This window comes from Leptosomus discolor, unplaced genomic scaffold (assembly GCF_034619465.1).
Source record: "Leptosomus discolor isolate bLepDis1 unplaced genomic scaffold, bLepDis1.hap2 HAP2_SCAFFOLD_81, whole genome shotgun sequence".
In the NCBI taxonomy this organism is placed as follows: Eukaryota; Metazoa; Chordata; class Aves; order Leptosomiformes; family Leptosomidae; genus Leptosomus; species Leptosomus discolor.
The window spans coordinates 208,718-350,208 of NW_028237808.1; the positions used below are offsets into that span (position 1 = coordinate 208,718).

General features: G+C 51.1%; 1 protein-coding gene across 1 annotated transcript in view; it reads right to left on the minus strand.

Moving 5' to 3' along the window:
- Window positions 1-9,136, minus strand: part of LOC147412734 (coiled-coil domain-containing protein 40-like) — an 11,573-nt gene extending 2,437 nt beyond the window's left edge. The window contains exons 1-13 of the mRNA XM_086481074.1: window positions 8,974-9,136; window positions 8,601-8,791; window positions 7,995-8,078; window positions 7,687-7,906; window positions 6,698-6,852; window positions 5,751-5,873; window positions 5,227-5,348; window positions 4,261-4,504; window positions 3,971-4,153; window positions 2,485-2,730; window positions 1,531-1,744; window positions 813-982; window positions 597-688 (exon numbers count right to left, since the gene is read on the minus strand). Of these exons, the coding sequence (XP_086337200.1) occupies window positions 597-688; window positions 813-982; window positions 1,531-1,744; window positions 2,485-2,730; window positions 3,971-4,153; window positions 4,261-4,504; window positions 5,227-5,348; window positions 5,751-5,873; window positions 6,698-6,852; window positions 7,687-7,906; window positions 7,995-8,078; window positions 8,601-8,791; window positions 8,974-9,076 (2,147 nt within the window). The 5' untranslated portion in view covers window positions 9,077-9,136. The remainder of the gene's footprint in view (window positions 1-596; window positions 689-812; window positions 983-1,530; window positions 1,745-2,484; window positions 2,731-3,970; window positions 4,154-4,260; window positions 4,505-5,226; window positions 5,349-5,750; window positions 5,874-6,697; window positions 6,853-7,686; window positions 7,907-7,994; window positions 8,079-8,600; window positions 8,792-8,973) is intronic.
- Window positions 9,137-141,491: the final 132,355 nt, after the last annotated feature.

Consider the following 141,491-nt stretch of genomic DNA (forward strand, 5'->3'; position numbering starts at 1 on the left):
TGACAGAAAGGGAAAGCGGCACCTTTGTCAGCGCCCGAGAGGACGCTCGCTCCCTGTGCACGCGTGGCAGCACGCTCCCGAGCTCAGTCCTGAACATGGAGCTGAAGGTGCAGCAGAACCTGAGGGTTTGCACGTGGGACACGTAAAAGGGCAGCCAGGAGCAGCGTGGAACCAGACAGGGAGCTCCGCCATCCACAACGTGGCACGGTGGTGGCACGGTGACTAACAACAAGCGTGCCCAGGCTGCTGGGGGCTGGTGGACCCCAGTGAGCTGCCCAGCGCAGCACGCTCGCTCCGAGTGACTGGCGGAGGAGAGCGCAGGCAGAGTCACCCCATACAGATCTCAGCAACGTCCAGCACGAGCCTGCTGGAACTGTTAAAGCCGACATCCTCACGGCTCTCGCTGCTTGCAGAGACAGCTAAAGCACCTTTCAGCTTCTGCGCCCCAAAATCCATGAAACTCCTTTCATCTTCTCCGAGAAGGACAGAAGCACATTTGCTGTTGCTGGTTCAGTTCGATGAGCAGAGAGGAAAGGTGACATGGACACCTACATTCAAAGAGGGTGGCACAAAGCAAGAACCTCTCTGGTACCTACTCTGCTTCCACCAGGCTGTTTAGGAGTCTTTCCTTCTCCTCAGTCAGCTGACTGTGCTTCTCCTGCATCTCAACCGACTCTTTTTCTGCTGCCTAGGTTTGGGAAGCATAACATTGTCAGACAACACAACGTGGTCAGACTAAGAAAGATTTACACGGTCACTGTCTGCCTCCGATCTGCACGGGAGGCTGAGACCTGGAAATGAGATGTCTGTACCTTGAGAGAGCGCACAAACTCGTTCTCGGTGATCGTGTTGCCATATTGCAGCTCCTCGAAGCTGCTGCTGTTCTTGTTGATCAACACATTCAGCTTTATCAAGTCATTGGACATGTTCCTCATGTGACGTTCGATGTCTTTCTGCTCTTTTGTTTCCTGCTGAATTTCATCTACAGGTGAACAGAAAAAAAAAAAAAAAAGTCTTAAAATTCCCACAAGCAGCAGGTGGAACACAGGCAAGGCGTGACAGACTGCCATCAGACCAGACAACGCTGCCTGCAGAGCCACCTGCGTCCCACATACCCAGCCAGACCGTTTTTCCACAAGCCCAAAACCCAAATACGGTTTTGAAGGAGACTGCTGTGGAAAAGAGCTGGTTTGAGCCAAGGGAAGCACCATCGTGGTGGGGACATTTACCCACCAACTACTTGCAAACGTTATTTAAGAAGTGTAGCACGTGACACGGCCACTTCGGTTCGGTTGTGCCCGTTAAGGCAGCGGGATCAGTCGGGACAGGGAATAACGCCAGGCAGAGCAGCAGAGGTGCCTGGCTCGTAGCCCCAGAGCAGTGCTGGGGCCGCCTGCGTTACTGCTCACACGGACGTAGGAGCACGGCGCATTCTCTGGTGAAGGTCTGGCTCACCCGTCCGTAAGCCCTCGCTCCCTTTTTCCTCCATTCACAGCTGAACGTTTTAAAAAGAGTTGGGGAATGACCTACTTTCCCTGCGCACTTTCTTCTGCTGCATTACTGTGATCCGTTTCTTTAACGTGTCCAGGGAGGCTACTTGTTCCTCCCGTTGGTGTGTTAACTTGACCAGCTCTTGCTGCTGATTGAGCCAGTGCTTTTGTAGCGTCATCACCTCAGAGTGATATTCTTCTATCTGCTTGGACAGCTTGTTGATCTCCATTCCCAGTGGCCCCAGTTCTTGACCCTGGATGAGGGCAAGGTTGGGGATTAATCAGGCAGAAGCTGCTGAAGCACTTTTTGCAGAAGGCCGGTCCAGCTGCTGAGATGCCTACCGAATACTTCCGCTATACTGTTACTTCCTTTGTGCCTCTATTTCCCAGGAGCTGGATGGGACCAATCATTCCTGACCTCACGGGAACAAATGCAAGGGAAGCCCGAACAGCTCTCAGGCTCTGGGGCGAGAGGGGCCTCCTAAGCTCCTACAACAGGCACACCTGGGTGTCCAAGAGTCTGCCACAGCACTCATTCTTGCATTGGGCTCTATAAAGGTCTTGCAGCTCACGGTGCCAGGGGCAGACCTGGGTATCTATCAGCTGAATGGGGCCAAGCACCAAGTGATCTACATCACCCCGCCTGCTCCATTCGCCCCTTGTCAGTATTTGCAGGTTTTCTGATGAGACCCTAGTTACTCCCAGAGTATTGATGTCATTCAACGTTTTCATCAGGCGCAGACAACTCCCTGCAGAAATCTGTGCTGGGCACACCCTCATTTCACAATTCCCTCATGCCAGCTCCTCCCCCCGTGCACTAAGAGCTGTTTGACAGACGTAAACATTTACATTAACTAGTGCAGCTTTTAAACCTCTATACTGATGCCTGAAAGTTTTAACTACTCAGCACTTACACAGTTACATTTATCAGGGGCACCTCTGGTCACCACAAAGAATAAAATCAAGCCTGGGACTGAAATGGGAATGTACATACCCCCTGCCGCGCAAGAATCTTCTCCAACCTCTTGTTGTACTGGCTGAGCACCGCTTGCCTGTTCTCGGTCAGGAGACTGCACCTTGCAATCTCGCTTTCCCTGCAGCTGATCAGGTCACGGGTATTTTTCACTTCCTTGTCCAGCTGACAAAGTGTGTTTTGGAGAACTGTCAGCCTGCAGCTGGTATGAGTTCCATTCAGAATAACCTGGGCCACATCATTCTCAACCTTGGAAAAATGCAGCTCCTAGGAACGCCAACAGACAGAAAACAAATTACTGTCACCAGCAGCAGCCCACTGATTTGGAACGCCCGCTTCCCGAGGCACAGGAGTCAGGGGATTTAGATTCTCCTCCCAGGTCTGTGCCACAAGCTGCGAGCCAGCCACTTACCCGCTCTGTACCTTTGTTTCTCCATCTCCTGACGGAGATACCAACATTTACCTCTGCCATAAGGCTGCTGAAGAGCATGAAGGAGCCCAAACATCCCAAAGCCTTTAAGAGGCCGCGCTCATCACCTCTGCAGTTACCTGCCCTGCCTGGGTGTCTCCAGCTGCCCGGCTCACCGGAGCAGGACATTCTCCACCACACCCGACAAACACGTCCCTCACCGAACCACCACCGCAGCAGCCAGAAAGGCGGGTGCCTGTTGAGCGCAGCGCGAATGCAGCCGGGTGACTTCTGCTGCCCCCGCGCCGCCAGCGGCCACGACTCTCTGGCTACATCCAGCCGTGCACCGCAGGTGCTGATGGGAGACAACGCGAGTGTCCGCTTGTTGGTGTGCCTGTGGGAAGGGGGCGGGGGGCCCCTCTCTCACAACGGAAGCCAGCCCTGGAACTCTTCCTCTTGCTCAAGATAATGCCCCCGATTTAAAAATCCCAGGGCCAGGCTGAAGTAACCCGCAGAAATACAGAGGTGTGGGTGCCTTGTTAGTGCCAGCCCACACAACTCAACACCACAAACACTACGCTGGATCTTCTAGTTTTTCTATCTGTTCCAGTTACACACTCCCAAAGAGAGCAACTGATCGTGCCACAAAGAACTGTGGGTCTGGTTCGATTGCTCCTTGGGCTGTAATCCTCACTCAGGAACGAGAGCAGGCCTGTATCGCATTCCATGATGCCGGACAGAGATACAGGTTAGTTCAATGTGGAGTACAGCAGTACTACATATCCACTGTCTTCCTCCAATACATAAGAACTGGTACTACTTTATGGTAAAAACTCCCAGAATTCATCGTTCTGTCCCATTTTTTAAGTAAAGAAAGAACAGTACATTATGTGTCAAGGCCTTTTTGGCCAAACCCTCTCGCGTACACCAGAATCCCGCAATAAGAGCACTGGAAGAACCAAACTGAAGTCACAAACTCAGCAGACCTTCAACTTCAGGTCTGAAAAGCAGAACGAAGGCGCGGACGAAACACACTTGAGAAACACCGCTCAGGGCGGTTTCCTTCCCCCGCCCTCCCAAACGGAAGAGATAACACACCAGGTCTGTTTTTCTCCTACGGAGCTTTGCAGCCAGCTGCGAGAAGTGCTTTGTGGCTTTGCTGGACACCATCTGGTCCTGAAGCTTTGCCATGATTTCGTTCTCCATCTGCACTTTGGCATCAGTTCCTTTCTCTATGTCCTTACTGATGGACAGCAACTGATTCAGACAAGCAGCTTGATCCTAAACGCAGCAAAGACAGGAGACAGGGTCACTACAACTGTTTGGGGAGGGGGATTAAACATCTGTGTCTGATTTGAAAGGTTCTTCTTCCAAGTAACTCTCCTCACCATCCTGGTCCTGTTGAGGGCCTGCTCTGTCTCGTGGAGAACGCGAGCGTAGGTGCCAGATTCCACCTTCAAGGCCTCCTGCCTGGAAAGGCACTGGGCAATCAGCTTCTTTGTCATGTTGGCATCGTTCTGTGAACGGCTCAGGATGGCGACAAGCAACTCATTCTTCTCCTCCTCCTTCCTGATTGACTTCCTACAGCCATGGATGTCCGTTTCTAGGGACTTGAGGTCATGTCTGTACTTGCTGGAGAGGCAAAGAGGATGGAAAATCACCACAGGGGTAGACTCACGCGCTGAACAGTCATCTACAAATTCCTCTTTTCAAACACGCTACTGCAGCGACAACAGACCAAGGAGGAAGATCTTTACAAAGGCCACCCTGCTGTGACAGTGCAGAGTCATCAGAAGATGGATGGAGACAGAAGACTGAAAAGCAAACGTACGTAGGAAAATTAATTCCCGCTTTCAGTCCTGTCCCCACCCCCCACTCTTACCAGGATGCCACCATCAAAGCACATTGCAGGGAATCAGCCAGGCTGACTCCAGAGCAAATAAGCGCTTCCTTTGGCAACAACAGGACGGTTTTCCTGATGATTTCTGAAGGCATCACAAAACCCTAACTGAGAGCGACAGGTAAAATCCCTCTTGAAGTCTAGCTCTTTGGATTGAGAGATGTTGCAAAGGTGAAGGAACTCTTCTAAAGGACTAAAATATGAACAGAAAAACTCTAAACAGCTTTAAAAACCCCACACATTTGGGGGGAGAGTTGTGTTTTGGATACAGAATAGTGACGAAGAACTGTGCTTCCTATCCTTTAACCTTACTACGTGCTTCAGAGCAGCAAACTTGTTCTGCTTGACATATCCTGCACGCGCAGCAATAAACTGGAGACGCACTGCCCCTTTCAGCATCCCTCCCGTCCAACCCGTGTGAGGTCTCTCCTGGGACTGTTCTCAGATACCGTACCTCAGCAGCGCTTGGGTGGCGATATAGGCCTCATCTCTCTGCTTCATTCCCGCCAAGCTGCTATTCCAGTGGTTCATCAGTCGCTTTTTCTCCATGTTAATAGCCTGAACCTCCATACAAGCCTGGGAGAGAGAGGATTTGTAGACAGGATAAATCTATACTAGGCTGGGAAACCAAATTCACGTTACAATGCCTTTTTTTTGGTGTGTGTTCATAATACGCTGGGCAGGAACAGTTTCAGCTAACGTGCCTCTGGTTTATGGTCACCCCCGACCACAGAGCATAGGTCTGCAAGGAAAAAAATGCAGAGAGGGTGGGGGAGGAAGTGATTTATAGGCAATTCTGGAGGACAAAGGGAAAAACAAACCAAACCAAACCAAAACAAAAAAGTCTTCATTCCTCCAAACAGGAACTGATCATACAACTCTGTCCTACACTGTAGCTACCACGTGAGCATGAGCCAACGGGGTCGGTCCTTCCAGAGGGAAATATTAACCAGAAGCAAAAAAAAAGCATTCTCCTACCTCATTTGCTGCTTGCCGAGTTACTTTTGTGTCCTCTGCCTGAGCCACAAACTGAGCTTCGAACAGAGCAATCTGTTCCTGCAGCTCGTAGGCTTTCCGGGTCAAGCGGTCTACCAGAAGATCCTAGAGAGGCAGAGCCAAACAGCTCAGGATGAGTAACATAATCTCAGGCTTAACCAACTAAATTCTACAGCAATAACTTGGGCTGAAAATGAATTCAGTTAGCTTTGATTCCTACTGAAACTCTTCCATTCCTATCCAAACGACTCCTGAATGCAGCAGTGACAATTTTCAAGAGAACAAAACCTTCTTTGCTGGTTTTTATCGTTCCACCCACAGTAGGAAATTGGTCCTTCAGATCTGAAGCAGCAGTCATCCCTGCCAGCATGGGTTACATTGCGCCACCTCTCCAGCAGCTGGGAATCTTGATAATTTATGGTTTAAAATCCTTTGTTAAAAACCATCTAAACCCATTCCATCTCAACCGTTTGCCCGCAATTCTGCATCAACAGTAATTAGTTGGTGTCCTGCTGCAAGCAGGAGGCAGCAGAGGGAGCTCCAGCACACCGACCGCTCAGTTCACCTTCCAAGTTCGCTCTTCCTTGGGACTCAGAGCAATTCTCCAGACTTCAACATATGATACTTCTTTGCTAAATATCTTTCTGCCCCCACACCCCCGTTGCCTGCGTGAAGAGTGATCACTACTGATTACTACTTCCTATTATAAGGCTCATAAAAAAATTCTGTTCAGTACATGCCACTATCTTGGTGGTGGGGATTCTTCTCATTTTCAATTATTTGGGGAAAATATCCCCACGCACCTTCCATGGTGTCTGTATATTCACTACAGCCTTCCTTCTGCCAAGGCAGCACGTCCTCCGAGACTCGCCGCTAGCTGTCACCTGAATTCATTTATTTATTTGAAAGAAGAGAGTTTTACGTGATACCTGTTTTTTCTTTTCCACGTCAGCTTGGGCCTTCTCCAGCTCAGCCCTCTTTGTCGACCGTTTCGTTAGTAAAATATTATGGTGCATATGGGCCGTGTTCTGCACGTAGAAGAGGTGCAAGGCCAAGTTTTCAACCTGGGTCTGCATTGCAGAGACTGGGGAGGCAGGGGGAAAAATATTTACAGAAAAGTACGTTTGTAAGACACACTTTAAACAGAGGTAAAAGGGAAAGAAACACAGAAACACCCAAAGCCAAATTCGCACACTGACCAGCCAAATCAGCCCCCCTGAAATGTGAATTTGCATCGGCTTTGGAGTACAGCTCCACAAGCACAGCTAATATCTTGGTAAGCAATTCATTGGTTCCCAGCACTCAGAAGCCCAGGAGATCAAAGAAGGGGCGGCCTCAGGAGGCTGTGACTCCACTCCTCTGCCCCAAAACAGAACTGTCTCTTTCTCAGTCTGTTGAACGCTTCTCTATTTTTTTCAGCAACCTGCCAAACCTTTCTAGGCAGTTTATCCTACGCTGAGCTACCCTCGCCATCACAGTTGTTTTCCTGTCCCCTACCCACAGGCCTGCAGCACAACCAGCATGAGTCAAGTCCATTTCTTTGGCTGGGACGGGTTCCCACGCGGATGGCACTCTCAGGCTCCCGCGTGCCCCTCACGACCCACGACCTTTGCGATCTCGTCACACCCTTACAGAGACACAGGCAAACGTAACAGAGCGACAGCATCTTCCTCCTTCTAAGTCACAGAGCAGCCCATCTGCCCGGAACAGTTTTAGTCCTAAAGACCTTCTTAGAAGTACAAGGTAGCCACACGGTCTTAGAAACAACCAGGAATACCTGTGAAAGGTTTCAGCGAGTGCCTTATTCCTGATCAATGTTACTGTATTTTTCAACCCAATGCTTGACTTGGATTCAAATAAATCCCTTTCTCCACACAGTACTAGAGCCAGGAAACCTGGCAAGGGCTGCCTCGGTCACCTTTCTGGCGTTCATCGTGTGTGTTCTGACACATTTGCTTGTAAGTAAGCCTGAGGCCCTCCAGCTCCTCCTCCAGCTGCTGACGTGCTGCGGCCACCTGAGAACGGCGGTCGTGGCTCTTCTCCAGTTCCAGCTGCAGGCGGGCCAGCTGCTGCTGCGCTCCGTAAAGAACCAGCCCAAGCTCTTCCCTCTCTGCTTGCCCCTTCTTCGCTGCTGCCCTCTGCAAACACAAGAGGAAACCAGTTACCTGGCTTCAGCTCGGGCAGGGGTGGGCTGCTGCGGGAAGGCAAAGTAAGAATGCCACGTACCAGTTCCTGAAGCTCTAGGCTCACTTTTTCCATCTGCTTAGTGAGGTGACTCTTCAGGGCAGCCTGGAATCTTCTCATCAGAGGCTTTCAAGAAGTATGACATTGATACAAGTCAACGTACTTGTGTAAAGAAATTATGAAGAAACCTTACTGCTGCCCCCGCTGTTAAATAACACAGCGTATTTTCTGCCACAGACCCTTGCATTCTTACTTTAGCTACGCTCACTGTAACGAGTGAGAGGAGTTACATAGTGGGTATTTGTTGACAGCAGAAAGCCACTACTGAGGATATCTGAAAGTCAGAAACACATCAGAAGAGCTGCCTCTGAGAGCCCATCCCCTCGCTCTTGCTGACAGTACTTCTCTTTCAGGAGCACTGAGGAGTATCAGATTTACCCACTACACGGCTCCCTCCTGAGCCTCCCGTTTGGGGTTAACCCTGAGGGAGCAGACACGCTCAGGAGTCAGTACTTCTGCAAAAGCCTGTTTTAAACACGTGGTTTCAGCCTATGGCTGAGCCGCTGCTGACAATCTACCTTGTGTATTTCATACAAATAAAACCAGCAGGTCTGCGAAGAAGAACGACAAGATTGGAGGACTTCTCACATGTTCTAGATCCAAGACAACCAGCTCTGTTTCTTCTACGGTTTCTTCACTTCTTCCACTCGTTTCGTGCCCCTCAGCTCCACGCTGCTGGCATGCCTGTTCCCGCCTTTGGTCACCATGCTCACTGGTGAGCTGATCCAACTGCTCAAAGGCAGTCTCTGAGCAGAGAGAAATGGGTTCTCCAATGTCACCTGGACCCCACCCCCCAAGAAAAAAAAAAAAAAAAAGAGAAGAAAAAGACAAAGAAAATGCTTAGATTTCAAAGCGTTGTGCCTCCAGTTGGACTAACAATGACGAGAAAGGGAGAAAACTAGAAACTGTGCTTGACGGGTGGTACGGAGTGTTGTACTGTTAGCAAGGGACTGAAGGATACCTGACTCTGTGCAGCTGTTCCGCTCCGCTGACCACGCAGACACCTGCTGAGGAGCTCCTGAAGGAAGGGGAGGGTTTTCTCTCTCGGTTACTGGCTGCTCCATGTCACCCAACGCAGGAGGACAACTGTCTAATTCGACTTTGTCCAAGAAAGTCTCAGGGGATTTTTTCTGAAACGTAAAATCCACCACCTGAAACAGCTTTTCAGTCTGCCCTGACAATCTGCTTGTTTCTGTCATCACGAGACAAGAACGATGCAGACACAGAATCGGCAAGAGGGCCTTGTTCTAAACTCAGCCCACAGATACACTGGCAAAGCTGTGCCTCTGCCGATTCAAAAACCACCTTTACCCACATGCAGCACAACAGAGGAACCTCTCCAGCTCTGTCACAGCTTTTGTAGACTTTGTGCCTGACCAGTTAGCTTCTCTCTGTTCAGTTCTGGTCGGGTTTGTGTTGGCAGCAACAAAACCGCCCCAGGAGAATTTGAAGTTACAAATACCGGCCATGCCTTCTGTGAATAAGATTGTGTGTGTTATTAGTGTCTCACCTCTGCAGAACTAACAAACAGCTCTGTAGCTCCTCTTTCTGCTGGTGGAAATGTCTCTTTTTGGTCCTGCAGAGGAACGGACCCTTCTTCTTCACTGTCGCTCCCATTCTCCGCCTCTACTGCCTAGCACACACAGAGGCAAAAAGCAGAATAGCAGCGTTACAGCAGGTTGTGCATTTGGTTTAATGCTCATGCTACGGTGCTGTAACAACTGCTTTCTGTCATGGGAGTTTAATTTTGAAGTTTAATCTCGTTCACAAAAACAGTCACCCAGGCAGCATGAAGACGGTAAAGATCCTGACAAAAATTCTACACACCACTTTTAATTTCAGATGTGTCTCTGGCTCACGTCTATTTTTTAATAAAATGCCCTTAGGGATTTTAGTCCTCCAGCTGGTGCTACACGTAGCCAAACTATTATCTTCTTTTTAAAGAGACACTGTTTTATCCCGTACCATCATTTGCCAAATTCAAATATCGTGCAGTACCAACAGACAAGAAAAACTTATCACCACCAACCTCGAACACAGCCCCCGTACGTGTGTCTGTGAGATGGGGGCAACCTCCCGTTTAACATGCCTACAGCCATCTGGGAGCTGAGTGAGAAGCACATGCTTCAGGACGCTGCTGACACACAGAACTACAACTACATTTAACTTGTTTTTTTTAATAGGCAGGGCAAGACTTCAACAACCGCTCCCTTGTTTTACTTCTCCCTATCGAAACTGCTTCCACGAAGCCATCACTCTGCAAGGAGAGCGTAGGAACATCATGCTGCCCCGCGAACGTTCTGAAGGAAATCACCTCCATAGCAAGAGGTGACGGAACTCGGACGATATCCCGCGCAGCGGAGCCGGATTCCACCCCAGAGCCCTCTGCTGCGGCACCGGCGGCCTCCTCCATATTGCTGGGCTGGGGATGGCCTGTGCCTGCAACCAGAGCGGAGGGAAGAGTGAGAACCAGCCCAGCTCCCCGGGGCCCGCCAGCTGCAGGCCGCCGCGGGGCTGGGCACGGGCACCCGCGGGGCCGGGGAGGCCGGGCGGCCGAGGGCCGGGCGGTTCAAGGCCCGGCCGCGGCCCAGCCCCGCACTCACCCGCCGCCGTCTGCGCCATGTTCCCGTGTTCCCGTTGCCAGGCGACGCAGCAACACCCGGTCACGTGAGCGCTCCGGGCCGCACCACCTCAGCCCGTGGAGGGGGGGGGGAACGCGGGCCGCACCACCTCGGCTCGTGGAGATGGGGGGGGCTGTGGGGGGGGCGCTCGGCCCGCACTACCTCAGCCCGCCGGGCCCGGGGGGGGCCCGCGGCGTCCCGGCCGCCCTGGCGGCGCCAGCCCCGGTGCGGGGCAGCAGGTAACGGCGCCGAGGTCTGGAGTCCGGGCGGGGGGAGCTGCGGGGACGAGGCACCCGGGACGCTGCCCAGCACCCCGGGGATGCATCCATTTTCTTTTATCCCGCTCTTTGTCTTCCCTTCCCACCGGAGCCCCGAGGCGCTCGGTGTGCTGCCGGCTGGGGGCTGGCGGAATGCGAAAGAGTTCATTTTAACTTTATTTTCTGCTGTTCTGGGCTGGCTCCCTAAAGCTTGGGGTGTATTTAGGATTGCCTTCCTTTTGGGGAGGGGGTCCTCTCTCAAATTGCCCCAGTATCTACCTCTTCCTTTGCTGTTATCAGCAGAGACATGAAGGTGGACGGTCGGTGTAATAAGTAACATATTGTGCTTTGTTCATTAAACCTGTATGGGAAGGTATGGATGGAAGATTTATGTGCCCCCAAGGCTTGATAGCCCAACCGAAGGACATTCGGCAAAGTAAACAGGACCCGCAGCTGAGGGGGTTGAGTAGTCACATTCTTGCATAAGTCCACCCACAGGGCAACGAGGAAGACCTTCAGCCTTCATCCTTACGACCACCAGGAGGCAGAGAAAGACCCCCCAGCAACAGAAGGAACATGCGCAGAGTATCGCCCTGATTGCGACATCGCGAATGCAGGAAATGAGACTGTATATAATGTGCTTACACGAGGCGGGAAGGCGCGAGCCGTTGGCGGAGCGCAGACTCCCCGGCCGCCCAGCGCTGCCTTTGCTCTTGTTCGCTTGCTAATATAATAAAATTCGCATTGGATTTTGACACTTTAAATTGTCCGTGTCTCTACTTATCACAAACAGAATGAGTTAAAAAATTTCAACAAAACAAGGAACAAAGTCTGAAATACAAATTACTGGGATAAACCTATGTTAAGGCAGGTTTATTAAATGCAGTTATTCTTTCACAGAACAGATTGACAGAACAGTCAAGGTTGGAAGGAACTTCTGGAGACCATCTAGTCCAACCTCCCTGCTCAAAGCCTATGACCTTGTCTAGTCTTTCCGTTGGCTTTGGATTTTTTTATTTGACTTCAGTTTCTACACAAAGGTATTCTGACAAGTGTTCAAGCCATCCAATCACAGTTAACCTTAAGCCCAACAACAAAGAAGCAAAAGAAAAGGTAAGTGAAGGTAGTTTTTCTTCAAGGCAATAAATACTATTAAACATCACCAATTAACATGTGTACGCCCTGCAACTGAAGCATCCTGAACTGACAATAATTATAGCAGTAAGTCTAAAGTTTTACAATACTTACTTCAGAAAAAACAATTCCAAATCTAAGACTTTGCAGCTGTTTAATTTAATATCCACCTACACCTGTTCTTTTACTCATTTTATTGACTCTATCAGCCTGTCAGGGCTCTACATTTTTCAGAATGCAAGATGTATATAGATATGGTCCTACTTTCTATCTCAATGAACAGTGACACAGTAAAGTACTCGGACATTTCCGATCATCACTCCAAGCTGGGCTAAAAACTGGCTGGATGGCCAAGCACAGAGAGTGGTGGTGAAGGGAGTTCAATCCAGCTGGCGGCCGGTCACAAGGGGTGTCCCCCAGGGCTCAGCATTGGGACCGCTCTGGTGTCACATCTTGATGGATGAGCTGGATGAGGGGATCGAGTGCTCCCGCAGGGAGCTTGCAGATGACACCACCTTGGGTGGGAGTGTCGATCTGCTGGAGGGCAGGGAAGCTCTACAGAGGGATCTGGACAGGCTGGATTGCTGGGCCAAGGCCAGTTCCACGAGTTGCAACAAGGTCAAGTGCCGGGTCCTGCACTTCGGCCACAACAACCCCCAGCAGCGCTACAGGCTGGGGAGGAGTGGCTGGGAAGCTGCCCGGCAGAGAGGGACCTGGGGGTGCTGGTCGACAGGCAGCTGAACGTGAGCCAGCAGTGTGCCCAGGTGGGCAAGGCGGCCAACAGCATCCTGGCCTGTGTCAGCCATGGTGTGGCAAGCAGGAGCAGGGAGGGGATCATGCCCCTGTACTGGGCACTGGTGAGGCCGCCCCTCGAATGCTGGGTGCAGTTTTGGGCCCCTCAGGACAAGACAGACACGGAGGTGCTGGAGCGTGTCCAGAGAAGGGCAGCGAAGCTGGTGAGGGCTCTGGAGAACAGGTCTGATGGGGAGCAGCTGAGGGAGCTGGGGTGGTTTAGTCTGGAGAAGAGGAGGCTGAGGGGAGACCTTACTGCTCTCTGCAACTGCCTGAAAGGAGGCTGGAGTGAGGTGGGGTCGGTCTCTTGTCCCAAGTGACAAGCCATAGGACAAGAGGAAATGTCCTCAAGTTGTGCCAGGGGAGGTTTAGGTTGGACATGAGGAAAATTTTCTTTACTGAAAGAGTGGTCAGACATTGGAACAGGCTGCCCAGGGAGGTGGTGGAGTCACTATCCCTGGAGGTGTTCAAAGACGCACCCATGTGGTGCTCAGGGTCCTGGTTTAGTGGTGGGCTTGTTAGTGTTAGGATAACGGTTGGACCTGATGATCTTAAAGGTCTTTTCCAACCAAAATGATTCTTCTATGTTGCGCCAGGGAGGTTTAGATTGGACAAGAGGATAAATTTCTTTACCGAAAGGGTTATCCAGCATTGGGACAGGCTGCCGAGGGAAGTGGTGGAGTCACCAGCCTCGGAGGTGTTCAAAAAACGTGTTGATGTAGTGCTTCTAGACATGGTTTAGTGCGCATGGTGGTGTTAGGTCAACGGTTGGACTTGATGATCTTAGAGGTCTACTCCAGCCTAATGATTCCATGATTCTATGATCACTACTGGCACAGTTTTAAGAATGGGTCAGTTCATACCTCAGAGCTATTGTTTTAAGCTCTCTGACAGCTCAAGCAGACAGTGTGTTACTGGATTGACTTGGTTTTGGTGTTGAATGTTTCCTGGCAACTACAACTACAGAACTGGTTCTCATTTGAAAACAAAATCAAAAACACAGGTCTACCTCTGTTCCCAAGATACTTTCTTTTATGTCCCCTGGGATTGCTGCTATTATTCTAAGAAGTTTGGCTTTACACAAAATCCTGCTTAAATTGAAGATGGCAAGGAACAGCATGTATTACACAAATCTGCACACAAAGTTCCACCAACAGAACCTTATTGATTCAGGTTGTGAAAATTTATGGCTACTGATCACCATGTTCAGAAAAAGGAATCAAATAGCTACACAAGTTCACTACAAATATTTCAAATCTTACTGTATTAAGCCTTTGAGTGGAATGGATCATCAAAAACAACAGGACTGCTTAAAGAATGGAAGAGAACTTGCATTTCCAATGCACTGAGAAAAAAAATAATAACCACCATCATCATCATTTAGTCGGATCAAAGTAAGTCCTCGCTTTTTATCTGTTATCTGTTTAAAGGCTCCATATTTAATAACAGAGCTTTAATAAAGAACAGAGGACTTCCCACATTTAAGATACCCACAGGACTTCATTAAGCTCCTCAGTACAACCTGACACCTGAAATAACAACATCCAAACAAAACACAGACATCTCACTGCGTTACTCAAAGGTCCATGGGGACTAAGGGTTTCTGTACAAAAGCCGGGGTAGTACAGATCTGGAAAAAAACAAAAAACGTAAAGCACACTGGAGACTTTCTGGACTAAATAGTTGCCAAAGGAAGGTGCAATGGAGAGGGGATAAAACTAAACAAAATACAATCCGTTTAACTCCCAGGACACTCTACACTTTGTAAGTGAACAGGACAAAGTCTCCTTATCACAGTAACAGGTAAAACTTGGGGATAACACTATAGATTAGCCATGAGAGGTAGTTTTATGCATTTTATGCATATGAATATAACTTTTGATGAAGCTATTACAAAGTAAACATTTGAAGCCAGTTTATTCCCTACTAGTTGGTTTTCTGTAGTGGTTTTATTGCTTTTTACCCAAGGGCTTACAGAAATAAGCATTAATTAGGTCTTTTTTTTTCCGCTGATGGCAGAATACACACATGGTAATCTGCCCAAACCATTGTTTTCCCATGCTACAGCTACTGGCATAGTAGAAGCTAGCCCTAAAAGAAAAAAAGAGAGGACTAGAAGCTACTGAATATATTTTCCTGTTCATTGTCAGAGAAGTGATTGTCTCGATCTCTTTCAAAACAGACTTTGCTTTATACCCGTGTGTTTAGATACCCTTGCAGCTGGTTACCCTATGGAGAACTCCAAAGATTAACAACCAAATCTCAAGACCCAGGTGAACCTTGTAAAACACCATTCAGTGATTCTGCACCTTCCATACTGGTTTTGTTCAGCCATGTGCCTCTAGTGGTATATTCTACTTTTTGTAGTGAGATGCTCTAAGAGCTTTTACCGGCACATTATGTCAGCTTACGTGCCCCGTCATGACAAGCTTGAGTAAGGAATGCACTTGAACGCCAAGCTATGACTTTTCCTAAAGTCACTGGACGTGACCAGATCCGAAAGCACGCAGGGTGTTAACGTCAACGGTGTGATACACTTTGCAACAGCCCTACTGCTCATTGCTTAGTGAAGACACACCTCAAAAGAGCACTTAAGTCTTCCTCAGAAACTGTCACTGACATTTCCAAGAACTGAAAAGACAGGCTGTCTTTCTGAAGCCGTGCAACAACTTCATGCTAATCATCCAGTGTCAGGAGACAGATCAAGAAGTTGGCCAAGTTCAGAAGTACACTGACAAATCATACCTCCAAGTTTTTTGTCCCCGAGGTCGGTTGGAGAGTTATCGCTGCAGTGAACTCACAGTCCACAAAGATCACTAACTAGTAAAATGTTTTGGGGCTGTTGAACTATAAAGTTGCAACTGTCTCTCACTCAAAATAAAAAGGTTGTCAGGACGCACTCAGTTTTGTAAAGCAGTCAGAGTACTACTTAACTAGAGGCTCTAGTTTGAGACTGGAAAACTCTCTGTGAACACCAGTATCACAGAACACAACTATTCCCGTTCTCGTGTTTCAGATTTGGAAGTGTTTGCATTTTATTTCCAGTACTAATGGCATCACTTTTGTTCTAGCCAATTTTATTATTTTGCTGTCCTGGCTCCTGGTCCTTTTGAGAGAAAGGTTTAATTCAGTCCTTTGAACAATAACAATGAGGTTACTAACAATGAGTTTAAGAAAGAACTGACACACACAAACTTGTTCAGGCATCCAGAACAAAAGAACCTGGAAGTATTGAGAGCAAAGTTCAGGACGATGAAGAAAAGGATCTATTTTTCATTTGTAATTAGACCAAGAAGGGAAAATGCTATAAAGTAGATTCAAATCATTCAGATCAGATCACCAGTGCAGCACTGTGCCAAATTATAAATTAGGACTTTACTTCATTTGACATTTTTATTGATATTAGAAGCATTTTCCAAAGCCTCAGTAGAAATTGATGGAAAAAACAAAATCTGAATTCTCACACCCTAACCATCAGACTGCTCTTCAGTCAACACTTACTCTTCCAGTGGTCATTCCAACACTTGGGACAACTGAAATAAACAGACTGTAACCAGGAATAAAAATCTGTGCTTTAAAAGTATTTTGCATAGTTAAGGCCAACACTTGACTGATTATTGCAAGTCCTGGCCAATTAACTTGAGTATATCAAAAGTAAAATAAACACAAAGTGCATTGAGAGCAAAGCACAAACCAACAGGAACTTCTCACACAGGTGACCGCCACAGCATAGTATTAATAGCGATGGCTGGGGCTGGGACAACCACCTGAAAACCTCCTATTGACGGAAAGTAAGACTAAGGCTTGTGCAACTCTACAGAGAAGCTGGCCATTCAAATCCCTGGGGCTCTAGCCGTTTAAGAGACAAAGAATTCCTTTATTTCTAGGAAAAGCAGAAAAGAATTGCCATCGAAACCACCAGAAGACCTTGAGATCTAAAACCACAGGTCAGGCTATTTATTTTGTCGTGGCTTTGGTCAGAAACTCATTCAGCAGTGTCACCGGGGTGTTTCTGCACTGTCCTGTTCTAAAATGAATGCTCCAGCAAACTTCATATTCATTTCTTCAGAAAAAAAACTCAAAACAAAACAAAAACCAACCTTTAAGAGAAAAACCCACTATATTTCTAGCTCTTTGATGACAAAGGCAGACTTCCAAATAAGAATCATTTCAACCCTGTGCCTGTAGAAAAATTGTTCCTCTGCCTCCTCTGTTGCTATTCAGAGATTTCTAAGCAGCTACGAGTCCCGACCAGACAAACGTAACAAATTCAAACACTCCTGGCAGAGGCCAGTATGACTGTCTGCCAAGTTTCCCTGTCCAGGGTTTGGCTTGGCTTTGTTTGGCCTTTTTTTTTTTAAAAAAAAAAAAAAGAAAAGAACTGTGTGAGCTAAGCTGTGTCAGGGACTCTCCTTCCAACAGTTCTTGCAGAAAATGGAAGTGCACCAGCACGTATGCAGACTTGTATCTGAATACGGTTCAAAACCATTAGAAGACACAGCACAGTCAAAACTTTAGTCTTCAAAAACCAAAATGCTATGCTGTGAGTCTTGGAAATCATTTACCAGTACAGAATACTCAAAGTTGTTTTTAACACATGATGAAAAAAGCATAAACTTTAATGAAATCAAGCTGAAATTGATGAACACAGACAACTTTGGCTCCCCTCAAAATACAACCTTTTAATAACACCTTTGGTTTGATGACTTTTCAATGCAATCCTACAGCGCCTGTTTCCAGTCTATTGCCCATCAGTTTAGCTGTACAAATCTGCACACAGCGTTACAGCACAAAGGCACAGATCTGGTGAGGGTTTCTTAGAAGCACTGCTGCACGCTGTTATCTTAAATGATGGTCTTGTGATTAAGGCACCTAAAGGCAAGAAAAGGAGGACGAACCCCCCTTCAAATCCCTCGCGACCCTGTACAGGTCATCCAATCCCTCGCTCTATATTCCACATCTAAAATACCAAATTAAGAATTGCTCAAATATTTTAAATTTTTTAAAATCATTTGCTAACTGCATACGTGGCACTCAGACACAAAGGCAGTCAGGCAGTCTGTATGGGCGATAAACACTGAAAACAATTTCTTTGCAGGAGTAGAATTAAAAGCAAGAAAAACATCAAGAGCCTTTGCAAAGGTTCTGCACACAATTCTCAGCTTTCAATCTGAACACAGTCTGGAAAGGCCAACGTGAAGGAATCATCCTCTGGCGAGAGTTTAATCCAATCTCAAATAACTCCAGTAAAAGCACCCAACAACAGAGATATTGCTTAAAAGGGCAGGGGTTTGACACGGCAAGCCTTTTGATTACTCTTGCTATTAGGAGGTTTTCAGGTCTTGAGGTACAAAACTCTGTTCAGGACATGAACTGGGGAGTTGTGGGGGAGACAAAACCCTGAAGTTATGACTGCATGAACAACAGCAATCACTTCAAAGTTACCATCCTGAAGAACTAAAAACTTAAGCCCATACACGACTCACAAATGAGACCGTGGGTTCTGCTGCTTCTCTCCTACAAATAAGTAACTCTCCTTGACAATTATGCATTAGAAAAATGCAGGGCTCCAATTATTGTTTCTAACTAAAAACATTTGTAGCGTATTTCTAGGAAAAAAGGATTAAGGGTGGAACTCCTGGAGGCAGCCAGACATACACTGACTTTATAGGAATTGTGATCATTCTATACTTTTGAAAAACCACGTTCTCGATGTTACGGAGCCAGACCAGGCAGATCATCTCCTGACAAACTTCCTTGCACCCAACGGAAGGATTGCCCCTTGAAATTTTAATCATGTCTCAACTATTAAGAAACTGTCTTAAAACAAAAAGATAGATCTAATACATGATTTCCCACAACAACGGCAAGCTAACAAAAATATTTAAAGGTGACATTTTGGACACATTCATCCTGTTATTGTGGCTGCTACTGGTCAATAGCCAGGGATCAAGGTCTCTGTTAACACAGACAACTCCAGAACATAATCCTCACATGAATACACTACCTCTAGTGCTAGCAGTACCCTGGTTTGAGGAGCTGAAACAGCAGAATTCCTCTGCAGAGCTTCAGTGTGTGCAGCATTTCAGGACACACAACTGGTAGAAAATCCCCTGCCCTTCTTTAGTTACTCATCGCAGCATCCACAGGCAGCTCACAAAATACTCTGAAACAGTAAACTACTTTCAGCTCCAGAACAGCTCAAACCTCCATTAGTGCTAACAAAGAACTCAGTCATTTGAGGACAACAGACTGAGTCGACCTCCAGAAGAAAAAACCCGAACCAAAACACCCCCCAGCCCTCCTCAGCTCAGCAAATAAATCGCATCAGGCTTTCCCCTCTGCTTCCCCCTGCCCCACAATTCTAAGTGACTTTCTAGTCTAAAGGCACTCACAAATAGCCACACCGTGCCTTTGTCCAAACAAGCCCAATGAAATCAGACGGCTTCAGAAAGCAACATTTACGCCGTGTGACGGCTGCTGCATCAAACCCTCGCACTAGGAAACTCCTGTTCACTATTGCACACCACGAAACATCTAGGATTATTAACGAAACATAAAAGAAAAATAATGCAAGCTACTGGATTTGAAAACTCAGCCATCCACCGTCGAGGAAGGTGCAGATTCAACTGTATGACCAAGCTTCCAGTTTCAACTGATGGCTGCTGCAAAGCAGCTGTAAAAACGGCCAAAGTTTTGTACTACTCAGTTTTAAGCATTACTTGTGCTTCTCCTGACCCTTCTACACCAAATTATCTATCTTCAGATAATAAAAGCATTACGCTGCAATCTTAGTCGCCAAGGTTTCTCCTAAACCAACTTCTTACTAAAGGGTCTTTGGCCAACGCCACTCTGATCTACTGTTACTTTTCCATCACCATTTTATCTCCACAACTTTATTGTCAAATGTATAAGCTTCGGCCTCTCGCCGTCAATGTTCTGCTATCAAAATACCAAGTCCCTGGTCATGAGGGTACTACAAGTAAAAAAATGGAACCGCTCAACCTTTAGAAACTACAGAATTCAAACATCCAGTGAAATTAAATGGTTTACTATGAGACAGATGACTATTGACAGAAACCAGATTATTAATAAAATTAAAATATCGCATTGCTAGTGGTTTCCACAAGAGAATGACATTCTGAAAAAGCCGAAGACTATCTTGGAAAGAATCAGATGTTGCTAAGGTTTTCTTTCAACAACTCAAGCTCCCACAAAACAAGTAAGGTATTTATGGAAGCAACTGAAGAACATGACAAACAAACAGGCTACAGAAAGCCCCCTGAGCCTAAAGAAGAGATGATCAGTTGAAGAAGTGACCTGTTTCTCACTGTGTTTGTGTTTTGTTCTGTTTTTTAAGTCTGCCACATAGGCACCTAGATTAGGCAGCTCCACCAAGCTTTCTCCGCCAGCAAAAGTATTTTCTTGTGCACGCATCACCCTGCAGTCAGGCTTGAAGTCTGGCTGGTTTTAGTTTATTTCTGCTGATAGACGGGCAAGATGAACACTAGATATTTGGAATTCATTTTATTCACATTTTCACATCCCTTAACCTAAATATAACCACCCAAATTTTCACAAAAGCAGGCAACACAAAACGTGCTCACAAACTGCACAGTGCTCACAAGAACACTGTAGTTCTCCACTATGTTCAACACCTCTTGGACACTTCTCAGCCAGGGGGACTTTGTTCTCCTTCTCTCCCACTGCACAGAGCAATCAACCTCACCTAACACTTCATCTACTTCCACAAGTCTGGAGATAAGAAATTCCAGGGGATGAGTCAGCCCCCTGAACCAAAGCAAGCGAAACCAAAAGGGAGCACCTTGGATCACTGGTCCCTGTTGTTGCAACTCTCACGTCAGCATTTTCTGCAGCCCTGGCTCTCAGCACTCTCTTCCTCCAGCCACCCCCACCCTCCCCTCCACCTCACCTCACATGCTCTGCATCTCCCTTTCCGCTCCCAGCCTTCCTTTCAACACATCCTCCCCTCCTCCTGTTTGTCCACTCGGGCAATCCCTCCTACAAAACCCCACTTCAAAATGACGACTAACAATATTGCCATGCCATCTGTTTTCGTAATATATCACTCTTCCTACACCTTTTAACTCCTCCTTTTATAGAGAGCAGAATTCTTTTGGAGTGAGGACTATCCACCATTACACTGTCTAAAACAACTGGTTTCTGTTCTTAAGTCTTTAATCTTTAATATAGCCGTGGTTAAAAACGACTATGTATTTCCTTGATTAGGTTTCCAACTGCTGGCATAAGAACACAAGCTCACCAAAACCTGACATGCTGGCACAACCTCTAAATGCTTAGCAGAGCTTTAGTCTGTTCTTCCCACCTATCCTATGGTGGGTGGTTTTGTTGGTGGGTTTTGGAGGTGTTTCAAGCACCAGACTCAAACCAGAAATCTAGACTGTAAAGGTACTAAATCCATCTCTGCATGGGCATTGCAGGTTCACAAACATACATGTGAATGCACAAATTCCTTAAGAACCATCCATTAAAAAAGAACATAATAAAGAATGACCTGAATTACCATGGCAAGTTAAATTACTTTATGCACAACATATGCCACTCTTCTGAAGTAAAGAAAACATGGGACAATTTAAAACTGTATTTCTGGTACAGAACACCTTCTTAGTCAAATGACGACTTATATTCAGTTATTTTAGATCATTCCTGTGTTTTCTGTTCAGGTAATACATACCATCAAAAATCAGAAAATACAGACCCAGGATTTGTCACTATTACTTTAGTCATACCATACCCAAGATATCTACATAAAAGTTTTCTAAAAGCTACAGAACAAGCCTTGCTGTAATCAGAAATGAAATGCATCACGTACACGTTCACCCCAGAGGACAGCATGTTAAAAAAAGGAAGAGGTAACAACAAAACACACCCTGGAGAGCTCTAAACCAGATTTGGCTGTTATGCAGCGGAGAGAGAAATGAAACTGAAGTGAGGAGAAGCAGCCTTGTGGTAATGCAACACAGAGGCCAGTCACTAGTGGTGCTCCAGAGGTCAACACTGAGGCCAATATTGCTGAACACCTTCATTAACGGCCTGGACAGCGAACAGGTGTACCCTCAGCAGGTCTGCAGATGCTAACATTTGGAGGAGTGCCTTACACACCAGAGGGTGGTGCTGACATTCAGCAGGACCTCGGCAGGCCGGAGAAACGGGCAGAGAGGAATCTCCTGAAGCCCTACAAGGGGAAATGCAAAGTCCTCACGCGGGGAGGAATAACCCCGTCCCTCACTGCGGGCTGGAGGCAGACTGTCTGGAAAGCAGCTCTGCAGAACAGGACCCGGGGTCCTGGGTGAAGCAGCCAGCAACGCGCCTCGGCCACAAAGGCGGCCAACAGTGTCCCGGGCTGCATTAGGAAGAGCACCAGCAGGTCGGGGGACGTGACCCTTTCCCTCTGCTCAGCACTGGTGAGACACATCTGGAGTGCTGGGCCCAGGTCTAGGCTCCCCAGTACAAGGCAAACACGGACATACTGGAGCCCGATTAAGGGCTTGGAGCATCGGACATACAAGGGAAGGCTGTGTGAGCCAGGATTTTGTAGCCTCAAGAAGGACTGGGGGTGGCAGGAAAGAATCTTATCGATGCGTATAAAAACCCGATGGGAAGCAGTAAAAAAGAGTGGGTCTGACTCACCCAAGTGGTGCCCAGTGAACGGACAAGAGGCAACAGGCACAACTGGAAACACAAGAAACTTAAAAAGGAAGTTTTGGGTGGGTTTGGTTTCTTTCTTCCCCCCTGCTCCTTGCTGTTTGTTTTGTTTTTCTATGAGGGTGGTCAAACACTGGAACTTACCCAGACAGGTTGTGGTGTTTCCATCCCTGGAGCTGGTCTAGGTGACCCTGATGGAAGCAGGGCGCTTGGACTAACTAAACGATCTCTAGAGGTCCCTTCCAACCTGAACATTAATCTGAGGGTAAAAAACCCACTTCTGTGGTAGGAAACAGAGGAACAGATAATACTTGCAGCAGAACTGGGTTGGTGTTCCTGCTGCTATTTACACCTAACAGCAAAGATGATTAAGCCTCAGTACTACAAAGCTAATTCAAACAGCTCAAAAATCCAAATATTTGTTACCAAGTATTTATAAAACCAGCTTCATTTTACCTCAATGTAAGAAACTGCCTGTAATCTCTCTCAGTTTCCTACAGACAGCACACCAGGTTTCACTGCTTACAAATGTGAATGCCACAAAACTGTTTGCTTAACGGTCGACGGATAAAACCACACAAGAACATGAAGGAAGATTCACCTGTGATGAAAGTCTTTTGTAACATTTTAGCTAGGTTAAATATACAGCTTTTTAAAAGGAAATACAAAAGCTGCTGTATCGAGAACTCCAGAAAACAACCTCCTCCACTGGATGACAAATATAATAGGGGTGGCAGCAATAAAAACGTGTTCATTACTGATCTGAAGGCAGGACCCGCAGAAGTGAGGCCCGAATCAGTTTCCAGATCCCACTGCTTAACCAGAACTGTGCTACACAGAAACCCACCTCGGCAGTTTCAAACACAAAAGGAAAGACTCATTGTACATCTCATCATACACAACTCAGAAAACTTGTATTGCAAACCTCCCCTGAGGAGCAATGCCAAGCATTATGGATTAGCTGCAACATCCCACAGCCCTTTCAACATTCCCACTGGGTACCGCGTACTGATATTGCACCTGAAACAGGACATACAGCCTTGCTGTAGCACACACTGGTTTAGGCAGCAAACAGCACAGAGGCACACCTGGGATGGAAATAAGCAGGGTCTGCTCCTACTTTCTCTGCAAGTTTCAGGAAAAGAACCTGTCACTGAGGAACAAACCCAAGCTGACATGGTCTCTGGAGTTAACCTCTTTCTTTTCTTCTGCTTTTCAAATCTAAATCAGTTTTCACTAACAGTGCCAAAACCTGCCAGTAACTTTTACAGCTGCAGGGTCATCAACTTCAAGACAGCTACTTGGCAACCTTTCCACACCATTTGGATGCGACTGTGTTCACCCGGACACACAAACAGGCTGTACAGAGAGAGACAACATAAGACAGACAACTGTTTTCAGGCCAGCATGTTATTTTGAGGAGGTTCACTTTACACCCTGAAAAAGAAGATGTTTCAACAAGCAGCCAAAGAGCACCCTTAAGAAGTATGTGACAGAACTGGAAGTTGTAGCTGAGAGAGATAAGCTGTTAGCCTGCTTCCAGGGGCACTGATCATAAACATCAGTCCCAAGTTATATATTAGACCCAGTATAGATGCAGCTACTTTGTGAAACACTTTGAAGCCTCCAGCTGATGGAGTTGTAAGCATGCAGTGTCAGCTATACGTGTATTTGTTTGATCGAATTACAAAAGCACGAATATATTCAGTGACTTGATCAAGAGGTGACCCACAGTGGCAAACCGAAGAACGGTTATGAAAGCAATATCTGCATTCTAGAACACCGATTTTGTCACAGTATTTTAAGGTTTATTCAAGAAACAGAACTAAAGCAAGCTGTATATACGGTACCATAGATGGGTACTAAATTTGCTACTGAACGAGTTTCATGCCAGCAGAGCTGAATCTCGCAGTCTATTCAGGCAGCCTCTCATTGCTCAAACAACTCAGCAGGCAATCTATACAAAGTATGGAACAAACGCCCCCAAAATGGAGAAGGTTCTTCAAAAACACCCCCACGACACACCAGACAACACATCCTTTTAAGAACCAGGGAAGGTAGAGGCTAATGACCTCCCATCTCATCACTGACAAAATTCCAACACTGAAAACAATCTCAGAATAACTACACGGTCTCCAATTCCTCAGTCCTACTCCAGCCCTATTCACAGCTCACAGAAGCTATAAACCTCTGGAGAAAAAAGAGAAACAAAAGGACAGGAGGCTATTTTCCAAAGAGCTCTTCAGAAGCACGAGAAGCCTGCCCGTGCGAGGCGCAGAAATGGTGTGCTGGAAGCAGAGCTACACTGTACGATGCCGACAATCTGCGAGGCCACGCTGCAGCCCGCAGAATAACCCCCTGTCCGGAGCTGGACGCTGGGGTAGTTTGGGAGAGGGTGTGAGAAAGGAAGGCAGAGGCATAAGCCGCACCACAATGCCTGTATCCGCTTTGCAGCCTCAGCCCCTCCCTATGAAACCGCAGAAGGGACTGGAAGGCTGTGGACAAGAAGTGCCCACTTCTGAAAAACGGAACACGGGAAGTGACGGCAACTGGAACGATGCCGGGCCGTGAGCACTGGGACAGTGAACCAAGGAGGCTACGGGGCAGGAGCACTGTGGGAAACGAAAAGTTAATCCCGAGCTGAGTGTAGAAAGCAGCGAGTTCCTGCCATGAGCTCGTTCCTTCTCAAGTGAGCAGCAGTGGAGGAGAGACAGACACTTGGATGGCATCAGATACACAGCCCAGGGGAGGGAAGGGAAGAACAGAGGAAAGAAGAGAAGCAGGCCCCCTCACTGAGCCAGACCAGAGCTACTGCTGCTAGAAGGGAGCCGGATTAGAGCTGGAGCACTTGCCTCTGCTTTTTTCCCCTCTCAGAAAACCAAGGAGAAGCCACCAAACTTAGACACCTACCTGAAATACATTCAGATTTTGCTGACTGCAAACCCCTACTCTGAATCACACCTAGCCTCAGAAAAACTCGCCATCAAAAGCACGCAAGAGTGACTTCAGAACATCCTCCTCTTTGGCTGAGTGTTTGTGCTGCCCTGAAGTAAGATTCATTCTTGGATCAGTGATTTCATAATGTAAAACACAAAACCCTTCAAAAAGAGACAAATACATAAGGTGGCAGTTAAGGACAGCAGTTATAATATTCCTCAAATTACACGTTGCTTTCTCTTAGGTAAATTCCTAATCTGCCTTCTCCAAAGGCCCTCCTGTCAACTGAACACACATTTCCCAGGCTAACACCCTTCAAATGCAATTTTAAAACGTGTACCTATTTCTGTAAAATTTGTCACGTAGCAGCCTCAAATCAGAATTCTGATTTTTAAAAACACTTCACCTATCTGTTTTACAACACTCATCACACCCCAACAGGTATCTTGTATGCTGTTTACTCTCAGTGTCCTCAGCTGCTTTGCACTCAGGCTTGTTAAGCAAAGCAGTAATTTAGCAACGTCGGCTCGTTTGTTAATGTCTCCCCTAACATGACATCTAGTCTCCCTCTGATTTCTTTACGGCTGGATTTACAGCTTGGTTCTGTCTTCCTGCAGCTGAATAAGCACCTGACAGAAACGCCCAACTGAACAGTCACATACTCATTTTGAAGCAGTCACGGAAATCTTGAGGAAAGACTCAAGAGCTTGAAATGGCCAAGAGCTGGTAGGAAATAAATCAAAACTTTGATACCTCCATACACCCCAAGTTAGCAACAAGAACAATTCAAGAATCACCAACTAAACAAAAGGCCGTATGTAAACAGAAAACCCCATTTTCATTATGATTTTTCTCTAATAAACAGGCCTTGCAATTTCTCAAAGGGGTTTTTTTGTGTGTTGAAAGGAAATACTGCCTTAGAAGGTAACAAAATTTTGTTTCATAGTTCAGCATTGTCTAGTGAATTACAAGCTATTGTTTCTATATATAAGCAGCAACATTGTGAGACTCCTTTAGAGATACAAAGACTACCGCATCAAATAATACCGACAACCTTGCACCTCAAAGCATGAATTTAACTCTGCTTTCATTGTATTACCACCACAGCAGCGTTACAGCATTTCTGAAATTACACTTTTGTCCAAGTCACTGTGTCAACAGACAAGCCAGTCTGCTCCAAGCACCGAAGGGCTAAAATGGAATAAAACGGCTCAACCAGCTAAGATGCATTCAAACATGAATTCTAGTGGTGCTTCACTTCACTTTGCTACTGTAGTCAAAATTTTACTCTCTGTATTTTACAGAACAACAGAAAATCGTAGGCGGATTTTTGGGTTCAAACAAAAGTTTGATGCCTTGCCTTTCAAGCTCTTACTACGTAAAGATGCAGGACATCAAGAGAGGACCCTAGCCCATAGTCTTGCCAAATGCAACGAGATTTCTCCTTCAGAAGACCTACAGAAGTTGTCAAACCTTAGTGCCAGCACAGTCCATTCGAGGAGCTGATCCTTCCACCATTTTCAATTAAAAGTCAGGGTTTCACTTCCCCCAACCACCACAGCACAAACCACTTTAACTTCCTAGATTGTACCAGCAAACCTTTACAAACCGATGGCTGAGCACAGGAGCACACAAAAGCCCTCAGAGAGAAGAACACTGGCAGGCCTTGTTCATACACCTCGCTGAGCACAACCCCTCCAGAAGAAGAGGCAGAAAGACTAGGTAGGCAGCTCCAGAGCCAGCGCCCACAGCTGGCACTAGCCACGAGCTGCAGCACTGCTGGACGTTCGGCTTCTGAACATCCGCATCAGCCGCTTCCACGTGCCCATCCGCCCCTTCACTGCGCAGGTGGAACGAGGAGCCTGGGCTGACCCTGACTCCCCAGCAGCTGCCCAGCCTGGACACCCAGCCTGACACAGACGGAGGCTGGTGCAGAGCTCCCCACGCCAGAGGAGCAGCAGCCTGTACAGGCAGGGTGGGTGGCTGGCAGGCAGGCAGCCCGGCAGCTGAGCGCCTTCCTGCAGGCAAGACACGCACGTCAGACCCCGTGAGAAAGGGTCGTTCTGATCCCTACCAACTCCAGGGAAGACAAGCATCGCGCTGCCTGCGAGCCAAACAGGAAGGACACTCCGCTCTCTTGTACAGCAGGTTAGAAGTTGTTTCTGCTATTTCTTTCTCCTCAAAGAAAATGTCAGTGTGGACACAGGCGATTACACTTGATTTCATTCTGTATTTCAACTCTCAAGCAAATAATTGGATAGGTGCCTCTCTGAAGTCACCTACAGGACTTCTGACAATGACTGCGTGGGTCCAACACCTCTGAAAAGAGACAGAATTACATTTATCTCCTTTTTTTTTAAAAAAAAAAAAAAAACAAACCACAGATGTAATAAGAAGTTCTTGAAGCTTATTAGCAATCATCACTAAAGGTATAGAAAGTAAAAAAAGCCATTACAAAGTTTCACATGGAAACAGATAGAAAATGGCCAAATCACACTTCCTTTGCAGACTATAGTGAAGTGTCTTCTCTAACCAAGACAAATTAGAAACGCCTGTATTATGCAAACTCATATCACAGTTTACGGCTTGAGAAGCCAGGGATTTCCTACTGTGTTTCTAACAGCTGGACAACTAAACTACTTCACTCTTTACTTTGTGATGCCGCATTCGTGATATGGCAGAGCCTAAACATTTTCTTAAAAGAAAATGAGCCTGAAGGAGTTAACCTCACACACAGAAAGCCTGATACCTGCCAGACCACCTCAGGCTCTACAGTTTTTAATAATGAATAGTTACTCATGCATTGCATAAATATTATTACATCATATCTTGTATGTATGCAAAATCAGAACTACAATAAAATAGGCTCCTCTGTTTCAATATTGTATCAATTAACCCACTCATCCACTTAATTTGGAGCTGTAGATGCATCAGGTCACAACAGCTTTAACATCTCACATGCCTCTGTGTCTAAACAGGAACAGACAGACCATTCTAAATACAAAAAAACCCAACCCACCACCACCAACAACAAAAGCCCCAACAAAAAAAACTTGCTCTACCATAATAACTGGGTGAGAGGAAAGATACCATTACTGTGCTTTTTTATTATGTTTTTGTCTTGCCTAACATCTAATGTACATATCAACACCTCACTTTCAAGATGTAAGTCAATAAAACACGTAGAAATACCTTCATCCCCAAGGTCAGCATTACACAACATGAGTATAAAATGGATCACAACAAGGACGCTGAACATGGCTCACACCTCAAAGAACACGGCTTTTTTTCCAACTCGGTAATTAATGCATGAGTAAACTACAATAAGTATTACATTCATTTTCCTAAATATTAAACTCATTAGAAATTTGTTCTGACGGTCAGAAACACACTTGAGACACGGGAAGACTGTAACCCTGAGCCCATGGGGAAGGGGCAACGAAGAAGTGGGATGTGACATGAGGAAGTCTCGGGGGCAACACGGGCCAGGGGTTAGGACGTTCCCTTCTGCAGCGCAGCACCAGTGCCCGCCGTTGTAGGCAGTTTGTACCACGCTAGCGTAGGACCACCATAAAACCCCCACTTTGCAAGTCCTGCACAAGTCTCCCTTGTGACTACGCCCAGAGGTCTCCCCTCGCACGCTCACCCCTTCGCCACCCGCCCCGCAGGAACACACCTCCTGCTGTGCCGCCTCCACCCCCGCGCCCACAGACTGACCCCCCAGGTGACAACCCAGGAATCATTTACAGCCACATGAAACATCTGAATTCGAATTACTTCACATCTCCAGCTTCTGACTAGCAGCACGAAATTCAGTGGCTTTAATTGTGAAACAACCTTTCCTAATTCTAAGCTGCTGAAATAGGCTGCTGAGTCAGCACCGTATAAAAACTTAAGTCTTACGCTAAAGGGGGAGATGAAAACACAAGAATTTGTGCCCCCCTGTGCTGCACAGTAATCCCACCCCGAAATTCCACTCCCCGTGGCTGAGCGCAGGCTGTATCTAACAGACCCCAGCCTGGCACGAGCAAACCTGTCCCCACGGCATTCCAGAAGTCTGGGCAGAGACCGACTGCTGCTCCTGGCCCCGGCAACTCGGACCCGGGGGTCTCCCTCTTCACCACCTGATGTTGCCCTTGGCAAGCGAGCCCTGGTTTGAACACCTCCCCAGCAACCCACCAGCACAACTGGTCTTGTACCAGACAGCTGCCCTTTTTCCTGACAGAAGCAAGGGGCTCGAGGAACTGGAAGACCAGCAGCCAATTATCTTTCCTAATCACAAAACAACCCCGCAGACCCTTACTTCAGCTGATGGCAAACTCCTTCCGTTCACAGCTCAGTCCTTGCACAGTCCTCACCATCCTCCAGGAAACTGGGTGGGCCTGGAAATAACTGGGTTCTCTGGACATACACACACTCTTCACCTTGAAGGTGTACTGATAGCTACACCCACAAGGTACCGCAGGGGTCACAGCATACAGGCCTGTTCTTCTGCCAGAATAAAACACACAGCGCACACCCAGAAACCTGTACCGTGAACTCTGATCTGAGAATCAGAGCTTTTAAAATCCCCAGTTGCTGACACTGCTGAACTGGTAAAGCACGGTAGAGGTGTAAAGCTTTTCCAAGAAACTTCTCTGCCTACGTTGTATCTACGTGCACAGGCTACAGGTATTTAGAGGTTCTTATTCGTGAGTGCCTAAATTTTAACCAAACCTTCTGAAGCACAGCAAGTTCTCCACTACTTCAGGGTTCTTTGTTTTCGAGGAGACTTTCACACTTGGAATCAGCCTGTCTCTAGTTAGATGAAGCTAGCCATTTCCCTCCCCCTTCATTGCCAAAAAAAGCTTGTTTCATGTCCCCCCGAGATGGAGGTGTTTGTTAACTGACCTGCTCCCGTCTCTCCAATCCCACACGTGGGACCAGTCCGTAAGTATCGCCTCGGGGTTGCTCAGCCACAGCTTTCCAGGCTCAGCTTCTCCTCGTCCACCAAGCACCTTGTAAAAAAAGACGTAATTACAAAAGTTACTGCCTTTGCAAAGTTGTGGGATTCTAACTGGGCAGAAAAGTTCCCCAAGTCATCATACTATCCAGTGTTACAGCACCCTCAAACACAGGGCTCAACTGGTGGTTCACAGGAAGGCCGAACACTCCTGCCTCGAGCACAGTCACACTCAGAAGCACCAGGAACACCTTTGGGGGCTGTAGCAGTTTGGGCTGTCTAATTGCAGTCCACGGGCCTCAGTCCGTTAGAGTTTGCATCCAGCAGCGTGCCTGGCTACGTCACCCCTGAGCCATGACTCTTCCCAGTCCTTCTCCCTCCACCTCTACCAGGAGAGTTGTTTCAAGGGACACAGGAAAAGTTGTGTTTAGAAAAATCCAAACAAAACCACAAAAAATAAAACAAGAGATAATTCTAAAGCCTCACTGATTTAATGTGAGCAAGCTTAAAGCTTTGCAGAAACTTCAGGCAAAGCACCTAGAAACTGAAATGGCTATTTTTATCTTCTTTGCTGGAGGCACCCACACAAAACTGTTTAGAAACTCCACCCAAAAGGGAATGATTCCTAAGTACTGCCTTTTGATTTGGGTTGAGGTTTGGGAAACTGTAGAACAGTAGGTACACCAGAGACATCAGAGAGGACTTCTCTGAAGGAAGGTGAGGCTAAGAACGCTTCTGAACACACTGCGAATGGTCAACACAGCATCAAATTGTGACTGCAGACAGTAAAACAGTGTTGAGTCCTTCATACCAAGTAAAATACCATCTCCCCTCAAAACCCACGCCGACAAGCAGCAAGGGTTACTGACACTGGCATTACTGAAGCTACAGAGAACTGTGCCTGCTGCAGCTCAACAGCTGAAATTTTTACCTCACCTACAAAGCCAAAAGCTAGAACATTATCTTCCCATGGAACATACTTATTTGCCACTTAAGAGGCCACCTGAATTCAAAACCATCGGCTCCGTTCCCGCAGCTTTCAACAGCGAGGGTTCTCCTAAGGAAAACCCACTGTGTGCTGTAAGAAAGCACAACCAGGGGCATTGATTGTCATTTTGCTTCAGTTAAACACAACCGCATCTCCGAGTCCAACGATTCAGCTCTGCCCTCCCTCGCTTCCCGGCGAGGTGACCTCGAGTACGGCGTCACGGCCAAGGTGACAAGTCCCGAAAGCTGCGGCTTCCCAGTTCAGCTCCCAGCCCCCACGGTCTGCAGTTACGGCAAGGGCCGCCAAGCACTTCCCTCCCTCCCTCCCTCCCTCCCTCCCTCCCTCCCTGCCTCCCCCCCCGGCAGCGCCGAGATGAAACCCTCTCACCTCCACCCCGCCGCGGCCGTCCCCGGCAGGCGGCTCTCCGAAGGCACGGGGCGGCCAGGGAAGGGGAGCGGGCCCGGCGGCAGGGACGCAGAGAGCGGGACCGGAGGCCCCGCGGGCGGACGCCGCGTTACCTCGCTCCCCTCCGGGGCCCCGCAGCGGCGCTCCCGCCGGGAGAGGCCTCCCGGCCGCGGGGCTGCAGCTCCCTCGGCCCGGGCCGGGGCTGGTGTCGCGGCAGCCGCAGCGCCGGCCCCGCCGCCGGACGGCGAGGCGGCCCCGGCAGCGCCTCTTCCCCCGGGCTCTCACCGCAAGTGCGAGCGGCGCAAGAGCGCAGGCGCCGGCGCGGCGCGGGGAGGGCGGCCCGGGGCGGGGGGGGTCGGGGGGCGGGGCCGGGGCGGCCCCTCCGCTGCCCGGGGGAGGGCGGGCGCGTCCGGGCCGCGTCTCCCGCCGTGCCGGCGCCTGCGGGACAACGGTCCCGGGGCTGCGAGCGTCCCGCCGGTTGCTTCCGCCTTCGGTCCCCGCTGCGGCGATGAACGCGCTCGCGGGGCGGCGGGCGGGAGGCACGCGCGGCTCCGAGACAAAGCCGCGATCGGGCACAGGGTCATCGGCCACCGCCGGGGCTTGGGGCCTGACCCCCCCCTCTGACGAGGCTGCAGAGCTGGCAGGTAGGAGGTGCCCTTGGGCCAGCGCCTTGTAGCTCCTTTTTAGCTGTTTTTCATCTCAAAACGGAGCGCGCGAGCTGGGGAGGCTCGTGTGGCGCCGTGGGGGATGTGGCTGGGGAGCTGACGTAGGCAGGATCTCCCTGCGGTTCCTTCCCTCGGGCAGAAATCAATCTGAAACTCGACTTTCCCGGGTGAGTTCGCCTTCCCGGTGGCAGCGTGGGATCCAGGAGCAGCGTCGTGAGTGATAAACCTCATGTTCGCCTCCATGGTGAGAGCTCAGGCTTCTGCTTACCCGCTTCAAACACCCCCCCCGCCCCCCGTTCTTTTTTACCTTCCAATCTAGAATTTATTTTCCTCTGTGAGAGAAGGGGAAAGTACTGTTTCTGGGAGGTACATAGTGGTAAGGGGATGGCACGACTTGCAACTGAGGAAACGGTTTCAACCATTGAGTCTTGACGGTGCTGTAAGCCTTTGTGTTCTGTCTTGATGGTCACTGCTTTTTAAACAAGATCGAGCTCGTTTTATACTTTAGATATAGGGAGGAAAGGATTGCAGAAGAGTTGGATTTGTGGGACAACGAGAGGAGGCAACTCATCCTACTTCTACTTAGGGGAGAGGGAGTGGGGAGAGGGAGTGGTTTGCGGGGTTTTTTTTGTACTTGGTATTGATGTCCTCAACTTGATTGTCATTTAAAAATGCAGCCAACAAATGAACCAAACCCAAAAACCACAACCAAAACCAACCAACCAACCAAAAGAACCCCGTAAAAAAAACCAAACTGGTTTGGATTTTGCGTTTCAGTGGGTTTTTTTTCACTATGGTGAAAATTCTTGTTTTAAGACAGCTTATAGTAGCTTCTCAGTACCTCCCTACTTCTGGCAAATTTGGAAAATTCAAGCCTTGTTCTACACCTATTATGTTCTTAAATTTAGGCTGTAGAAGTTGTAGGCATTTGAGCATCTGAAACTTGGGCCATTTTTTGGTTTAAGTATATGTTTTAAGAAAGTTTTAGTCGTGTGTTTAGTGCCATTTGTGTTCAGAAAAATCAGAATCACACGCTCTGCTGACTTGTGCGTCTGTATATCTCTTTAAATGTGTGTTTTGAGGCTTAATTTGCCTCTGCATAGTTAAAATCTTGATGTTTACCCAAACTGAGTTTTTCGTGAGGCCACTTCACCTCCAGAGCCTGGGAAGCATTTGCTGAAGCAGTGCTGTAACTGACTCAAAGAAAACTCACTGACAACTCAGTGTTATTAAGCAGGGATTCTGCATTACGGTGCCGGGCAGCACGGGGGATGGCTCCTTCCACCCGTGCTCCAACGGGTTAGCAAAACACATCAGTTCCTATACACAAAAATCATACGTTTGTGAAAATGAATTTGTGAAACATACCTTTGTGTAGAAACTGGAGTCAAATTAAAAAAATCCAAAGCCAACTGAAAGACTAGACGAGGTCATAGGCTTTGAGCAGGGAGGTTGGACTGGATGGTCTCCAGAAGCTCCTTCCAACCTCGACTGTTCTGTCAATCTGTTCTGTGACAGAAGAATTGCATTTAATAAACCTGCATTAAAAGAGGTTTGTCCAACTAGTTTGTATTTCAGATTTTGTTCCTTGTTTTGTTGAAATTTTTTAACTCATTCTGTTGTCTTCAATGACAAGAAGGAATACCTGAGTCATTTCCACGTAGTAGAAATTAATGGAATCAAAACTAAAAACAAGTTTTCAGCTCTTCCTCAGTGTTGAAAGTTTTACAAGACCTTTTTTAAAGGTGTTTTTTTCTTTTATTTTATTAAGCTATCTTGAATATTCCATAGTAGACTAAACAAATCTAAGAGGGAGATGGTCATAGACCTAGGGATTATTAGTCAGATGACTGAAGAACTTGCTGAACACTAGAAAAAAGAAAACAAAACCGACCCAAACCCCTCGCTCTTGCCAGATCCAGTCCCTGAGCACCTCATCACACACCTGAGCTCAGCACTGGACACAGCTTAGTGCAAGGCAGCAGCAGCAGCTCATGCTGCTGCAGAGCTACACTTTGAGACCCCAACCTGTTTGTGAGGTAGCAGGGTCTGGTTAAAGCTGCTGGTTCTCTGAGTTCATTGATAACGTCAGAGTTAAAGAAATTAGACCGAAGCCATTCAGTACAATACTTGAATGTGTAGTGCGTCAGGCAGAGGGCTTTTGAGCCGTGATTGAGTTGCTTACAAAGAACAGAACCAGGATTACCTGGGGCTGTTCTTTGATATTTTGGGATTTTCAGTCCTTTGCCACCCATGTGTGTAATTTTCAGCTACTTTGGTTTTTCTTGTGAATGGACACAGTGAATACCTGGCTATCAGTGCTTTTAAAGCCTTACTAAAGCATTGAGTAATAAATAAATAGGGCTGTTTTTTTCTCATGTTTCTACATGCAACATTTTGTGATGTCTCGAACAAGGTGACAGTTCTTAAACTTTTGGGGTTTTATGCTTCCTGTACTACTTGTGGCATCCTCAGGCAGAAAGCACGATACCCAGAGCAAAGCAGCAGACTTTTGAACTGGGCTAACTTGGATTCTTCCCTTAGTTCTCTTGCTGCAAAGCACGTTCTAGTTACTCCTCACGGTTAAAAGCTTGGAGGCACAATTACCAGCTGACACAGCTCCCGTGTCATTTCTCTGTTTTCCCAGATGTTGAAATCATAATGCAGTGCCTCATTCCTGGAATGATGACCGGGAAAATGCTCACCAGCTGCATGTTATACTGTGTTTTCTTCATTGTTCTGCAAGTCCAACAAAACTACAGTTTAGTAAACGCTTGTTCCCTGACTGCAGCATGGCCATCCGCACATGTTGTTGCAGCCTGTTGGGTGTTTATTTTTCCATAGGTAAAAATTAGAAGTACTTGATTTTCAGTTATTAGGGCTAAATGATGAGGAAACACATGGAAAAGTTCCACTGTATGTGATAGAAAATGTACCTTAAAAGCGAGAGTGTGGCTGTTTATTTTGGAAAACTGGTTGTCCGTGTTTTAAATTCAGGAAATATGAGTGTGTACTCGCACAGTTGGATACAGCCGTGTTTACTCTGCATTTCTGAAATTACAGTGACTGTATCCAACCTGTTGTGCAGTATCGTGTGGAGTCCCTGGTGCTGCGTATTGCAAAGCCAACGAATTGTGTTCCTGGGACACCCAGCATCCAGCAGCGAGCTCAAGGGAAAGCCCTGCAACGTGCTCCCTCAGTACCGGAGCCAGAATCCCGTTCCTGCGGCAGTGCTGTTCTCGTGTGAGCCTTCCAGCCGTTAGAGCCCTCCGCTGGGATAGCACACAGCTACTGGTTTTCAGCCTGCCTGGGACAGGTTGAAAGCTTAGGGAAGTGAGTGGTTCATCTTTTCTCACAAACTTTAATCTTTTCGAAGGTACTGAGAACCCTTGGGTGTCATTGGAAACCAGGGGCAGGTGTGAATAGCACCATTTTCTGCTACACAATAGAGATGATAAAAATCTACCCTCTGGGTGTGTGTGCGCACACACACATACCTATGCACATCAATAGGTATTTTTAATTAAACAGAGAATTAGACTGTTCTGTTAAAAAAAAAAAAATCAGCTCTGTATGTCCATGTGTGTAGGGCTGTCCCATTCTTGTGGTGAGGCCGGTTTTTCCTATTGCTTCAGAATAAGTTAGAATGTCACATAAATGTACTCCCTGTTTTCCAAACTGGACTGGTATTATTCGGCTGTATGTTAATAAAAGATTGTTGTTCTCTTTTAACAGTTGTAGTTCATTCTGGTCTTAACTATGCAAAATGGAAAGATACAATGAGTTACTCTGTGTGGCCTCTCTGATGGAGCTTAACAGCGATTCTGTTGATTGGAAATCTCATGGGTCATTATAACATGTTATTTGTAATTGTACGTAGCTAAGAAATTTTGAATGACAGTATGTTTGTTTATGGCTGAGATTATAATTGTGACTGTATCCTTGGTAGTGTTACCAGCATTTAATGTGAGTTGGTGGGTTTCCTTGCTCGGGCTGTAAATGAATGAATTGTCTTCATATTTCATTTTCCTCTCTGTCAGACAGGATGCATTCCAATCTGGCCGTGCATCTCTCAGAGCCCTTCCTGACTGACTGTACCAGATTAGAGATGATACCGCAGTGTCACCCAGTGGAGGAGCTTTTGTCAAGGTGACGATATCAGGGCTCTGTGACAGGCACTTTCCCTTCCTGTTGGCCGAGCAGCTGAACTTCAACTTGATCTTGTAGTTTCTCTTTTGCTGCATTACGAGCAGACAGAAGGGGGGGAGGTTCAGTCTCCCATTTCCCCATGTTTTTTGGTATTTGTCAGACAGCTGAACTTCTGGCAGTTCAGGAAATATTTACACTTTATGCTTTCATGTACCCTGAAGGCTCATTTCATCAATAATTAAACTGTGTTTTACTTGTGCAGTTTGGGGATCAAACAGTAATTATCTGTGTGTAACACTTCGTTCTTCCTCTGCCTGTAGAGCAGAATGTTTTCCTAGACAAAGTGTCGTGGTTCGGGAGATGAAACTCCCTGACCTCTTTCTGTTCTTCTCATTTTATAGGAGGTGTCTGCTGGCTGCTTTGTAAGGAAGTAATAAATATGGCCTGGAGCTCTTTCAAACAATTAGCCAATCACCAGCATACACCTATTTAGCGTAAACCACAAACTTCAAGTAAAGAATATTTGCAGAATTTTTAAACAGTGTTCCTTTAGCATTTAACATTTTGAGAATGAACAGGTAAGTCTTGAAGTCCCGTTTCAGTTAACAAGGGTATCTAACCAGTGGGTGAGTGGGGCTGAGGAGAACAAAGAAGCAGCTGTTTACCCTGCCCTTGAGAGCTTTGCCTGCATTCGGGGTTGCTCGTGGTAGTTGTGGGAAGAGCCAAATCGTTGGTGCCTGAGGCACCTTGCAAACTAATTTGTCCTCTAAACAGCGATTATCTTAACAGTTCTGGGGTTTGCTTTTACTGCTCACTCTTTAGGTTGGGCTTTTGAACGTGATTTTTTCCTTGGTTCCCTTTGTGGCAGCCTTCAAGAAGAAAGGGTGTGCTGGCGGGAGTGCTGGGAGGGATCTTGGAGCCGAGGACGGCGGTGCAACAGCCCGTGAAGGCTTATGAGCCTGACAAGGCTGTGACTGGAATGCCTGCAGCTCGGCAGTCGGGTCTGGAATTTACAGCTGACGTCACGTGCGGTGCCAGCGGTGCTGATGGCTCTGGAGGAGGGCCGGCGGGGGCGGGGCGGCGCTGCCGCGGCGGGGGCCGCCGCTGGGGAGAGCGGGGCCGGCCCGGGCCTGGGCTGGCGGCCGGGCTGGGCGGCGGAGAGCGGCGGAGCCACCGGCTGCTCGCTGGGGGCTGCTGGGGAGCGGCGGCCCCGGCCCCGGCGGCGTCGCGGGGCTCCCGGCGGGCGGGCGGTGCCGGACTCCGCTGCCCGGGGTGCGGGCTGGTGCCCGCGGGGCAGGAGGAGCCGTCGGCCGAGCGGGAGCGGGGCTTAGGTGTGGAAGAGGCGCGGGCTGTGGGTTTTGCTGTTCAAAGTGCGGGGAAGGGTAACGAAGGGGTTATGACTGCGAGGGCAGAAGGAGGGTGGGGGCGCTTTGCGAGAAGCCCGGGGCTGCGACACTGCGAAAGTTGGGCAAGTTCCTCCCCGCGGGGCGAGGGGAGGCTGCAGCCGCTCGCCGCGACCCTCTGCGTGAGAGCCCGGCCGGGAGCCGCTGCGCCTCGCCTGCTCCTCGCTGCGGGGGGAGATGCTGCAGCCCAGGAGGTCCCGTCGGGTCTGGTTCAGCATCGGCTGGGGCAGAGCCCAGGCGCTGACGAACCTCCTTTCCCCGCGGCGAACGCGCAGAGACGCCCCGGCCCCCGCGGTGCTGCCGCTGGTCGTGTCCGTCTGAGCGAGAGGGGTGCGCAGCGCGGTTCCCGGGACAGAGCGGGCCCTCGGGGAGCCCCTGCTGGCGCCTGGTCTGCCCGTGCGTGAGCCGGGCTGTGCCGGCGAAGGACCGTTTGAGAGAGGCACCTCTGTCTGTCAGGGATTTGAACTCTCCCTCACTGTCAGCAGTTCTGACTGAAATAGCGGAGCTGTTGCGTTCCAGGGTGCGGAGCGAGGGCCGCGGTAGCTGTCTGTGCTGCCCCGGGGCGCTCCGGTGCCGGGCAGGACGGCGGCTCCGTGCCGAGCGCGGGGCGCTGGTTTCTGCCGCCCGCCGCGGTGGAGCTGCGGGACCGTCCCCGCTCCCCCGGGGGGAGACTTGCCGGGCCGGAGGCTGAGCACGGGCCTCGGGTGCCGAACGGCCGGAGGAGTGACAGGGGGTCGTGGCTGTGGAACGCTCCAGCCCCCCCAGCCCAACCCCCGCCCTGCCGGTCTCCTCCCTCCCGCCCTGCCCCGCCCGCCCCCGCGCTCCCAGCGGAGCCGCAGCCGGCGGGGACTCGCCCGGCGCCCGGCACGTCCCGCCCGGCGCCCCCAGCCGCCGGCCGGGCTCGGCTCTGCTGCGGGCGGACCGGCCACAGGAGCGGCGGGGAGCAGGGGCGGGAGGCGGGGGCGGCAGCGGGACCCCCCGAGCCCCGCGTCCGCGGGAAGGGCCGGCGGGAGCGGCTGCCGTGAGCGCTCCGCTCTCCGCACGCCTCCGCGGGGCGCGCTGGCGCGGGCGGTTTGCGGGCAGAGAGCGGGGTGTCTGTGAGGGGCCGAGCGCGGTTTGGGGGGAGGTGGCAGCCGCTCCGGCCGGAGTCGGTCACTGCCGAGCCGCGCCGTCGTTAAAAGGATTCGGGCCTCGAGGTGCGAGCCCTCGGTCCTGCCCCCTCGGCGTGTCCCCTGAGCTCGGCCGTCCCTCGCCCCCCCCCGAGCGGGAGCGCGGCCGGGGACGGAGCGGAGCGGGCTCCCCGGCACCCCGCGCCCCGCAGGCGCCTTTCGGGTGCGTCATTAGTGATAATAATATCAGTTCTTTTTGTAGCGAGATTGAGGATGGATGGGGGAAAGCGATGGGAAATAATCGCCTTTTTTCCGGTGGAAATAAGGAAACGTGAAAATCATGCACTGGGGCGCGGGGGCGGGGGGTCGGGAGGGAGGGAGGAGAAAAGCGTTTGTAATTTGAAACAGAAAGAAAAGGCTTTTATTGGGGAAAATACGTCTCTAATCAAATCTGTCTAAATTAAATGCTGTCTACAAACCAGAAGTCACCAACCAGCAAAAAGTATATGCGCTCAGTTCGGTTTCCCCTTAGTTTCATAGTTTTGCTTCCGACTCGAAATTTCCAAGTGATTACCGCTCCGATTTCAAGGCTGAAAGAGCATTTTCTGTAAACGTTCGGTTTATAAGTACAGGGAGAAACACGTATTTGGGGATCCTGATATTCAGGCGAACGCACCAAGAAGAAACCAGCTGCCGGCGGCGGCAAAACAAATGAACGGGAGAGAAAGGTGCGGGGGATGCCCTGCAAATAAAGCAATCGCTACAGAGATATTTAGATGTATTTAATGGGATGCGTTATTCAAAAGCCCTGCTGACTGGTCTAATCATTTAGAATCGCCTGTTTTCCTAAAAACTTTACCAAATATTTACACTCAATAAACATTAATCGATTAACAAGCCGGTCGTGCTCTTACAGGACCCTTCCTGTGCTCCCGCCATCGCACTGTCCCCGCGCATCTCCACCGTTTTGTCGTTTTGACAAAGTATAAACGGAGCCCTTCAGGCGGTGGTGTTTACAAACCGGCTCGTTTGGGCTCGGAGTGAATCTCCCCGTCCATCCACATCACCAGATAGAATAATAGTAACGAATCAGACAGGGAAGATCCGGGCTGAACCACCGACCTTTTCCCTTTTTCCCCAGGGGTACTGAAGTCCCGAATCACCAATTCTTCTGACTTTCTGGCCGTTGATCCACGGGAATTCGTAGTTCAACGACAAAGGTAACAACAAAACAGTATTCGACTGTTCGACAGCTGGAGGAAAAGGGTAACTCCTGTGTACGAGCTGCTGCTGAGCTTGGCCAGATTGAGGGGAAAAAAGGGCGAACAGCCCGGCGGGGTGACGTCAGGCGCACCCAGCGCGCTGTCCGGGCTCCGGGGCTCCTTTCCCGGCGGGCCGGCAGGAGCCCCGGCGGGCGGCAGCCGCTGCGCTCTCTCCCCCTGCGCAGCCCGCGGCCTCCCGGCCCGGCCTCCCGCTCTCCCCCGCGGCTCCTCTGGCTGCCAGTGGCGGGACCCGGCTCCCACGGCCGTTCCCGGCTCGCTGTCCCGGGCAAGGCCGGCACCGCGCGCGGGCTCCGGCGGCGGATCCCGCTGCCCCTTCCGAGGCGCGGTGAGACCCGAGTCCTCCGGCCGAGGCGGGGGAAGCCGCGCTCGGCGCCGCTCCTCGGGGCCGGGCCGGGGGCCGGGTGTGGAGCGGAGCGATGCTCTCCCTGAGCCCGCCCGGGGCCCCGCTGCTCCTCCGGCCCCGCTGCCAGGGGCGGCCCGGAGCCCCCCGGGAGAGCCGAGCGCTGGGCGGGCGGCCGGGCTGTCCCCGCCGCTCGGGGGGAGGGAGGGGAGCGGCGGGGCCGGCGGCGGCCGAGCTCCCGCGGGGAGACCCGCCCGTCCCCGCCTCCCCATCCCGGGGCAGCGCCGGCGTGGCTCGCTGCTGCCCACCCTGCCCTTCCCGGGCGTTTGCGGGGCGGACGGACACCCGCCGCCGGGGCTGACCTGTGCCGGGGATGCTCCCGCCGCGCCCCGGTCCCGCCGTGCCCGGGGCGGGGGGACTCTCGCCCCTGCAGCCCCCGCAGCCCCCTCTTTTCTTTGCCCCCCCCGGCGCCGCCGTAAAAGGTGGAGCTCTGCAGGGGGTGCGGCGGGGACGGGCGCGGGTGCCCCCGAGGGAGAGGCGACTGCTGTCGGGCGGCCGCTGGCCTCCCCGGGACCGGCGAGGGGCCCGATCCCGTCCGGCCGCGACTTCCCAGCCGAAGCTCTCCCTCCCGCTGGCAGCGCTTCGCCGGCGCTATCGTGCCGACCCGGCGCTCCGCTGTGACGAGCTTTAGCGGCAGCGGCGCTTCCCCGCCCGCTCGTCCCCTCTTCCCGGCCCCGCCGTAGATTACCCGGGGCCGGCCCGGGAAACGCCTGGAGGCGCAACGGCCGGGGGCCGGGCCGGGCCGCGGAGGGTGGGTGGGCTGCTGCGCGCCCGATCCCGAGACAGCTCCGGGACTTGATTTTCGCGGGGGCCACTGCCGCCGCGGAGCCCGGGAGAGCGGCGCTCCCCCCCTCCCCTCCTCGCCCCGTGTCCCCGGCACTGGTTTCCCCGCGGGAGAGGGGAGCAGTCGGGCCCCTCTCCCCTCTCCCCGCGCCGCAGCCAGCGGCCCCGCGGCTCCCCCCCCCCTCGCTCCGACCTCCCCGCTCCGCTCCGCTGTGCCCGCTATCCGGGCCCCTCCGGGAAGGGGCTCTGGCCCTGTTGCCCGGGTCCTGCCGCTCCGGAGGAGGGCAAGGAGGGGCCGGGGGAAGGAGCAGGAGCGGCGAAAGCGGCGTGAGAGGGAAGGAGGACACTGCCCCTTCCCGGGCTCTCTCCCCCCGCCCCGTGGGCAGAGCCCAGCTCGGCCAAGGCACGGGCGGGCCGGGGCCGGGCCGGGCGCTCTGGGGGTTCCCCCGCGGCGGCACCGCCGCCCGGCCTGGCAGCCCCTTCCCGCGGCCCCCCGGGGCCCGACGGCGCCGGCCCCGAGCCGAGGGAACCGTGCGGCCGCGCTCCCGGCGGCACCGGCAGCGCGGGCAGAAACGGCTCCGACTGGAGCGGGGCGCCGGGCGCGGGGCCGGGGCCGCTGCGGGGGCGTTTGCCCTGCGGGACAGCGGCGGAGCCGGGGGCTGCGGGGCGCTTCCCTCCCGTGAGATACGGGGAGGAAACTCTTCCCGGGAGGGCGGCGAGGCGCTGGCACAGGCTGCCCGGAGCGGCTGGGGCTGCCCCTGCCTGGCAGGGCTCCAGGCCAGGCTGGACGGGGCTGGGAGCGACTGGGCTGGTGGGAGGTGTCCCTGCCCAGGGCAGTGGGTGGCACTGGGTGGCCTTGGAGGCCCCTTCCAGCCCAAACCCTTCTGGGATGAGTCTGGGAAAGAAGCAGCGCAAACACACTGTAAGCACCAAACTAGTATATGTTAATCCAGCTTTGTGATGAGAACGTACACTGCAGCCTCTGCCTTCCTCAGTCAGTACACATGGATTACATCAGCTGCATACATTAAAATTAGGGAAAAAAATCAATGTCAGACTGGTGACTTCAGCTCTGTTCGCTGCACAGATTCATACAGGAAATGTGTCTGTTCAGGGTTACAGATGACAGAGCTCCTGCATCTCTCTGTCAGCAGGCTGACAAATGAACAACAGAGCCTTCAGTCAAAAAGCTGCCTCTCAGACCGTGAGGGACAAAAGGGGAGACGTTAAGTTTCTGAAGTAAGTAGTAACACAGACAGCAGGACTCCAGAAGACCTGCCCTGGACCGTGGAATCCATCACCTCCACCTGCCCCCAGCATCTCAGGTGACCAGGCCCAGCATTCCCATCACACAGTCCTCAAACTCCACCTTAAACACGGACTTTGGATTTTCCACCCACTCCAGCCAGGCTTTTGCAGTTCAGGCTGTAAACGAACGACCAAAGCCACCCACCTCTGTCCACACCAGCGTGCAGGCATGTCAGCAGGCCCTCTGACACCAGGCTTTTACCAAGAGCACCTTTGCAGATCTCGCTGATTTCCTGCAGCCACAGTCACTGCCCTCTGGTTTGCCCTGACCTGGAAGGCTTTGGGGTGCTGCCTCCTCCGTTGGGGTCAGGGCTTCTACTTCCACGCTACCAGAAGTCTCATGTGGTACTTCCCTGCTGGCTGCAATACTAAGGAAAGCAGGAGGCTCTGGTTCTTTGGTGGTCTCCATGGGTTTTTCCTTTGATGTTTTCTTCTCTGTCGAGCCAGATCCCCGCTCGCGGTGCCTGGAGGCAGTTTTGTTCCTGCCCGGCCTGGCCTGTGTAGCTTTGGGCTGTCCCCGCTCGGGACGTCTGCTCCAACCCCTTGTTCCTGCTCTGCGGGCAGTGAGTCTTGCTCCTGCCCCGATGAGGCAGCTGGTTGCTATTCCTGCCCCACTTGAACTGGCCAGTTTGGCCCCTGCCCCAAACTGAGGTCATCCAGTTTTCCCAGTGTCCACTCGGGGCAGTTGGTTTTCCTCCTGCTCAGCTCAGGGCAGTTCGTTCTGCCCCTGCTCCACCCGGGGAGACTTTCTTCTTTTTATCCCCCGCTGGGGCATCCCGTTTGGCCACAGCCTTGCTCGGGCGCCTTTTGCTCATCACGTCCCCCTCGGTTCTTCCCCTCCCTTGCTTGGGGAGGCTCCTTTTGCCCCTTCTCCACACAGGCTGCCTGGATTTACTCCAGCCCTGCTCCGGTGGCTCTTTATGCCCCTGCCCAAATCAGGGTGGCTAGCTTTGCTCCTGCCCCACTTGAGGCACTGAGTTTTGTCCCTGCCCTGCTCCCGCCCTGCTCGGAGTGCCATTTTTTGTCCAAAAGCCTCATTTTTATGCTCCAGACCCTCCTTTTAGGGTACAAACTCCTCCCTTAGAGAACAAAGCCTCATTTTCTTCATGTCCAACGCCTCAATTTCAGCACCCAAAGACCCATTTTTAGGCTGGAAAGCCCCATTTGTAGGGCCCACATCCTCCTTTTTAGGCTCCAAGCCTGCCTTTTAGCACCCATAGCCTTTCCCCATCTTCCTCCTCCTCACTCTAAAGCTTTTAATGCCACAGCCCTGCACACAGCAGAGCAGCAGCGCAGCAATCCTTGCTGCACTCCAGAGCTCACCTCAGGAAGAGCCGTTTGAATCTCTCCACACTGACCCCCGTCTCTGCTGGATCGTATCAATATTTCATCACGTGAAACCAGCTGCACCCAGGGCACCTCATCCCGCTGCTTCTCCCGCTTACAAAACAACAGGAGCTGCAAAATGGTGTCAGTATGAACAGTCCCGAGCCGTGGGCATTTTTCCCTGTTATCCAGGGTATCAGGTGGCCACCAACCATTCCAATACAGAATGAGGGGGGGCCCAGACATACACACACACAGAGCCCTGCAATCAAAAGCTGGTTGGGGACATGGGGAGTGACACACGTGGGACACGGAGGGACAGGAGGGGACAGAGACACAGAAGTGAGTTTATTGCTTAACTCAGCGAGCGCTCGGCTGGGACGGTCACTGTCCAGGCACAAGCACCTTGTAAACAGCTGAATTAATTCTGCGGTTCCTTGCTGCAGGCAGCGTTCAGGCTTTAGGAGCCTTCATCAGTTGCTTCACACCTTGATGTGGACGACTCAAGGCAGCGGAGCACCGTGCTACAACACACCACTGAATTCTGCCTTGGTCCGCACTACAGCTGACCACAGACCCCCCGTTATTGCTGGGTCTCCGTCTGTCTCACCGCTTCAATTACACTGGAGTTGCATAAAACCCGGATTGTGTTTATGCCTTCCCAGCCTTATCTTCCTCCCCTGATGCCCCTGGTTTCCTAAAATACCTGTCAGCCTAGGAAAGAAATCGTGTGTAAAGACAAAGCTTGATTTGAGGTTATGCTCCATGCCCGGTGTCACTTCAGGACACCTCTCCTAATGAAGCTCATGGGTCACGACCACCTGGACCTGCATATGCAGACAGCGAGGAGACACGGCCAGAAATGAGAGCTTGGCCCTCTGAAACTCCACAGGGCAGAGCTGTGAAAGAGGAAAGAACAGGTGAGTGCGATGGCTCAATGCTGACCTCTCCGTAATGTACTTGTTCAGTTGAAAAGGTTGGGAAAAATGCGGCTCAGCCCCTGTTTTTCCCCAGTGGGACATGGAAAAAAGCGGGTCCTGATGGGCAGACTGTAACTACGACCTTCTTCAGTGGGGTGTGAAGCAGTTACGCCTGATCCAACAGCGGCGATACCCTCCGTCTTCTGCATTTTTCTATCGGTATTTAGGCAGACGTGGACACACGCATATAAAATTTCTCACCAGTTATGTCAAATCTGAACTGGTTTCTGCAGAGTTATTATTATGCTGAAGCTCAGACATACTCTGACGGCTTAGAGGTCTTGCAGTTTCCAAACGGACGAATGGGAAAGAAATCAGCCAACCCGGCCACTCCTCAGAATTGCTGCCCAGATACACACCTGCATAAATCAGCATATTGTCCCCAAAGACACTTCAGAGAAGCATTTCCTGATGGCAAGAAAGAAATTACCTTCCCTGATCAAACTATGAAGAATTATTTAGGGATGGGCAAGAAGAAAGTGTCTTTCCAGACAGCGCTGCTGTTCATATCCAGCGGCTTTACCTCTTCAGGTGCCCGAGGCTGCTGCTGGGAGAGGAGCAGTTTGGGCTCACTGACAGAGGCAGGGTGTGGTGACAGAGCCAGCTCGAGAAGTTCACACTGGAACATACTGCACTGTAAACATGGATGTACTGCTGGAAAGTTGGATTTTGATGTTTTTTGATAGCTTGGAGGAGACATAAAGGCTGAATAGCCGTGTGTATTTCCTCCTACCCTAATCTGAGGGATTTTTCTCGCTTGTGCATAGTTCTGGAGAACATGGGAGAACCAAGGTGGTGCGGCAGGCAGGTCTGACGGACAGCTGATAACTGAGAGCACTCAAAGCATCACAGTTTACACTCTGCTTGGCCTGCTGCAGCAATAGACTTAGTGCAGAAGAGGTGTGGTAGAGGCTCTCAAGTATAAAGAAGTCAGGTCAGTTTTGCAGAAACAGGTTTTTGAGTACCAGCCAGCTGGGATGACACTTAACAGGCTTTACACAAACATCGTATTTTTAAGTTCTTCCTTCATTTAGGCTTGCATATTGAATGTTTTTTCTGAGATTAAGCTGAAGCCTATATATAGTCCTTAATTTATTTTTTGTTTAATACTTCTACACATTTCTTTAATGCAGAGATGGAAACAAAACTATGGAGCTCAGTAACGGCCAGAGAGAAGTACACACATCACAGTTCAAGAGACAAGAGCACCCAGAGGGTGCTGTCACGACTGTACCTGAAGGGACAGCAGGAAAGTACGTACGGCTCTGGGAGAGTCATGGCCAAGGATGGTGATATCACCAGGGGCACCGATTGCGGGTAACGTCAAAACTGTTGGGAGTGTTGGCACATCAGCAAAAAGAACGTACATTCCTGTAAGCAAGAGGAGAAACCCCTTTAAGCTTGTTGTGTATATATTGTTTACAGTTTTCCTGAAATAAAATTGGTTTTCAGTGGGTGTCAATCTATCAGAGCTTTTCCTATTTTTTTCCCATTTCTACTTTTAAGCAGCAGTTTATTGGTTCAGTGTTCTGTCACATGTAGTTTAGAGGGTCGGGTTTTTTAAATCCTCAGCTGTCAGTGGAAATCCATCAAACAGCTGTAGATTACCTTCTTTCAGACATCTAAGAAAAAAGAATCTTCAATCCAAGGGAAAAGGTTGTGCTGTTGGAATCCCTGCCATGGTGAAATACAGCAGGTGGCCAGCTTTAAGCGTCCGGGTATCAGCTTACTTGTTGCTTGACTTCCTCTGCAGTTCGCCTTAGGCGATTCTTCTTCCCTCAGAATCCCATTTTCTCTCCCTCTCACAGTCAGGAGGCAGCAGCAGCAGCAGACCCCAAAGTCTGCTCTGCCAACTGCTCCTCTACGTTCATGAGGCCAGGACAGGGGAGACTGGGGGACAGGTTCATGCTCCGAGCTACTCAGAAATGTGGGAGGAAACACAGCAACAGCACAGCTCATCTCACCCCGTTCTTGCACCTCACGGGCACTTTGAAGCTGACTTGTCTTTTAAACTCCCGCAGTACCTACAAGCTCAGTGCTGCTGCCAGTGTCTGCTCCAGCTCTCCAGTGCAGTGGGTGCTGGGAAATGTCACTCTCTCACACAGCGGAAGGCACTCGCTTTCTTCCCCTTGTTCCCGCGCTTCTCCTCAGGGCAAGTGAGCTCTGCCCTCCCTGTGCCTGCGCCTTGTTACCCCAGGGGCACCCCAGCTTGCAGCAGTGAGACCTGCGCTCACTCACAGCTGGGAGGGGCTTGGGGGGGCAGGTGGGCAGGTCCTGGCACCCCTGAACAGCAGCTCGTAGGGAACGCAGGGCTAAGTCCCTTTCATGAGCATTGATAAGCAAGTCCTGTTTTGTTTTGGTTTTTATTAAATGAAAATAAGGAAAGAGAGACATTCTGAAGCCAGCACGCGACAGCTCTACTGGGAGTTTGCACCAGCACACGGCACGTGTCTGATTAACCCCAGAGGGTGCCCTAAAACTGTGAGGGGGCCCTTCCGCTGCCAGCACAGACAGGCCGGCCACCCCGCAGCAGCCTGAGCAACACGCCTGAGGGCAGTTTTGCACACTTCTTTCACGTGATCTTGAGGGAAGAGACATACATAAGGGTATGTGTGTACGTGCGCAGGAATGGGCACACGCCGAAACACAGGAGGTTCCCTCTGAACATCAGGAAACACTTTTATACTGTGAGGGTGACCGAGCGCTGGAACTGGTTGTGGAGTCTTCATCGTGCCTGTTTTTTCCCTGATAATCTGGGCAGCGTTCTCTGTGGGGAGACCGAAAGGGGCTGAGCCGTAAATGGAAGGGAAATACTATGTAGGAGTAAGTCAGAGGCGACCTTTGGAAGCCAGCCAGGCACGGTTGCTTTGGTTGGTGGGAAGCCGTGGGAACGTTAACAGTTACCAGGGCTCGCAAGAGGGTATAAATAAGTTTGTTACTAAATAAAGTATCTCCGCTGGGTATAAGTAGGTTGTTGCTAAATACAGTATCTCAGCTGGGTATAAATAAGTGTGCCTGCTGAACAAAGGTGTCTCAGTGTGAGCTTTCACCTCAGCCTGAGCCCGTGCCTTCAATTGCCACAATAGAGACATCCACAAGAGCCCTGACACACGGCAGCGGGAAAGGGACACAAGCTTGCAGGCGCAGGCTGAGAAACCTCCTGTCTACTCCAACACTTTCCAATGAACACTGCAGCTCCCGGAGGAGGAAGGAGGTGCAGGGACACCCCAAACACATCCACCTCATCACGACTGAAAACAGAAAACACAGCAGCAATACAAACATGTTCAGAACAAAGGCAGTGACACTCCTCTACCCCCAACGACTCACTCCCAGTTCCAGACGGGTACTGCAGAAGTCTGTCCCCAAACAGGCCTGAAACACAAACAAGAGTGACAGCACAGTAATGAAATGGTCACCTCCCCTCCAAGCCTTCTAACAAGACACTAGAACAAGAGTGCCCAGCACCAGCTGTTTGTCTGTTTTGTTCACAAACTGACTCCTTGAGACGCCCCTCTTTCATCCTACAACAGAAATCACAAGCTTGAAGTTCTGACACCCAAAGAAATGACGGAGATGGAACAGGGACAGGTTTCAACGGAAAGATCCGGCTCAATAAGAAGGCAGCTCGTCCTTTTCTAACCGCTGGGAGTTTTGGCATTTTAGCAAACATTTTAAGGAGCTATTACTAAGAGCAAGTGAAAAGTACCTCTTCAGAAACACGGGTATGACACCTGCCAGGCAGTACCTATCCAGATTATTCACAAAAATTTTGGTCTCGAAATTTTCATCAGTTTAAAACCTGTTTCCCCAGCCTGACTTTGATAGATCAAAGCATCTATTAAACAAAACAGAGCCCCAAGAATATCGCACAGCGGTGCACTGCAGAGGTTAATTCCACTTTGCCTTCAGAACATGTTCTTTGGTGGGTTTTACGTGTGTCTCAAATTCAACTAACTGCACCTTCAATTCTGGAAAATACAACAAGGCAAACAACCCAGGACAACCCGGGTTTCCTTTCAGAGTTAAGACACAGGGGCAGCTCCCCACAGAAACAAACCAACCCACAGTGGAGCACCCACCGCACAGAGGTGTTTTGTGGGAGCCCCGCCTGCACAGCGCTGATGCAGCCCTGCATTTCTCATCCCGATATCCAGGACGTGTTCTGGAGGAAGGGGTGCCAGAGCCTGCTGCTGACTCTGCCCGGGAGCAGTTGCCTGCAGGGGGTCGTCCCGCTGCTCATACCGAATGTCACAGCCCTGGCCCACCCGCACGGCGCTTCCTCAGGGCAACAGCAGTGCAACCACTGGGAGAGGCCGGTGCTGGAAACGGGGGTGTTTCAAACATTGCACAGAACAGGGGTGTCGCAGAAATCACCAGATTTAGGATTTTAGGATACTGCTTAGAAGTCCCCTTACTTTTCCCATTTTGATTTGAATATCAAGAATTCTAATTAGTGGATATTAGTAGGAGAGACTAATGATTATTTTGGGAAAATAAGTCTCAAACGGAATAAATGATCAAATTGTCTGTACTGCCAATGCTGCTAGGATACTCCTGTAAAGTCCCAGACCTGAGGTATTCATTAACCAATGATCTGTTAGTGGTTAGAAACAAGGATAATGTGTTGCAGTCCAAGATGTCTGATAGACAGGATTTCTGATGGTTCCCGCTGTGTATAATCTTTGAATCGTGACCAAAGGAGGTACGAGCCAAGAGCCTACGAGCCAAGGACATGTTCCTTGACCAAACATGGTCAATTCGAGGAGTGGTCGAGACCTCCGACTCACGGACCACCTACCCAAATTATACCCCCTACTCACAAGGGAACAACAGAAGACCACGACAGAGGCTCCATGCTAATTTGCATCAGAAGCGAGAGAAGAAGAACCAATCATCGAGAAAAGGATAATGAATATGCATTGTATAGACTGAATCTGTATGAATTCAATGTATAAATATTTGTTGATTGCAACGTGCAGGTGGATATCTTTGGGAAGGATCCCATGTCCCTGGTGCGCATTGTTAATAAAGGACGTCTCTACTGATCTCACTGTGTGTAGAGGAGTTTTTCTTAACCACTGCAAATTGGCAACAGGGGCGATTCTTTTTCCATTGAAAATGTTAAGAAATGAATAGTCTCAAGCAGAGCACAAAGTGATTTTCAGGAGTCTGTCACCTATCAGCTGGCTGGCGATTGACCACTCGTGTAACACAAGGATGGCATATCCAGTTTTCTTTTCCTAGAACTTTAACAGCAAAATAAGAACACAATAAGACACTGTACGGCCCCTCCCACGACAGCCCATGCAGGGCTCTATTATAGGAACCACTGCCCCATAGGCACCCCACAGACACCCCCTGTGAGGGGCCCTATAGGCACCACCCCCTCATAGGCACCCCACAGACACCCCATGCAGGGCCCTCAAACGTCATAGGTGCATGATACGTAACGTAACACACATGTCTTTCTTAAATAATTCTTTGTAAGGGCATAGAGAACAGAATGTGAAGCTGTAGTTTCATGAGTTTTGACAAATCCATAAGGAGGAAATGATAACACGAGCGTTTGTTGCTATTGTTCACTCGTTAATTAAATGGAGCTGAAGTTGAAATGGAAGCAAGGATGAGCCGTCTTCCCACCAAAGAGCTCACTAGGCCTAATTAGGCTTCTCATCCCAGAGCTCGTTAGGCTGCTCTAGAGCAGACACCGCCGCTTTCAAACGGCATCCAGCCCTTTCACCAGGACAACCCTCCCTGCCGCTCCCCGTCCCCTGCCACCCCCACAACAGCTCTGCCACCGCCCACCCTGCGTGTCACCGCCCGCCCTCCCCCGCTGTGCTCAAACCCGGACCTCCGCTCTCCCGCCCGGCAGGGAGCGATCGGGCCTGGCGGCGTCTCGCCGCCCGCCGCAGCCCAGCCCCGCCTCAGGGCGCCAACATGGCGGCAGAGGCTGCCCGTGAGGGCCGCGGCAGCCCCCGCCCCCGCCTCGCCGTGATTGGCTGTCATGGGAAGGCGGGTCGGCGAGGCGCTCGGTGATTGGTGGCTGGTCGGGGAGGCTGTTCTGGCGCGCAGCGGTCCTCCAGGCTGCTGCCACGAGGCTGCCGTCCGTCCGTCCGTCCGTCCTCTGCGCTGAGGGGAGGCGCGGCCCGGCCCGGCCCCGGCAGCGTCGGTAGGTCCGTGCTCCAGCCTCTTCCCCGGCGGTGGTGCTCTGGGGCCGGCTGGGAGGGAAGGGGCAAAAAGGGAAAAAAAAAAGAAAGGGCGAGGGCGGCGGTGAGGAGAGACCGAGGGGAGCCACGGGGCCGGGCAGCGGCTGGGGAGGGGAGCCGGGGCCGGGGCAGGCGGGGGGTCGCAAGGGACTCGGCGGAAAAGAGAAGCGATCGCTCGGGGGCGCGTGGCCGGGGAGGGGGTTTGCGGGGCGGGAGCGGCGGGTCCGGCCGTGCCGGTGGCGGGGCGGGAGGGGCGGAGCGGCCCTGGGGCGGCGGGGGGTGCGGGGCGGGCGAGCGCCTGCTGCGGGGCAGGGTCGGCCCTGCGGGGAAACGGGGGTGCGTTTGGGGAAGGTTTGTGTCTGCCCGCTGCGTTTTACTGTGTGCCGGGGGCTGGGAGTGACCTGCGGGGCGGCTCGGCCGCGGAGTGCGGGGGTGCGCCGTAGGGAACTTGCCTTTGGGGTTTTTTAAAGTCACGACACCCTCGTGAGTGGAAGGGAGGAGTTCTCCTGGGTGGCTGACGGTGATGAGGAACTTAACTGAAGAAAACTGAAAGCTCTGTGGTGTTTGAATTCTGAGATGACTCCAGTGGCCTTGATGTTTTTAAGTTCTGACCGTGTTGTTACTAGGAAATAGTGTTGAGAAGATATAAAAAGTAATGTTTGTGTTCTGCAGTGTTGCAAGTGTGACGAGTCCATTTGTACGTGTTATTTGTGTGTGTAAAACGTGCAGTTTGTGGAAAGCTCTAGCATTTGCAGAAGGTTCAGGGAAAAAGACACTTTAATTGTGTCTTGGGATGTTGTCAAATACCGAGGTTTTAGGCTAAAAATACCTTGTGTTGATCTGTGTGTATATTTTATAAGCAAGTAAATCAGCGTTGATCTATTAAATACGCTCGTAGTTAAATAACGACAGAATGACTGTGATTGAAGTTGATTGTATAACAATTCCTCGCTTCTGGTTCTAGTTGCCTTAAATGCTGCACTCCTAAAAGCTCTGGCACCGCCTCTGTGGGCGATGAGCTCAGTGCCACAGGGGCCAGTTGCTTCTCCTCCGGTGATTCCGCTGGTTTAGGCAGACTGTTTTGTGAGAGGCTTCTGTGAGAGCTGTGTAGAGCCTGTGTGTGCTGTACAGAAGGGCAGCTGTGGGGGCCCGTACAGCGGAATTGAAGAGCCTTCCTGGGAGGTTGGCAGTGGGTGGTTTTAGTATAATCTGCCGTGTGTTCTAAAAGTTTTAACAGCCCCCTCGATATCTGATGGGATAGCTAAAAGAGAATAGTTGGGCTCAAATGACAAATGAATCCTGGAATGTTACCGGCCCTGTGTTTTCCTCTCGCTGAGGATAAATATCACTGCCCCCTCCCAAGGTTTTGTTCAGCCTTGCCAAAACCATCGGATGACAAACAGTTACTAGAGATGAGTTTGCAGATGGTGCTAGTAGGAAGGAAGCTTTCTGAAAAAGGAGGTACCTGTAGTGTATGTCGCGGTGTGAATTGTACTGTTTCAAAAATAGTCGTGTGTATGTATTTTGAGATGGGAAAGTAGAAAATATCTGAAAATATTCTTTTTGAAATATGTGATATGCTTTAGTCTCTGCAATATTAGCTAGCTAGCCTTGTCTTTGGTAAACAAGAGTGTGACCCCCTGCCCTTGGCAGGGCTTAAGTAGGGTCTTTATCACTTGAAGGCCTGCTTCATTGTGCTCAAGTAGGGTCTTGATCACTCGAAGGCCTGCTTCATTGTTGTAGGTGAGATGGGGATGGGGGAGGAATTGTATTTGTGCAAGAGACCGTGACCACGGAGGGGGATGTTGCCTTGAGCTGTGGTCGTGGGGTGGGGGTGGGGGGGTGTGTGGAGACGAGACACTGCCCAGCTGTGGCTGAACTGCGCACTCTGGAGGACGGGTTCAAAAGGACAGTCATGATGAAGACTATCGAGGAACTCTTACTTCCTCCCCAAGACCACCAAAAGACGCCCGAAGGGGAAGACTGTGCCTGCGCAAGGGGGAGGAGATCTAATTGACATCCGAAGCGGGACAGAGTGATAAATAGGTAAATATGTAAGTTTTGTTGCTTTAAATAGGACGCAATTACCGCGGCTCGGGGTGCAGCATCCTTAGGGTACCTGACCCTCGCTGCACCCAGCGCTGCAGAGCTGTAATAAACAGACCTGCTTCACCATCAGCTTGGATTGCGGAGTTCTTTCGCAGATCTGTTCAATGACAGCTTTTGAAATCCTCAAATGCGTCTGAAGTGTCTGTGGGAAGTTTGAGATTTCATTTAAACTGCGGCTCTACTTCTAGCTTCAAATTTAGAGTTTGGGTTTGCATCTGAGCTGCCTGTTTCAGGGTGAGCCTTTTGGTTCGGTTTTTACCTCACCTTTAGTCTTGGGGTTTGCATCTGATCTGGCTGTTTCTGGGTGAGCCTTTTGGTTCGGGCTTTAGCTCACCTTTAGAGTTTGTGTTTGCATCTGACCTTCCTGTTTCAGGGTGAGTCTTTTTGTTCGGCTCTTAGCTTCACCTTTAGAGTTTGTGTTTGCATCTGACCTGCCTGTTTCTGGGTAAGCTTTTTGGTTTGGCTTCAAGCTCACATTTCAAGTTTGGTTTGCATCTGACCTTCCTGTTTCGGGGTGAGCCTTTTTGTTCGGTTTTTACCTCCCCTTTAGAGTTGGGATTTGCATCTGACCTGCCTGTTTCAGGGCGTGCTTTTTGGTTCGTGCTTTAAGCTCACGTTTAGAGTTTGTGTTTGCATCTGACCTGCCTGTTTCTGAGTGGGGTTTTTGGTTCGGCTTTTAGCTTCAAATTTAAAGTTTGAGTTTGCATTGGATCTGCCTGTTTATCTGTGAGCTTTTTCGTTTGGCTTTTAGCTCACCTTTAGGGTTTGGGTTTGCATCTGAGCTGCCTTTTCAGGGTGAGCTTTTTGGTTTAGGCTTTAGCTTGCCTTTAGATTTTGGGTTTGCATCTGACCTGCCTGTTTCAGGGTGAGTCTTTTGGTTCGGCTTCTAGCTCACCTTTAGACTTCGAGTTTGCATCTGACCTGCGTGTTTCATGGTTAGGTTTTTGGTTCGGGGTTTAGCTCACCTTTTAGAGTTACAGTCTGCATCTGAGCTGCCTGTTTCAGGGCGAGCTTTTTTGGTTCGGCTTTTAGCTCACCTTTAGACTTTGGGTTTGCATTTGAACTGCTTGTTTCAGGGTGAGCTTTTTTGTTCAGGCTTTTAGCTTACATTATGTCATTTTAGCTTTAGGCTTCGTTGATGTCTTTTTATGTTTAGATGTTACATAATTATATGTCTATATGTTGTGTTTTGTTTTTTGAGTCTAGACTTTATTTTTTATAATGAGGTATAGTTTTTAGGTTTGGGTTTCAGGTTACGATTTTATATCGTTTTAGGGTTAGGTTGGACGGGTGGAATCTGTCGAGGCACAGGCTGCTTTGCCCAAGCCCAAACCCCTGGGGAAATGGAGCCGAGGCAAGAGCAGAGCTCGCTCCCGCTACAAACTGCAAAGGGCACGAGAGCCCGAGAGAGCCAGGGCACAAGCAGCGCCTGGGAGGTGCAAGAGCCGCAGGCAAGAAGCTGGCCAGAACGGCCCAGAGGAGCCCTGGCAAGGGGCTGTGCTGCAGAGGAAGGCAAAAAACCCCCGGGGACACTTGCTAGCCCACCTCGGGGGTAAAAAAGCCTTCCTCCGCCCAGCTGCAGGGCCTGAGAGGCCATTGTCGTGGGGCAGGAGCAGCAGGCAGTGACCCAGCCAAACCGGAGCAGAGGGGCCCTCACAAGTGGTGGTGCTTAGTGCTGCAGAGGAAGGCAAAAAACCCCCAGGGCCCAGTGCCAATCTGCCCCGGGTGAAAATTCCTTCCTGACCCCAGCGCTGGTGATCGGCTGCTCCGTGAGCATGTGAGCATGACCTGCCTCCTCCTCCTCCTCCCACAGGCTGGTCGCGCCTCCCAGGAGGTGCCTGACCCCTGCTTCTCCCTCAACCTGGAGCCACCTCCGGGGCTGCCCAGAGCGGCCAAATGCCCCCGGCCTGATCGACCTCGGGGGCAAGAATTCCCCTCCACCACGCCTGGCAGGGCACCTGTGGGTGCTCCAAAGCACTGGCACCCCTGCCAGCGTGCCTGCGTCCCCCTTCTTACTGCCGCTGCCCCTGGCTCCGCAGGGGTGAGGATGGCGAGCTCCGCAGTGCTCCTCCAGAAGGCATCCCCTTGCCTGGCCGCTGCTCTCCAGCTGGAAAGGCCCGACAGCCCTGGGCACCTCCGGCTGTCGCTGGTGGTTCTCCTCCCCAGCAGCCCCGTGCGGCCTCCGCTCGTCCTCCCTCAGCCCCTCCAAGCCATTCCGCCGGCTCCTCAGGGACCTCCTCGGGGATGTCTCCCTTGGGCTGCCCGGGCCAGCTCTGGCAGGGACAGGGCAGGGGGCTCCCTTGATCCTGCCCCGGGGCATTGTGCCATGGGGGTGATGCAGCCCCCATGCACCGCCCCGCCCACCACCCCTCTGCCCAGCCCCCTTCAGCGGATGGCCTGGGGGCACACGGGGGGGCGATTTCAGCAGCCGCAGCCCAGAGGAAACCCAAAGTCTGGGGGGTAAAATAGTGCTGTACTGCCCTGGAGCAGAACTCGTGATTCTTGGAGTGCAAATTTTCAGCAAGACACAGATCTGTTCCTGTGTTAGGGCTTGTGTCTCTGTTGGGGACACTTCACCCCACGCCAGGAAGACTCTGCTTTAGAATTTTCTTACCGCAGTCCAAAAAGCGGCAAAGTTTTTTGTCTTTAGAAGTGCTCAGCTGATTTATTAAGAGTTTATAAATGGAAAAGGAATGGCTAAGAGGCTTAAAATGGTTAATAAGTGATATTTAGATATATAAAATTAGGAGATAGATATATATATATATAGATATATATAAGTAAAAGAAATGGTTAGTCTCTTCTTTTTCCCCTTATTCATGTTTTTTCTTTGGTATTTCTTTTTCTATTATTCCGTTCTCTACCTCCTTAACAGTAAAATGCTGTGCTGACCCTGCTGCCTGTAGAAGGGTTCAGGCTCGCTCTTAGTTTTTGGGCTCTGCATAGCAACAGAAGTTGGCAAGAGGAAAGGAGCTCCCCAGTATAACAACAGTCTGGGGAAGAATCAGCAATTGGAAAAATTCTTCCTGAAGGGAGGCATGTTCTTTGTTCTTTTCAAAATGAGCTGTAGTGTTTCTAGACAGAATCATCTTGAAGAGAATAATAAAGACAAAACCCAAAATGTGTGTTATCTTGGATGTCCTTTGTGGTTTGTTAAACATTCTTTTTAGTTTGGAGATTGGTTTTGGCATGTGCTTCTCTGGCAGTAACTGACTTCCTGTGTTGGAAGAGGAAGGTAATAGTGGATCTAAAAACCGCTTTTGTGGTCTACCGTGAAGTCTCCATCTGCTAAAGTGTTGTAAAGCAAGAACTGTCACGTAGGGGGTTGTAGAACTCGGCGCTATGGTACTAACACAGAATTGTCTTACTCTTTTGTAGCTGGTTCCTGGAGGAGAAGGACCGGAATTGCTATTGTTGTCATCTCTGAAGACCTGTTATAAATACATGGGTATATAATCTAAATGGAGCTTTTGGGGTATGAGTGTGGGTGGGATTTGGTGTGGGGTTTTTGTGGGGATTTTTATTCACACACTCTTGCAGCTGACCTTTGAAAAAGGGTCGGGATTCCCTCTTCAGGAGAGGTGCATTGCTAATGATAATGCTGACTTTGTAACTTGCAATGGTGGCTTTCTTGTAAAACGCACTAATCTGTTCTGAAGAAAAGGCTTTCTTTTTGTTAGTTACCGTGTTCTGTTATTGAAGTGCACGAGTTAAGTAGTTTTAGAACTGGTTGCTGGAATGGAAAATAACAGTTACGTTTCAGTTGCTCTCAGTCTTCAGGTTTTCTACATCTGTGGCATTTGTTTGTGGCCCAAGTCTCTCTAAAACCCGAACCCTGAGCCGAAAGACTGCTGTTCGTTAGTGTGCTGGCAGGTACTAAGCTGGATCGTTTGTTGAAAAGCAGCTTCAGGCTGCGTCACCAGAAACCTTGTGGCAGAGCACTGTTGAGTTCTGAAAGCTCTTCAAAGTGCATCCATCTGTTTGATGCTCAGCAGCCTTTTGTTCTGCTGGCCTGGAGGTTCTGCTGTCCCAAAATCAGGGTTCTTTTACCCAATGTGCAAAGAGCAGACAACCACAGAGTCCAGATATTGGTTTAATTCCAGTCTGCACAAAAAAGGGTGTGAGGTGGTAACTCCATAAAGCTAGCACGGCTTTTGAGAACTAAAGCTGGGTCTTATATACAAAACTACAGTGAAGTCAGCGATGTCACTCCTAACCTTACATATGAAACCAGACCTTTAACATTCTTTTATGTCAATTCTCTTGTTGTCTTTGAGATTAGTTGGGTGCCACCAAGGCAACAGACACACAAGTTGGTTGGATTGCTGGTGATAAACTCACTGTCTGCAAAGCACGTGCAAGTTTCAGGTAAGAGTAACACAGCCTGGCTATAAAACACACTAAGTTATAAAAGCAACTCGACAGAGATTTCTAAGTTTGCTGGGGAGCACGTGGTGCAAGCGAGTGTTTGAGTCTTACCCAAAGGTCTCCCTGTGGGGGGAAAGAGAGGCTCAGCCTGTCGACTGATCCCAGAAGTTTAAGGGAGTCTGTGACTTGTCAGCGATGACATCTTCCCAAACATCCTCCTCTTAAGCTATTTTTATACTATTTTTTACTTTTTGGGTGGAGCTTGAGTGACTCCAGTTGTACAGACCCTCATTATGATTGGTGTCCAACTCTCTCGCTTCACTTTTAGAGGTACGGGCTAGAGACATTCAGGGCTCAAGCTCAGCGAGGGATGGCCGCACCTTGAAGGCGGGTAGCTTTTGGGATGGAGGCGTGTTCTGGGATTATAGTGAGATTATGATGGGCAAAGTCCACCCAAAGGACAGTATTCTCTCAAGGAATGACAGTGTCGGCCCCGGGTAGCAAATACGCAGCTTATCGGTTCCACAGCACCATCCAGTTCCCATCGCAGGGCGGTACCGCAGAGCCTGGCCGCCCCCACCCTCTGTGCCGTGCCGTTTGTCTCTCAGAGTCAGCACATCAAGCTCCCCTGATGTTGCCAACAGCCAAGGTTGCCTGGGGAGCTCCTGGCGAATGGATTCCTTGTGTACCCGCCGCACTCTGCTTTTGTGCCCTTCCTTAGCGGGGGAACACTGCTGCACCGTTAATCCAAGTCTAATTTCCAAGTCGCCTCTAGCTCTGCTTCCACAGCTGCGCAGAGGGGAAGGATCGCTGCCCTCAGCCTGCCAGCAGCACTCCTCCTAAGGCAGCCCTGGGTGCTGTTGGCCGCCTTTGCAGCAAGGGCACGTTGCTGCCTCGTGTTCAACTTGGTGTCCCCCAGGTCCTTTTCTGCAAAGCCACTTTCCAGCCAGGCAGCCCCCAGCATATACTGGTGCCTGGGGTTGTTCCTCTCCAGGGGCAGTTGGGGACTATCCAATCAGCTGTGCTTAGTGGAAAGATCCACTTTCCTGCAAGTGCATTGAAGAGATAGTGCTGGGTACCAGGACCGTCGTGTAAGATGAATGCAGCCAGTTTTCTTGTGGTCCTGTTCTGAGCAATGTTTAATCTGTACTGTAAAGGTATCCCGCGTTTCCTGAGCACTCAAATCTGATAGGCAGGTTTCCTCCGGCTACTCCTGAAAGGTCGGTGAAGAAGTATTCCCTGTTTAAGCCTTCCTTGGACACTGAGCTGCCTGTGATTTCTTTAGGAGTGCCGCTTCACATGCTGATGGTGAAGCGAGAAGGAATATGGGTTCTTCTCCTAAGTTTGCAGGATTTGGAAACGAGCTTGGACAAGCGAGCGCCTTGGGATTGGTAGGAGGGAGATTCCAGGTGATAGGTTTGATTTTAGTTCAGTATCCTGTGCCCATGATATAAGTAGAGTTGCCTTCCTCATAGTGGAATGGGAATATTTGTTCCGTCTTTTAAAACCCTTTTTCCCCTCTGGGGGGAACCTTCACTTCCAGGGCCCCAAGGGCGAGAACAGCCTTAATGACCCTGCTCAGCCTCTCCTGGGGTCTCCCCCCAGCCTGCCCCCAGCCCAGGAGCTCCACTGAAGCTCAGCCTGAGGCTATAACCTTCTCCCTGAGCAGTGCTGTGGGAGTGTGGGTCTTCATTGCTCCTGGCCCCAGCATGCTGGCTGTTGGTCTGTCTGTCTGTCTTGTCCTTGTAGGCCTGCCTGGCCCCCGCGGGACTGTGTCTGACCTTGGCTGCGCTGGCTGGCCGTGATCCTGACTTACCTTCCTGGCTTGGTATGGGCCCTGCCTTGTCCCCGTGGCTTTGCCTGGTGATCTGGACTTGTAGCCACCTCTGGGGCTGCCCTGCTGCCTTACAGGGGTGCTGAGGTAGGTCCTGCTGGCCCGGAGATCCCCATCCCGTCAGGAGCAGCCTGCTCTTGCTGTGCCTGGACTGGGAAGCAACCTTTCCTTCTGCTTCTAGAGCTGGCTCAAAGCAGGTTAGATCACAGCCCTGGCGTGCCAATATGACGGCAGGAAGGTTTTGGTTTGGTGTGGGGTTTTTTTGTGGGGAAAGGGGTTATTTCATTGTTTGTTCTTGTTTGAAATCAGAATCTCTAGTTGAGCACAAAGACCTACATTATGGATTATGAAACCTATTGGAAGTATTGGCGTCCCCTTACTTGGATAGGTTATAAATACTGTTTGAGGGAAGTCTGTCATTTTAGGTGTAGAGTTGACCTTTTTTTGTTTAGGTTTTACCTGTCGATTTTATGGCATTTTCCATTTAGATTATTTTTCTGAATCTGTTTCTGAGCTGAAGAGCGGTCATAGAGGTACAGAAAGGAGCAGCAGGATTTTATGCCACTTTACAGTGAGATTTTAGGTCTAGATTTTAGATTTAGATTTTCGGTTTAGATTTTGTTCCATTTTCCATTTAGATTTTATGTCATTTTAGGTTTTGTTTTTATGTTTACATTTTATGTCACTTTACAATTTGATTTTAGGGTTAGATTTTACATTCAGATTTCAAGTTCAACTTTTTAAGTCTAGATTTAACATCTAGTATTTATACAACTTTATGTTTAGATTTTAGGTCTGGATGTTAGGCTGAGATTTGAGATTTAGATTCTATCTCTTTTTATGTTTAGGTTTCTGATTCAGATTTTACATTTAACTTTTCTGTAATTTTCAGTTTAAATTACACATTTACTTTTTTGGCCTCGATTTCACATGTTTGTTCTATGTCATTTTACTTTTGTTTTTGTGAATCTGTTTCTGAGCCGATGCTCCCGAGCACTGACACAACTCCCGTGTGTCGCCAGGAGCAGGCTGATGCGTTCTTCAGTTCAGCTTGAAAAGACATCCCTTGCAACCTGGTGAGGGACGGTCACAGGGGTCCAGAAAAGAGCAGTGGGGGGTTATGTCATTTCACGTTTGGGTTTACACCTAGGTGTTAGGTTTAGGGTTTATGTTGGGACGTTGGGGTTTACGTCGGGAAGTTGGGGTTTGGATCGGTTTAGGGTTCGGAGGTTAGGGTTTACGTCGGGATTTTGGGGTTTGGATCGGTTTAGGGTTCGGAGGTTAGGGTTTACGTCGGGATTTTGGAGTTTGGATCGGTTTAGGGTTCGGAGGTTAGGGTTTACGTCGGGATTTTAGGGTTTGGATCGGTTTAGGCTTTGGAGGGGGACGTTTGGCAGGCTTTGGAGGGGGACATTTGGCAGGCTTTGGAGGGGGACGTTTGGCAGGCTTTGGAGGGGGACGTTTGGCAGGCTTTGGAGGGGGACGTTTGGCAGGCTTTGGAGGGGGACGTTTGGCAGGCTTTGGAGGGGGACGTTTGGCAGGCTTTGGAGGGGGACGTTTGGCAGGCTTTGGAGGGGGACGTTTGGCAGGCTTTGGAGGGGGACGTTTGGCAGGCTTTGGAGGGGGACGTTTGGCAGGCTTTGGAGGGGGACGTTTGGCAGGCTTTGGAGGGGGACGTTTGGCAGGCTTTGGAGGGGGACGTTTGCAGGCTTTGGAGGGGGACGTTTGGCAGGCTTTGGAGGGGGACGTTTGGCAGGCTTTGGAGGGGGACGTTTGGCAGGCTTTGGAGGGGGACGTTTGGCAGGCTTTGGAGGGGGACGTTTGGCAGGCTTTGGAGGGGGACGTTTGGCAGGCTTTGGAGGGGGACGTTTGGCAGGCTTTGGAGGGGGACGTTTGGCAGGCTTTGGAGGGGGACGTTTGGCAGGCTTTGGAGGGGGACGTTTGGCAGGCTTTGGAGGGGGACGTTTGGCAGGCTTTGGAGGGGGACGTTTGGCAGGCTTTGGAGGGGGACGTTTGGCAGGCTTTGGAGGGGGACGTTTGGCAGGCTTTGGAGGGGGACGTTTGGCAGGCTTTGGAGGGGGACGTTTGGCAGGCTTTGGAGGGGGACGTTTGGCAGGCTTTGGAGGGGGACGTTTGGCAGGCTTTGGAGGGGGACGTTTGGCAGGCTTTGGAGGGGGACGTTTGGCAGGCTTTGGAGGGGGACGTTTGGCAGGCTTTGGAGGGGGACGTTTGGCAGGCTTTGGAGGGGGACGTTTGGCAGGCTTTGGAGGGGGACGTTTGGCAGGCTTTGGAGGGGGACGTTTGGCAGGCTTTGGAGGGGGACGTTTGGCAGGCTTTGGAGGGGGACGTTTGCAGGCTTTGGAGGGGGACGTTTGGCAGGCTTTGGAGGGGGACGTTTGGCAGGCTTTGGAGGGGGACGTTTGGCAGGCTTTGGAGGGGGACGTTTGGCAGGCTTTGGAGGGGGACGTTTGGCAGGCTTTGGAGGGGGACGTTTGGCAGGCTTTGGAGGGGGACGTTTGGCAGGCTTTGGAGGGGGACGTTTGGCAGGCTTTGGAGGGGGACGTTTGGCAGGCTTTGGAGGGGGACGTTTGGCAGGCTTTGGAGGGGGACGTTTGGCAGGCTTTGGAGGGGGACGTTTGGCAGGCTTTGGAGGGGGACGTTTGGCAGGCTTTGGAGGGGGACGTTTGGCAGGCTTTGGAGGGGGACGTTTGGCAGGCTTTGGAGGGGGACGTTTGGCAGGCTTTGGAGGGGGACGTTTGGCAGGCTTTGGAGGGGGACGTTTGGCAGGCTTTGGAGGGGGACGTTTGGCAGGCTTTGGAGGGGGACGTTTGGCAGGCTTTGGAGGGGGACGTTTGGCAGGCTTTGGAGGGGGACGTTTGGCAGGCTTTGGAGGGGGACGTTTGGCAGGCTTTGGAGGGGGACGTTTGGCAGGCTTTGGAGGGGGACGTTTGGCAGGCTTTGGAGGGGGACGTTTGGCAGGCTTTGGAGGGGGACGTTTGGCAGGCTTTGGAGGGGGACGTTTGGCAGGCTTTGGAGGGGGACGTTTGGCAGGCTTTGGAGGGGGACGTTTGGCAGGCTTTGGAGGGGGACGTTTGGCAGGCTTTGGAGGGGGGACGTTTGGCAGGCTTTGGAGGGGGACGTTTGGCAGGCTTTGGAGGGGGACGTTTGGCAGGCTTTGGAGGGGGACGTTTGGCAGGCTTTGGAGGGGGACGTTTGGCAGGCTTTGGAGGGGGACGTTTGGCAGGCTTTGGAGGGGGACGTTTGGCAGGCTTTGGAGGGGGACGTTTGGCAGGCTTTGGAGGGGGACGTTTGGCAGGCTTTGGAGGGGGACGTTTGGCAGGCTTTGGAGGGGGACGTTTGGCAGGCTTTGGAGGGGGACGTTTGGCAGGCTTTGGAGGGGGACGTTTGGCAGGCTTTGGAGGGGGACGTTTGGCAGGCTTTGGAGGGGGACGTTTGGCAGGCTTTGGAGGGGGACGTTTGGCAGGCTTTGGAGGGGGACGTTTGGCAGGCTTTGGAGGGGGACGTTTGGCAGGCTTTGGAGGGGGACGTTTGGCAGGCTTTGGAGGGGGACGTTTGGCAGGCTTTGGAGGGGGACGTTTGGCAGGCTTTGGAGGGGGACGTTTGGCAGGCTTTGGAGGGGGACGTTTGGCAGGCTTTGGAGGGGGACGTTTGGCAGGCTTTGGAGGGGGACGTTTGGCAGGCTTTGGAGGGGGACGTTTGGCAGGCTTTGGAGGGGGACGTTTGGCAGGCTTTGGAGGGGGACGTTTGGCAGGCTTTGGAGGGGGACGTTTGGCAGGCTTTGGAGGGGGACGTTTGGCAGGCTTTGGAGGGGGACGTTTGGCAGGCTTTGGAGGGGGACGTTTGGCAGGCTTTGGAGGGGGACGTTTGGCAGGCTTTGGAGGGGGACGTTTGGCAGGCTTTGGAGGGGGACGTTTGGCAGGCTTTGGAGGGGGACGTTTGGCAGGCTTTGGAGGGGGACGTTTGGCAGGCTTTGGAGGGGGACGTTTGGCAGGCTTTGGAGGGGGACGTTTGGCAGGCTTTGGAGGGGGACGTTTGGCAGGCTTTGGAGGGGGACGTTTGGCAGGCTTTGGAGGGGGACGTTTGGCAGGCTTTGGAGGGGGACGTTTGGCAGGCTTTGGAGGGGGACGTTTGGCAGGCTTTGGAGGGGGACGTTTGGCAGGCTTTGGAGGGGGACGTTTGGCAGGCTTTGGAGGGGGACGTTTGGCAGGCTTTGGAGGGGGACGTTTGGCAGGCTTTGGAGGGGGACGTTTGGCAGGCTTTGGAGGGGGACGTTTGGCAGGCTTTGGAGGGGGACGTTTGGCAGGCTTTGGAGGGGGACGTTTGGCAGGCTTTGGAGGGGGACGTTTGGCAGGCTTTGGAGGGGGACGTTTGGCAGGCTTTGGAGGGGGACGTTTGGCAGGCTTTGGAGGGGGACGTTTGGCAGGCTTTGGAGGGGGACGTTTGGCAGGCTTTGGAGGGGGACGTTTGGCAGGCTTTGGAGGGGGACGTTTGGCAGGCTTTGGAGGGGACGTTTGGCAGGCTTTGGAGGGGGACGTTTGGCAGGCTTTGGAGGGGGACGTTTGGCAGGCTTTGGAGGGGGACGTTTGGCAGGCTTTGGAGGGGGACGTTTGGCAGGCTTTGGAGGGGGACGTTTGGCAGGCTTTGGAGGGGGACGTTTGGCAGGCTTTGGAGGGGGACGTTTGGCAGGCTTTGGAGGGGGACGTTTGGCAGGCTTTGGAGGGGGACGTTTGGCAGGCTTTGGAGGGGGACGTTTGGCAGGCTTTGGAGGGGGACGTTTGGCAGGCTTTGGAGGGGGACGTTTGGCAGGCTTTGGAGGGGGACGTTTGGCAGGCTTTGGAGGGGGACGTTTGGCAGGCTTTGGAGGGGGACGTTTGGCAGGCTTTGGAGGGGGACGTTTGGCAGGCTTTGGAGGGGGACGTTTGGCAGGCTTTGGAGGGGGACGTTTGGCAGGCTTTGGAGGGGGACGTTTGGCAGGCTTTGGAGGGGGACGTTTGGCAGGCTTTGGAGGGGGACGTTTGGCAGGCTTTGGAGGGGGACGTTTGGCAGGCTTTGGAGGGGGACGTTTGGCAGGCTTTGGAGGGGGACGTTTGGCAGGCTTTGGAGGGGGACGTTTGGCAGGCTTTGGAGGGGGACGTTTGGCAGGCTTTGGAGGGGGACGTTTGGCAGGCTTTGGAGGGGGACGTTTGGCAGGCTTTGGAGGGGGACGTTTGGCAGGCTTTGGAGGGGGACGTTTGGCAGGCTTTGGAGGGGGACGTTTGGCAGGCTTTGGAGGGGGACGTTTGGCAGGCTTTGGAGGGGGACGTTTGGCAGGCTTTGGAGGGGGACGTTTGGCAGGCTTTGGAGGGGGACGTTTGGCAGGCTTTGGAGGGGGACGTTTGGCAGGCTTTGGAGGGGGACGTTTGGCAGGCTTTGGAGGGGGACGTTTGGCAGGCTTTGGAGGGGGACGTTTGGCAGGCTTTGGAGGGGGACGTTTGGCAGGCTTTGGAGGGGGACGTTTGGCAGGCTTTGGAGGGGGACGTTTGGCAGGCTTTGGAGGGGGACGTTTGGCAGGCTTTGGAGGGGGACGTTTGGCAGGCTTTGGAGGGGGACGTTTGGCAGGCTTTGGAGGGGGACGTTTGGCAGGCTTTGGAGGGGGACGTTTGGCAGGCTTTGGAGGGGGACGTTTGGCAGGCTTTGGAGGGGGACGTTTGGCAGGCTTTGGAGGGGGACGTTTGGCAGGCTTTGGAGGGGGACGTTTGGCAGGCTTTGGAGGGGGACGTTTGGCAGGCTTTGGAGGGGGACGTTTGGCAGGCTTTGGAGGGGGACGTTTGGCAGGCTTTGGAGGGGGACGTTTGGCAGGCTTTGGAGGGGGACGTTTGGCAGGCTTTGGAGGGGGACGTTTGGCAGGCTTTGGAGGGGGACGTTTGGCAGGCTTTGGAGGGGGACGTTTGGCAGGCTTTGGAGGGGGACGTTTGGCAGGCTTTGGAGGGGGACGTTTGGCAGGCTTTGGAGGGGGACGTTTGGCAGGCTTTGGAGGGGGACGTTTGGCAGGCTTTGGAGGGGGACGTTTGGCAGGCTTTGGAGGGGGACGTTTGGCAGGCTTTGGAGGGGGACGTTTGGCAGGCTTTGGAGGGGGACGTTTGGCAGGCTTTGGAGGGGGACGTTTGGCAGGCTTTGGAGGGGGACGTTTGGCAGGCTTTGGAGGGGGACGTTTGGCAGGCTTTGGAGGGGGACGTTTGGCAGGCTTTGGAGGGGGACGTTTGGCAGGCTTTGGAGGGGGACGTTTGGCAGGCTTTGGAGGGGGACGTTTGGCAGGCTTTGGAGGGGGACGTTTGGCAGGCTTTGGAGGGGGACGTTTGGCAGGCTTTGGAGGGGGACGTTTGGCAGGCTTTGGAGGGGGACGTTTGGCAGGCTTTGGAGGGGACGTTTGGCAGGCTTTGGAGGGGGACGTTTGGCAGGCTTTGGAGGGGGACGTTTGGCAGGCTTTGGAGGGGGACGTTTGGCAGGCTTTGGAGGGGGACGTTTGGCAGGCTTTGGAGGGGGACGTTTGGCAGGCTTTGGAGGGGGACGTTTGGCAGGCTTTGGAGGGGGACGTTTGGCAGGCTTTGGAGGGGGACGTTTGGCAGGCTTTGGAGGGGGACGTTTGGCAGGCTTTGGAGGGGGACGTTTGGCAGGCTTTGGAGGGGGACGTTTGGCAGGCTTTGGAGGGGGACGTTTGGCAGGCTTTGGAGGGGGACGTTTGGCAGGCTTTGGAGGGGGACGTTTGGCAGGCTTTGGAGGGGGACGTTTGGCAGGCTTTGGAGGGGGACGTTTGGCAGGCTTTGGAGGGGGACGTTTGGCAGGCTTTGGAGGGGGACGTTTGGCAGGCTTTGGAGGGGGACGTTTGGCAGGCTTTGGAGGGGGACGTTTGGCAGGCTTTGGAGGGGGACGTTTGGCAGGCTTTGGAGGGGGACGTTTGGCAGGCTTTGGAGGGGGACGTTTGGCAGGCTTTGGAGGGGGACGTTTGGCAGGCTTTGGAGGGGGACGTTTGGCAGGCTTTGGAGGGGGACGTTTGGCAGGCTTTGGAGGGGGACGTTTGGCAGGCTTTGGAGGGGGACGTTTGGCAGGCTTTGGAGGGGGACGTTTGGCAGGCTTTGGAGGGGGACGTTTGGCAGGCTTTGGAGGGGGACGTTTGGCAGGCTTTGGAGGGGGACGTTTGGCAGGCTTTGGAGGGGGACGTTTGGCAGGCTTTGGAGGGGGACGTTTGGCAGGCTTTGGAGGGGGACGTTTGGCAGGCTTTGGAGGGGGACGTTTGGCAGGCTTTGGAGGGGGACGTTTGGCAGGCTTTGGAGGGGGACGTTTGGCAGGCTTTGGAGGGGGACGTTTGGCAGGCTTTGGAGGGGGACGTTTGGCAGGCTTTGGAGGGGGACGTTTGGCAGGCTTTGGAGGGGGACGTTTGGCAGGCTTTGGAGGGGGACGTTTGGCAGGCTTTGGAGGGGGGACGTTTGGCAGGCTTTGGAGGGGGACGTTTGGCAGGCTTTGGAGGGGGACGTTTGGCAGGCTTTGGAGGGGGACGTTTGGCAGGCTTTGGAGGGGGACGTTTGGCAGGCTTTGGAGGGGGACGTTTGGCAGGCTTTGGAGGGGGACGTTTGGCAGGCTTTGGAGGGGGACGTTTGGCAGGCTTTGGAGGGGGACGTTTGGCAGGCTTTGGAGGGGGACGTTTGGCAGGCTTTGGAGGGGGACGTTTGGCAGGCTTTGGAGGGGGACGTTTGGCAGGCTTTGGAGGGGGACGTTTGGCAGGCTTTGGAGGGGGACGTTTGGCAGGCTTTGGAGGGGGACGTTTGGTGGCAGGCTTTGGAGGGGGGACGTTTGGCAGGCTTTGGAGGGGGACGTTTGGCAGGCTTTGGAGGGGGACGTTTGGCAGGCTTTGGAGGGGGACGTTTGGCAGGCTTTGGAGGGGGACGTTTGGCAGGCTTTGGAGGGGGACGTTTGGCAGGCTTTGGAGGGGGACGTTTGGCAGGCTTTGGAGGGGGACGTTTGGCAGGCTTTGGAGGGGGACGTTTGGCAGGCTTTGGAGGGGGACGTTTGGCAGGCTTTGGAGGGGGACGTTTGGCAGGCTTTGGAGGGGGACGTTTGGCAGGCTTTGGAGGGGGACGTTTGGCAGGCTTTGGAGGGGGACGTTTGGCAGGCTTTGGAGGGGGACGTTTGGCAGGCTTTGGAGGGGGACGTTTGGCAGGCTTTGGAGGGGGACGTTTGGCAGGCTTTGGAGGGGGACGTTTGGCAGGCTTTGGAGGGGGACGTTTGGCAGGCTTTGGAGGGGGACGTTTGGCAGGCTTTGGAGGGGGACGTTTGGCAGGCTTTGGAGGGGGACGTTTGGCAGGCTTTGGAGGGGGACGTTTGGCAGGCTTTGGAGGGGGACGTTTGGCAGGCTTTGGAGGGGGACGTTTGGCAGGCTTTGGAGGGGGACGTTTGGCAGGCTTTGGAGGGGGGACGTTTGGCAGGCTTTGGAGGGGGACGTTTGGCAGGCTTTGGAGGGGGACGTTTGGCAGGCTTTGGAGGGGGACGTTTGGCAGGCTTTGGAGGGGGACGTTTGGCAGGCTTTGGAGGGGGACGTTTGGCAGGCTTTGGAGGGGGACGTTTGGCAGGCTTTGGAGGGGGACGTTTGGCAGGCTTTGGAGGGGGACGTTTGGCAGGCTTTGGAGGGGGACGTTTGGCAGGCTTTGGAGGGGGACGTTTGGCAGGCTTTGGAGGGGGACGTTTGGCAGGCTTTGGAGGGGGACGTTTGGCAGGCTTTGGAGGGGGACGTTTGGCAGGCTTTGGAGGGGGACGTTTGGCAGGCTTTGGAGGGGGACGTTTGGCAGGCTTTGGAGGGGGACGTTTGGCAGGCTTTGGAGGGGGACGTTTGGCAGGCTTTGGAGGGGGACGTTTGGCAGGCTTTGGAGGGGGACGTTTGGCAGGCTTTGGAGGGGGACGTTTGGCAGGCTTTGGAGGGGGACGTTTGGCAGGCTTTGGAGGGGGACGTTTGGCAGGCTTTGGAGGGGGACGTTTGGCAGGCTTTGGAGGGGGACGTTTGGCAGGCTTTGGAGGGGGACGTTTGGCAGGCTTTGGAGGGGGACGTTTGGCAGGCTTTGGAGGGGGACGTTTGGCAGGCTTTGGAGGGGGACGTTTGGCAGGCTTTGGAGGGGGACGTTTGGCAGGCTTTGGAGGGGGACGTTTGGCAGGCTTTGGAGGGGGACGTTTGGCAGGCTTTGGAGGGGGACGTTTGGCAGGCTTTGGAGGGGGACGTTTGGCAGGCTTTGGAGGGGGACGTTTGGCAGGCTTTGGAGGGGGACGTTTGGCAGGCTTTGGAGGGGGACGTTTGGCAGGCTTTGGAGGGGGACGTTTGGCAGGCTTTGGAGGGGGACGTTTGGCAGGCTTTGGAGGGGGACGTTTGGCAGGCTTTGGAGGGGGACGTTTGGCAGGCTTTGGAGGGGGACGTTTGGCAGGCTTTGGAGGGGGACGTTTGGCAGGCTTTGGAGGGGGACGTTTGGCAGGCTTTGGAGGGGGACGTTTGGCAGGCTTTGGAGGGGGACGTTTGGCAGGCTTTGGAGGGGGACGTTTGGCAGGCTTTGGAGGGGGACGTTTGGCAGGCTTTGGAGGGGGACGTTTGGCAGGCTTTGGAGGGGGACGTTTGGCAGGCTTTGGAGGGGGACGTTTGGCAGGCTTTGGAGGGGGACGTTTGGCAGGCTTTGGAGGGGGACGTTTGGCAGGCTTTGGAGGGGGACGTTTGGCAGGCTTTGGAGGGGGACGTTTGGCAGGCTTTGGAGGGGGACGTTTGGCAGGCTTTGGAGGGGGACGTTTGGCAGGCTTTGGAGGGGGACGTTTGGCAGGCTTTGGAGGGGGACGTTTGGCAGGCTTTGGAGGGGGACGTTTGGCAGGCTTTGGAGGGGGACGTTTGGCAGGCTTTGGAGGGGGACGTTTGGCAGGCTTTGGAGGGGGACGTTTGGCAGGCTTTGGAGGGGGACGTTTGGCAGGCTTTGGAGGGGGACGTTTGGCAGGCTTTGGAGGGGGACGTTTGGCAGGCTTTGGAGGGGGACGTTTGGCAGGCTTTGGAGGGGGACGTTTGGCAGGCTTTGGAGGGGGACGTTTGGCAGGCTTTGGAGGGGGACGTTTGGCAGGCTTTGGAGGGGGACGTTTGGCAGGCTTTGGAGGGGGACGTTTGGCAGGCTTTGGAGGGGGACGTTTGGCAGGCTTTGGAGGGGGACGTTTGGCAGGCTTTGGAGGGGGACGTTTGGCAGGCTTTGGAGGGGGACGTTTGGCAGGCTTTGGAGGGGGACGTTTGGCAGGCTTTGGAGGGGGACGTTTGGCAGGCTTTGGAGGGGGACGTTTGGCAGGCTTTGGAGGGGGACGTTTGGCAGGCTTTGGAGGGGGACGTTTGGCAGGCTTTGGAGGGGGACGTTTGGCAGGCTTTGGAGGGGGACGTTTGGCAGGCTTTGGAGGGGGACGTTTGGCAGGCTTTGGAGGGGGACGTTTGGCAGGCTTTGGAGGGGGACGTTTGGCAGGCTTTGGAGGGGGACGTTTGGCAGGCTTTGGAGGGGGACGTTTGGCAGGCTTTGGAGGGGGACGTTTGGCAGGCTTTGGAGGGGGACGTTTGGCAGGCTTTGGAGGGGGACGTTTGGCAGGCTTTGGAGGGGGACGTTTGGCAGGCTTTGGAGGGGGACGTTTGGCAGGCTTTGGAGGGGGACGTTTGGCAGGCTTTGGAGGGGGACGTTTGGCAGGCTTTGGAGGGGGACGTTTGGCAGGCTTTGGAGGGGGACGTTTGGCAGGCTTTGGAGGGGGACGTTTGGCAGGCTTTGGAGGGGGACGTTTGGCAGGCTTTGGAGGGGGACGTTTGGCAGGCTTTGGAGGGGGACGTTTGGCAGGCTTTGGAGGGGGACGTTTGGCAGGCTTTGGAGGGGGACGTTTGGCAGGCTTTGGAGGGGGACGTTTGGCAGGCTTTGGAGGGGGACGTTTGGCAGGCTTTGGAGGGGGACGTTTGGCAGGCTTTGGAGGGGGACGTTTGGCAGGCTTTGGAGGGGGACGTTTGGCAGGCTTTGGAGGGGGACGTTTGGCAGGCTTTGGAGGGGGACGTTTGGCAGGCTTTGGAGGGGGACGTTTGGCAGGCTTTGGAGGGGGACGTTTGGCAGGCTTTGGAGGGGGACGTTTGGCAGGCTTTGGAGGGGGACGTTTGGCAGGCTTTGGAGGGGGACGTTTGGCAGGCTTTGGAGGGGGACGTTTGGCAGGCTTTGGAGGGGGACGTTTGGCAGGCTTTGGAGGGGGACGTTTGGCAGGCTTTGGAGGGGGACGTTTGGCAGGCTTTGGAGGGGGACGTTTGGCAGGCTTTGGAGGGGGACGTTTGGCAGGCTTTGGAGGGGGACGTTTGGCAGGCTTTGGAGGGGGACGTTTGGCAGGCTTTGGAGGGGGACGTTTGGCAGGCTTTGGAGGGGGACGTTTGGCAGGCTTTGGAGGGGGACGTTTGGCAGGCTTTGGAGGGGGACGTTTGGCAGGCTTTGGAGGGGGACGTTTGGCAGGCTTTGGAGGGGGACGTTTGGCAGGCTTTGGAGGGGGACGTTTGGCAGGCTTTGGAGGGGGACGTTTGGCAGGCTTTGGAGGGGGACGTTTGGCAGGCTTTGGAGGGGGACGTTTGGCAGGCTTTGGAGGGGGACGTTTGGCAGGCTTTGGAGGGGGACGTTTGGCAGGCTTTGGAGGGGGACAGGGTCTACATCTGGATGTGACGGTTTACCCGGCGTTGGGGTGGCAGATGGCGTTGGGGTGTGCCTCTGGATGTGACGGTTTACCCGGCGTTGGGGTGGCAGATGGCGTTGGGGTGGCAGATGGCGTTGGGGTGTGCCTCTGGATGTGACGGTTTACCCGGCTTTGCGGTCGTAGAAGGCTTTGCGGTCGTAGAAGGCGTTGGGGTGTGCCTCTGGATGTGACGGTTTACCCGGCTTTGCGGTCGTAGAAGGCTTTGCGGTGTGCCTCTGGATGTGACGGTTTACCCGGCTTTGCGGTCGTAGAAGGCTTTGCGGTGTGCCTCTGGATGTGACGGTTTACCCGGCTTTGCGGTCGTAGAAGGCTTTGCGGTGTACCTCTGGATGTGACGGTTTACCCGGCTTTGCGGTCGTAGAAGGCGTTGGGGTGTGCCTCTGGATGTGACGGTTTACCCGGCTTTGCGGTCGTAGAAGGCGTTGGGGTGTACCTCTGGATGTGACGGTTTACCCGGCTTTGCGGTCGTAGAAGGCTTTGCGGTCGTAGAAGGCTTTGCGGTCGTAGAAGGCTTTGCGGTCGTAGAAGGCGTTGGGGTGTACCTCTGGATGTGACGGTTTACCCGGCTTTGCGGTCGTAGAAGGCGTTGGGGTGTACCTCTGGATGTGACGGTTTACCCGGCTTTGCGGTCGTAGAAGGCTTTGCGGTGTACCTCTGGATGTGACGGTTTACCCGGCTTTGCGGTCGTAGAAGGCTTTGCGGTCGTAGAAGGCTTTGCGGTCGTAGAAGGCTTTGCGGTCGTAGAAGGCTTTGCGGTCGTAGAAGGCTTTGCGGTCGTAGAAGGCGTTGGGGTGTACCTCTGGATGTGACGGTTTACCCGGCTTTGCGGTCGTAGAGGGCTTTGCGGTGTACCTCTGGATGTGACGGTTTACCCGGCTTTGCGGTCGTAGAGGGCTTTGCGGTGTACCTCTGGATGTGACGGTTTACCCGGCTTTGCGGTCGTAGAGGGCGTTGGGGTCGTAGAGGGCGTTGGGGTCGTAGAGGGCGTTGGGGTGTACCTCTGGATGTGACGGTTTACGCGGTGTACCTCTGGATGTGACGGTTTACCGGGCGTTGGGGTCGTAGAGGGCTTTGGGGTGTACCTCTGGATGTGACGGTTTACCCGGCGTTGGGGTCGTAGAGGGCGTTGGGGTCGTAGAGGGCGTTGGGGTCGTAGAGGGCGTTGGGGTCGTAGAGGGCGTTGGGGTCGTAGAGGGCGTTGGGGTCGTAGAGGGCGTTGGGGTCGTAGAGGGCGTTGGGGTCGTAGAGGGCGTTGGGGTCGTAGAGGGCGTTGGGGTCGTAGAGGGCGTTGGGGTCGTAGAGGGCGTTGGGGTCGTAGAGGGCGTTGGGGTCGTAGAGGGCGTTGGGGTGTACCTCTGGATGTGACGGTTTACCCGGCGTTGCGGTCGTAGAGGGCGTTGCGGTCGTAGAGGGCGTTGCGGTCGTAGAGGGCGTTGCGGTCGTAGAGGGCGTTGCGGTCGTAGAGGGCGTTGCGGTGTACCTCTGGATGTGACGGTTTACCCGGCTTTGCGGTCGTAGAGGGCTTTGCGGTCGTAGAGGGCGTTGCGGTGTACCTCTGGATGTGACGGTTTACCCGGCTTTGCGGTCGTAGAGGGCTTTGCGGTCGTAGAGGGCTTTGCGGTCGTAGAGGGCTTTGCGGTCGTAGAGGGCTTTGCGGTCGTAGAGGGCTTTGCGGTCGTAGAGGGCTTTGCGGTCGTAGAGGGCTTTGCGGTCGTAGAGGGCTTTGCGGTCGTAGAGGGCTTTGCGGTCGTAGAGGGCTTTGCGGTCGTAGAGGGCTTTGCGGTCGTAGAGGGCTTTGCGGTGTACCTCTGGATGTGACGGTTTACCCGGCGTTGCGGTCGTAGAGGGCGTTGCGGTCGTACCTCTGGATGTGACGGTTTACCCGGCGTTGCGGTCGTAGAGGGCGTTGCGGTCGTACCTCTGGATGTGACGGTTTACCGGGCGTTGCGGTCGTAGAGGGCGTTGCGGTCGTAGAGGGCGTTGCGGTCGTAGAGGGCGTTGCGGTCGTAGAGGGCGTTGCGGTCGTAGAGGGCGTTGCGGTCGTAGAGGGCGTTGCGGTCGTAGAGGGCGTTGCGGTCGTAGAGGGCGTTGCGGTGTACCTCTGGATGTGACGGTTTACCCGGCGTTGGGGTCGTAGAGGGCGTTGCGGTGTACCTCTGGATGTGACGGTTTACCCGGCGTTGGGGTCGTAGAGGGCTTTGGGGTGTACCTCTGGATGTGACGGTTTACCCGGCGTTGGGGTCGTAGAGGGCGTTGGGGTCGTAGAGGGCGTTGGGGTCGTAGAGGGCGTTGGGGTCGTAGAGGGCGTTGGGGTCGTAGAGGGCGTTGGGGTCGTAGAGGGCGTTGGGGTCGTAGAGGGCGTTGCGGTTTACCTCTGGATGTGACGGTTTACCCGGCTTTGCGGTCGTAGAGGGCTTTGCGGTCGTAGAGGGCTTTGCGGTGTACCTCCGGATGTGACGGTTTACCCGGCTTTGCGGTCGTAGAGGGCGTTGCGGTGTACCTCCGGATGTGACGGTTTACCGGGCGTTGCGGTCGTAGAGGGCGTTGCGGTCGTACCTCCGGATGTGACGGTTTACCGGGCGTTGCGGTCGTAGAGGGCGTTGCGGTCGTACCTCCGGATGTGACGGTTTACCGGGCGTTGCGGTCGTAGAGGGCGTTGCGGTCGTACCTCCGGATGTGACGGTTTACCGGGCGTTGCGGTCGTAGAGGGCGTTGGGGTCGTAGAGGGCGTTGCGGTGTACCTCTGGATGTGACGGTTTACCCGGCGTTGGGGTCGTAGAGGGCTTTGGGGTGTACCTCTGGATGTGACGGTTTACCCGGCGTTGGGGTCGTAGAGGGCGTTGGGGTCGTAGAGGGCGTTGGGGTCGTAGAGGGCGTTGGGGTCGTAGAGGGCGTTGGGGTCGTAGAGGGCGTTGGGGTCGTAGAGGGCGTTGGGGTCGTAGAGGGCGTTGCGGTGTACCTCTGGATGTGACGGTTTACCCGGCGTTGGGGTGGTCGAGGGCGTTGGGGTGGTCGAGGGCGTTGGGGTGGTCGAGGGCGTTGGGGTGGTCGAGGGCGTTGGGGTGGTCGAGGGCGTTGGGGTGGTCGAGGGCGTTGGGGTGGTCGAGGGCGTTGGGGTGGTCGAGGGCGTTGGGGTGGTCGAGGGCGTTGGGGTGGTCGAGGGCGTTGGGGCGTACCTCTGGATGTGACGGTTTACCCGGCGTTGGGGTCGTCGAGGGCGTTGGGGCGTACCTCTGGATGTGACGGTTTACCGGGCGTTGGGGTCGTCGAGGGCTTTGCCGTGTACCTCTGGATGTGACGGTTTACCCGGCGTTGGGGTCGTCGAGGGCGTTGGGGCGTACCTCTGGATGTGACGGTTTACCCGGCGTTGGGGTCGTCGAGGGCGTTGGGGCGTACCTCTGGATGTGACGGTTTACCGGGCGTTGGGGTCGTCGAGGGCGTTGGGGCGTACCTCTGGATGTGACGGTTTACCGGGCGTTGGGGTCGTCGAGGGCGTTGGGGCGTACCTCTGGATGTGACGGTTTACCCGGCGTTGGGGTCGTGGAGGGCGTTGGGGCGTACCTCTGGATGTGACGGTTTACCCGGCGTTGGGGTCGTCGAGGGCGTTGGGGCGTACCTCTGGATGTGACGGTTTACCCGGCGTTGGGGTCGTCGAGGGCGTTGGGGCGTACCTCTGGATGTGACGGTTTACCCGGCGTTGGGGTCGTCGAGGGCGTTGGGGCGTACCTCTGGATGTGACGGTTTACCCGGCGTTGGGGTCGTCGAGGGCGTTGGGGCGTACCTCTGGATGTGACGGTTTACCGGGCGTTGGGGTCGTCGAGGGCTTTGGGGCGTACCTCTGGATGTGACGGTTTACCTGGCTTTGAGGTCGTCGAGGGCTTTGAGGTCGTCGAGGGCGTTGGGGTGTACATCTGGATGTGACGGTTTACCTGGCTTTGGGGTCGTCGAGGGCTTTGGGGTCGTCGAGGGCTTTGGGGTCGTCGAGGGCTTTGGGGTCGTCGAGGGCTTTGGGGTCGTCGAGGGCTTTGGGGTCGTCGAGGGCTTTGGGGTCGTCGAGGGCTTTGGGGTCGTCGAGGGCTTTGGGGTCGTCGAGGGCTTTGGGGTCGTCGAGGGCTTTGGGGTCGTCGAGGGCTTTGGGGTCGTCGAGGGCTTTGGGGTCGTCGAGGGCTTTGGGGTCGTCGAGGGCTTTGGGGTCGTCGAGGGCTTTGGGGTCGTCGAGGGCTTTGGGGTCGTCGAGGGCTTTGCGGTGGACATCTGGATGTGACGGTTTACCTGGCTTTGAGGTCGTCGAGGGCTTTGGGGTCGTCGAGGTATTTGGGGTGGACATCTGGATGTGACGGTTTACCGGGCTTTGGGGTCGTCGAGGGCTTTGGGGTCGTCGAGGTATTTGGGGTGGACATCTGGATGTGACGGTTTACCGGGCGTTGGGGTCGTCGAGGGCTTTGGGGTCGTCGAGGGCTTTGGGGTCGTCGAGGGCTTTGGGGTCGTCGAGGGCTTTGGGGTCGTCGAGGGCTTTGCGGTGCACATCTGGATGTGACGGTTTACCGGGCTTTGGGGTCATCGAGGGCTTTGGGGCGTATATCTGGATGTGATGGTTTACCGGGCGTTGGGGTCGTGGAGGGCGTTGGGGTCGTGGAGGGCGTTGGGGTCGTGGAGGGCGTTGGGGTGTACATCTGGATGTGACGGTTTACCGGGCTTTGGGGTCGTCGAGGGCTTTGGGGTCGTCGAGGGCTTTGGGGTCGTCGAGGGCTTTGGGGTGTACATCTGGATGTGACGGCTTACCGGGCGTTGGGGCGTACATCTGGATGTGACGGTTTACCGGGCGTTGGGGTCGTCGAGGGCGTTGGGGCGTACATCTGGATGTGACGGTTTACCGGGCGTTGGGGCCGTCGAGGGCGTTGGGGCGTACATCTGGATGTGACGGTTTACCGGGCGTTGGGGCCGTCGAGGGCGTTGGGGCGTACATCTGCATGTGACGGTTTACCGGGCGTTGGGGTCGTCGAGGGCGTTGGGGTCGTCGAGGGCGTTGGGGCGTACATCTGGATGTGACGGTTTACCGGGCGTTGGGGTCGTCGAGGGCGTTGGGGCGTACATCTGGATGTGACGGTTTACCGGGCGTTGGGGTCGTCGAGGGCGTTGGGGCGTACATCTGGATGTGACGGTTTACCGGGCGTTGGGGTCGTCGAGGGCGTTGGGGCGTACATCTGGATGTGACGGTTTACCGGGCGTTGGGGTCGTCGAGGGCGTTGGGGCGTACATCTGGATGTGACGGTTTACCGGGCGTTGGGGTCGTCGAGGGCGTTGGGGCGTACATCTGCATGTGACGGTTTACCGGGCGTTGGGGTCGTCGAGGGCGTTGGGGTCGTCGAGGGCTTTGGGGTCGTCGAGCGCTTTGGGGCGTACATCTGGATGTGACGGTTTACCGGGCTTTGGGGTCGTCGAGGGCTTTGGGGTCGTCGAGGGCTTTGGGGTCGTCGAGGGCTTTGGGGTCGTCGAGGGCTTTGGGGTCGTCGAGGGCTTTGGGGTCGTCGAGGGCTTTGGGGTCGTCGAGGGCTTTGGGGTCGTCGAGGGCTTTGGGGTCGTCGAGGGCTTTGGGGTCGTCGAGGGCTTTGGGGTCGTCGAGGGCTTTGGGGTCGTCGAGGGCTTTGCGGCGTACATCTGGATGTGACGGTTTACCGGGCTTTGGGGTCGTCGAGGGCTTTGGGGTCGTCGAGGGCTTTGGGGTCGTCGAGGGCTTTGGGGTCGTCGAGGGCTTTGCGGCGTACATCTGGATTTGACGGTTTAGCGGACTTTGGGGTCGTCGAGGGCTTTGCGGCGTACATCTGGATGTGACGGTTTCCCGGGCGTTGGGGTCGTCGAGGGCGTTGGGGCGTACATCTGGATGTGACGGTTTAACGGGCGTTGGGGTCGTCGAGGGCGTTGGGGTCGTCGAGGGCGTTGCGGCGTACATCTGGATGTGACGGTTTACCGGGCGTTGGGGTCGTCGAGGGCTTTGAGGTCATAGAGGTATTTGGGGTGTACATCTGGATGTGACGGTTTACCTGGCTTTGGGGTCGTCGAGGGCGTTGGGGTCGTCGAGGGCTTTGAGGTCATAGAGGTATTTGGGGTGTACATCTGGATGTGACGGTTTACCTGGCTTTGGGGTCGTCGAGGGCTTTGGGGTCGTCGAGGGCTTTGGGGTCGTCGAGGGCTTTGGGGTCGTCGAGGGCTTTGCGGTGTACATCTGGATGTGACGGTTTACCTGGCTTTGAGGTCGTCGAGGGCTTTGGGGTCGTCGAGGTATTTGGGGTGGACATCTGGATGTGACGGTTTACCTGGCTTTGGGGTCGTCGAGGTATTTGGGGTCGTCGAGGTATTTGGGGTCGTCGAGGGCTTTGCGGTGTACATCTGGATGTGACGGTTTACCGGGCTTTGAGGTCGTCGAGGTATTTGGGGCGTACATCTGGATGTGACGGTTTACCTGGCTTTGAGGTCGTCGAGGTATTTGGGGCGTACATCTGGATGTGACGGTTTACCTGGCTTTGGGGTCGTCGAGGGCTTTGGGGTCGTCGAGGGCTTTGGGGTCGTCGAGGGCTTTGGGGTCGTCGAGGGCTTTGGGGTCGTCGAGGGCTTTGGGGTCGTCGAGGGCTTTGGGGTCGTCGAGGGCTTTGGGGTCGTCGAGGGCTTTGGGGTCGTCGAGGGCTTTGGGGTCGTCGAGGGCTTTGGGGTCGTCGAGGGCTTTGGGGTCGTCGAGGGCTTTGGGGTCGTCGAGGGCTTTGGGGTCGTCGAGGGCTTTGGGGTCGTCGAGGGCTTTGCGGTGTACATCTGGATGTGACGGTTTACCTGGCTTTGAGGTCGTCGAGGGCTTTGGGGTCGTCGAGGTATTTGGGGTGGACATCTGGATGTGACGGTTTACCTGGCTTTGGGGTCGTCGAGGTATTTGGGGTCGTCGAGGTATTTGGGGTCGTCGAGGGCTTTGCGGTGTACATCTGGATGTGACGGTTTACCGGGCTTTGGGGTCGTCGAGGGCTTTGGGGCGTACATCTGGATGTGACGGTTTACCGGGCGTTGGGGTCGTCGAGGGCGTTGGGGTCGTCGAGGGCGTTGGGGTCGTCGAGGGCGTTGGGGTCGTCGAGGGCGTTGGGGTCGTCGAGGGCGTTGGGGTCGTCGAGGGCGTTGGGGTCGTCGAGGGCGTTGGGGTGTACATCTGGATGTGACGGTTTACCGGGCTTTGGGGTCGTCGAGGGCTTTGGGGTGTACATCTGGATGTGACGGTTTACCGGGCGTTGGGGCGTACATCTGCATGTGACGGTTTACCGGGCGTTGGGGTCGTCGAGGGCGTTGGGGCGTACATCTGCATGTGACGGTTTACCGGGCGTTGGGGTCGTCGAGGGCGTTGGGGCGTACATCTGCATGTGACGGTTTACCGGGCGTTGGGGTCGTCGAGGGCGTTGGGGTCGTCGAGGGCGTTGGGGTCGTCGAGGGCTTTGGGGCGTACATCTGGATGTGACGGTTTAACGGGCGTTGGGGTCGTCGAGGGCGTTGGGGTCGTCGAGGGCGTTGGGGCGTACATCTGGATGTGACGGTTTACCGGGCGTTGGGGTCGTCGAGGGCGTTGGGGTCGTCGAGGGCTTTGGGGCGTACATCTGGATGTGACGGTTTACCGGGCGTTGGGGTCGTCGAGGGCGTTGGGGTCGTCGAGGGCTTTGGGGCGTACATCTGGATGTGACGGTTTACCGGGCGTTGGGGTCGTCGAGGGCTTTGGGGTCGTCGAGGGCGTTGGGGTCGTCGAGGGCTTTGCGGCGTACATCTGGATTTGACGGTTTACCGGACTTTGAGGTCGTCGAGGGCTTTGGGGTCGTCGAGGGCTTTGCGGCGTACATCTGGATGTGACGGTTTACCGGGCGTTGGGGTCGTCGAGGGCTTTGGGGCGTACATCTGGATGTGACGGTTTAACGGGCGTTGGGGTCGTCGAGGGCGTTGGGGTCGTCGAGGGCGTTGGGGTCGTCGAGGGCGTTGGGGCGTACATCTGGATGTGACGGTTTACCGGGCGTTGGGGTCGTCGAGGGCGTTGGGGCGTACATCTGGATGTGACGGTTTACCGGGCGTTGGGGTCGTCGAGGGCGTTGGGGTCGTCGAGGGCTTTGGGGCGTACATCTGGATGTGACGGTTTACCGGGCGTTGGGGTCGTCGAGGGCGTTGGGGTCGTCGAGGGCTTTGGGGCGTACATCTGGATGTGACGGTTTACCGGGCGTTGGGGTCGTCGAGGGCTTTGGGGCGTACATCTGGATGTGACGGTTTACCGGGCGTTGGGGTCGTCGAGGGCTTTGGGGTCGTCGAGGGCGTTGGGGCGTACATCTGGATGTGACGGTTTACCGGGCGTTGGGGTCGTCGAGGGCGTTGGGGTCGTCGAGGGCGTTGGGGCGTACATCTGGATGTGACGGTTTACCGGGCGTTGGGGTCGTCGAGGGCTTTGGGGTCGTCGAGGGCTTTGCGGTGTACATCTGGATGTGACGGTTTACCTGGCTTTGGGGTCGTCGAGGTATTTGGGGTCGTCGAGGGCTTTGCGGTGTACATCTGGATGTGACGGTTTACCGGGCTTTGGGGTCGTCGAGGGCTTTGGGGCGTACATCTGGATGTGATGGTTTACCGGGCGTTGGGGTCGTCGAGGGCGTTGGGGTCGTCGAGGGCGTTGGGGTCGTCGAGGGCTTTGCGGCGTACATCTGCATGTGACGGTTTACCGGGCGTTGGGGTCGTCGAGGGCGTTGGGGTCGTCGAGGGCTTTGCGGCGTACATCTGCATGTGACGGTTTACCGGGCGTTGGGGTCGTCGAGGGCTTTGCGGCGTACATCTGCATGTGACGGTTTACCGGGCGTTGGGGTCGTCGAGGGCTTTGCGGCGTACATCTGCATGTGACGGTTTACCGGGCGTTGGGGTCGTCGAGGGCTTTGCGGCGTACATCTGCATGTGACGGTTTACCGGGCGTTGGGGTCGTCGAGGGCTTTGCGGCGTACATCTGCATGTGACGGTTTACCGGGCGTTGGGGTCGTCGAGGGCGTTGGGGTCGTCGAGGGCGTTGGGGTCGTCGAGGGCTTTGCGGCGTACATCTGGATTTGACGGTTTACCGGACTTTGGGGTCGTCGAGGGCTTTGCGGCGTACATCTGGATGTGACGGTTTACCGGGCGTTGGGGTCGTCGAGGGCTTTGGGGCGTACATCTGGATGTGACGGTTTACCGGGCGTTGGGGTCGTCGAGGGCGTTGGGGTCGTCGAGGGCGTTGGGGTCGTCGAGGGCGTTGGGGTCGTCGAGGGCGTTGGGGCGTACATCTGGATGTGACGGTTTACCGGGCGTTGGGGTCGTCGAGGGCGTTGGGGCGTACATCTGGATGTGACGGTTTACCGGGCGTTGGGGTCGTCGTGGGCGTTGGGGCGTACATCTGGATGTGACGGTTTACCGGGCGTTGGGGTCGTCGAGGGCGTTGGGGCGTACATCTGGATGTGACGGTTTACCGGGCGTTGGGGTCGTCGAGGGCGTTGGGGTCGTCGAGGGCTTTGGGGCGTACATCTGGATGTGACGGTTTACCGGGCGTTGGGGTCGTCGAGGGCTTTGGGGCGTACATCTGGATGTGACGGTTTACCGGGCGTTGGGGTCGTCGAGGGCGTTGGGGTCGTCGAGGGCGTTGGGGCGTACATCTGGATGTGACGGTTTACCGGGCGTTGGGGTCGTCGAGGGCGTTGGGGCGTACATCTGGATGTGACGGTTTACCGGGCGTTGGGGTCGTCGAGGGCGTTGGGGTCGTCGAGGGCGTTGGGGCGTACATCTGGATGTGACGGTTTACCGGGCGTTGGGGTCGTCGAGGGCGTTGGGGTCGTCGAGGGCGTTGGGGCGTACATCTGGATGTGACGGTTTACCGGGCGTTGGGGTCGTCGAGGGCGTTGGGGTCGTCGAGGGCGTTGGGGCGTACATCTGGATGTGACGGTTTACCGGGCGTTGGGGTCGTCGAGGGCGTTGGGGTCGTCGAGGGCGTTGGGGCGTACATCTGGATGTGACGGTTTACCGGGCGTTGGGGTCGTCGAGGGCGTTGGGGCGTACATCTGGATGTGACGGTTTACCGGGCGTTGGGGTCGTCGAGGGCGTTGGGGCGTACATCTGGATGTGACGGTTTACCGGGCGTTGGGGTCGTCGAGGGCGTTGGGGCGTACATCTGGATGTGACGGTTTACCGGGCGTTGGGGTCGTCGAGGGCGTTGGGGTCGTCGAGGGCTTTGGGGCGTACATCTGGATGTGACGGTTTACCGGGCGTTGGGGTCGTCGAGGGCGTTGGGGTCGTCGAGGGCTTTGGGGCGTACATCTGGATGTGACGGTTTACCGGGCGTTGGGGTCGTCGAGGGCTTTGGGGCGTACATCTGGATGTGACGGTTTACCGGGCGTTGGGGTCGTCGAGGGCGTTGGGGTCGTCGAGGGCGTTGGGGTCGTCGAGGGCGTTGGGGCGTACATCTGGATGTGACGGTTTACCGGGCGTTGGGGTCGTCGAGGGCGTTGGGGCGTACATCTGGATGTGACGGTTTACCGGGCGTTGGGGTCGTCGAGGGCGTTGGGGTCGTCGAGGGCGTTGCGGCGTACATCTGCATGTGACGGTTTACCGGGCGTTGGGGTCGTCGAGGGCGTTGGGGTCGTCGAGGGCTTTGCGGCGTACATCTGGATGTGACGGTTTACCGGGCGTTGGGGTCGTCGAGGGCTTTGGGGCGTACATCTGGATGTGACGGTTTACCGGGCGTTGGGGTCGTCGAGGGCGTTGGGGTCGTCGAGGGCATTGGGGTCGTCGAGGGCATTGGGGTCGTCGAGGGCGTTGGGGCGTACATCTGGATGTGACGGTTTACCGGGCGTTGGGGTCGTCGAGGGCGTTGGGGTCGTCAAGGGCGTTGGGGCGTACATCTGGATGTGACGGTTTACCGGGCGTTGGGGTCGTCGAGGGCGTTGGGGCGTACATCTGGATGTGACGGTTTACCGGGCGTTGGGGTCGTCGTGGGTGTTGGGGCGTACATCTGGATGTGACGGTTTACCGGGCGTTGGGGTCGTCGAGGGCGTTGGGGCGTACATCTGGATGTGACGGTTTACCGGGCGTTGGGGTCGTCGAGGGCGTTGGGGTCGTCGAGGGCTTTGGGGCGTACATCTGGATGTGACGGTTTACCGGGCGTTGGGGTCGTCGAGGGCTTTGGGGCGTACATCTGGATGTGACGGTTTACCGGGCGTTGGGGTCGTCGAGGGCGTTGGGGTCGTCGAGGGCGTTGGGGTCGTCGAGGGCGTTGGGGCGTACATCTGGATGTGACGGTTTACCGGGCGTTGGGGTCGTCGAGGGCGTTGGGGTCGTCGAGGGCGTTGGGGCGTACATCTGGATGTGACGGTTTACCGGGCGTTGGGGTCGTCGAGGGCGTTGGGGCGTACATCTGGATGTGACGGTTTACCGGGCGTTGGGGTCGTCGAGGGCGTTGGGGCGTACATCTGGATGTGACGGTTTACCGGGCGTTGGGGTCGTCGAGGGCGTTGGGGCGTACATCTGGATGTGACGGTTTACCGGGCGTTGGGGTCGTCGAGGGCGTTGGGGTCGTCGAGGGCGTTGGGGCGTACATCTGGATGTGACGGTTTACCGGGCGTTGGGGTCGTCGAGGGCTTTGGGGCGTACATCTGGATGTGACGGTTTACCGGGCGTTGGGGTCGTCGAGGGCGTTGGGGCGTACATCTGGATGTGACGGTTTACCGGGCGTTGGGGTCGTCGAGGGCGTTGGGGCGTACATCTGGATGTGACGGTTTACCGGGCGTTGGGGTCGTCGAGGGCGTTGGGGTCGTCGAGGGCGTTGGGGCGTACATCTGGATGTGACGGTTTACCGGGCGTTGGGGTCGTCGAGGGCGTTGGGGCGTACATCTGGATGTGACGGTTTACCGGGCGTTGGGGTCGTCGAGGGCGTTGGGGCGTACATCTGGATGTGACGGTTTACCGGGCGTTGGGGTCGTCGAGGGCGTTGGGGCGTACATCTGGATGTGACGGTTTACCGGGCGTTGGGGTCGTCGAGGGCGTTGGGGGCGTACATCTGGATGTGACGGTTTACCGGGCGTTGGGGTCGTCGAGGGCGTTGGGGGCGTACATCTGGATGTGACGGTTTACCGGGCGTTGGGGTCGTCGAGGGCGTTGGGGGCGTACATCTGGATGTGACGGTTTACCGGGCGTTGGGGTGGTCGAGCGCGTTGGGGTGGTCGAGCGCGTTGGGGCGTACATCTGGATGTGACGGTTTACCGGGCGTTGGGGTGGTCGAGGGCGTTGGGGTGGTCGAGGGCGTTGGGGCGTACATCTGGATGTGACGGTTTAACTGGCGTTGGGGTCGTCGAGGGCGTTGGGGTCGTAGAGGGCTTTGGGGTCGTAGATCGCTTTGGCGTCTATGTGTGAATGTCACGGTTTACCTGGCTTTACGGTCTACATCTGCATATTACTCTTTACCTCGCTTTAGGGCCTTCCCTCGCTTTGTGGTCTACATCTTGATGTTAGGGTCTGCATCGGTTTAATGTTTCCATATGGATGTTGGGGTTTGCCTCGGTTTAGGGGTTTGCCTCGGTTTAGGGGTTCCACCTGGGTGTTATGGTTTACGTTGGTTTAGGGTTCCACATCGGTTTAGGGGTTACATCTGGATGTTTCCTTTTACCTCGGTTTAGGGGTTTACCTCGGTTTAGGGGTTTACCTCGGTTTAGGGGTTTACATCTGGATGTTACGGTTTAGATCGGTTTAGGGTTTACATCTGGATGTTACGGTTCACATCGGCTTAGGGGTTCACATCGGCTTAGGCTTTACGTTTAGATGTTAGAATTTACATCGGCTTAGGCTTTACGTTTAGATGTTAGAATTTACATCGGCTTAGGCTTTACGTTTAGATGTTAGAGTTTACGTCCAGATGTTATTGTCTACCTTACTTTAGGCTCTACATTGCTTTAGGCTTTTTATCTAGATGTTGGGGTTTGCATCCCCTTAGGTTTTTCATTGCCTTGGATTTTAGATCTAGATTGTAGGTTTCATGTCATTTTTCTGTATACGTTGCCAATCCGATGCTCCTGAGCACTGGCACAACGCCTGTGTGTCACCAGGAGCAGGCTGATGCGCTCTTCAGTTCAGCTTGAAAAGACATCCCTTGCAGCCTGGTGGTCCAGAAAGGAGCAGCGGGGGGTTATGTCATGTCACGTTTGGGTTCTGTTTAGAGTTTAGGTTTGGATTTTAACTTCCTATTTCAGGGTGAGCTTTTCGGTTCATGTTCTAGCCCACGCTGAGGGTTTGGGTTTGCACCTGAGCTGCCTGTTTCAGAGTGAGATTTTTGGTTTCGCTTTTAGTTTCAAATTTAGAGTTTGGGTTTGCATCAGACCTTCCTGTTTCAGGTGATGTGCGGAAAACGCACTCCCCAAGCTGTGAGACTGTAAAGTAGGTATGTGTATTCAGCGCTGGGCAGCACGGGGAGCAGCCCCACCAAAATCATGCGCGCCCCAACGCGGCAACTTGTCTCTGATTTAAACGGTCAGATGCTACATATACCCAAGGTTTCCCAATACACCTATACATAGGCATAACCTGTCCCTGCTTTGTATTAAAATTAGTTCCAAAAGGTCATTTCCATAAACTCCTCCTAACTGCGCTTGCGCAGTGCCTCCTTGTGGTGGTCGTCGGGGGGGGGGGGGGGGGGGGGGCAGGTAGGGGGGTCGTGGAGATGAAGGCTGATGGCTCCTCTTCGTCACCGCTAGTAACCCCTTGTTCTTGCGCAGACTCAGTTGCTCCTTGGCTCTTGCTCAAACCGTAGGGTTGGTTTCAGTCGGTTCTTGAGGCATCCCCTAGGTTCTTATCAGGAACTATCCTTGTGTGGAGCCATAAATCTTCGTGATTCTGTGAGTTTATCAGGAATTGTCTTTTGTAAGGGGCCACAACATTCCTTGCTTCAACTAGTTTGTACAATAGTCAGCAAAATATTAAGCGGTATCCATTAGCCTAATTCTTTGGGTTACACAGTAATCTAGATCATCATTAAGCAATAATATTTTCACCAAGATTTCCTTAGCCCCTTCCCTCACAGGAGGAGTTTTTTGGTTCGGGTTTTAGCTTCAAATTTAGAGTTTGGGTTTGCATCTGACCTGCCTGTTTCAGGGTCAGCTTTTTGCTTCGGCTTTTAGCTTCAAATTTAAAGTTCAGGTTTGTGTCTGATCTGCGTGTTTCAGGGTGAGCTTTTTGTTTCAGGCTTTAGCTCACCTTTAGACTTGGGGTTTGCATCTGAGATGCCAGTTTCAGGGTGAGCTTTTTAGTTCTGGTTTTTATTTCACTTTTAGAGTTCGGGTTTGCATCTGACCTACCTGTCTCAGTGACCTTTCTGGTTTGGGCTTTAGCTCACCTTTAGGCTTGGGGTTTGCATCTGAGCTGCCTGTTTCAGGGTGGGCTTTTTGGTTCAGCTTTTATCTCAGAAGAAGCAAACAGGTTTGGGTTCAGCCTGATGCTGAGTCAGCTGAGTGCACCGCAGCTGGCAGGGTGGCAGTAGGCCTGTGTCCCTGGTTTACAGGCTGAAAATTCCCAGCTTCCTTAACCTCAACTGTTGATTAGGGCTCCTCGAGAAGCCTCAGGTCAACTGTGAGGCAGGGAACTGGATTTTTTCTCTCTGATCAAATTCACATTCAGCCATTCCTGCCCTTGCCCAGATTATTTGAGATGCTCTTTTTCTTCATACATGCCTCGTCTGCTGCGGGAGTTGAGATCAGCACTTGGAGCTTCAAGGCATCTTCAGGTGTCTGAGTCAACCTGCAGGAGGTTAAAATCAGGCACCTGGAGTTGGTCCCGTCTGTGTTCACTCCTGGAGTCTTGGGCAGAGGCTGTTGCCCCTGAGCTGGGAACAGTGAACAGCTTGTGGTGGATCACCTGAAGTTTCCCAGTTCCCAGCTGGTTTTATGAAGGTGAATCATCCCCAGCAGGGACAGGATCCCTCTGCTGTTGTGTGTGGAATCACAGGGTGCAGTGAGAGCTCTCAGCTGCATCCAGACAGGAGAGCTGATAAGCAAGGCCTGTGTTTGCAGGTCAGGTTTTTAGCTGATGGCACACAGTAGCTGTTGGGTTTAATAGTCACATTTAGACCCCATCCAGGGAGTTCTGCGAAGCCTGGAAACCAAAGGATGCTCTTTCACATTTTTCTGAATGCTTGTTTTAATAGTGCAAGGCACGCAGCAGCTTCCGTTCCTGATAGGAGTTGAAATACCTAAATGTACTCTAAGGGCATTAAAGGATCGTTGATCATAGAGTTAACACCAGTCTGAATGTAGATATGATTCTCGTTTTCCACATGTGGAGCAAATGCATCCCCTGTTGCTCACGTTCTTTCCAGCCGATGCAGAACTCACAGGAATGAACCATTTTCCAGCCAAGAGTGGCCTGGATATTTCTGTGACGGTGTTTGTTTTCTCTCACTGGGATTTCCTTCCACCAGGCGTATGCCTGGGGCCTGAGGGACAAATACTGGTGCGATAAATATCCTTTGAAATGCTGGTTAGACCTCCCCAGTTCCAGTTTTAAGAAAACCCAACAAACCAAATCCCAGGCATTTCTGTTTGCTTTTGCATTTATTAACCACTCTGCATCAATTTTCTTCAAAACTGTAGCCATTTTCCAAATGCTGCGAATCTTTTACAGTCTCAGGCTTCTAAATCATCCATATGTTGTTCTGTCATGTATCTGGGTGCCCCGGATGACTTTAGGGTCTCATTTTCACAGACTGCAGCTGTATGCCAAATCCCTTCTTGTTTCTGGGTACGTTAAAGAAATCCATGAGCTTGTTGCCCCTTTGCAGCTACTGCAAACACTTCTTTCCTTTGTACTGTCCTTGTTTTTCTCTGCCAGCTGGATCACAGGAAAACAAAAGAGACACGGCAAGAAGGTGCTTCAGCTTCCCCTAGATCTTTTTCTGTGGTCGTAGAACTGTTTAAAAGGTGCAGTACCCAGCTACAGATGACTCTGCTGATTGGAGTTCTGTGAAGAAAGGAGCAGCTGAAAGAGCTCCCTTTGTCCTGGCACTCCTGTTTCACAGCCAGGTGAATGGAGCCGGAATAAAATTCCCAAGGCTGCCATGGGTGCTGTGTTCCTTTACCGCAGGAGAAGGGACGTCCCTGGGGCAGCACCATTTAACCGCAGTGAGGACAGGCCCTCCGGCTCACCGCTGTGCCCGGTGCCTGAGGGCAGCTGCAGAGGGACGGGACAGGACTGATTTTGTGACACTTCTGTTGTGGGCAAAGTAGAGAAACTTCCTTTTATTGTTTTTCCTCTAGGATAGTTCATTTGCCTTTTTAGGCCTGGAAATTTTCCTCTGTGTTTAAGAGGATAAGAGCAAAGTCCCTTTGGCCACCGTCTCTTTAAACGCCAGTAGCGCAGAGCTGTTCTTGTCATGGCAGACGTTTTTATGGAAGACTCCTAGATCTATTTCTGTTATTATTGCTGTATATTTGAGACATAGACTGGAAGTTTAGGTGCAAACGGTTCAAAATGTTTGTCTTGCGTTTCTAAAGAACGTCTTGCAGAAGCAGAATGAACTCATCTGTCCAGCTTCTCAGCATGTGAGACCTTGGTTCCAAGTGAACTGCCCTGGATAATGCTCGCTCCATGTTTTGCAAAATTCTGTTCTAATTCCTTGGCCTGAGGTCTGTCAGGAAGACTTGCTGATCTGGAATTTGGAGACTGCTGAAAGACAGAGTTGCGGTGGCTCCTGTCTGCCCAGTGATGCTTTTTCTTCGTAGTATATTTGTGTACGCAGCTTGCACGTCTGTGTAGAAAATGAGATTCCAAATGTTTCTGTTTATCCAAGGAATAAGCTGATGGATCTACTTTTTTTTTTCATCTGGTTACCATTTTTATCTAGAACAGGGCAAAAATCTGGACTACCTTTGTTTTAAGGAAGCTGTACTTTAGGGAGCAGTGAGCACTGCAGGGATGCATTTTATGTAATCATCCTTTGAAATAATACAGCTGGCCCGAATTCACTCTTTAAAATAGCCAGTAAAGTTGGTGTCGATGCATGGAGAAACAAAATGTGCTTTTGCTGATGGAGTTCATACTAACTGGGTCAGCCACTGCAATCAGCTGTCAAGGCAAGATCATGTTGATGTTGGAGTAGCTGTGGCTGCATCAGGTTTTTTTATGTAGGTATAGAAAAATCATCTCTAACCCTCTGCCAGGGAAGAAACTGGCACCGAAGACTGGACCTTAAAAAATGGGCTCTCTCTGAGCAGTTCTGGGTAAGAAAGAAACAGGTGGAGTCTCGTGTTTCTATTCTCTCTAGGTGACGTATCTGATAGCGACCAACGGGACACCAGAGCTGCAGAAGCCCGAGCAACTGTGCGCTGAGTTTCGGGCCTTTTGGAGCTGCTGCCTGGAGGTGGACGTGGGCAGGCGAGGGTCTGCCCAGGACCTTCTGCAGGTAAAACGCAAAGCGGCTGCAGGTGAAAGAGCTGCGCTGTGTCCTGGTTTTGTCATCAGCTGAACTCGAAGGCATCAGATGGAGCCCCCTCATACAGCCTGGTCTGTACTTGCAGGCCGGTAACGGGCTTTGGTACCGAATGGAAGAGGCCTCAACAGCCCGTCCTGACACCAAACCGGTGCTCAGTCAAGGCGCTCACGTACTGTTTTGTATCAGGTGATAACAACTACCGATCGCTGGGCAGGGCGGGACCTGCACCTCTGAGCACACTGACGTATCTGGTGCCCACGTGGAGGGGACAGCAGAAGTGACCCTGGACTGCTCTTCCGGACCCACCTGGTATAGCCCGCGGGCATCTGGAGAACCAGCGTGCCTGTGAGGTCAGACATAGTGCATTTGGCTCCCGAGGAAAGGCACAAAAGATTTCAGCCACGTATTTCAGCCATTAACTTTGAAGTGCACTGCAGTTAGACAGGTCGCTGTCCTCGGAGGCTCACCATCCGCTCCAGCCTTGCAGGCTCTTTCACCAGTGGGTTCCTGAAGCCACACTTGAGAAGACAGGCCTTGTTTTCCTAGATTTCTTAACCCAGAAAGCAAACAGGGTATATAACTCTCCCTTAGGAGAACTTGAATAAGCAAAAATGGGGGGGAAAAGATTTGGAAACACAGATTTATTAAAATACAGGGGCTGAAATATTTTACCTGTTCATGTTATGAACGACCCCCTATTTTATAGGAGAGAAGAGAGGGCACAGAGGATAGATTATGTAGCTCGACATACTTAAGGGGCGGGGGGCTTCCAGGCCATGCTGCAAAGGTAAAGTTTGAAGTCAGTCTGTGGCCTCAGTCCTTCCATCAGTGGGGCTAAATCCTGAGGATTTTTGTTGTTGACGATTGCAGAGATTCACTCCAAAGTTGAAGCAAAGAGCGACCGTGTGTCTTCCTGTAGTAAGTGGTGCCTGTGTAACAGCCAGGATCTGACTTACTCTGTGTCTCGGATCTCCTAAATGTGTGTTCAGCCTAGAGGATGATGACCCATCTTGCTCAAAAGCCTCTTTAGAGTAGAACTGCTGCTTCAGGGTGATGACTCGGGTTAAATGGTTCACAATTGAAGAAAACAACCTTCTGAACACCACTTGAATTCTTGGAGCTGAGCATACATTTTTATTTCCGCACTAATGTGCAGTAAGCTTTGGTTCATTTATTTTAGGGGAGAGAGCGGCTTTGCAATGGCATCCGCCAGCTCCCTCAACATTTGTGGGTGCATCCCATCAGGGCCCATGGATTTGTGGGTGTCTAGTTTACCTAGAAGATCCCTAACCCAATCCTTCTCGACCAAGGGGTAGTCTTCCTTTCTTCTGACTTCTTTCCCTAGTGCCAGGGTCAGGGACTCCTGAGGGCCAGCTTTAGTAGTAAAGACTGAGGCAAAGGCAGCACTTAACAACTCCACCTTCTCCATATCCTCCGTCACCAGGGCACCCGCCTCATTCGGCAATGGGCCCACAGTTTCCCTCGTCTTTCTTTTACTTCCAATGTGTTTGAAGAAGCCCTTGTTGTTTTTGACATCCTTGGCTAGCTTTAATTCCAAGTGGGCCTTAGCTTTCCTGGTTGCATCCCTGCGTTCTCTGGCAGTGTTTCTATATCCCTCCCAAGTGACTAGCCCCTTTTTCCACCTGCTGTACATTTCTTTCTTCCCTTTGAGTTTTACTAGAAGCTCCTTGCCCATCCAAGCAGGCCTCCTGCCTCCTTTGCTCCACTTCTTCCTCATAGGAATGCACCCATCTTGAGCTTGGAGGAAGTGCTGCTTGAATAGCAACCAGCTCTCTTGGGCCCCTCTGCTTTCTAGAGCCCCAGCCCACAGGATTCCTCCAAGTAGGTTTTTGAGGAGGCTGAAGTTGGCTCTCCAAGTCCAGGGTTGCCATCCTACTTAGTGCCCTGCTTCTTCCATGCAGGACCCTGAACTCCACCATCTCGTGGTCACTACAGCAAGGGTGCCCCCAACCTTCACATCTCCAACCCATCCTTCTTTCTTTGTCAGTATGAGGTCAAGCAGCGCCCCTCTCCTCATTGCTTCCTCCACCACCTGTGTCAGAAAGTATCCTCAGTGCTCTGTAGGAACCTCTTGGACTGTGGCTGCTTGGCTGGGTTGCTTTTCCAGCAAATGTCAGGGTAGTTGAAGTCCCCCAGGAGACCCAGAGCCTGTGATTGTGAGGCCACTTTCAGCTGGCTGTAGAAGGCCTCATTGACTTCCTCCTCCTGGTCAGGTGGCCTGTAGTAAACACCCACAATAGTGTCACCCACATTAGCCTGCCCCTTAAGTCTCACCCGTAAGCTCTCAACTTGTCCCTCCCCTAGGCAAAGCTCGGTACGTTCCAGATCGTTTTTCACAGAGGGCAACTCCCCCACCTTGCCTGGCTGGCCTGTCTTTCCTGAAGAGCCCGTAGCCATCCATGACAGTATTCCCGTCATTGAGCTGTCCCACCATGTCTCCATTAGTGCTATGAGATCACGGCCCTGCAGCCGCACACAGATCTCTAACTCCTCCTGTTTGCTCCCCGTGCTGGGTGCGTTGGTGTACAGGCATTTTGGGGAGGTAACTGAGCACGCAGGTTTCCCTGGAGGGACGGAGGAGGATCTACCATAGCTAGACATGCCCTGGAGGCAGCTGGCCTTCTGGTTTTCTTCTGGAGAGGCAGCTGTGGGACACTTGTTGTTGCTCTGCTTCGCCTGGTCTATTCCCCAGTCAAATGAAACGGCAGGGGCATTGCCACCCTGGACCCCATGCCTGGGCACATTCGGTTTGAAGCCCTCCTTACCAAGCTGGCCGGCCTTTTACCAAAGATACCCTTGCCTCTGCCAGACAAGTGAACTCCATCGCTCCCCAATAGGTTAATGTCAAAGGATGCCCCGCTGTCATACACCCCAAAGCCCTCACAACGGCACCAGCCGCACAACCAAGAGTTGATGTGCATTATCTGTTGATTTGCGGCTGCCTCTTTCCCCCCCTAACTGGTAAAATGCAGGAAGAGGTAACTCGGGCACCTGAATTTTGCACTGTTGACCCCAGGACTTTGTAGTCTTCTTTGATTCTACACAGGTTGTGACTTGTTAGGTCATTCATGCCCACATGAAAGAGGAACAGTGGGTAGCAGTCCATGCTCTTGACAAGCTGTGCTACCTTCTCAGCTCCGTCTCGGATCTCACCCCTTCCCTTTTGTTGCTGCTAGGTGTCACTCCTTGGCGCAGATGGTTTAGAGCGGGATGCTGATGGAACCGAAGAGAAGTCCTCAGAGCAACGAGCTCGCCGACCAGTGAATGCGTTTTTCTTGTTCTGCAAACACCATCGCGCTCTCGTGCGTAAAGAACACCCTTGGCTCAATAGCCGTGATGCAACCAAGGTCCTGGTGGGTCGGTGGGCTGTTGTAGAGACAGAAGAAGAGCAGAAATACACTAACATGGCCAAGGAGGTGTGTTCTGCCGGGACGTAAAGGGAGTTCATTACCTATTTGCCTGTTTTCTGTTTCTCTGTGTATTCAATGTTTTCTGTGAGGTCTTTCTCTTCCCTGAGTTCCTCAGCTTCCCCAGTGGGATTCTGGTGCCCAGAGCAGCTGCTGTTCTTGCTTTGAATCACGTGGTCCTTCGGACCAGAATGAAAAGAAATTGGTCTGTGTACACAAACTAACCTGGCTCTAGCAGTCATTGGCACAAATCTACGTATTTTGTGGTAGATACCACCTGGTAATCCCTGCGGTACGAGCATTAACACGGGGACAGTGCATGGGCAGGGGCCACTGAACACAGTAACATACAGTTCAGTGTCAGCTGACCAGTGATCCTTCGCTCAGGCTGTGCATTTGCTATCGGTAATACAGGTTGCTGTTATAATACAGGTGGACAAAAGAAAAAGCGTAGTCAACAAATGTAGTTGCTTTTTACTTTTGATGCTAAAGAATTTAAGAATTCTTAGTGTTTCATGAAGTACTCTCCCTATGTATTGTTCCCCAGTTTCCGACAGAGCAACGTTTCGTGAAGCAGAGTCCGGTGTCTGAATCAGAGAGCAACCCATTGTCAGAGTCCTTTAACTGGGAGCAAGGAAAAGAGATTTATCCCCATATTTCACAAAGTATCTTTAGGTCAACTTCAAATTTAAATGAGGCTTTTTAAGAAACAGCTTGCTTGGTAAGCTGGCCCCAGGAAGGCTGCAGATCTCAATAGCAGAGTGAGGGGGACACAGCCAGGCACTCAGGCTGATAACATCACCCCAGAACAGATCCCTGTAGTTACCCACGTGATGTAGGTTGTGGGTAACCACTGAACTCGATCTTAGGAAAAATGATGGAGGGCCAGTCAGAAGGAAGGACATCTCTCATTTGTCCAGCAACGGTGGAGCGCTACAAGAAGCACAGAGAGCTGTGAAATGATGGAGAAACCATTCTCTGTACCTGTACCTGTCACCCGAAGTTGTCTGTTACTGTTAACACACGGGTACAAGGTTTAGCGGTTCAGTACTTTGTGTGAGCACGGAAGAGCCCACAGGGAAATTGAAGTGTTCTGCATGGCAGGTCATTTTTGAAGCGGGGTCTGGAATGCCTCTGTAGTTCCCTGTCTGTGACACAGTGTAGAAATACTTGAGTATCAGCTTTGTCCAGCTGTTCCTGGTTTGTTCTGCATTCCCACTCACAAATTGGTGATGCTTCCTGAAAGGTGTGGGAAAAGGGCAGTTAGGAGATCCATCACTATTTTTCTTAGCCTTTTGTCTTGAATGAAGGAAACTCATTCATTAACAAGGAAAATAATTGCAGGAGTTCTGCATGGAGTGACAGATTTGAAACTATTAATGATATTGCTGTAGAAATCATTGCTCCCGTAGCGATTTATTTCTTTTTCTTGTCATGAAGAACAAATTGCATACTCACAGTCAAAGCAAAACAATAAATCTAAGTAGTTTGCATCATTACAACTGGTTCCAAGAATGTGTAGAAGAGAGATAGCATATAATTGTTATTCTTTAAACACCTGCCCTGGAGAGCTCGTGCTGTGCCTGTAGAACTCAGTGTTGGCTTCTGTTGGTGGTTTCCTTGGCAGCAGGCTTTCTATTTGTATCCTGCAGACTCCCTTGATCAACTTAACTTTTAAAGTTCCACAATCTAGGATATAAGCCCATTAGCTGAGAGGATTTATCAAGTGGAACCACAAGCGTTCCTGCCGTTCGTTAGCGTTTCCCTTCACCGAGGGGAAAATGAAATCTGGCCACTCGTAAACGTGCTCCAGCGTTTTTAGTTACTCCCATAACAGGGGTAGTGTTCTTCTGTTAACTCACAGGCCTTACTGGGAATATCCAGCTGCCTTGGAAAATCGCCAGCCAGGTTACGGTTGCTCAAGCCCCGTTTCCCTTGCGAGAAAGCCCGTCGTTTTTAAACACGGCCGTGCGTCAGCAAGACCCCGGCAGTGGGGATTGTTCCTGCAGGGAGCAGCCTGATGAATCCCGGCTGCTGCTGCTCAGTGACAGAGCTGGACGGTTCTGCCCGTGAGTGCTCGGCCAGCGGTTCCGCAGGTACAGGCAGCCCAGCTGGGAGCTCCTGTCCTTGCTGTGCTGCTGCTTTGGCAGCCGCCTGCGGTAGGAGGGGACAAGTGTTGCCCTCCCGCAGTTTGCTCCCTCCCCTTTGGGGAGGTCGGTTAATGTTCAGCCCTGGCTTTGCAGAGCAAATCCATTCATACAGCAGCTCACGTGAACTGCTCCTGTTGGGAACCGACGGAAAGCTGATTGCTGCCTTGTCTGGCGAACGGCAGGCGTTCCGGTTCTCCTGTGATGGACAGCCTGTCAGCTCGTTGGATTTCTCTGTGGAACAGTTCGGTTACTCGAAGCAGCAAGGCTGATACAAAGAGCTCACACACCTCATTGCTAGCGGTTCTGTGCTTTCCACTCTGCAGGCTGGAAACGTGATTCCTGCGTGGGCTGTGGCTTTAACGAGGGGAGGCAAAGCTGCTTTGCTGTGTATTTCCCTCCCACCTCTTCCCTTACCCCCTCCTCTTCCCTTCCCTCCACCAGGCTATTTTTGTGGCGTACTGAGCTCCCAAACCGAACTGGGGGAAAGGGGCGAGGTGAGAAGTGTTGCAGTCCTCAGGCTGCAGATTAAAGACACGGGCCCTATTCAGAAAAGGTGGGGGGTGTGGGGGGGTCAGCGGTCCCTGCAGGGTTTTGTTGTTTACAGCCGTTCCTGTAAATCCAGGCTTTCACACGGCGGGTTCACTCGGCGCTGAGCTGCTTGGCCACTGAATAGTTTTCCCCCTTGCTACAGCCTGCAGGCAGCAAATGCCGGCTGGCAGGTTCAGATGGAAATGGAAGCAAGCGACGCACGTGCGATGGTGATCCTGCCGCAAGGCGTGCGGGGTGTTGGGCTGGGAACCACTGCAGGGACTCCATCAGAGGGCCAGGTTCCCGGAGCTGTTTCTGTGTGGGACACCCAAGGGGTTTTCTTCCTTCTGCGCGTGTTTCTGTGCAGGCACACGCGTGAAACGTAGGTGCTTCTCTGTGCCGTGGTGGGGCCTGGCGGCAGCTGGTGGGTGGGAACATGTGCAAGCCCAGGAGAACTTCCTGCAGCTGCCCTGCTGTGTGCTTCAGGGTGAAACAGCTCTTCTGGTCCTTTGCTGCCATCGAGAGCTGCTGACTGCCCGGGAAGGTGTTGGGTGTTGGGTTCCTCCTCCCTGGGGTCAGCACTGGTCCTTGCTGGGTGGCCTCCCACAGCAGCCAGTGCTGTACACCCCTGTCAGCCGTCAGGCAGACATCTGCAGCAAGATCAGCAAGATACTTGGAAAACATCACTGTTGCATTTTGTGAACGAAATAGGTCCCCATCCTTCCCCTACTCCCCAAACTGTTGAGAATCCAGAGCTTTTCCCCCACCCTGCTACGTGTAGCCTGGCTTTGTTTTGGTGCCTGCTACCAAGAATATAGCAAACAAGTGAGATGTGTGCGGTGTGCTCTGGGCCAAAGAAAGTTTTAAATGGTCCCAGTTTATTGTACGCAGCCATGCAGCACGGTACATTTGGAAGGAACGCTGGGATCATGTATCAGAAATTACTGAAAACAAAATGATACTGGTAGTGGTTTACTTTTGGTGCCTGGTTTGGGAAAGCATATACTCAACTATTCTAAAATCAGATCTATTAGAGAACAATGAGTGCAAGTTAGGGAGCATCATGCTGCATTTATTGCTAAATGTATGTTTTAATTGCATTCAAACTAGAAGGTAAACCAAGATTGTACCTGCAAAATTACTCAAATGGTGTCTGTTTCCCAGAGTGAGCGTACAAGCACTGGAGAGCAGCTTGCAGGACCAGAACTTCAGCCTGCTCTGGGTGATAGAGCCTCAGGAGAGGGAAGAGAAAACCCACTTTTTAAAATACAGCTCTACTGATCTTATTATTTCTTCTTATTAAATTGTGTTGTCAGTGAGACTCTCGGCATGTGATTGAACTGTTAAAAATCAAGATATTTAAGGATTATTTACTGTATTAAATCCTCTTACAAGGGGTGCGCTCTGTTGCCCTGTGAATAGTATAATGCCATGACTGGCGTAACGGGTCCTTTTCCTTTTCTTTGCTAGCACAAGGATGAATTTATGAAGGCAAATCCCGGGTACAAGTGGTGCCCAACAACAAACCAACCTGTGAAAACCAAGACATCCGCTGTTAGAAACAGGAAAAAGCTGCGGGCCTTGGCATCAGACTCTGCAAAAGATTTACCAAGCCAGAGGGAAGTGACAGAAAGTGAAGAAATGCCCCAGTTTAACTTGGGGATGGCAGGTGAGATTTCCACCCATGTTACTCAGACGCAGTGTCCTTGTTTTGTTGGAGGGTGGGTGAGGCATTGAAACGGAACTGTGACACCGCTTTGCCTTACTGCACATGGGACTGCCGTGCAAACACCTTTCCTGTCCCTAATTAAGCTGCCAGGCTCTGGTTAAACCTCTGCATAACAACTTTCTAAAATTTTCCTTCGTGCATGATTGCTGTCAGGTGTCGAGTCCAGATCTATGGCGGCATATCATAACCCACACTGCCTTTGGGGTCCAGATTTGGTTGATTTTTAATCCCAGCTTGTCTGTTAGAGATGTTCGTTTTCTCATCAAAAAGGGAAATGCTGGTTGTGTGCATTCTGTTTCACTGTCACAGAGCGGTGTTCTGTCGTTAGGAATTTGCGTTTACGACAAGAACTTATGGGTGTCTGTGAAGTTGGAGGTGTTGACATTCTTGTGGATGAATGTACAGGTGGAGCTAACCTTTATTTAACCTGTATTTAAATCAAGAGAAGTGTAATTTAATTTCACTTACACTATGCTCTTTTCCCCATTATACCTTGGAGGGGCAGATTCGAACCTTTGAAACATTTAAAAAAAAATAATAATCTGTGAATAAGTGTAGGTGAAGTGCCTGAACTGGTGAAAGGCAGATCATCTCTCACTGATACCCACAAATAGAACTGTTGCAACCACGACCTGGAAATACAGAGACATTAATGTTAAATACTGTCAGCTTAAGAACATAATGGTCAAGGTAGAATATAATTTTTCCCCCACCATCCTTTTTTCTTTTTTTTTCCTTTTTTTTTTTTTGTGCTTTAAAGTTTCTAATTTTATAAATACTGATGTATTTGAAACTTTGATGTATCCTACCTGGTTTATGACAGCTTATGTGGCAGATAGGACATTTCTGCTTAGAGAGGTCATGGGCTGGAGGGTGGAAAATGCTTTTCTGGAACAGGTGTAAAAGGATAAAAAGGCTTGTAAGCCTTTTTGCTAGTATAGTGGTTGTGAAAATGCCAGTCATGAAATTCCTTCTGGCTATGAAGGAACTGGGAAATGTGATCAAAATAACGTTTTTCATGATACCTAGTTATGATATATGGGAGACCCATTCTAAAAATCGCAGTCCCCTTCATCAGGCCTGCTTTTGCTCTCAGAGAGTGACATCTATGGTCCTTAAGGTTTATTGGCGTAACACAAAGAACAAGGAATAGGTCCTGATCCGCCAGTCTGCCGTTCCCCACTGCTCCTGCTGGGCTATCCCAGTGTAGAGTTTCTGAGTACAGAGAGGTCTTGAATCAAAGTAGAGGACAGAGAATGTCAGAATTAATTAGAAACTAATCTTCTCCGTTGTTTTATCTACAGAGCCATTCACTTCTGAAGATGGCCCTTTTGTGCTACATGTCATTTAATTGATTGATTGATTTACTGCAGGCTGAGTCAGTGAGTGTAGTAATTGCCAGGGTCTCACCCCAGCCCTAATGCCAATGAGTGCTGGCTACTGCTTAGGGATAACAACAGCTCCTGAAGTCACTGCAGCTCCTGACAGAGATGTTGGCACATCCAAATCACGACCAGCCTGCCACGCCAAAGGGATGAGCGTTTTGTCAGCTGTGTGCCAGTTCATGCTGAATCTGGTTTGTGGTGTTCTGCTCCCCTCAGCTTCCTGTGATAGTGCAACTCAACGCTGACTCTTCTATCCAGCACAACCTCTTTTAAAACCCAGGCTGTATACCAGCTGATGAGCTAAAAGGTAGCTGAACTACCTCAGAAACACTTTCACCTTTGACATGTCATTGGCTGTCTTGCACCTTCAAGGCATGTAGCTTCCTTAGGACAGGGATGATATGATTCCAGAATAATTCGAGGAAATTTGTTTTACTTGTTGGTAACTGTTAATCCTGTCTTGATTGCTTTTTGCATATTGCATTTCATTTTGTAAAATGGAATAGAGGGAGAGTAAGATCTTGCTTTCTTTTTTTAAAATCCCCCAGAGGCCAGATCTCTCCTCTATTTTGGCATTCCAACAGGAACCACTCCACCTTTAAGTTTCTCATGCTGACTTATCATTGTGTCAAGAACCTGAGGTGTGGCACCAGCACCAGGCTTCTGACCTGCAGACCTGCTGGTGGTGTCCTTGCTCGTCCGGCCCAGGAGTTGTAACTGAGCAGGTTTTCCTCATGACATGGCTCACCTGTGATGTGTTGGGGCAGAAGGCAAAGACCATTGCTGTTTGCAGGGGGGTGTTACCGGTGCAGCATCTGCCCTCGCAGCTGCAGAGCTAAGTGGGCAACAGCTTTCCCATATGAATGTGCAAGATTCCCAGTGCTTTCACATTTCTGCATCAGGAGAAAACCTTCTGGGCCAAAAAGCTTTCTAGTGAGGCAAAGAGTGGAAAAAACACACTTCCTAGAATAGCCAATATCCTGAGAGAGATGCAGTTTTTGTTTGTAGAGAGAAGCTTCATTCTGCTCCCAGGAGGAAGTTAGTTGAAACTGGTACCTGCTGGCCTTCTTTCTGCATAGTTCTTCCTCGGTTCTTTCTTTCCTCCGATGGAAAACCTGCCGTGATGGACAAGCCATCCTGCCGAGTTTCTAACCAGACCAACACTAACAGAGTATGTCATTCCCAAACAGTGAGATGCTTCCAAGCTTCATCAGTAGGAAAAGCTGTTGAGAAAGTCACGAATCATTTACCATTCTGCCACTCAAGTTCTTGACTATTTTCTCACTACTGTTGCTTTAACTGTGAATTGCTTTAAAACAGCACTTCAAGCTTGTAATTTTTCATACCAGTAAGTTCTTTGTGCCATAAGAGAAACGTCGTGCTGAGACGGCCCTACAAACAGGTGGCAATGTTGGTATGTATGCGTTTTGTCTTCTCTTAGATGAAGTTACTGTGTCATTTGAAACCTTAGTGGAAGGATGTTTGGTTTTCTCAGGATCAGACATCTAAGTGCCAGCCCTCTGCTACAGCTGCAGCAGAAGTATTCAAGTTGCTTACGCACCAAAATAAACTTTCCCTTCCCACTTAGCTGTCATTTTTTTCTCCCTTCCTCTTAATTTTTATATTTAAATTAACAGTTTAAGTGTTTGCTTACTTGGGGAGACCCCCAGTGCTATGTTTGTCCTGTTACAATAAGCTACTTCCTTGAAGGGCAGAGACCCCCGAGAAAACATTTAGAAGGAGGAAAGAATTTTAGAGCCGTAAGCTGGATGTGCTTCAGCTGGCCAGAACTGAGGAGGGGGGAGGAGACCTGCAGGTAGCTGAAGGGAAGCACTTGAGAGCAGCTGGGAGACACCAGTGTGCTGTGGGGATAAGAAAGTGCTGCCCTGCAGTGTGTCAGGGCAAGTGTTTTCAGGAGCCCTCGAGAAGAGTTATTGCCCCTGAACAGCGCCCAGCTGGGCTGATGTGGTTTCCCTGCTGACCCTTCACGTACCAGCAAGACGAACTCCCCCTGGAAAAACTGGAGAGGAGAGCTGCAGGGATCGCTGGGACATGGGGGGTGGACCTGTGTGATGACACCAGGAGTTCTTGATTTGCTTAGGCTAGAAAAGCAAGTGGAAGAAGAGTGGGGTGAGTGCTGTAAATGCAGACGAGGGAAATAACGCTTTAGGGAGAACAGTTACTAAGCTAAAAGGTATGGGCACCAGAAAAAATGTGTACCGCCTGGCCCTGAGTGAATTTAAGCTGAAAACTACAAGAAGACTCATAATGGTTAGAAGATTTGGGTTCTGCAACGGCCTTCCAATGGGAATAAAGAAAGGAGAAAGCAACCAGCCGACCCCTTCTTGCTTAATACGGAGTTCAGTAAGTCTATGATGAGCCTGGAGGCCTCTTCCAATCTCTCCTTCCTCCGAAAGAACTGCCTCTTCAGGCATTGTCTTTCAAGATACGTGTTCCCTTTTCACTTTTTCATTGCTCGGATGTCCCTTGTTTGAAGGACTGAACTGTTTGCTGATCAAGTATTTTGATGGCAAAAAGTGCTCTGCTGACAGGATCACTTCACTTGTGGATCGTGCTTCGGGACTTGCTGAGCCTTCCCATTTTCTGTCTCTATTTCTTCCATCACTGCTTGTTACTAGATCCTACTCTTCTGACAGTGCCTTGTCTCTTTGTAGACACGTAATACCTTTTGTTCCCTTTTTTATTTAAAAGTAAAAGGTTTAAAAAACCTAAACCAAACCAACAAAAACCTGTACACCTTCTACCTGTTCATCACAGCAGCGGCTTGAAGCCAGATGCTCTTTAGGCTGTGTTCTTAAGAGGATGAGCTGCTCTTCTGTCCTTGAGACAACGGATGAGCTTGGGTTCCTCACATGGCCTTCCTCTGCTGCTGTTCACCGCTGCTCTAAGAGGGTATGGAAGAACCTACCCGGTGTCTGTGAGCGTGAGGTGCTGTCTGAGGGAGCCCTTTTGGCAGCATCTCTGCTATTGAATTAAACAGCACCAGCGAGTGCTCCCGTGAACTGGACCTTGATCATCTGCAGTGCTAAATCATTTGGAGGTTAACAGTTACGGGTTTGGCCAATGTCATTTAAAAAGCTCAACAAATTCCCTGGCACCACTGACGAGTGGGAAGGGGCCTGGGGATTTCCCAGGGGGCATTTTCAACGCAGCTACTCTGCACCCAAATTTTGCACAACAAAATGCCACCAAATGGACAAGAGTAACACCTTCAGGAATGTCAGGCATCACGAGTTGCAGTACTGAAGGGGTACACAAGTTCCTTCTGAGCCCACTTTGTCTGGGTGCCTTTTCTAAAGATGAGAAAAAATTTTCTGCCTTCATCCCAGGAAAAAGAATGTCAGGAAAAGGCAAGTCCTCAAATCGTGAAGAAAAGTGGCCTTTTCCACGAAGTGGACCGAGTGGGAACAAAAACCAGGAAAAGCCATTCGGATTCAGTCAAGTTGCGGATTAACACTGTCCGAAGCTTTAGTTAGGTCAGTGTGGTAACTGAAGCGTGAGCTCTCTTCATTGCAGCCCAGTGAACTGCATCCAACACTCAAATAATCACAGTTAGTCAGAATTCCTGAAAATTACCGACCCCACTGGGCTGAGCCATGTTCTGGGTACCTGCTGCTTGTATACCAAAGTAGTTCCTTTGAGATCTTTCCTGGGTTACACTACCATAAACAGATTTAAATGATATTATTTACTCCCTTTAAAAAAAGGCGCAATATTTACCCACTCAAGAGGTGGTGAAGAGGGTTACTTATATTTTGAGAGCACTTTGCAAGCAGCATTTAACGTTCTGTGTAGGTGTTCAGTCATCCTAAACAGAATTAGACTAGAAAGAATGATCTCTGCCTGCTTGGAGAGATTGCATATGGAGGAAGAGTAAACAGCTTTCTAATACTGACAAATAATTGTGATAAATATATAATTTTTCCATTGTAGAGACAAGATCTTTAAACTGTTCATATGCACTGTGAAGAAATTAAATGTATTGGAAGAATAATTAATGATTACAAATGCATTAAAACTTAGCAAGGCTCCACAGAATTATTTTTCCATTATCTAACTTCTCTGGGATGTTGGGTGAATAAAAGCAGAGACATGTTTTTGTTTGTTGGTTTTGGGGTGTTGTTCCCTTCCCTTCCCCCCACTAGGGCTGTATGTTTTAGTGTGGTATATTTTGGAGTAAATGGTGCCAGAACAAATACAAAGCTAATTCCCACCCCAAAAGCGTCAGGTTTTAGAATATCCCCAGAAGATTGACTAATTTGACGTTTTTCTTCTGGTTTGAATTGTTGTTTTCTTTCTGGTGTAAGGACTTGTGTGTGAGGTTTATTTACTGGCTTTATTGTCCTTTTTTGTTTGTTTCCCTCGCAGAACAGACACATTTCCTGTATGAATCTGTGCAGCGAACAGAGCTGAAGTCACCAGTCTGACATTGATTTTTTTCCCTAATTTTAATGTATGCAGCTGACGTAATCCATGTGTACTGACTGAGGAAGGCAGAGGCTGCAGTGTACGTTCTCATCACAAACCTGGATTAACATATACTAGTTTGATGCTTAGAGTGTGTTTGCGCTGCTTCTTTCCCAGACTCATCCCAGAAGGGTTTGGGCTGGAAGGGGCCTCCAAGGCCACCCAGTGCCACCCGCTGCCCTGGGCAGGGACACCTCCCACCAGCCCAGTCGCTCCCAGCCCCGTCCAGCCTGGCCTGGAGCCCTGCCAGGCAGAGGCAGCCCCAGCCGCTCCGGGCAGCCTGTGCCAGCGCCTCGCCGCCCTCCCGGGAAGAGTTTACTCCTCGCATCTCACGGGAGGGAAGCGCCCCGCAGCCCCCGGCCCCGCCGCTGTCCCGCAGGGCAAACGCCCCCGCAGCGGCCCCGGCCCCGCGCCCGGCGCCCGGCGCCCCGCTCCGGTCGGAGCCGTTTCTGCCCGCGCTGCCGGTGCCGCCGGGAGCGCGGCCGCGCGGTTCCCTCGGCTCGGGGCCGGCGCCGTCGGGCCCCGGGGGGCCGCGGGAAGGGGCTGCCAGGCCGGGCGGCGGTGCCGCCGCGGGGGAACCCCCAGAGCGCCCGGCCCGGCCCCGGCCCGGCCGTGCCTTGGCCGAGCTGGGCTCTGCCCACGGGGCGGGGGGAGAGAGCCCGGGAAGGGGCAGTGTCCTCCTTCCCTCTCACGCCGCTTTGGCCGCTCCTGCTCCTTCCCCCGGCCCCTCCTTGCCCTCCTCCGGGGGGGGCAGAGCGGCAGGACCCGGGCGACAGGGCCAGAGCCCCTTCCCGGAGGGGCCCGGGGGGTGAGCGGAGCGGAGCGGAGCGGGGAGGTCGGGGCGAGGGGGCAGGGAGCCGCGGGGCCGCCGGCTGCGGCGCGGGGGAGAGGGGAGAGAGGAGAGGGGGCCGACTGCTCCCCTCTCCCGCGGGGAAACCAGTGCCGGGGACATGGGGCGAGGAAGGGAGGGGAGGGAGCGCCGCTCTCCCGGGCTCCGCGGCGGCAGTGGCCCCCGCGAAAATCAAGTCCCGGAGCTGTCTGGGGATCGGGCGCGCAGCAGCCCACCCACCTCCCGCGGCCCGACCTGGCCCCCGGCCGTTGACCCTCCGGCGTTTCCCGGGCCGGACCGGGATAATCGACGGCGGGGCCGGGAAGAGGGGACGAGCGGGCGGGGAAGCGCCGCTGCCGCTAAAGCTCGTCACAGCGGAGCGCCGGGTCGGCACGACAGAGCCGGCGAAGCGCTGCCAGCGGGAGGGGAGAGCTTCGGCCGGCAAGTCGCGGCCAGACGGAATCGGGCCCCTCGCCGGTCCCGGGAACGCCAGCGGCCGCCCGGCAGGAGTCGCCTCTCGCTCGGGGGCACCCGCGCCCGTCCCCGCCGCACCCCCTGCAGAGCTCCACCTTTTACGGCAGCGCCGGGGGGTCAAAGAAAAGAGGAGGCTGCGGGGGGTGCAGGGGCGAGAGACCCCCGCCCCGGGCACGGCGGGACCGGGGCGCGGCGGGAGCATCCCCGGCACCGGGCAGCCCTGGCGGCGGGTGTCCGTCCGCCCCGCAAACGCCCGGGGAGGGCAGGGTGGGCAGCAGCGGCAGCCCCGAGACCGCCCGCAGCCGTCCCGGGGCGGGCGAGCCCCGCCGGCGCTGCCCCGGGACGGGGAGGCGAGGACGGGCGGGTCCCCCCGCGGGAGCTCGGCCGCCGCCGGCCCCGCCGCTCCCCTCCCTCCCCCCGAGCGGCGGGGACAGCCCGGCCGCCCGGCCAGAGCTCGGCTCTCCCGGGGGGCTCCGGGCCGCCCCTGGCAGCGGGGCCAGAGGAGCAGCGGGGCCCCGGGCGGGCTCAGGGAGAGCATCGCTCCGCTCCGCACCCGGCCCCCGGCCCGGCCCCGAGGAGCGGCGCCGAGCGCGGCTTCCCCCGCCTCGGCCGGAGGACTCGGGTCTCACCGCGCCTCGGAAGGGGCAGCGGGATCCGCCGCCGGAGCCCGCGCGCGGTGCCGGCCTTGCCCGGGACAGCGAGCCGGGAACGGCCGTGGGAGCCGTGTCCCGCCACCGGCACCCAGAGGAGCCGCGGGGGAGAGCGGGAGGCCGGGCCGGGAGGGCGCGGGCTGCGCAGGGGGAGAGAGCGCAGCGGCTGCCGCCCGCCGGGGCTCCTGCCGGCCCGCCGGGAAAGGAGCCCCGGAGCCCGGACAGCGCGCTGGGTGCGCCTGACGTCACCCCGCCGGGCTGTTCGCCCTTTTTTCCCCTCAATCTGGCCAAGCTCAGCAGCAGCTCGTACACAGGAGTTACCCTTTTCCTCCAGCTGTCGAACAGTCGAATAATCCTTTGTTGTTACCTTTGTCGTTGAACTACGAATTCCCGTGGATCAACGGCCAGAAAGTCAGAAGAATTGGTGATTCGGGACTTCAGTACCCCTGGGGAAAAAGGGAAAAGGCCGGTGGTTCAGCCCGGCTCTTCCCTGTCTGATTCGTTACTATTATTCTATCTGGTGATGTGGACGGACGGGGAGACTCACTCTGAGCCCAAACGAGCCGGTTTATAAACACCACCGCCTGAAGGGCTCCGTTTATACTTTGTCAAAACGACAAAACGGTGGAGACGCGCGGGGACAGCGCGATGGCGGGACCGCAGGAAAGGTCCTGTAAGAGCATGACCGGCTTGTTAATCGATTAATGTTTATTGAGTGTAAATATTTGGTAAAGTTTTTAGGAAAACAGGCGATTCTAAATGATTAGACCAGTCAGCAGGGCTTTTGAATAACGCATCCCATTAAATACATCTAAATATCTCTGTAGCGATTGCTTTATTCGCAGGGCATCCCCCGCACCTTTCTCTCCCGTTCATTTGTTTTTCCGCCGCCGGCAGCCGGTTTCTTCTTGGCGCGTTCGCCTGAATATCAGGATCCCCAAATACGTGTTTCTCCCTATACTTATAAACCGAACGTTTACAGAAAATGCTCTTTCAGCCTTGACATCGGAGCGGTAATCACTTGGAAATTTCGAGTCGGAAGCAAAACTATGAAACTAAGGGGAAACCGAACTGAGCGCGTATACATTTTGCTGGTTGGTGACTTCTGGTTTGTAGACAGCATTTAATTTAGACAGATTTGATTAGAGACGTATTTTCCCCAATAAAAGCTTTTTCTTTCTGTTTCAAATTACAAACGCTTTTCTCCTCCCTCCCTCCCGACCCCCTGCCCCCGCGCCCCAGTGCATGATTTTCACGTTTCCTTATTTCCACCGGAAAAAAGGCGATTATTTCCCATCGCTTTCCCCCATCCATCCTCAATCTCGCTACAAAAAGAACTGATATTATTATCACTAATGGCGCACCCGAAAGGCGCCTGCGGGGCGCGGGGTGCCGGGGAGCCCGCTCCGCTCCGTCCCCGGCCACGCTCCCGCTCGTGGGGGGGCGAGGGACAGCCGAGCTCAGGGGACACGCCGAGGGGGCAGGGCCGAGGGCTCGCACCCCGAGGCCCGAATCCTTTTAACGACGGCGCGGCTCGGCAGTGACCGACTCCGGGCGGAGCGGCTGCCACCTCCCCCCAAACCGCGCTCGGCCCCTCACAGACACCCCGCTCTCTGCCCGCAAACCGCCCGCGCCAGCGCGCCCCGCGGAGGCGTGCGGAGAGCGGAGCGCTCACGGCAGCCGCTCCCGCCGGCCCCTCCCGCGGACGCGGGGCTCGGGGGGTCCCGCTGCCGCTCCCGGGGCCGGTCCGCCCGCGGCAGAGCGGGACGTACCGGACGCCGGGCGAGTCCCCGCCGGCTGCGGCTCCGCTGGGAGCGCGGAGGCGGGCGGGGCAGGGCGGGAGGGAGGAGACCGGCAGGGCGGGGGTTGGGCTGCGGGGGCTGGAGCGTTCCACAGCCACGACCCCCTGTCACTCCTCCGGCCGTTCGGCACCCGAGGCCCGTGCTCAGCCTCCGGCCCGGCAAGTCTCCCCCCGGGGGAGCGGGGACGGTCCCGCAGCTCCACCGCGGCGGGCGGCAGAAACCAGCGCCCCGCGCTCGGCACGGAGCCGCCGTCCTGCCCGGCACCGGAGCGCCCCGGGGCAGCACAGACAGCTACCGCGGCCCTCGCTCCGCACCCTGGAACGCAACAGCTCCGCTATTTCAGTCAGAACTGCTGACAGTGAGGGAGAGTTCAAATCCCTGACAGACAGAGGTGCCTCTCTCAAATCGTCCTTCGCCGGCACAGCCCGGCTCACGCACGGGCAGACCAGGCGCCAGCAGGGGCTCCCCGGGGGCCCGCTCTGTCCCGGGAACCGCGCTGCGCACCCCTCTCGCTCAGACGGACACGACCAGCGGCAGCACCGCGGGGGCCGGGGCGTCTCTGCGCGTTCGCCGCGGGGAAAGGAGGTTCGTCAGCGCCTGGGCTCTGCCCCAGCCGATGCTGAACCAGACCCGACGGGACCTCCTGGGCTGCAGCATCTCCCCCCGCAGCGAGGAGCAGGCGAGGCGCAGCGGCTCCCGGCCGGGCTCTCACGCAGAGGGTCGCGGCGAGCGGCTGCAGCCTCCCCCTGCCCCGCGGGGAGGAACTTGCCCAACTTTCGCTGTGTCGCAGCCCGGGGCTTCTCCCAAAGCGCCCCCACCCTCCTTCTGCCCTCGCAGTCATAACCCCTTCGTTATCCTTGCCTGCACTTTGAACAGCAAAACCCACAGCCCGCGCCTCTTCCACACCTAAGCCCCGCTCCCGCTCGGCCGACGGCTCCTCCTGCCCCGCGGGCACCAGCCCGCACCCCGGGCAGCGGAGTCCGGCACCGCCCGCCCGCCGGGAGCCCCGCGACGCCGCCGGGGCCGGGGCCGCCGCTCCCCAGCAGCCCCCAGCGAGCAGCCGGTGGCTCCGCCACTCTCCGCCCCCCAGCCCGACCGCCAGCCCAGGCCCGGGCCGGCCCCGCTCTCCCCAGCGGCGGCCCCCGCCGCGGCAGCGCCGCCCCGCCCCCGCCGGCCCTCCTCCAGAGCCATCAGCACCGCTGGCACCGCACGTGACGTCAGCTGTAAATTCCAGACCCGACTGCCGAGCTGCAGGCATTCCAGTCACAGCCTTGTCAGGCTCATAAGCCTTCACGGGCTGTTTCACCGCCGTCCTCGGCTCCAGGATCCCTCCCAGCACTCCCGCCAGCACACCCTTTCTTCTTGAAGGTTGCCACAAAGGGAACCAAGGAAAAAATCACGTTCAAAAGCCCAACCTAAAGAGTGAGCAGTAAAAGCAAAACCCAGAACTGTTAAGATAATCGCTGTTCAGAGGACAAATTAGTTTGCAAGGTGCCTCAGGCACCAACGATTTGGCTCTTCCCACAACTACCAGGAGCAACCCCGAATGCAGGCAAAGCTCTCAAGGGCAGGGTAAACAGCTTCTTGTTCTTTGTTCTCCTCAGCCCCACTCACCCACTGGTTAGATACCCTTGTTAACAGAAACGGGACTTCAAGAGTTAACTGTTCATTCTCCTAATGGTAAATGCTAAAGGAACATTGTCATTTAAAAATCTTGCAAATATTCTTTACTTGGAGTTTGTGGTTTACGTTAAATAGCTGTATGCTGGTGACTGTCTAATTATTTGAAAGAGCTCCAGGCCATATTTATTACTTCCTTACCAAGCAGCCAGCAGACACCTCATATAAAATGAGAACAACAGAAAGAGGTCAGGGAGTTTCATCTCCCGAACCAGGACTCTTTTTCTGGGAAGACATTCTGCTCTACAGGCAGAGGAAGAACGAAGTGTTACACACAGATAATTACTGTTTGATCCCCAAACTGCACAAGTAAAACACAGTTGAATTATTGATGAAATGAGCCTTCAGGGTACATGAAAGCATAAAGTGTAAATACTTCCTGAACTGCCAGAAGTTCAGCCGTCTGACAAATACCAAGAAACATGGGGAAATGGGAGACTGAACCTCCCCCCCTTCTGTCTGCTCGTAATGCAGCAAAAGAGAAACTACAAGATCAAGTTGATCTTCAGCTGCTCGGCCAACAGGAAGGGAAAGTGCCTGTCAGAGAGCCCTGACATCATCACCTTGACAAAAGCTCCTCCACTGGGTGACACTGGGGTATCATCTCTAATCTGGTACAGTCAGTCAGGAAGTGCTCTGAGAGATGCACGGCCAGATTGGAATGCATCCTGTCTGATAGAGAGGAAAATGAAATATGAAGACAACTCATTCATTTACAGCCCGAGCAAGGAAACCCACCAACTCACATTAAATGCTGGTAACACTACCAAGGATACAGTCACAATTATAATCTCAGCCATAAACAAACATACTGTCATTCAAAATTTCTTAGCAACGTACAATTACAAATAACATGTTATAATGACCCATGAGATTTCCAATCAACAGAATCGCTGTTAAGCTCCATCAGAGTGGCCACACAGAGTAACTCATTGTATCTTTCCATTTTGCATAGTTAAGACCAGAATGAACTACAACTGTTAAAAGAGAACAACAATCATTTATTAACATACAGCCGAATAATACCAGTCCAGTTTGGAAAACAGGGAGTACATTTATGTGACATTCTAAGTTACTCTGAAGCAATAGGAAAAACCGGCCTCACCACAAGAATGGGACAGCTGTACACACATGGACATACAGAGTTGATTTTTTTTTTAACAGAACAGAGTCTAATTCTGTGTTTAATTAAAAATACCTATTGATGTGCATAGGTATATGTGTGTGCACACACACACCCACAGGGTAGACTTTTATCATCTCTATTGTGTAGCAGAAAATGGTGCTATTCACACCTGCCCATGGTTTCCAATGACACCCAAGGGTTCTCAGTACCTCTGAAAAGATGCTAAAGTCTCCAGGGAATTCAAGTTTGTGAGAAAAGATGAACCACTTACTTCCCTAAGCTTTCAACCTGTCCCAGGCAGGCTGAAAACCAGTAGCTGTGCGCTATCCCAGCGGAAGGCTCTAGCGGCTGGAAGGCTCACACGAGAACAGCACTGCCGCAGGAGCGGGATTCTGGCTCCGGTACTGAGGGAGCACGTTGCAGGGCTTTCCCTTGAGCTCGCTGCTGGATGCTGGGTGTCCCAGGAACACAATTCGTTGGCTTTGCAATACGCAGCACCAGGGACTCCACACGATACTGCACAACAGGTTGGATACAGTCACTGTAATTTCAGAAATGCAGAGTAAACACGGCTGTATCCAACTGTGCGAGTACACACTCACATTTCCTGAATTTAAAGTACGGACAACCAGTTTTCCAAAATAAACAGCCACACTCTCACTTTTAAGGCACATTTTCTATCACATACAGTGGAACTTTTCCATGTGTTTCCCCATCATTTAGCCCTAATAACTGAAAATGAAGCACTTCTAATTTTTACCTATGGAAAAATAAACACCCAACAGGCTGCAACAACATGTGCGGATGGCCATGCTGCAGTCAGGGAACAAGCGTTTACTAAACTGTATTTTTGTTGGACTTGCAGAACACTGAAGAAAACACAGTATAACATGCAGCTGGTGAGCATTTTCCCGGTCATCATTCCAGAAACGAGGCACTGCATTATTATTTCAACATCTGGGAAAACGGAGAAATGACACGGGAGCTGTGTCAGCTGGTAATTGTGCCTCCAAGCTTTTAACCGGGAGGAGTAACTAGAACGTGCTTTGCAGCAAGAGAACTAAGGGGAGAATCCAAGTTAGCCCATTTCAAAAGTCTGCTGCTTTGCTCTGGGTATCGTGCTTTCTGCCTGAGGATGCCACAAGTAGTACAGGAAGCATAAAACCCCAAAAGTTTAAGAACTGTCACCTTGTTCGAGACATCACAAAATGTTGCATGTGGAGGTAGCAACATGAGAAAAAAACAGCCCTATTTATTTATTACTCAATGCTTTAGTAAGGCTTTAAAAGCCCTGATAGCCAGGTATTCACTGTGTCCATTCACAAGAAAAAACAAAATAGCTGAAAATTACACACATGGGTGGCAAAGGACTGAAAATCCCAAAATATCAAAGAACAGCCCCATGTAATCCTGGTTCTGTTCTTTGTAAGCAACTCAATCACGGCTCAAAAGCCCTCTGCCTGACGCACTACACATTCAAGTATTGTACTGAATGGCTTCGGTCTAATTTCTTTAACTCTGACGTTATCAATGAACTCAGAGAACCAACAGCTTTAACCAGACCCTGCTACCTCACAAACAGGTTGGGGTTTGAAAGTGTAGCTCTGCAGCAGCATGAGCTGCTGCTGCTGCCTTGCACTAAGCTGTGTCCAGTGCTGAGCTCAGGTGTGGGATGAGGTGCTCAGGGACTGGATCTGGCAAGAGCGAGGGGTTTGGGTTGGTTTTGTTTTCATTTTTCTAGTGTTCAGCAAGTTCTTCAGTCATCTGACTAATAATCCCTAGGTCTATGACCATCTCCCTGTTAGATTTGTTTAGTCTACTATGGAATATTCAAGATAGCTTAATAAAATAAAAGAAAAAAACACCTTTAAAAAAGGTCTTGTAAAACTTTCAACACTGAGGAAGAGCTGAAAACTTGTTTTTAGTTTTGATTCCATTAATTTCTACTACGTGGAAATGACTCAGGTATTCCTTCTTGTCATTGAAGACAACAGAATGAGTTAAAAAATTTCAACAAAACAAGGAACAAAATCTGAAATACAAACTAGTTGGATAAACCTCTTTTAATGCAGGTTTATTAAATTCAGTTCTTCTGTCACAGAACAGATTGACAGAACAGTCGAGGTTGGAAGGAGCTTCTGGAGACCATCTAGTCCAACCTCCCTGCTCAAAGCCTATGACCTCGTCTAGTCTTTCAGTTGGCTTTGGATTTTTTTAATTTGACTCCAGTTTCTACACAAAGGTATGTTTCACAAATTCGTTTTCACAAATGTATGATTTTTGTGTATAGGAACTGATGTGTTTTGCTAACCCATTGGAGCACGGGTGGAAGGAGCCATCCCCCGTGCTGCCCGGCACCGTAATACAGAATCCCCGCTTAATAACACTGAGTTGTCAGTGAGTTTTCTTTGAGTCAGTTACAGCACCGCTTCAGCAAATGCTTCCCAGGCTCTGGAGGTGAAGTGGCCTCACGAAAAACTCAGTTTGGGTAAACATCAAGATTTTAACTATGCAGAGGCAAATTAAGCTTCAAAACACACATTTAAAGAGATACACAGACGCACAAGTCAGCAGAGCGTGTGATTCTGTGATTTTTCTGAACACAAATGGCACTAAACACATGACTAAAACTTTCTTAAAACATACACTTAAACCAAAAAATGGCCCAAGTTTCAGATGCTCAAATGCCTACAACTTCTACAGCCTAAACTTAAGAACATAATAGGTGTAGAACAAGGCTTGAATTTTCCAAATTTGCCAGAAGTAGGGAGGTACAGAGAAGCTACTATAAGCTGTCTTAAAACAAGAATTTTTACCATAGTGAAAAAAACCCCACTGAAACGCAAAATCCAAACCAGTTTGGGTTTTTGGGTTTGTTTTTTTGTTGTTTTTTTTTTGTTGTTGTTGGTTGTTTTTGGTTGTGGATTTTGGGTTTGGTTCATTTGTTGGCTGGATTTTTAAATGACAACCAAGTTGAGGACATCAATACCAAGTACAAAAAAACCCCCGCAAACCACCCCTTCTCCCCACTCCCTCTCCCGTAAGTAGAAGTAGGATGAGTTACCTCCTCTTGTTGTCCCACTAATCCAACTCTTCTACAATCCTTTCCTCCCTATATCTAAAGTATAAAACGAGCTCGATCTTGTTTAAAAAGCAGTGACAAGACAGAACACAAAGGCTTACAGCACCGTCAAGACTCAGTGGTTGAAACCGTTTCCTCAGTTGCAAGTCGTGCCATCCCCTTACCACTATGTACCTCACAGAAACAGTACTTTCCCCTTCTCTCACAGAGGAAAATAAATTCTAGATTGGAAGGTAAAAAAGAACGGGGGGCGGGGGGGGTGTTTGAAGCGGGTAAGCAGAAGCCTCAGCTCTGACCACGGAGGCGAACATGAGGTTTATCACTCACGACGCTGCTCCTGGATCCCACGCTGCCACCGGGAAGGCGAACTCACCCGGGAAAGTCGAGTTTCAGATTGATTTCTGCCCGAGGGAAGGAACCGCAGGGAGATCCTGCCTACGTCAGCTCCCCAGCCACATCCCCCACGGCGCCACACGAGCCTCCCCAGCTCGCGCGCTCCGTTTTGAGATGAAAAACAGCTAAAAAGGAGCTACAAGGCGCTGGCCCAAGGGCACCTCCTACCTGCCAGCTCTGCAGCCTCGTCAGAGGGGGGGGTCAGGCCCCAAGCCCCGGCGGTGGCCGATGACCCTGTGCCCGATCGCGGCTTTGTCTCGGAGCCGCGCGTGCCTCCCGCCCGCCGCCCCGCGAGCGCGTTCATCGCCGCAGCGGGGACCGAAGGCGGAAGCAACCGGCGGGACGCTCGCAGCCCCGGGACCGTTGTCCCGCAGGCGCCGGCACGGCGGGAGACGCGGCCCGGACGCGCCCGCCCTCCCCCGGGCAGCGGAGGGGCCGCCCCGGCCCCGCCCCCCGACCCCCCCCGCCCCGGGCCGCCCTCCCCTCCCCGCGCCGCGCCGGCGCCTGCGCTCTTGCGCCGCTCGCACTTGCGGTGAGAGCCCGGGGGAAGAGGCGCTGCCGGGGCCGCCTCGCCGTCCGGCGGCGGGGCCGGCGCTGCGGCTGCCGCGACACCAGCCCCGGCCCGGGCCGAGGGAGCTGCAGCCCCGCGGCCGGGAGGCCTCTCCCGGCGGGAGCGCCGCTGCGGGGCCCCGGAGGGGAGCGAGGTAACGCGGCGTCCGCCCGCGGGGCCTCCGGTCCCGCTCTCTGCGTCCCTGCCGCCGGGCCCGCTCCCCTTCCCTGGCCGCCCCGTGCCTTCGGAGAGCCGCCTGCCGGGGACGGCCGCGGCGGGGTGGAGGTGAGAGGGTTTCATCTCGGCGCTGCCGGGGGGGGAGGCAGGGAGGGAGGGAAGTGCTTGACGGCCCTTGCCGTAACTGCAGACCGTGGGGGCTGGGAGCTGAACGGGGAAGCCGCAGCTTTCGGGACTTGTCACCTTGGCCGTGACGCCGTACTCGAGGTCACCTCGCCGGGAAGCGAGGGAGGGCAGAGCTGAATCGTTGGACTCGGAGATGCGGTTGTGTTTAACTGGAGCAAAATGACAATCAATGCCCCTGGTTGTGCTTTCTTACAGCACACAGTGGGTTTTCCTTAGGAGAACCCTCGCTGTTGAAAGCTGCGGGAACGGAGCCGATAGTTTTGCATTCAGGTGGCCTCTTAAGTGGCAAATAAGTATGTTCCATGGGAAGATAATGTTGTAGCTTTTGGCTTTGTAGGTGAGGTAAAAATTTCAGCTGTTGAGCTGCAGCAGGCACAGTTCTCTGTAGCTTCAGTAATGCCAGTGTCAGTAACCCTTGCTGCTTGTCGGCGTGGGTTTTGAGGGGAGATGGTATTTTACTTGGTATGAAGGACTCGACACTGTTTTACTGTCTGCAGTCCCAATTTGATGCTCTGTTGACCATTCGCAGTGTGTTCAGAAGCGTTCTTAGCCTCACCTTCCTTCAGAGAAGTCCTCTCTGATGTCTCTGGTGTACCTACTGTTCTACAGTTTCCCAAACCTCAACCCAAATCAAAAGGCAGTACCTAGGAATCGCTCCCTTTTGGGTGGAGTTTCTAAACAGTTTTGTGTGGGTGCCTCCAGCAAAGAAGATAAAAATAGCCATTTCAGTTTCTAGGTGCTTTGCCTGAAGTTTCTGCAAAGCTTTAAGCTCGCTCACATAAATCAGTGAGGCTTTAGAATTATCTCTTGTTTTATTTTGTTTTGTGGTTTTGTTTGGATTTTTTTAAACACAACTTTTCCTGTGTCCCTTGAAACAACTCTCCTGGTAGAGGTGGAGGGAGAAGGACTGGGAAGAGTCATGGCTCAGGGATGACGTAGCCAGGCACGCTGCTGGATGCAAACTCTAACGGACTGGGGCCCGTGGACTGCAATTAGACAGCCCAAACTGCTACAGCCCCCCAAGGTGTTCCTGGTGCTTCTGAGTGTGGCTGTGCTCGAGGCAGGAGTGTTCGACTTTCCTGTGAACCGCCAGTTGAGCCCTGTGTTTGAGGGTGCTGTAACACTGGGTAGTATGATGACTTGGGGAACTTTTCTGCCCAGTTAGAATCCCACAACTTTGCAAAGGCAGTAACTTTTGTAATTACATCTTTCTTTACGAGGTGCTTGGTGGACGAGGAGAAGCTGAGCCTAGAAAGCTGTGGCTGAGCAACCCTGAGACGATACTTACGGACTGCTCCCACGTGTGGGATTGGAGAGACGGGAGCAGGTCAGTTAATAAACACCTCCATCTCGGGGGGACATGAAACAAGCTTTTTTTGGCAATGAAGGGGGAGAGAAATGGCTAGCTTCATCTAACTAGAGACAGGCTGATTCAAAGTGTGAAAGAGTCTCCTCAAAAACAAAGAACCCTGAAGTAGTGGAGAACTTGCTGTGCTTCAGAAGGTTTGGTTAAAATTTAGGCACTCATGAATAAGAACCTCTAAATACCTGTAGCCTGTGCACGTAAATACAACGTAGGCAGAGAAGTTTCTTGGAAAAGCTTTAGACCTCTACCGTGCTTTACCAGTTCAGCAGTGTCAGCAACTGGGGATTTTAAAAGCTCTGATTCTCAGATCAGAGTTCACGGTACAGGTTTCTAGGTGTGCGCTGTGTGTTTTATTCTGGCAGAAGAACAGGCCTGTATGCTGTGACCCCTGCGGTACCTTGTGGGTGTAGCTATCAGTACACCTTCAAGGTGAAGAGTGTGTGTATGTCCAGAGAACCCAGTTATTTCCAGGCCCACCCACTTTCCTGGAGGATGGTGAGGACTGTGCAAGGACTGAGCTGTGAACGGAAGGAGTTTGCCATCAGCTGAAGTAAAGGTCTGCGGGGTTGTTTTGTGATTAGGAAAGATAATTGGCTGCTGGTCTTCCAGTTCCTCGAGCCCCTTGCTTCTGTCAGGAAAAAGGGCAGCTGTCTGGTACAAGACCAGTTGTGCTGGTGGGTTGCTGGGGAGGTGTTCAAACCAGGGCTCGCTTGCCAAGGGCAGCGTCAGGTGGTGAAGAGGGAGACCCCTGGGTCCGAGTTGCCGGGGCCAGGAGCAGCAGTCGGTCTCTGCCCAGACTTCTGGAATGCCGTGGGGACAGGTTTGCTCGTGCCAGGCTGGGGTCTGTTAGATACAGCCTACGCTCAGCCACGGGGAGTGGAATTTCGGGGTGGGATTACTGTGCAGCACAGGGGGGCACAAATTCCTGTGTTTTCATCTCCCCCTTTAGCGTAAGACTTAAGTTTTTATACGGTGCTGACTCAGCAGCCTATTTCAGCAGCTTAGAATTAGGAAAGGTTGTTTCACAATTAAAGCCACTGAATTTCGTGCTGCTAGTCAGAAGCTGGAGATGTGAAGTAATTTGAATTCAGATGTTTCATGTGGCTGTAAATGATTCCTGGGTTGTCACCTGGGGGGTCAGTCTGTGGGCGCGGGGGTGGAGGCGGCACAGCAGGAGGTGTGTTCCTGCGGGGCGGGTGGCGAAGGGGTGAGCGTGCGAGGGGAAACCTCTGGGCGTAGTCACAAGGGAGACTTGTGCAGGACTTGCAAAGTGGGGGTTTTATGGTGGTCCTACGCTAGCGTGGTACAAACTGCCTACAACGGCGGGCACTGGTGCTGCGCTGCAGAAGGGAACGTCCTAACCCCTGGCCCGTGTTGCCCCCGAGACTTCCTCATGTCACATCCCACTTCTTCGTTGCCCCTTCTCCATGGGCTCAGGGTTACAGTCTTCCCATGTCTCAAGTGTGTTTCTGACCGTCAGAACAAATTTCTAATGGGTTTAATATTTAGGAAAATGAATGTAATACTTATTGTAGTTTACTCATGCATTAATTACCGAGTTGGAAAAAAAGCCGTGTTCTTTGAGATGTGAGCCATGTTCAGCGTCCTTGTTGTGATCCATTTTATACTCACGTTGTGTAATGCTGACCTTGGGGATGAAGGTATTTCTGCGTGTTTTATTGACTTACATCTTGAAAGTGAGGTGTTGATATACACGTTAGATGTTAGGCAGGACAAAAACATAATAGAAAAGTGCAGTAATGGTATCTTTCCTCTCACCCAGTTATTATGGTAGAGCAGGTTTTTTTGTTGGGGTTTTTGTTGTTGTTGGGTTGTTTTTTTTTCTTTGTATTTAGAATGGTCTGTCTGTTCCCTGTTTAGACACAGAGGCATGTGAGATGTTAAAGCTGTTGTGACCTGATGCATCTACAGCTCCAAATTAATTGGATGAGTGGGTTAATTGATACAATATTGAAACAGAGGAGCCTATTTTATTGTAGTTCTGATTTTGCATACATACGAGATATGATGTAATAATATTTATGCAATGCATGAGTAACTATTCATTATTAAAAACTGTAGAGCCTGAGGTTGTCTGACAGTTTCTTACATTGAGGTAAAATAAAGCTGGTTTTATAAATACTTGGTATCAACTATTTTGACTTTTAGGCTGTTTGAATTAGCTTTGTAGTACTGAGGCTTAATCATCTCTACTGTTAGGTGTAAATAGCAGCAGAAAAACCAACCCAGTTCTGCTGCGAGTATTATCTGTTCCTCTGTTTCCTACCACAGAAGTGGGTTTTTTACCCTCAGATTAATGTTCAGGTTGGAAGGGACCTCTAGAGATCATTTAGTTAGTCCAAGCGCCCTGCTCCCATCAGGGTCACCTAGACCAGCTCCAGGGATGGAAACGCCACAGCCTGTCTGGGTAAGTTCCAGTGTTTGACCACCCTCACAGAAAAACAAAACAAACAGCAAGGGAGGGGGGGGAAACCATGAAAGAAAGAAACCAAACCCACCCCAAACTTCCTTTTTAAGTTTCTTGTGTTTCCAGTTGTGCCTGTTGCCTCTTGTCCGTTCACTGGGCACCACTTGGGTGAGTCAGACCCACTCTTTTTTACTGCTTCCCATCAGGTTTTTATACGCATCAATAAGATTCTTTCCCGCCACCCCACGTCCTTCTTGAGGCTACAAAATCCTGGCTCACACAGCCTTCCCTTGTATGTCCGATGCTCCAAGCCCTTCATCGGGCTCCAGTATGTCCGTGTTTGCCTTGTACTGGGGAGCCTAGACCTGGGCCCAGCACTCCAGATGTGTCTCACCAGTGCTGAGCAGAGGGAAAGGGTCACGTCCCTCGACCTGCTGGTGCTCTTCCTAATGCAGCCCGGGACACTGTTGGCTGCCTTTGTGGCCGAGGCGCGTTGCTGGCTGCTTCACCCAGGACCCCGGGTCCTGTTCTGCAGAGCTGCTTTCCAGTCTGCCTCCAGCCCGCAGTGAGGGACGGGGTTATTCCTCCCCGGGTGAGGACTTTGCATTTCCCCTTGTAGGGCTTCAGGAGATTCCTCTCTGCCCGTTTCTCCGGCCTGCCGAGGTCCTGCTGAATGTCAGCACAACCCTCTGGTGTGTAAGGCACTCCTCCAAATGTTATCATCTGCAGACCTGCTGAGGGTACACCTGTTCGCTGTCCAGGCCGTTAATGAAGGTGTTCAGCAATATTGGCCTCAGTGTTGACCTCTGGAGCACCACTAGTGACTGGCCTCTGTGTTGCATTACCACAAGGCTGCTTCTCCTCGCTTCAGTTTCATTTCTCTCTCCGCTGCATAACAGCCAAATCTGGTTTAGAGCTCTCCAGGGTGTGTTTTGTGTGTTACCTCTTCCTTTTTTTAACATGCCGTCCTCTGGGGTGAACGTGTACGCGCTGCATTTCATTTCTGATTACAGCAAGGCTTGTTCTGTAGCTTTTAGAAAACGTCTATGCAGATATCTTGGGTATGGTATGACTAAAGTAATAGTGACAAATCCTGGGTCTGTATTTTCTGATTTTTGATGGTATGTGTTACCTGAACAGAAAACACAGGAATGATCTAAAATAACTGAATATAAGTCGTCATTTGACTAAGAAGGTGTTCTGTACCAGAAATACAGTTTTAAATTGTCCCATGTTTTCTTTACTTCAGAAGAGTGGCATATGTTGTGCATAAAGTAATTTAACTTGCCATGGTAATTCAGGTCATTCTTTATTATGTTCTTTTTTAATGGATGGTTCTTAAGGAATTTGTGCATTCACATGTATGTTTGTGAACCTGCAATGCCCATGCAGAGATGGATTTAGTACCTTTACAGTCTAGATTTCTGGTTTGAGTCTGGTGCTTGAAACACCTCCAAAACCCACCAACAAAACCACCCACCATAGGATAGGTGGGAAGAACAGACTAAAGCTCTGCTAAGGATTTAGAGGTTGTGCCAGCATGTCAGGTTTTGGTGAGCTTGTGTTCTTATGCCAGCAGTTGGAAACCTAATCAAGGAAATACATAGTCGTTTTTAACCACGGCTATATTAAAGATGAAAGACTTAAGAACAGAAACCAGTTGGTTTAGACAGTGTAATGGTGGATAGTCCTCACTCCAAAAGAATTCTGTTCTCTATAAAAGGAGGAATTAAAAGGTGTAGGAAGAGTGATATATTACCAAAACAGATGGCATGGCAATATTGTTAGTCGTCATTTTGAAGTGGGGTTTTGTAGGAGGGATTGCCCGAGTGGACAAACAGGAGGAGGGGAGGATGTGTTGAAAGGAAGGCTGGGAGCGGAAAGGGAGATGCAGAGCATGTGAGGTGAGGTGGGGGGGAGGGTGGGGGTGGCTGGAGGAAGAGAGTGCTGAGAGCCAGGGCTGCAGAAAATGCTGACGTGGGAGTTGCAACAACAGGGACCAGTGATCCAAGGTGCTCCCTTTTGGTTTCGCTTGCTTTGGTTCACGGGGCTGACTCATCCCCTGGAATTTCTTATCTCCAGACTTGTGGAAGTAGATGAAGTGTTAGGTGAGGTTGATTGCTCTGTGCAGTGGGAGAGGAGAGAAGGAGAACAAAGTCCCCCTGGCTGAGAAGTGTCCAAGAGGTGTTGAACATAGTGGAGAACTACAGTGTTCTTGTGAGCACTGTGCAGTTTGTGAGCACGTTTTGTGTTGCCTGCTTTCCTGAAAATTTGGGTGGTTATTTTTAGGTTAAGGGACGTGAAAATGTAAATAAAATGGATTCCAAATATCTAGTGTTCATCTTGCCCGTCTATCAGCAGAAATAAACTAAAACCAGCCAGACTTCAAGCCTGACTGCAGGGTGATGCGTGCACAAGAAAATACTTTTGCTGGCGGAGAAAGCTTGGTGGAGCTGCCTAATCTAGGTGCCTATGTGGCAGACTTAAAAAACAGAACAAAACACAAACACAGTGAGAAACAGGTCACTTCTTCAACTGATCATCTCTTCTTTAGGCTCAGGAGGCTTTCTGTAGCCTGTTTGTTTGTCATGTTCTTCAGTTGCTTCCATAAATACCTTACTTGTTTTGTGGGAGCTTGAGTTGTTGAAAGAAAACCTTAGCAACATCTGATTCTTTCCAAGATAGTCTTCGGCTTTTTCAGAATGTCATTCTCTTGTGGAAACCACTAGCAATGCGATATTTTAATTTTATTAATAATCTGGTTTCTGTCAATAGTCATCTGTCTTGTAGTAAACCATTTAATTTCACTGGATGTTTGAATTCTGTAGTTTTTAAAGGTTGAGCGGTTCCATTTTTTTACTTGTAGTACCCTCATGACCAGGGACTTGGTATTTTGATAGCAGAACATTGACGGCGAGAGGCCGAAGCTTATACATTTGACAATAAAGTTGTGGAGATAAAATGGTGATGGAAAAGTAACAGTAGATCAGAGTGGCGTTGGCCAAAGACCCTTTAGTAAGAAGTTGGTTTAGGAGAAACCTTGGCGACTAAGATTGCAGCGTAATGCTTTTATTATCTGAAGATAGATAATTTGGTGTAGAAGGGTCAGGAGAAGCACAAGTAATGCTTCAAACTGAGTAGTACAAAACTTTGGCCGTTTTTACAGCTGCTTTGCAGCAGCCATCAGTTGAAACTGGAAGCTTGGTCATGCAGTTTAATCTGCACCTTCCTCGAAGGTGGATGGCTGAGTTTTCAAATCCAGTAGCTTGCATTATTTTTCTTTTATGTTTCGTTAATAATCCTAGATGTTTCGTGGTGTGCAATAGTGAACAGGAGTTTCCTAGTGCGAGGGTTTGATGCAGCAGCCGTCACACGGCGTAAATGTTGCTTTCTGAAGCCGTCTGATTTCATTGGGCTTGTTTGGACAAAGGCACGGTGTGGCTATTTGTGAGTGCCTTTAGACTAGAAAGTCACTTAGAATTGTGGGGCAGGGGGAAGCAGAGGGGAAAGCCTGATGCGATTTATTTGCTGAGCTGAGGAGGGCTGGGGGGTGTTTTGGTTTGGGCTTTTTCTTCAGGAGGTCGACTCAGTCTGTTGTCCTCAAATGACTGAGTTCTTTGTTAGCCCTAATGGAGGTTTGAGCTGTTCTGGAGCTGAAAGTAGTTTACTGTTTCAGAGTATTTTGTGAGCTGCCTGTGGATGCTGCGATGAGTAACTAAAGAAGGGCAGGGGATTTTCTACCAGTTGTGTGTCCTGAAATGCTGCACACACTGAAGCTCTGCAGAGGAATTCTGCTGTTTCAGCTCCTCAAACCAGGGTACTGCTAGTACTAGAGGTAGTGTATTCATGTGAGGATTATGTTCTGGAGTTGTCTGTGTTAACAGAGACCTTGATCCCTGGCTATTGACCAGTAGCAGCCACAATAACAGGATGAATGTGTCCAAAATGTCACCTTTAAATATTTTTGTTAGCTTGCCGTTGTTGTAGGAAATCATGTATTAGATCTATCTTTTTGTTTTAAGACAGTTTCTTAATAGTTGAGACATGATTAAAATTTCAAGGGGCAATCCTTCCGTTGGGTGCAAGGAAGTTTGTCAGGAGATGATCTGCCTGGTCTGGCTCCATAACATCGAGAACGTGGTTTTTCAAAAGTATAGAATGATCACAATTCCTATAAAATCAGTGTATGTCTGGCTGCCTCCAGGAGTTCCACCCTTAATCCTTTTTTCCTAGAAATACGCTACAAATGTTTTTAGTTAGAAACAATAATTGGAACCCTGCATTTTTCTAATGCATAATTGTCAAGGAGAGTTACTTATTTGTAGGAGAGAAGCAGCAGAACCCACGGTCTCATTTGTGAGTCGTGTATGGGCTTAAGTTTTTAGTTCTTCAGGATGGTAACTTTGAAGTGATTGCTGTTGTTCATGCAGTCATAACTTCAGGGTTTTGTCTCCCCCACAACTCCCCAGTTCATGTCCTGAACAGAGTTTTGTACCTCAAGACCTGAAAACCTCCTAATAGCAAGAGTAATCAAAAGGCTTGCCGTGTCAAACCACTGCCCTTTTAAGCAATATCTCTGTTGTTGGGTGCTTTTACTGGAGTTATTTGAAATTGGATTAAACTCTCGCCAGAGGATGATTCCTTCACGTTGGCCTTTCCAGACTGTGTTCAGATTGAAAGCTGAGAATTGTGTGCAGAACCTTTGCAAAGGCTCTTGATTTTTTTCTTGCTTTTAATTCTACTCCTGCAAAGAAATTGTTTTCAGTGTTTATCGCACATACAGACTGCCTGACTGCATTTGTGTCTGAGTGCCACGTATGCAGTTAGCGAATGATTTTAAAAAATTTTAAATATTTGAGCAATTCTTAATTTGGTATTTTAGATGTGGAATATAGAGCGAGGGATTGGATGACCTGTACAGGGTCGCGAGGGATTTGAAGGGGGGTTCGTCCTCCTTTTCTTGCCTTTAGGTGCCTTAATCACAAGACCATCATTTAAGATAACAGTGTGCAGCAGTGCTTCTAAGAAACCCTCACCAGATCTGTGCCTTTGTGCTGTAACGCCGTGTGCAGATTTGTACAGCTAAACTGATGGGCAATAGACTGGAAACAGGCGCTGTAGAATTGCATTGAAAAGTCATCAAACCAAAGGTGTTATTAAAAGGTTGTATTTTGAGGGGAGCCAAAGATGTCTGTGTTCATCAATTTCAGCTTGATTTCATTAAAGTTTATGCTTTTTTCATCATGTGTTAAGAACAACTTTGAGTATTCTGTACTGGTAAATGATTTCCAAGACTCACAGCATAGCATTTTGGTTTTTGAAGACTAAAGTTTTGACTGTGCTGTGTCTTGTAATGGTTTTGAACCGTATTCAGATACAAGTCTGCATACGTGCTGGTGCACTTCCACTTTCTGCAGGAACTGTTGGAAGGAGAGTCCCTGACACAGCTTAGCTCACACAGTTCCTTTCTTTTTTTTAAAAAAAAAAAAGCCAAACAAAGCCAAGCCAAACCCTGGACAGGGAAACTTGGCAGACAGTCATACTGGAAAATAATAAACAGGCCTCTGCCAGGAGTGTTTGAAGTTGTTACGTTTGTCTGGTCGGGACTCGTAGCTGTTTAGAAATCTCTGAATAGCAACAGAGGAGGCAGAGGAACAATTTTTCTACAGGCATAGGGTTGAAATGATTCTTATTTGGAAGTCTGCCTTTGTCATCAAAGAGCTAGAAATATAGTGGGTTTTTCTCTTAAAGGTGGTTTTTGTTTTGTTTTGGGTTTTTTTTCTGAAGAAATGAATATGAAGTTTGCTGGAGCATTCATTTTAGAACAGGACAGTGCAGAAACACCCCGGTGACACTGCTGAATGAGTTTCTGACCAAAGCCACGACAAAATAAATAGCCTGACCTGTGGTTTTAGATCTCAAGGTCTTCTGGTGGTTTCGATGGCAATTCTTTTCTGCTTTTCCTAGAAATAAAGGAATTCTTTGTCTCTTAAAGGGCTAGAGCCTCAGGGATTTGAATGGCCAGCTTCTCTGTAGAGTTGCACAAGCCTTAGTCTTACTTTCTGTCAATAGGAGGTTTTCAGGTGGTTGTCCCAGCCCCAGCCATCGCTATTAATACTATGCTGTGGCGGTCACCTGTGTGAGAAGTTCCCGTTGGTTTGTGCTTTGCTCTCAATGCACTTTGTGTTTATTTTACTTTTGATATACTCAAGTTAATTGGCCAGGACTTGCAGTAATCAGTCAAGTGTTGGCCTTAACTATGCAAAATACTTTTAAAGCACAGATTTTTATTCCTGGTTACAGTCTGTTTATTTCAGTTGTCCCAAGTGTTGGAATGACCACTGGAAGAGTAAGTGTTGACTGAAGAGCAGTCTGATGGTTAGGGTGTGAGAGTTCAGATTTTGGTTTTTCCATCAATTTCTACTGAGGCTTTGGAAAATGCTTCTAATATCGATAAAAATGTCAAATGAAGTAAAGTCCTAATTTATAATTTGGCACAGTGCTGCACTGGTAATCTGATCTAAATGATTTGAATCTTCTTTATAGCATTTTCCCTTCTTGGTCTAATTACAAATGAAAAATAGATCCTTTTCTTCATCGTCCGGAACTTTGCTCTCAACACTTCCAGGTTCTTTTGTTCTGGATGCCTGAACAAGTTTGTGTGTGTCAGTTCTTTCTTAAACTCATTGTTAGTAACCTCATCGTTATTGTTCAAAGGATTGAATGAAACCTTTCTCTCAAAAGGACTGGGAGCCAGGACAGCAAAATAATAAAATTGTCTAGAACAAAAGTGATGCCATTAGTACTGGAAATAAAATGCAAATACTTCCAAATCTGAAACACGAGAACGGGAATAGTCGTGTTCTGTGATACTGGTGTTCACAGAGAGTTTTCCAGTCTCAAACTAGAGCCTCTAGTTAAGTAGTACTCTGACTGCTTTACAAAACTGAGTACGTCCTGACAACCTTTTTATTTTGAGTGAGAGACAGTTGCAACTTTATAGTTCAACAGCCCCAAAACATTTTACTAGTTAGTGATCTTTGTGGACTGTGAGTTCACTGCAGCGATAACTCTCCAACCGACCTCGGGGACAAAAAACTTGGAGGTATGATTTGTCAGTGTACTTCTGAACTTGTACAACTTCTTGATCTGTCTCCTGACACTGGATGATTAGCATGAAGTTGTTGCACGGCTTCAGAAAGACAGCCTGTCTTTTCAGTTCTTGGAAATGTCAGTGATAGTTTCTGAGGAAGACTTAAGTGCTCTTTTGAGGTGTGTCTTCACTAAGCAATGAGCAGTAGGGCTGTTGCAAAGTGTATCACACCGTAGACGTTAACACCCTGCGTGCTTTCGGATCTGGTCACGTCCAGTGACTTTAGGAAAAGTCATAGCTTGGCGTTCAAGTGCATTCCTTACTCAAGCTTGTCATGACGGGGCACGTAAGCTGACATAATGTGCCGGTAAAAGCTCTTAGAGCATCTCACTACAAAAAGTAGAATATACCACTAGAGGCACATGGCTGAACAAAACCAGTGTGGAAGGTGCAGAATCACTGAATGGTGTTTTACAAGGTTCACCTGGGTCTTCAGATTTGGTTGTTAATCTTTGGAGTTCTCCATAGGGTAACCAGCTGCAAGGGTATCTAAACACACGGGCATAAAGCAAAGTCTGTTTTGAAAGAGATCGAGACAATCACTTCTCTGACAATGAACAGGAAAATATATTCAGTAGCTTCTAGTCCTCTCTTTTTTTCTTTTAGGGCTAGCTTCTACTATGCCAGTAGCTGTAGCATGGGAAAACAATGGTTTGGGCAGATTACCATGTGTGTATTCTGCCATCAGCGGAAAAAAAAAGACCTAATTAATGCTTATTTCTGTAAGCCCTTGGGTAAAAAGCAATAAAACCACTACAGAAAACCAACTAGTAGGGAATAAACTGGCTTCAAATGTTTACTTTGTAATAGCTTCATCAAAAGTTATATTCATATGCATAAAATGCATAAAACTACCTCTCATGGCTAATCTATAGTGTTATCCCCAAGTTTTACCTGTTACTGTGATAAGGAGACTTTGTCCTGTTCACTTACAAAGTGTACAGTGTCCTGGGAGTTAAACGGATTGTATTTTGTTTAGTTTTATCCCCTCTCCATTGCACCTTCCTTTGGCGACTATTTAGTCCAAAAAGTCTCCAGTGTGCTTTATGGGTTTTGGTTTTTTCCAGATCTGTACTACCCCGGCTTTTGTACAGAAACCCTTAGTCCCCATGGACCTTTGAGTAACGCAGTGAGATGTCTGTGTTTTGTTTGGATGTTGTTATTTCAGGTGTCAGGTTGTACTGAGGAGCTTAAGGAAGTCCTGTGGGTATCTTAAATGTGGGAAGTCCTCTGTTCTTTATTAAAGCTCTGTTATTAAATATGGAGCCTTTAAACAGATAACAGATAAAAAGCGAGGACTTACTTTGATCCGACTAAATGATGATGATGGTGGTTATTATTTTTTTTCTCAGTGCATTGGAAATGCAAGTTCTCTTCCATTCTTTAAGCAGTCCTGTTGCTTTTGATGATCCATTCCACTCAAAGGCTTAATACAGTAAGATTTGAAATATTTGTAGTGAACTTGTGTAGCTATTTGATTCCTTTTTCTGAACATGGTGATCAGTAGCCATAAATTTTCACAACCTGAATCAATGAAGTTCTGTTGGTGGAACTTTGTGTGCAGATTTGTGTAATACATGCTGTTCCTTGCCATCTTCAATTTAAGCAGGATTTTGTGTAAAGCCAAACTTCTTAGAATAATAGCAGCAATCCCAGGGGACATAAAAGAAAGTGTCTTGGGAACAGAGGTAGACCTGTGTTTTTGATTTTGTTTTCAAATGAGAACCAGTTCTGTAGTTGTAGTTGCCAGGAAACATTCAACACCAAAACCAAGTCAATCCAGTAACACACTGTCTGCTTGAGCTGTCAGAGAGCTTAAAACAGTAGCTCTGAGGTATGAACTGACCCATTCTTAAAACTGTGCCAGTAGTGATCATAGAATCATGGAATCATTAGGCTGGAGTAGACCTCTAAGATCATCAAGTCCAACCGTTGACCTAACACCACCATGCGCACTAAACCATGTCTAGAAGCACTACATCAACACGTTTTTTGAACACCTCCAAGGCTGGTGACTCCACCACTTCCCTCGGCAGCCTGTCCCAATGCTGGATAACCCTTTCGGTAAAGAAATTTATCCTGATGTCCAATCTAAACCTCCCTGGCGCAACATAGAAGAATCATTTTGGTTGGAAAAGACCTTTAAGATCATCAGGTCCAACCGTTATCCTAACACTACCAAGCCCGCCACTAAACCAGGACCCTGAGCACCACGTGGGTACGTCTTTGAACACCTCCAGGGATGGTGACTCCACCACCTCCCTGGGCAGCCTGTTCCAATGTCTGACCACTCTTTCAGTAAAGAAAATTTTCCTCATGTCCAACCTAAACCTCCCCTGGCACAACTTGAGGACATTTCCTCTTGTCCTATGGCTTGTCACTTGGGACAAGAGACCGACCCCACCTCACTCCAGCCTCCTTTCAGGCAGTTGCAGAGAGCAGTAAGGTCTCCCCTCAGCCTCCTCTTCTCCAGACTAAACCACCCCAGCTCCCTCAGCTGCTCCCCATCAGACCTGCTCTCCAGAGCCCTCACCAGCTTCGCTGCCCTTCTCTGGACACGCTCCAGCACCTCCGTGTCTATCTTGTCCTGAGGGGCCCAAAACTGCACCCAGCATTCGAGGGGCGGCCTCACCAGTGCCCAGTACAGGGGCACGATCACCTCCCTGCTCCTGCTGGCCACCCCATGGCTGACACAGGCCAGGATGCTGTTGGCCGCCTTGCCCACCTGGGCACACTGCCGGCTCACGTTCAGCCGCCTGTCGACCAGCACCCCCAGGTCCCTCTCTGCCGGGCAGCTTCCCAGCCACTCCTCCCCAGCCTGTAGCGCTGCTGGGGGTTGTTGTGGCCGAAGTGCAGGACCCGGCACTTGACCTTGTTGCAACTCGTGGAACTGGCCTTGTCCCAGCGATCCAGCCTGTCCAGATCCCTCTGTAGAGCTTCCCTGCCCTCCAGCAGATCGACACTCCCACCCAACGTGGTGTCATCTGCAAGCTCCCTGCAGGAGCACTCGATCCCCTCATCCAGCTCATCCATCAAGATGTGACACCAGAGCGGTCCCAATGCTGAGCCCTGGGGGACACCCCTTGTGACCGGCCGCCAGCTGGATTGAACTCCCTTCACCACCACTCTCTGTGCTTGGCCATCCAGCCAGTTTTTAGCCCAGCTTGGAGTGATGATTGGAAATGTCCGAGTACTTTACTGTGTCACTGTTCATTGACATAGAAAGTAGGACCATATCTATATACATCTTGCATTCTGAAAAATGTAGAGCCCTGACAGGCTGATAGAGTCAATAAAATGAGTAAAAGAACAGGTGTAGGTGGATATTAAACTAAACAGCTGCAAAGTCTTAGATTTGGAATTGTTTTTTCTGAAGTAAGTATTGTAAAACTTTAGACTCACTGCTGTAATTATTGTCAATTCAGGATGCTTCAGTTGCAGGGCGTACACATGTTAATTGGTGATGTTTAATAATATTTATTGCCTTGAAGAAAAACTACCTTCACTTACCTTTTCTTTTGCTTCTTTGTTGTTGGGCTTAAGGTTAACTGTGATTGGATGGCTTGAACACTTGTCAGAATACCTTTGTGTAGAAACTGGAGTCAAATAAAAAAATTTAAAGCCAACTGAAAGACTAGACGAGGTCATAGGCTTTGAGCAGGGAGGTTGGACTAGATGGCCTCCAGAAGCTCCTTCCAACCTCGACTGTTCTGTCAATCTGTTCTGTGACAGAAGAATTGCATTTAATAAACCTGCATTAAAAGAGGTTTATCCAACTAGTTTGTATTTCAGATTTTGTTCCTTGTTTTGTTGAAATTTTTTAACTCATTCTGTTGTCTTCAATGACAAGAAGGAATACCTGAGTCATTTCCACGTAGTAGAAATTAATGGAATCAAAACTAAACCCAAGTTTTCAGCTCTTCCTCAGTGTTGAATGAATATAATTGATCTGTTTGAGAAAACCAAAGTGAAGTTACTTGTTCTACACCTGCTTGGGAGAGATGGTCTCTGTCACAAGCTGGATTTAGAAAAACTCTGTAATTCTAGGCTGCTTGCTTTTCCATTTCCATGGTTTGATTTTCTTTACGAAGGTTTGTGTTAGACATGGTTTCCTTAACATTTAAAAGCATTTAATTGGAATGATGTTAATGGCTTACAGCAAACATAAACCTCAGTGTAAGTTGTTACACGTTCAAATTGGATCATTAAGAGGTTTACTTTAAAAGGAAAGGGTTTGTTTGCAAGTTGCTGAAGTGGAAACAGTTTAGGTTTATGGCTGTCTCCTAATATGACCCTATCAAAAAGTTTTACTCGTTTTGTGGTGTTCAGTTGCTGAGGGTTTTTTGGTATCCGTTTTCCAAGAGGGAAATGGTGACAGTTAAGTGTTTGGATAAAGGACCGGGATTTTACCTGGGTGAAATTCAGGGATAAATTCAGTACAGCTGACAGAGCTGCACTCGGGTTGCTCCTGCTGATGGACTGCAGCTGCTGCCCTCAGGCATTACAGCCTGCTAAGAACTGTCTGAGTGTGAGGAGAGACATACTATTAAGTCAGTAAGTGATGAAAGAATCTTCAGCCATAGAAGAAAGGGAAACAGGCAACGCTTAGTTGCATAGTTCAGGTTGAGTTACATTTTATTACGGGCGTTTCACAGCTCACTTAGCATGCAGAGTATCCCTGCAGCAGGGTTACGTTTGTCAGGTCTGGTGATTGCAGTGAGCACCAAAGAATTCTAAACTAGGAATACTTCAACACAAGTGAAAATTAAAAATAAATAAATAAAAAAAAAAATCTGAGTTTGACAGTGCTCTTTTATTCCTGCAGGTGAAACTTTTTAGAATGCAGACGTTTCAACTGGAGTGCTCCTTGTTTGAACACACACCCCCACGGGCTGTAACCAACATACATCTGGATAAAATGTACGTAGTTACAGATGTTATCGGGTTTAATATACAATGTGTCTTGTGTCCAATTTGAGGGGTTTTGAGCTCTGTGATACAAATTAATTCTTGCATCCTTTTGCACATGTGTTTTTGGTATTGTTATTGATGCCTTTCTATGTTTGTATTCTTCTACTGTTTGTTTTATAGCAGCTTTATTGTTCTTTAGCCATGTGCCATGAAGTATAAGCATACTGGCTCTTTCTGGCTTGGTGAACAACAGTATTCGTTCTAGCTGTAATAAAATTAATGAAAGTAATTTATTGAGAGTAGGGGACACAGAAGAGCTGCTTGGTGATTTTTTTTTTTTTTTTTTTTTTTTTAATCCTGAGGGCAATGTACAGAATTCAAAGTAGAAGTTTTCTGATAACTCGGAGCATGTCTTTCACTTATGTGCTTTCACTTGTTTTGGGTTATGTGGCTGCAGAGTAAGAGCTGGAGTTTGATTTTTAGAAAAGTTTAATGACTTTTGGTTTTTCATCCCTTTAAAGAACATAAATATTTCACATGAGAAACTACGGGTTATAATATTTCTTTATAATTGACGGTGAAATTAGTTTGTATCGATAACGTATAATGTTGATAGAATTCACCATTATAGCAAGGCAGAGAGCTGCAGAAAGTCAAACAGTGCAGCAGTCATCCATAGGTATGTAAATCACTTGACAGAGTTTGGGTATTCGAACAAAGGGGGATGTTGTTTGTGAGAACAAAGAATGTAAGCAGTGTCCCTGGGACAGAAAACAGTGACTGTGAAAAGAATTTGGGGACGTTGCAGACAAGCAGCTCAATGAATATCAGAGTGATGCTGAAAGAGCTGGTGTGGTTTCTGGTTACATTAATAACAGGCGAATGCTGAGGAGGTTGAAGGTAGCGTTTGTGAAACAGATGGGATCAGCGCTGTGTCCGACTCCTGCTCCAATATATTTTAAATTATTTTGAAAAAATAGAGAAGGCTCAGAAGAGAGCCCAAAGATGCACTTTGCTCCTCTGGAGGATAATAAGATATATTTTTGTTAGGTTGTGTTAGGAGCTTGTGAAGAAGTGATGAGAAGTTGTAGCCTACTGAAGAAAACCGTGGAAAGAACAAACAACAGCTCAAACAAATATTTAAGCAAAGAAGAGTTTTGGAGAGGGGATCTGAAGTGGTTTTGAACTGCCTGTTAAAGTGGTAGCCTCCTCCTACAGCCAGCCATGGATCTTTCTAGAATGACTGCTTTGGTCATGTGAGCTGCTGGACGACCAGGTTGACTTCCAGGCCTGTAACATCCTGGAGGGCAGGTAAATTGATCAGATCTTCCCCCATAACCTAAAAAAAAGTACATTAAATATCAACCGACGGCATCAACCTGATTCAGTTCTGTATCGGTGCGGGGTGATGTCTGGGTGGCAAGTACTGCTTCTAGCTCAGTCTCAGCAGCGCGGAGCGCTGACCCTACTTGTGAAGCAGAAAGATTTGAGTACCAGTTCCCTGTTAGGCTCCTTGTGTCACCTCAGAGCCTACTGACTTGTGCTGATCTGCGCTGTATACAAATAGCTGACCCTGTTATAGTCAAACTAAGAGTCAATCAATACAGGAATAACTTATTCATTTCCGATTGATTAAGGTAGGAAAGCAAAGCAGCGCTGGGCGGCCGAGGGAAGTCGCAGCTTCACCTACGGCTCACAAATTCAGGCGAGCTGAGGGGCCCCTTTCATCTTTGTGGTGGCTGATTCTCCAGGCTTATTGAAACCTCCAGCTTCTTCTGTCTACGTGACCCCTCCAGGCTTGTTCAAACTTGCAGTTAGCTGTACTCTTGCGATAACATAGGAACATAACAGTGAGGTTTAACGTTTCACAATATCTTCCTCTACATACAAAGAGCTTGTTCTTCTCGCTCAACTGCCTTTGATCAACAAACTATCAGTAGTTACCCATTACAACCCCAAGTACTGTGGATTTAGGTAAAATCTGTGGGGAGGATTGTGCTTTCTGTCTCTTGGAGCTCTTAGGAGAGCTCACTGGCTTTGCAGCACCACTCTAATGGTGTTACCCTGGAATAAAGTGAGACAATCAATGCCGAGTATTTCTACAGAAGGACCTCTTCTCTGTTGTTGTTGCTGTTGTGTTGTTGTAGGTACAATCACACACACACGGAGAAAATTTTGAAATACCAATGGGATTCTGGTTTTGCGTGTTTTCTGCATTCTTAAATTCCTTGTGTGTGCCGCTGCTGTGTGTGTCCTGTATCCATGAACCGAGACTGATTTTCGGAAGTCATGTGTGTTAGGTTTTGTGTGTTGGAGGTGCTTCTGCTACCAAACCTTCTCTTGCTTCTCCTTGGGTTCAGCCATATGTAGATGTCATTCAGGCTGCCTGCTATAAACATTACTCGTGGTTTCTCTGTCTGGGATACGAGGACATGAAGATGCTGCTGAGCAGCCCTCGTCCTGGTCAGCAGCTTTGCAATAAAATCCTTACTTTCAATAGCCACGCTTGTACTGTGGGCAAATTTTACTGGCCCAAGTGCCGATGCGTTCCTCCAGCATTCAGAAAAAGCTCTGTTTGGGTTTTTTCTTGAAAACGTGGGGAAAGCGATCTAGGAGAGTGCTAAGCCTAGTGTCTGTATTTAGCCAATCAACAGAAGCTCTCACTCTGAAGAACGTAGTTAGTGAACAGCTAGATAAATGTGTTGCACCCGAGAAGATTCAAGATGACTTTGTAAAATTAAAAACTGTCTCAAAATTTTTTTGGTAGCTTTTTTCAGTCATGAAGATGATGGTGATGAGGGAGATAGGATTTTAAAAATCAAAACAACTGAAAAAGCTGCTTTTGTTAGGGCTCTTGCCAAAGATCCGTACAGAAACTAAGCAGCCATGAAATAAGAAGTGCTTTCCTGTGAGCCTGCTAAAAACTTGGTCCTGTTACTCTGTAATGGTTGAGAAAGAAAATTAAATGTTAGGAATTACGGAGCAAGGAAAATATAAGCCAATAAATGTAAATGTAAAAATCTGTAGTGTGCTCGCACCTCAAATAACTGCAGTTGTAGCCTCTTCATAACCTTTCTCCCATCAAAATGGATATAGGAGAACTGGTAAAGGTGACACGGGTAATCCAAATGTGTCTGGTAAGTTAGGATTCCAGAGCAGACAAAACTGGGTAAGGAAGGTAAAAGCCTGGGAAATCTTGAGGGATATAAAGGGAAATATGCATTGGCTGTTCTAATGCAAGCGCCAGAACTCATCAAATGAAGGCAGCAAATGGCAGCTACCGAATAGGAGCTGATTTTTCACCCACGGGTTGTTGAACTGCGGAGTTCCTTGCCACAAGTCGGTACAAATGCTTAAAGTGTGTGTTGCTTTAAGAGGAGTTAAAGTCTTTGAAGAAAAATCCATTGGGAACTATTAAATTTGTCAGAATCATGCCTGGCCCAGGAAGCTGCAAGTGCTTAGAAGCTGGGAGAGTTCTAGAGAGATTATCAATGGCTGCTTACCCTGTTGTTGAAGCATCAGCTTTTGGGTACTCGATGGAACCCGATACGGGGGTAGTTGCATCTTTGGGCTTCCCCAGCAGAGCAACAGCATCTCTTCTGTTGGCATCCTGCGTGCCTGGCCAGGAGAACACGGTGTTTCAGAAGAGCTGTGTTCACACACTCCTTCCTTGAGGTTTGAACATCTGTGCACTCTTTTGATGTCTTCAGAATTTTTTGGTGCTTTTGATACCTGTGACCTGTTCAGAAAAGGTCTGACTTGTAGACATCTCCCAAGGACAGAAAACCCTAAGAACGGATTTGGATCTTCAGTTGAAAGTTGTTGTCAACTGGACTTTGGTGAATTTTTAAATGTTTAATATATGAAAACAGGAACACATGGCAGTTTAAATACGAATTGGCATCAAAGGTCACAAATTTCCTCCAGCACAAAGGTCTCCAATTTGTTCTTCAGGAATAATAACTGACTGCATGAACCTTGTTATTACCTTCCCCTGATGGCTCAAATGGAGATGATGCACTGATTGCAACAGTAGTGCCTCTGGTACAGTCTTCAGAGGTATTGAAGGCTGTTCGGAAAAAGTTGTGACCCCTCTGTCCTGGTTTGGGCTAAATCAGAACTAATTCTGTTTTAGTGCTTTTAACTTTTCAGTTAAGTCTCCTCTATCTAACAGCATTTTCTGAAACAGCAGCCTGTTTTTCCAGACAGTGACTGCTCCTAGCAGTGATAAGGCCTGGTGTTTATAGTTCGTACCAAGGAATGGGATGCAGAGAGGCCCTTGCTTATACTTGTTCTTATGGCGACCAAGGTCACTGCTAAATCTTGTACTGCGTGTTGGGGTGCCAGGAGTGAAAAGTGTCGCACCTACAGGGAGGAGCGAACTGGACAGGTGACCCAAACCTGACCAACAGAGTGTTCCATCCCATAGACGTCTTATTCATTATAAAGCTGAGAGATCACGAGGGTCTCGCGCTCTTCGTCTCTTCCTCTCTTCTTCGATGGCCGACATCTGAGGAGGACCGATCCGTGCATCCCTGAATCCAGTGCCTGAGTCCATCTCCTGTATCCCGTCCCTGTCTGCTGCCGAGTCCAGCCTGGGACTGCCCCAGTGCCAGCCCTGCGGTGTGGTGGTGACGTATTGTCATCAGGGTGGGGGGAGTTGGGTTCGGTGTTGGTTTTGTATATATTTGTACATATTGTATATATTTCATTTTTCCTTATTCTTATTCTTATCTTTTCTTTTATTGTTATTGTTCCATTAAAGCTGTTTTAGTTTTCTTTTCCAAACTGTAAAGTCTCTCTCCCTTGTTCTCTCTCCTTTTCCCTTTTGGAAGGGGAGAGGGGTTAGTAGAGAGCGTCTGTCATTCGTTAGTGGCCGGCCCAGCCTCAAACCGTGACACCCCTCACACTTCAAGACTTGCCTTTTCTTTGGTAAGAGAAATGGTAAGTGTTGCAGTCAAAAGTTTCTTAGCCCTCCAGTGACCACCAAGGTTTCCTGCTCTGCTGTAGAAGTACGGCTGAGCAATCTCTTCCGTTTGGGACAGGTAACTAATGTGTCTCTGCTTTTGTCCTCAAAGGCTGAGTCACAGCTCGTGTCTTGCAGGACAGCTGTGTCCGCACTGCAGTTGATGTGTTTAGTTCCATCAGCAAAGCTCTCCATAGTACCCGCCTTTGTGACAGAAGCCGTTGTTCAAGGTGCTGGAATTGGGGTGCAGATGAAGAGTTCCTCAAAGAAGAAAGGTCACTTCTCTGGGAGCTGCACGGTTCTTAACGGCGATGTCCCTGTGTGTTTCACAGCTGGGCTTCCTGCCCTGCAGTTGTGAAGTCCCACACAACGTGGGTTCAGTTCTAGTGAAGGGAACCAGGGTTGTAGCCCTTAACATCTTTGGACATAAAATTGGAGTGGTCGTGCAGGACGTAGGTGTGATCTCCACAGCCCTGGTATTCATAGGACCGGTGTTCTTGTGACAGGAGGTAGATGCACACCCAGGAGTGGAATGTGTAACGCTTAAAATGTTTCTAAGAACTCGTGTTCTTGTAAGGTCAGTATTCTTTTCTGCCTGAGCTGCAGGAGGAAGACAAGGAAATGTTGACACTGAGGAGCTCCTCTCAAAAATGTCATGCCCTAAGTGTGAGCTTGCTTTCCGTCTGGGCTATCCAGAACTCACTTTACAAGTAAAGCCTTGAGTTAGAAATCCTTCAGGGCAGAAATAACTTTTTTTTTTACGTTGTGCACTCATGTGCGTGCAGGTAGCTTTCAAGTAACATTGGGCATTGCTTAACCAATATATTTGCTATGGAAAATATATTGCCATGGACACCATTCCAATGAAAACGAAGGAAGTGTTATCTTGGGTGTGCAAGAGCAGGAAAACCTGGGGGGAGTGTTATTTGGAGATTGTGTGGAAGACTGGTAAATACACAATCTTGTGCAATCGGTGACAGTCTTTATGAATTCTTATTTTTCTAGAGAGATCAAATTGGAAGAGGGATAGCTTGATCCGGTCTTGACTGTCCTGTAACTTGCCTAAATCTGTTCTCTTTTAATGTCTTCAGATGAAGAGAACCAATTTGCGGCTGAGCTGGATGAATTTGGGTCAGATACAATGAGTGAAATCAATGTTGTTGGGCGAATTATCTTAAATGTTTGGAGAATGATGAGAAATGAGGTAAAGTTTCAAAAGGTTAATGTATTTGACTGGCTGGGTTTTTTTTAATTGTAGTAGATTTTGTTGAACATTTCATGTAACTTGTGTAACTGTCTGTTCTCTGTTTGTACACCTTTTCAAACAGAGCATTCTACCACTGGGTCAGACTGGGTTTTGCGTGTCACTGGGATGTAAAATACTGAAGCCCTTACCTTTCAGTCATGTTACGTGATGATGTTCCTTTTCACTCCTTTCTGGGTTTTGAGAACGACTTACCCGTTTTCACAACTTGTCAAGTGTGGTGCTTTTACGAAATTAACTACTTGAACTTCCTTTAAGCTGCCAGACTTACTCATTGCTTTGCTGTTTAAGACCTTACATTTAATATTCAGATGGTTCAGTCCTTAGAAGTCCTGTTCTGACCAAATTCAGACCTGACCTTTGTGATTTACTTAATTCAGCGTATTCTTTTCAACTGATGAGGGATATTCTTTCCTGACTTGTAAATAGTTCGGGACTTCTACGTATGTATGTTTACCTTTTTTAGCAAAGAATCCTAATACAAAGTTAATAAATTGAGTTGTCACAGTTTTTAAAAAGTAGGGATTTCTCTGACGATGAAAGACATGACGCAGGTTAACGCAGCCTCTGTGTTTTTCTAGGTGCATCTAATGAATTACCCTTTTGAAAACGTGGGCTTTCATGTTCTTCATCACCGTTTTCCTTTATTTACTCTCCGAGTGCTGTCTGATTCGTTTGATAATAAGGCAGATGTCTACGGGTGGAGCTATTGATCCAGTTTGTTTGTTCCTTTTAAGGCCAGATCCTTAACATGGGAATAGGTGTAAGCTAAAGTCAGCGTAAGGAGAAATAATCAGTTTAGCTCAGGTACTGGAACAGTCTGTATGCAGCAACATGAGCTTATTTACTCTGCTGTTGTGCTGTGCTCTGTTGTGTACTTGTACCCTCAATATTTCATCTCTCTGTATGTTTCTGTTTAAAGTACACAAAACCAAAGCAAATGCTCAGTCCCAGTTCCACCGTATCTGAATAGATGGACCATGTTGAAGTTCTGGAAGGTTTTTATTTTGTATGTACTATTCCTCAGAAAGACTTTTAATGAACTGCCAGGTTTCTGTTTTACTTCACGGTGCATGCCAACAAAGCTAGGCTCCAAAGGAGAACAAAACAGTGTGCGAGATGTTAAGGCAGTAACTACAGCGGCTTAAAAACAGCCTTTATATGACATGTATCACACTGGGCTTCACTCTTCGCTGGAGTGATTTGGTGTTGTGTGGTGTGAACAGCTCATAAAGCTGAGTGCTGATCTGAGCGTCATTCATGACATACAGATGATTTCTGTTCAAGTTAAATACTTTGCAACTAGGTGGAAACTTGGTTTAGTGCTGAAATTATAAATCTAAGTGCAGCTGAGATAGGTGTTGTTAATACAGAAGGTTTTATATTAACAGTTGTTTGGATTGTTAATATTGAAGGGGTTTGTTCCACCAAAGTCCACTCAGTTAAAAAACCATGTAAACAGGGGAAGAGCAACTGGAGTTTCTGTTTCAGTAGTCCTTTGGGGGAGTGGGGAAAACAGTACAAAGTGTGTCATTGAGATAGGCCTTAACAGCAGTTTGCTGTAGCACAGTCTGTGTCTCTCTTTAGAATACATAAGTGTTTATTTGTGTGTGTCACGTTTTTGAAAGAGCCATGTGAGAATGTCCTGGGGGGAATTTTGTTTGCTGGTTTGTAACAAGCTGTCATAAAACCACGTTGTTACTAGTAGAAAGAGCAACACTGTCCTGATGGTTTATAACGAGGCGTTGCCTTTCACACATGGAAAGCGGTCGATCATTCTGTTGGCTGGGTCCGTGGGAATCTCCAGTTGTCAGACAAACTGGATTGGATTGAGGGAACGCGTGAGATGGCGAGACTTTTTGGCATTCAGTTCTTACACGTGTGAACAAGGGGCTCCCAGGTAAGATCTGGATTTCCTTACACTTCACAAAAGCAAAACAGTCTTTATACAATCATTCTCCAGTACCTTTTCAGTTAGTGTGTGTATTTTCATAAGGTCACAGAAAACTGTTTCGCATGACATGAAATGTAAAGGAAGGGCATTCAAAAGCGGTACTAATGGACTGAATGGTTAGTCTCAGAGGTTAAAAATAGCTGTTTATTTTTAACAATGAGTGCCCCAGAGGTAATCACGCCAGTGAGTCTCTTCTACTGACTGAGTCTGAGAATGAATGCTTTTTAAAACAATAACCAGTAAGTTGAGAACGCCTTAGAAAGAGGAGATGATTTTCTTCCAGGGCAGGCAAAGCTGCATCAAGTGTGTTCTGAGTGACACGTGCTGTGAAGCAGACCTCTGGGTGAGGTCTGATGGTAAGACAAGAAGGGCTCTGGCTTTATTAAGGACATGTGTCATGCAAGTCGTGTGTGGTTCTGTTATTTCGATACCAGCATCAGAGGGAGCGGGAGCAGGACAGAGGGATACTTACACTGCTCTTCCTTTGAGACCCCAGCAGTTTCCAGCAATACCAAGGGCTTTCCTTGCCCAGATTCCGAGGGACTGGACCAACTAGACTGTTTTCATGGCTTCTCATGAGCCCTGAACAGCACCTGAAACGAGAGACAACTACTCTCACTCATGTGGTCTGCGCTGCTGTTGTCTTCTTTCCTGCCCTCCTTCTGCTTTCTGTCTTAACAGACTGTAGCTGAGCTGACCAGGACTGATTATTTTGCCAACTTCTGTGGACAAAAAGACAACTTGGAAATTGCTGTCCTGAGCCGACCAGCGTTGTCCTGAGCCAGCCCGAAACGGGAGTGTCTGAAGCTGCCGGTCCTTAACACTCCAACCCAACTCAAGAGCGTTGCCATCTTTTCCCTTGGACTGCAGTTGCCTGGGTCACCTCGTGCCCCAGTGCAGGTTCTTGTTGGTCTTGCTGGTGCTGGCCCTGTGTTTTGGGCGGGGGGCAGCCCTGGCCGCAGAACCCCGGTGGTGTTCAGTTGGTATTTGCCAGTTCAGCTCCCTGACCCGGTTCACCACGTTCCCCGAAAAGTGCCGCTGTTGGAGCGAGGGAGGAGAAACGCAGAGCTAGGGCCAGGGAGCGGGGGCTGGCGTGCTGCCGACGTAGGGGTGCTTGAGCGGTCACGGCTGCAGCCCGCAGAGCCTGTCCTGCCTGTCATTTTCTCAGATGGCCGTGCGTGGGGGTGAGCACAGAAACAGGCTGCATGTCCTGTCCTGACTGCTCTTTGCTCTTTCCTTCTGTGCACTCAGGTTTTGTTCCCACTGAAACTTTCCAGATCACATCAACAGCAGTTGCAGCAATTCCCAGTTACCTCAAACAATTTTTTTTCTCTCAGAAGAATCATCACTGCCATTTATGTAGATACTCCTTTTCTCCTTAGCTGGAAAAGATGTGAAACAGAATAGCACTAAGAACAGATTTCAGATATTTTGTTTTCCATATTTTTGTATCTCATATAAAGTTTTACAAGACCTTTTTTAAAGGTGGATTTTTCTTTTATTAAGCTATCATGACTGTTCCATAGTAGACTAAACAAATCTAAGAGGGAGATGGTCATAGACCTAGGGATTATTAGTCAGATGACTGAAGAACTTGCTGAACACTAGAAAAAAGAAAACAAAACCAACCCAAACCCCTCGCTCTTGCCAGATCCAGTCCCTGAGCACCTCATCACACACCTGAGCTCAGCACTGGACACAGCTTAGTGCAAGGCAGCAGCAGCAGCTCATGCTGCTGCAGGGCTACACTTTGAGACCCCAACCTGTTTGTGAGGTAGCAGGGTCTGGTTAAAGCTGCTGGTTCTCTGAGTTCATTGATAACGTCAGAGTTAAAGAAATTAGACCGAAGCCATTCAGTACAATACTTGAATGTGTAGTGCGTCAGGCAGAGGGCTTTTGAGCCGTGATTGAGTTGCTTACAAAGAACAGAATCAGGATTACATGGGGCTGTTCTTTGATATTTTGGGATTTTCAGTCCTTTGCCACCCATGTGTGTAATTTTCAGCTATTTTGGCTTTTATTGTGAATGGACACAGTGAATACCTGGCTATCAGTGCTTTTAAAGCCTTACTAAAGCATTGAGTAATAAATAAATAGGGCTGGTTTTTCTCATGTTGCTACCTCCACATGCAACATCTTGTGATGTCTCGAACAAGGTGACAGTTCTTAAACTTTTGGGGTTTTATGCTTCCTATACTACTTGTGGCATCCTCAGGCAGAAAGCACGATACCCAGAGCAAAGCAGCAGACTTTTGAACTGGGCTAACTTGGATTCTCCCCTTAGTTCTCTTGCTGCAAAGCACGTTCTAGTTACTCCTCACGGTTAAAAGCTTGGAGGCACAATTACCAGCTGACACAGCTCCCGTGTCATTTCTCTGTTTTCCCAGATGTTGAAATAATAATGCAGTGCCTCGTTTCTGGAATGATGACCGGGAAAATGCTCACCAGCTGCATGTTATACTGTGTTTTCTTCAGTGTTCTGCAAGTCCAACAAAACTACGGTTTAGTAAACGCTTGTTCCCTGACTGCAGCATGGCCATCCGCACATGTTGTTGCAGCCTGTTGGGTGTTTATTTTTCCATAGGTAAGAATTAGAAGTACTTGATTTTCAGTTATTAGGGCTAAATGATGAGGAAACACATGGAAAAGTTCCACTGTATGTGATAGAAAATGTACCTTAAAAGTGAGAGTATGGCTATTTATTTTGGAAAACTGGTTGTCCGTGCTTTAAATTCAGGAAATGTGAGTGTGTACTCGCACAGTTGGATACAGCCGTGTTTACTCTGCATTTCTGAAATTACAGTGACTGTATCCAACCTGTTGTGCAGTATCGTGTGGAGTCCCTGGTGCTGCGTATTGCAAAGCCAACGAATTGTGTTCCTGGGACACCCAGCATCCAGCAGCGAGCTCAAGGGAAAGCCCTGCAACGTGCTCCCTCAGTACCGGAGCCAGAATCCCGCTCCTGCGGCAGTGCTGTTCTCGTGTGAGCCTTCCAGCCGTTAGAGCCTTCCGCTGGGATAGCGCACAGCTACTGGTTTTCAGCCTGCCTGGGACAGGTTGAAAGCTTAGGGAAGTAAGTGGTTCATCTTTTCTCACAAACTTGAATTCCATGCTGGGGGGGGGGGGGGGGGGGGGGGGTAAGGGGGTGGTGTATGCACACACATATTCCTGTGCACATCAATATGTATTTTTAATTAAACAGAGAATTAGACTCTGTTCTGATAAAAAAAAAAATCAACTCTGTATGTCCATGTGTGTAGGGCTGTCCCATTCTTGTGGTGAGGCCGTTTTTTTTTCAGAAATAGTTAGAATGTCACATAAATGTACTCCCTGTTTTCAACACTGGACTGGTATTATTCGGCTGTATGTTAATAAATGATTGTTGTTCTCTTTTGACAGTTGTAGTTCATTCTGGTCTTAACTGTGCAAAATGGAAAGATACAATGAGTTACTCTGTGTGGCCTCTCTTATGGAGCTTAACAGCGATTCTGTTGATTGGAAATCTCATGGGTCATTATAACATGTTATTTGTAATTGTACGTCGCTAAGAAATTTTGAATGACAGTATGTTTGTTTATAGCTAAGATTATAATTGTGACTGTATCCTTGCTGGTGTTACCAGCATTTAATGTGAGTTGGTGGGTTTCCTTGCTCGGGCTGTAAATGAAAGAATTGTCTTCATATTTCATTTTCCTCTTTATCAGACAGGATGCATTCCAATCTGGCCGTGCATCTCTCAGAGCCCTTCCTGACTGACTGTACCAGATTAGAGATGATACCCCAGTGTCACCCAGTGGAGGAGCTTTTGTCAAGGTGACGATATCAGGGCTCTGTGACAGGCACTTT